This window comes from Lepisosteus platostomus, chromosome 6 (assembly GCF_059453375.1).
Source record: "Lepisosteus platostomus isolate fLepPlt1 chromosome 6, fLepPlt1.hap1, whole genome shotgun sequence".
Taxonomy (NCBI): Eukaryota; Metazoa; Chordata; class Actinopteri; order Semionotiformes; family Lepisosteidae; genus Lepisosteus; species Lepisosteus platostomus.
Genome location: NC_142616.1, coordinates 23,092,835 through 23,208,805, shown reverse-complemented (window position 1 = coordinate 23,208,805; position 115,971 = coordinate 23,092,835). Strand labels below are relative to the sequence as shown.

At 37.6% G+C, this 115,971-nt stretch overlaps 4 protein-coding genes and 1 long non-coding RNA gene across 7 annotated transcripts in view; 3 read left to right on the top strand and 2 right to left on the bottom strand.

Annotated features, from left to right (window-relative positions):
* The window catches only part of ccdc6b (coiled-coil domain containing 6b), a 22,653-nt gene extending 2,981 nt beyond the window's left edge, over positions 1 to 19,672 (top strand). The window contains exons 2-9 of the mRNA XM_088634861.1: positions 5,182 to 5,331; positions 8,916 to 9,044; positions 9,738 to 9,841; positions 10,636 to 10,796; positions 11,647 to 11,803; positions 12,556 to 12,656; positions 15,020 to 15,141; positions 16,613 to 19,672. Coding sequence (XP_088490987.1) covers positions 5,182 to 5,331; positions 8,916 to 9,044; positions 9,738 to 9,841; positions 10,636 to 10,796; positions 11,647 to 11,803; positions 12,556 to 12,656; positions 15,020 to 15,141; positions 16,613 to 16,801 — 1,113 coding nt within the window. The 3' untranslated portion in view covers positions 16,802 to 19,672. The remainder of the gene's footprint in view (positions 1 to 5,181; positions 5,332 to 8,915; positions 9,045 to 9,737; positions 9,842 to 10,635; positions 10,797 to 11,646; positions 11,804 to 12,555; positions 12,657 to 15,019; positions 15,142 to 16,612) is intronic.
* A 6,348-nt stretch (positions 19,673 to 26,020) lies between these two features.
* Positions 26,021 to 34,819, top strand: slc16a9b (solute carrier family 16 member 9b). Its single transcript, XM_088634860.1, has 6 exons — positions 26,021 to 26,778; positions 27,028 to 27,268; positions 30,790 to 30,933; positions 31,699 to 31,794; positions 32,028 to 32,882; positions 33,091 to 34,819. The coding sequence occupies exons 2-6, from the start codon at positions 27,064 to 27,066 to the stop codon at positions 33,255 to 33,257; spliced, it is 1,467 nt and encodes a 488-aa protein (XP_088490986.1). The 5' UTR covers positions 26,021 to 26,778; positions 27,028 to 27,063; the 3' UTR covers positions 33,258 to 34,819.
* A 1,500-nt stretch (positions 34,820 to 36,319) lies between these two features.
* On the top strand, positions 36,320 to 80,455 carry fam13c (family with sequence similarity 13 member C). 2 transcript variants are annotated; one of them, XM_088634857.1, is made up of 23 exons: positions 36,320 to 36,618; positions 37,876 to 38,056; positions 38,291 to 38,500; positions 39,307 to 39,487; positions 41,450 to 41,594; positions 45,138 to 45,239; positions 45,807 to 45,928; positions 59,197 to 59,235; positions 61,016 to 61,195; positions 61,436 to 61,634; positions 64,498 to 64,610; positions 66,390 to 66,441; positions 68,817 to 68,936; positions 69,576 to 69,663; positions 71,993 to 72,203; positions 73,495 to 73,636; positions 75,018 to 75,099; positions 76,278 to 76,474; positions 76,635 to 76,718; positions 76,805 to 76,900; positions 77,452 to 77,648; positions 78,387 to 78,488; positions 78,795 to 80,455. In XM_088634857.1, the coding sequence occupies exons 1-23, from the start codon at positions 36,589 to 36,591 to the stop codon at positions 78,916 to 78,918; spliced, it is 2,997 nt and encodes a 998-aa protein (XP_088490983.1). In that variant the 5' UTR covers positions 36,320 to 36,588; the 3' UTR covers positions 78,919 to 80,455. The 2 variants fall into 2 exon arrangements, with proteins under 2 accessions (XP_088490983.1, XP_088490981.1); XM_088634855.1 differs by having other exon boundaries at positions 45,132 to 45,239.
* LOC148661329 (uncharacterized) lies at positions 72,236 to 76,383 on the bottom strand. Its single transcript, XR_015939505.1, has 2 exons — positions 76,255 to 76,383; positions 72,236 to 73,579 (listed from the first exon to the last, which is right to left on the bottom strand). It is a non-coding gene; the product is annotated as an uncharacterized LOC148661329 (long non-coding RNA).
* On the bottom strand, positions 78,914 to 109,503 carry LOC148661327 (phytanoyl-CoA hydroxylase-interacting protein-like). 2 transcript variants are annotated; one of them, XM_088634858.1, is made up of 5 exons: positions 109,030 to 109,503; positions 85,133 to 85,329; positions 84,499 to 84,673; positions 84,241 to 84,358; positions 78,914 to 81,549 (listed from the first exon to the last, which is right to left on the bottom strand). In XM_088634858.1, exons 1-5 carry the CDS (start codon positions 109,133 to 109,135, stop codon positions 81,015 to 81,017), a joined length of 1,131 nt encoding a protein of 376 aa, XP_088490984.1. In that variant the 5' UTR covers positions 109,136 to 109,503; the 3' UTR covers positions 78,914 to 81,014. The 2 variants fall into 2 exon arrangements, with proteins under 2 accessions (XP_088490984.1, XP_088490985.1); XM_088634859.1 differs by lacking the exon at positions 109,030 to 109,503 and adding an exon at positions 97,226 to 97,287.
* Between the last annotated feature and the right edge of the window lie 6,468 nt (positions 109,504 to 115,971).

The window sequence follows — 115,971 nt, the reverse complement described above, 5'->3', positions numbered from 1 at the left end:
CGCCTGTGGCTGGAAGGTTGCCGGTTCAAATCCTGCAGATTATGCGGGAAAAAGACGAATTCCTAATGTAAGAAATTGTATATGGCTAATAAAGTGATCTTATCTTATGTTCCAGTGGTATTCAGGTTTTTACTCAGTCAGCATCCCTTTAAATTCTGATGTTTCTGTCCAGCAAGAGTTAGCGACATGTCGTTACTGTACCGAAAGGTGTTTAGACCGATGTGTAAAAATTGTCATAATGTCGGGAAATTGCTTTGTGCTTGTTCACTGTACACATTTGAAGTTATGGTTTTATATTCCAGGCTTTTGTGCATTTATGAATTCTTCAGGGAATGTAGTAGACTTGTCAACGGGTAACATGAAAGGAAAATACATACTTCTACATGCACTCTTTATGGTACTACACTTCTGTTTAGCAGTAGTGCAGTTGTTTGCTGAATATTTGCATTGTATTTTTAAGTGGCCTCATATAACTAAATAAAAATAGCCTTGGTTGAGTGATTTTTCTCAAACAGTTTACTTAAGTGGAGGAAGTGGCTGGTGTTTTTGCCCTTTTCATTTTGTAGGCTCTATTGTAGGTCTATTCATCCATTCATTTTCAAACTGCTGCGTCCAATTCAGGGTCGCAGGGAAGCCGGAGCCCATCCTGGGAAGCAACAGGCAGAAGGAAGCAGTTATCGGCCTGGTCACTTTTAATTCACGATTGCACTTCTGGTTTGAATAGCCTCCTATTCCTGTGCATATTTGTTCCTATAGAGGAGAAACGGCAGGGTTTAAAGAGCCATTTTCTCTCCCTCTGATGATGAAAGTCACGCTAATGTGTGTGTCCAGATCGTGTTCCCTGGTCTGGAAATGGAATACGTACACTGGCCAGTGTTCTGCTATTTGAGTAGCAGCTGGTCATTTTATGGGGCAGCAGTAACCTTCTTTCTTTCACATTTCTCATACTGAGTTACAGGAAACTAGACTTTCATTCTTTATTATTGTGCGTCATTGTCTCTATTAATTTAATGGAGTGTAATTTTCTATGCTCAGAATTGACCATGCCTCACTTTCGTTGTTTTTAGTGATTATATTCCTAATGTGTTATTGCTGCCAGTATTTGATAAGAAAAGGTCTGTGCCTCAAATTAGTGTGTGCTCAAGAAATGCACTTCTTTTAATGTGACTGTAAATTTCAAAATGTATGTTAATTTATGGTATTCACTTTAGAAAGCTGCAGCTGTTCCTAGAACAAGCGAAAGTGGTGTTTGAGTCGGTATATAATAGATGGCTCTCAGCAATAGAATATTAATGTTGTTTATTGCATGCTGAAAAGAGAAGAAAAGAGAAACAACATTTCGGCTGTGTTTGGCTGTGGAGCCTTCTTCGGTTGTGCCATTGATTCTATTGTTTATTATTGCTCACACCCAAAGAAGGCTCCGCAGCCAAAACGTTGTTTCCTCTTCTCTTTTCAGCATGGAATAAACCTTTACTTGTTCCTTTGCAGCCTACGCATGCTGACGCAACTACCTACTTGAATTGATTTTGCTGACAGTAACTTTTAACTCTCTTCCACCTGATATGTGTGTCCAAAGGCACAGTGGGTTTCTCTTCAGGCAGGTGTGGGCATGCACTTCTGATGGTGCACCTCTGGGTGGGGCATCATGAAGCAAGTGGTTTTATTTGAGGCAGTAAAGAAGTAGGGATTGCAAAAATGGAAAAGGTCATCCAGGTTAAGATTGTTTCCTCAGATATGAAACAGCTGCTGTGGGAAACGAAGCTAAAGCTTCAGATTGCTCCCTCGTTCACGATTTTCAATTTTTTTACCTAGGAAATTTAATGTACTGCATTAGTCCATATGTGATTCTGCTCCTCTGCCTATTAGTAATTTGAGTTCAAAGTGGGCAATTCAAGCTGCATGAGATGTCTATACCAGAGATTACAAAGGGAAGGTATCAGGCAGTGCTGAAGAATTTTTGCGTTCTCTCTTTCTTGCCACGTCTGTTTGAAAGGCTGTGTTTTTCTCCTTTTTTTTGGGTGGTGCTCAAGATTTGGCTCCAAGATCAAAAATATAATTCAATTCAAGTGTGTTGCACCTGAGGTAAAATGACACAGTTGGTGCTTTTGTGCTGTGTGGGTAATCAAGTGTAATACAGTGAAGAGCTTGATTTTTCTTACGGTTTGTAAAAGGGGGTGGGGAGGAACACCCAGAGTTACAAGATAGTGTTTGTCATAGTTCAAGGCTACAACTGGGTTGAACACTCATGTATTTCAAGCATTAGTTCATTTATCCAGCTCTTCCCCGGTTTTGTAGTCCATTTAAATGGTGGCATTGAGGGGGGATAAAAGCATTTTCCCTGCTGGAACTTCTCATTGAGTAATGCGTTCCTGCATTGATTCTATTGTTTAAAAGCGGAGCCGTACATCCTGAGTGTGCAATTTGGTATTCCTGAGGATATCTAGTGCCAGAATGTTCTGCTTTTCCATGGCTCGCCAGCTTGTGTCATATTCGCTGTGCGCGACCCTAGCTTCTGATGTGTGTCCCCACATAACCCTCATTCTCTTCTGATTGCCTGTACGTCCTGCTGGATGGCATCTGATCTGATACTTTATATTTATGATATCCCCTTTAGGCAACTACTAACCTTGATGGGGACCTCTGCCTTTTGCTGTTTGATTGAATGCTCGGTTCTGTTATACTGTTGTCTTATGAGTTCCAAACCTGGTTAATTTTTTTACCTATTTAAGGTCCCTTTACAGGTGATGCGCAAATGCTAACTTGCATCTTGCGTCATCTACCAAGAGACCAAAAAGTGATTTCCGCAGATGCTACATTCTCTATCCTGTCACAGTGGTGGTCATGCATCAACACACATCCATTCCTTTTTAAATTCACAGATTTAATTGCACAGACCAATTTCATCTACCTGTCTTTTAGTGTCAGTGTTTTTTTTTTGCTCAGGCAGGATCTCTGAAAAGAGCTGAAAGCGGTTTGACTAAACCAGAGCTACTCACAATACTTTGTGTATTAGAAGATATAAGTCAGATATGAAACAAGGCCAGATAAGGTCTGAGGAAATTCAGGACATTGAGTGGAGGATGTTATTGGTTTGGTGATGAGCACTGGCAGAGACAGAGACAATGGCTTGTTTTGAATCTTTATAAAAATCCATTATTAGTTATGACAACAATTCACAATAACAGAGATTGACAGTACCTCAGTAGTCCCATTACAAACCTTTTAGTTTTATATAGTTTTATGTTTCATGGCTGGTCTTAGTTTAAAAATCAACTGTTACAATAGAAGCCAAATCAAAGTAAGGGCATGTGTGCATTTTTGTACATTTATTGAACAATGAAGAAGAGAGATTACCAAGTTAATCTTAGCTCAAGTCCTTCAGTCCTTATCTACAGGCTCACAAAAGGTCACTTTAACGCCTGTTCCACTTGGAGTTTCAGCTTTCACTCTCTCTTTTTCTAGCCCTTCACTCTCGTATTTTGTGGGGTGATTTAAATCTGATTTAATGATTCCATTTTAAGGCCCCCAGTACACAGAAATAAGTGATGGTGCACAGTTTGTAAAAAAGCCATAGAATTACCTCTGTAGAATCATTCATTGGACTTCAGACATTCTCCATATTGGTTCTGAGATCCTCAAAATGAGATGCATTTGAAGTAGGACCACACGTTTACAGAAGGAAGCAAATATTTGGCCTTTTTTCATACCTGACCTATTTTTTTCCCCCACAGAACTCGCAAAATCAAACTCTTGAGGCTAAAGGAAATCTGTTATGCTTGGTTGGACATGGAACAACATGTTTCACTGTTAGTTCTTGCAATGTGAGGAAATTAATAAGGTGTTCTGGCTGCTGAAAAATTATTCCCAGCTTTCAAATTGAATTCTGTGAATGCAGGTTAAACAGATGCTAAAAATTCCCTGTTATATAAAAATGTAGTTCTTTTGGACAACCCTAAGACAAGCTGTGTACAGAATGCTATCTGTTTTATACATGTGCCTCTCAGGCTTCTGTTCTCATTTTTAATGTCTTGAAAGTGTAGATACTGAATACGTTATGACACAGGTTGACTTCCTTTACTGCTTATGTCTTTGACTTTAGGCTTCACATGCAGCAGCTTTTTAGAGATTACTTTTCTTTACGGCATCTTTACATCTGGTTTTACTATGAGAGAGAATGCTTATTTACGTGTTATTTATATTCACCTGCCATAGGGCATAATGAAGTAAGAAATCTAATGAAGACTGTTGCAGAGCTCTCATGTAGTTTTAAGACGCTAATTAGTTATTGTTTAAACTTCACCTGAGGCAGATGGTACAATTTCGGTAAAGTGATTATCAGAAGGAATTTCTATGCTCATCGATCATTTAAATTCTTTGTAGGCCACTTCCTCTTCAGAAGAGACCACAAAGCAAAATAGGTTTCACTTTTTATTTCTTTTGCAGTCATGGTTTCTGTTCTAGACAGACATGTTTTTGTGAGAGAATTAGCCAACGTGTTTTGTAGACTGTCCGTTCCTTTCAACATTTGACGGCATTCTGTCCAAGCAAAAAAAAGTTTGCCAATAATTTATGAATTCTCACTAGCAAAAGGAATACTAAGTAAGAGCTCTAGCCTGATACCTATGAAATTTACTTAGTCTTAAATGTTTGGCCTTTCAAGTAAAAGTATGTCACCCTAATTAGGAGCAGAGTGAGTCTTTCCATGCATTCAGATGCATAGGCGAAAGAATGTTACATTAAGTAGCTGCCAAGCTAGGCTTGTGACTTTACTGGCCACAAACAGTTCACAGAAAAGCCTGCAAGCTCTGTTTCTCGAAAATTAATGGTGTTTGGCATTTTTAAATGCCATCACTAAATTAGGTTATTTCATTGAAAGCCATTGATCAATATGATTTCTGAATAAAATGTAATATCAAAAGAGGTGCTGATATTTTGTACACAAACATTGATGAGTGAGGGGACAGCAAACTATATGTTTAGTTTATAAGAAATACACTTATGTATAAACTGAAGCCGAGATCTGGGGAAGATTTGAATTGTCAGTGTTTCACATTTTCTATTTTAGTTTGTATTTAATGTGGTAAAGGAATAGGTTATATTGGAGAATTGATGAGGAAGACTTGTTGAAAGCCCATTCTTGATGCTGTTCACTTGACATATTCTTTCTGTTTCCATTTGCAGCAAGCGAGAGCAGAACAAGAGGAGGAGTTCATTAGCAACACCCTATTCAAAAAGATCCAGGCACTGCAGAAAGAAAAAGAGACCCTTGCTGTCAATTATGAAAAAGAAGAAGAATTCCTCACAAATGAACTTTCACGAAAACTCATGCAGGTAAATTCCTGATCAGAATCATTGGAATCAAGTGTGTAGTCTTCATTGCTATCACTTACAAAGTGAGAAGTCACCCTGTCTTCAGCTAGTAATATTAATTTAAGACAGATATCTCCAATTTGAAAAGCACAGGCATCTCTAGCATTTGTTTGTTGCTAGTTAATATTTAGCTAAATTAGTAATTATAGTGTGAAAATTGTCCGGTTTAGATGTTCTCTGCTGTGTGGCATTGTTCTCTGAAACAATTTAAGGATTGTGGTATGTGTGATGAGTATAATTTTTTCAGTGGAGTATTTGCTGTACCACACTGATGTTCATTGTGCTTGTCAGTGGGACAGCAGCCCAGCCGTATGAACTGTCTGGCGTTTTTGACTGCGCAAAAGCACATGTTATACAAAAGATTGACAACTGTTGAAATCCTCTTTAATTTGGAATTGCATTAAATGTAGGCTATTACATTTAATGCCATTGTATGTAGGTTTTTAAGACACTGTACACTGTGCCTTTCAGCATTTGTAGATTTATATATGAAATTGTATATTTAGTGTGCAGTTTTATGCCTGTGAATGCAGGGCATTTGTGCTGATGATCATCTTTGTTTCAGCTGCTACATCTGTCTGAAATGCTAACCCATTTAGTTTGGTGCTCCTATCTTCTTTGACAAGCGTGCCAGCATCTTCAAAGTAGACATTGAACTCTGCCCCCAAAAATGTCTCTGACCTCTGTTTTAATCTGAACTGGACTTAGTTGTGTAGAGGGTATTACAGCTTTACTTCAAGAGTAAAGGAAGGAGTCCATTTTGCATTTCTCTGAACTGCCATCTTCACGGTTTTTACTGAGATTGCTGAACAATTTCCAACAATGGAATTTAAGGTACGACAAAGAAACACGTGAACATTTATTATAATTCAGCACTGTTGAAATAAAACAGAGGTAAAAGATTGCATTCAATGTATTCTGCACAAGACATAAACAGTGTTTCGATTTTAATGTCGCAGTGACCGCATATTCATTTTGCATGAAGAGCCCTACATTCCAGTTATTATACTGTTGGAATTTTTCTACCACAGGACAGTGGCTCACAAACAGAACAATCTCAGGCCAAAGAAATAGAACGTATAAAACGTATATGAACGTAGAGTGAGGCATGTCACATTAAGCCCGCCTGTTTTTAGCGTGATAGGTGAGTCTTGTTATACCTTCTCATACTACTTGAGTTGTTACTGCTGCACAGGTGGTTTTCCCGCTTACATGGGTGACTTTCCAACATGTCTGTTAACATGACGCGCAATTGGTTCTTCACAGAAGCAAGCCTTGAAAACAGCTGCTCGCAGCAGTAGGTTGATCCTTTCGGGGATGCAGTTTTGAACACGCCGTCTCAGGTTTAGAAATTCATCGGCACCTATATAGTCTGTAGATTTCCAGCACAGGCAGGTTGCTATCCTTACGGCTTTAAGCTGGATGTTTTTAGGTACATTGATTGTTCCAGCTGTGAAGGGTGTGGCAAAAATGTTTAATTCCAGTTCTTTCATTCTGGCACCTTGAAAAGCTCGCTGGATTTCTGCAGCAAATGTGCGCACTCCCTGGTGTACTTTGTGTACACACTGGTTTTGTTCTAGAAGGGTTGGAAGGGATGCCAACTGAGTTGACATTGTCTAGTTGCATTTGCCACAGCTTTAACATGGATTTGGAACCACTTTACATTTGAAAGAAGGGTGGTAAGACGCTGGGTAGGCCCTTACGGACTGCCAGGTAAGTAGTTATGTTGGCGATGAATGCCAAGATGGCCGGGAATGCCTGGAGCAGGTCACACAGCCACATGGGGACCCTCAGCTCCACAAGACAGCGAAGGAAAATCCTGTTGAAAAGCTTCATTGCGGCCCATCGGCATGTTCCCTTGGCTCAGCCGTCGCATTTCACAATAGAAAAGTAAATTGCTGGGCTTCTGATTCAAGGTTTTTCTGTAGCTCTTTAGCTTGGAGGCTGTTTAATCCTCTGCTTATAATGAATTCTGGCTACAGCTGTCAACATTGTGTTGCTCAGTCACACAGATTTTGATAAATAAGGCAATGACTTACTTGGATCAAGGCTGAGATGTTTCTTCTTGACTACAGTAACTAATCTCCTCTGAGATACAACCACAGCTGGGACACTATCATTAGTAAGACAACTCCATTATTAACAGACTTTTGCTGATGACATAACCTTCTATGAAATATCTCCTTTTGCTGCTTGCATTGGTGCTATAATACAGCCTCTTAAATCTTGTAGTCACATGTAAGTCCACACAGAAAAGTAGCCACCTGAGCAGTCTCGAGAGTAGAGCTCAAAATCAGCCGCAGAATCTTTTAGAGACATTTCAGTTTCCTGAGCCATTGTGTTAATTTGATCTGAGGCTGTCTGGTGAGAGAAACTCACACTTTCATATAATTCAAGAAGCTGTGGGTGACAAGAAGATATAAGTTCTAATTCTGGAGGAGGTGAAGGTTTTATTGCGTTAAGTTCACTCACTGTATAACTGGCTTGCATAACTGTCCATTAACTTTAAGTATTTAAGTGCTTAAACTTTCATGGAGATCTTCATATTTAATATGCACTGTTTTTAGTTTTATAGTTTGTTTTTTAATGACAAATCACTTCTCCATAAATCAGGCAAACTGGCTTACATTTCACCTTAACACAACAAACTGTCCTTTTTTCATTAAAAACACAGCACTCCACATCTACTTATTTTTGCTGACGTTGCCCAATGTGAAAAGGAACCGGACAGTTGGCACACCTTTCCATATTCACACAAACTGCATTGTCAGTGTATAGTAGCTGACAATGAATGAGATGCAGCCAATGTGCAATTAGGAGGAAATGACATCACGCATATGGGAGTCGAGAAATGGTCACTGGTTGCCATGCCAACATTGCCCTGCAACACAGCAATGTATCTGAATGTAATGATGATGCTCTTTTATTTAAAAAGTTAATAGTCTGTGTATTTTTAGAAGTTTTCTCTGTGGGCTAGAATAATTTCTGCAACAGTCTGGAGCCCAAGGTTCCCCACCCTAGGATTAGAGAGCGGAATAAAAGTGATTACAGCCTAAAAAGTCCAATATAAATATGGGCACTGTATTTGGAAACACATTCATGCCTCAGTGGAGCCTGGCAATACTACTGCTTGCACAGGCAGGAGGTCTTGAGTAAATAAGAAAACACTCTTCATTAACCATAATCTTTGTGCTTGTAGGTCACATCGCTCTTGGGAGGAATGTGCATGTTTCACAGGGTCAGTTAGAAAGGTTAACCTAATTAGTTATAGATCTGTTTTCATGAGCAGAATATCTGTGCTTCTCCTTGTCCTGAATGGTGTCTTACGAGTACTCTTTTTTATTAATAAATTTAGTTTAAACTTTATTTTTTTCTAAGATCTACGTATGAATGTAGAGTATCCAATGCAAATACAATTTCTGTTTTGACATTTAGCCTTCCCTTAGTGAATTTCTATTACTTCAAATTCGTACTAGCAATTTCAACATGGTGACATTTAGTTAGATTGTTCTTAAGTGTGTGAACCTTTAACCTTTCTTCCATAGCTGCAACACGAAAAAGCCGAACTCGAACAGCACTTAGAGCAGGAACAGGAGTTCCAAGTGAACAAATTAATGAAGAAAATTAAAAAACTGGAGAATGACACTATATCAAAGCAGCTCACGCTGGAACAGGTAGGAGTGTTGCATAATGCAAAGCAGATCAAATACATTAGTAAAGAAACCAAATTAATTAAATTCATTTTAATGTTTAGTCAGCTTTTTTTTTTAAATGGTCCTGAAAACAACATTTCTAACTAAGGATGGTCTTAACAGTTCTGTACCTATAGATTTTACACTTTGTCAGCTCATTTTGAGAGAATAATTGAATGTAAAGATTTGTAACTAAATGATTATGGCCCAAACTGTTTTAGTTTTAACATGATAACTTTACGAACTGTACTTTAACTGTACTTTTAAGAATAATGACCGAATGTTTTTTGCAATCATAAATCACATGTAAGTATGTCAAATAAGAATGATCTATTACCCCTTGGTGTTTGAAATTCCTGAAGATCAGTTTTGTTTGTGTTCTGAAAACATTTTTTATATATATTGGAACTGTTTAATTGTATTTGGTTTTTTATGCTGAAGGGTTTAAAGGTCCTCCACTGCAGGGTGTCTAATTCTGCTGTTAGAATGCCAGCAGGCCTGCAGGTTTTCAAAATTTCTTAAAAGCAGCTGTACCTGAGGAATAGTTTCTAATAAGTTCAGGTCATTTAGAGAGCCCACCAAGACCAGGGTTAGACACTATATTCTATAATACAAACGTTTAATTATTCAATTCACGATATTTGGAAATGACTTTGTAAACTTTTATTCTTCTAGCTAAGGCGTGAGAAGATTGACCTTGAAAATACATTGGAGCAAGAGCAGGAAGCATTAGTTAATCGTCTCTGGAAACGGATGGATAAGCTTGAAGCGGAGAAAAGGTCAGTTCCCATTAAATAATGAAATGTAAGAGTCACTTTAGATTTTGCAGGCTCCTTGGTTATCTTGCAGCAGAACAAATGTCAGTATCCTTTCCTGTGTTTTATTATAACGGACTGTTGAATCTTGCTTAATTTGATGTAGTTATTTTTAAATTATCTTAAATGCTTAACCTGTTTTATGCATGTCTGCACCTATTTTTCAAGTTAATTTGAATACATGCTGTATGTCAACATAAGCTTAAAGCCACACTAGCAACATTTTTGTTCTGTGGCAATATAACCCTCCCTTTTTAAACTAGAAAAATGTCACATCTTTCCATCTGCTAATTTCAAGCTATGAACCATCCTGTCTAATGTATTTAGATTTACGTTTTCCCTTGTTTCTTAAAACTACTAGTAACTTGGGCAAGAAGTTTGTGGGGTTGGGTATGTTTTGTTTCCTTCAGTGAGATTTATTTTCCAAAAAGTTATTGGTAGTTAAATCGAGTGGTTTTTTTATCCATTTTGTTTATAGTCAAAGGGAAAGCAAATTTTTTTTGCTTTACTAACTTTTAACGACTTAACGTTCCGTACTTTGTTACATGGGATCAATCAGTAATATGTCAGCTCAGGAAATATTCCTCTTTGCTTCTTAAGCAAATCCTGTGGGGAATTCTGAAGCTATATAGTGTCATTTTTAATTTCTTCCGATATATGCCCCCCTCTGGCCATGTAAGTAGAGCTGATCTGTGGCAGCGTTTGTTCTCTGCAGGTGGATACAGAAAAGTCTTACATGTATTTCTTTTCAACTGCAGGATCCTGCAGGAGAAACTAGATCAGCCTGTGTCTGCCCCACCATCGCCCAGAGACATATCAATGGAGATTGACTCACCAGAAAACATGATGCGACACATCAGGTTTTTAAAGAATGAAGTAGAGAGGCTAAAGAAACAACTCCGAACTGCTCAGTTACAACGTACGTGGGGAAAATAAACTTTTGATTTGAAGGGAGTTCGCTGAATTAATCCTTAGTTTGCCTTTCCAAGTACATTTTCAGTATTTTTAAATATAATTGTAGACATTATAGACAAAAAATTCAAATGTGACTGTTTTTGTAGGTAACAAGCATACATAGCTTAAGTCTTTAACATTTCATTGATGAAAGATAAAAATAGTGCAATGTAGCAAGTGTCAAAGAATACAGATAAATGATAAGTGGTGTTTAATGTGAATGTCCTTCAAGTATTTTACATTTCCCATTACAACAGTAGTTCTTAATAAAATATTGAATATATAGTTCAAAGAAACAGAATTCATTATGTAGGTAGATCATGTCTGGTTTGTTTCTTAATCGGGGTTGTTGCACCCTGGTCCATGAGAGCCCCAATCCCTTTTAATCTATTGAAATCATTACTGTTAAGTAGTTGCTGCTATTTACAAATTGATGATTTAGAGGTTATCTACACCTTGCTGTTCTGGAGCTTTCCAGGACAAAGGTTGGAAATCCCTGACATAAATCTTCCTGAGAGTTTGCATGGCTAACTATTCATACTGGATCTCCAGACAAGGCTACATTTGCACTGGAGTGTGGCCCTTTGACCACTAGAGGGAGTGCTATCACAGTACTATGGTGTTTCCCAGCCTGCAACATTTTGCATCCTGAGACAAGAGTTCAATAAGTGTTGAATCAATCAATCAATGATGGCAATCCATCTTGTGTTGTCCCACGAGGGATAGCAGACATTTGCCGAACAGAACGGTCAGTGATTGTGGCAGAGCTGCGCTTCCAGGCGTGCGTACGTGATGCAGCGGGCTGCTCGTTTCAGACACCGAGAAGATGGCCCAGTATATCGAAGAGGAGCGACACATGCGGGAGGAGAACATCAGGCTGCAGAGGAAGCTGCAGCGGGAGATGGAGCGGCGAGAGGCACTCTGCCGACAGCTGTCCGAGAGCGAGTCCAGTCTGGAGATGGACGACGAGAGGTACGGGGCTCTGCTTTAATCTCCTGACCACTGGGGTCCACAGGGCCACCTTCCATTGAAAGGAAGATTGGCTCGGTTTTCAATCAACTTGAGAGCCAGTGCAAGTGCATCGTGGAGACAGTGTACCTGCATTGGTGTTTGTTTGATTGGACAAATTGCCTTACACTCCCCCAAACCCAAACCCAAATAACTCATTTCAGGACAGCCCATGATTTGGCCAACACGCAACTGGACAGTCTGAATTTGCAATAAGCAATTCATTGTTTTCAACGCAGTTCGGTATTGTTATAGCAATCATTGGTGTAAATGCTGTTTCCTGGAAGGATAAGTAGCATAGATTTTGTGCAAAATTCAGGTTATGCTAAAATTCTAGTATTTACACAAAATGTGAAATTTACATGAAACACAAATTTTTTAGACAAGGTTAAATGAAATGGTTTTAACGAAGAACAAAAGAGAACAAGCGTATTTGGATTTTCCCGTGAAGAATAGTATTTTTGAATGTAACATCCTTAATTTCAGATTCTGAGTAGTACTGTCAGACAGCATCCTGTACAGTCTGAGCTAAAAAACAGATTGAGGCATTTATTCGCTCAAGGAATCCTGTAATACCCTGTCCACAGGAGTCTATAATACTATACTTAAGTAACAATATGTCCAGGATTAGTTTTATTCTTGGCTTTTTAATTCCCATGACTTTGTGTCATATGCTTTTTAAAGGCCCTGAATAAACATGTATTCTTCTCCTCCAGATATTTCAATGAGATGTCTGCACAAGGACTTCGTCCCCGCACTGTGTCAAGTCCAATTCCTTACACACCATCTCCAAGTTCAAGCAGACCAATATCACCTGGTACGTATAAATTTTAATCAACAGATCCCTTATCTTCAGCCTGCCATTTGGGTTGGATGTGCCTGATCCAGTCATTTTAATGCAGTTTGTACTGGAAATTCCATCCATAAAGACCACCTTTGAGACTTAGGGGACACATAAGCGTGGCAGAAATAAGACTGATACGATTGTCATTTTGGTAATTATTACCCATTTGTTACTCTTAACTTGATTTTATTGGAACCAGGTTGAACTTCAGGAAAATATGTTATGATAGCATATCTGCCTTAGCCTTGAACAGATGAGCAATGAGTTTGGAATAAGAGCTCACCTGAACTACGTGTTTTAAATAGGGAATATTTCCATGCTTATACCTTTGTTTTTGGTGTACTATGGAAATACAGTTTAGGTCACGTGGTGCTTGCCTTTACCTCTCCATAGGTTTTAACAGTTCTCACTTGAGGTGTTTCCGCTAATTTGACATTTCTGTAATCTGTGTTGTCTCTCATACTAAGTGGGTTTGTGTGTAAAGGCCGTGGACAGGCCATCCTGCAATGCAAAACAGCACAGAGGTGGCAGGATTTATATCAATAATACTTGTAGTATAGAGCTGTTGTCATTGGAGTTGGACAGAACAGGGGCACTGAATTTGCTGAATTAAAGCCTATCGTCACAAGTCAACTGCAAATTAAAGAGCAGGTTTTTACTGTAATGTTTTCACAAAGCATTAATCATGTCTGTAAGCATCACAAGCATGCAGGAGACTCTTGGCATCGGCAGTGACAAACAAGGTTGAATATCTGCTGTATTTGTAATGGACTCAAGCCATCTGGGACCTTCAAAACTTTCCTTCAGAAAAAGAAACCATGCAATAGCTATTAACCAAGAGGTGGAATACAAAGTATTATGTGTTCAGAATTACTAGCATGTTGCAAAAAAGCATAACTTTAAGACTTTTATTAGCTTTGCAAATTGTGAGCTAACCATTTGATGCGTCTTCTTTTCCTACTGAGAAGCAGAATTGATGCTAACCAGAGATTGAAATAGCAATGAACTTTGTTAGAAAATGAAGTGCACTGCCATAGTTCTGCATTTCCTTTGAATATCTGGGGTGAAGGTGGTAATAACCTTTGAGCTTGGACTAGAGACTTGCAGTTTTAAGCAAAATTGCTGTAGAAACGAAAAATACAGAGGACCCTGATTATCAGTGTGTGATTACAGAACTGAATTTTGTCTGACAAGTCACAGATGAATGAGGATTCTCATTCCGTTTCAAGCAATTAAGCATGGTCATGTGACGATGTAGTGCTCTGAGAAGACATTTTTCCTTTGTTTCCTTTTCCTTACTGAGATTGCAGCTGGTAAATCAAAATCTGCTTCCTGATGTTTTTAGATATTTGAAAAATTGTGATTTTAAAGTGTTCCGTTTTTACCAGTGTACAAATGTGTGTTTGACCAGGATGGATTGAATAAATTTCCTCTGCACCTGGGAGATATGAAAGGCTTTGCAATTTAAGTAAGCTGCAATTGCATATCATATTACTAGTGTCTCACTGCCCAAAATGTGATTCTGCGGGCCTGAAATTGCCATGTTTCTATATTTGTATTCATTTGGTGACCATATTTCCAGCAAGATTGAACACCTCTATAAATTACACAGTGTCAGATGTTCATTATTATTGAAAAGAAAGTGTTGATTAACATGATGAAGAGTAACAAAATGTGAGAAGGATGTTTGTGCTATATTGGTGCTATTATAGAAATTATAGAAGGAATACTATTAAAATGACCCCAGACAAATGTTATGTCGAAGAGGTTATAGAAGGTACTGTATTCCATACACTAGGTTTAAACTTAATGTTTCCTACTTAATATATAGAAAAGGCCTGCTTTTCTAATAAGTAAAAATGGAATTCATGGAATATGTTTAGCCATGTGTAGCTTTTTCTAAATTCTTTGGTATAAATGGCTTATTTGTTTTACCAAGTGAAGCAAAAATTACATTAGTTAAAAATGATTTATTCAATTTTTCATTCTTCGGAGCTTTGTTCAGAAGGCTAAAGCATATGCAAGGCTTATCTAAAGTAAAGTCAAAATCTGATTCATTCAATATTTTATATCACAGCATACTTCTCCTGAAGTTTCCGTTGGGATTCCTTGAAGTCTAAAATATTAATTTGTGATGCTGTGGGCCTTGTATTGTTTCTGTGTTTTAAGTTGCATAATTATTGGATGAGAAGAATAAATAAAAACCTGAGTGCTGTTGGACTGTGTGGTGCCCACTGCATAGAGAAATTGGATATAAAAAAATGTAGTGATGCAGAAGTACTAAATGGTAAATGTCCTTCATAAGTCTCAATTAAATGTCATCTCCTGTGTTCTAGGTCTTTCATATGCAAGTCACACTGTGGGATTCACACCACCAGCGTCACTGACGAGAGCTGGAATGTCTTATTACAATGCCCCAGGCCTTCATGTCCATGCGGGTTCTTCACATGGCATCGCAGTGAGTGTTTGGCATTTACGTCAAATGACTATTACAATTTGTCTTTCTTTGTTTAGTGTTTGAAAGTCTAGAAAGAAATGTTGTTTGGAACTGAGGGTTTTGAACATTATTTTTGTAAAAGCCTGACCTTCACTAGTAAATATGTTGAAATGTATTGTACATAATGTATCTTACCTGACTGCAAGATATAAATAGTTACTGGGTATCAACTGTTTCCTTCTTTTAAAAGACGCGCATGTCTGTTTTTGTAGAGGGTAATTTAGTCATATGAGGTTACAAGCAAAAGGAGTTCTTGGCTTTTAAGAACTCAAGAACGTAAAGGTTACAGACGAGAGGCCATTCAGCCCAAATCACTAGTATGGTTGCTGGCGGCTAACTGATACAAGAATCTCATCCAGCCGTTGCTTGAAAAAAGCCAGGATGCCTTCTTCAGCATCTTAGGCAGGATAACTCTTTCCAGACTCCCACTATGTGTTTATAACATTGCCTCCTACACTTAGTTTTAAAAGCACTTCTCCAGAAGACATTTCTGCATCTGTCCCTTGGTTTGTTTCACTGTTCATTCTGGAGATCTCAAGAAAAGCTAACTCATCTAGCCCATTTGGAAGTTGGCAGTTAATAAATCCAAGGATCTCATTTATTTCAAGAAACCAGGGTATCGTATTCAGAAATATGTTCCCTACTCTCACAAACCTTTGGGTTTTTTTTCTAATCATCCTGTTTTAGTTTCATTTGCAAATTTGAATACTTTAAGGACTACTGTGGATTTAGTCGGTGGTCCAAATACTTTAGATCCCTGAGGTGCTTCACTAAATCTTTAACGAACATCATCAAAAGGCTTATGAAACTTTAAATAAACCTGTCTATTTTACCAAATAACTGTTTATCTCTTCTAAACCCATACTCCATACACTGATTATTTTCTCACAATTAAGCATAATACTGACATTTTAGGTTATGTTGACCATTGTCATTTCTCAATTATGTCCATTTAAAACCCCACCCTTTTCTGAAGAATTTTCAAAATACTTCCCTTTGTAAGTTTTTGTATCTTCTCAGTGGAATCAGCAGTTATTCTTAATGATGTATCTTAACTATTTTAATCCATTGTAATGCTGTTTCTAAATATGTTTTAGGGTAAATGTTAAATTTACAATGATTTTCTTCTCCTTAAATTCTGATTTCTATACCTGAAAAGTATATCCTATTCAGAGTATTCTTGTCACTGAATATAGCTTTAAGGTTAAGACATATTAAATACTATCTTGAATGCAGCTGTGAAGGAATATTGCATTTGTTACTGCACTGACTTCAGTATTTTATTTTCAAGGTGGTGAATACATAGTGTTGCGTTATTGCAGTGAATGTAATGTTACAAAATAAAGACCACCGTACCAAGCTGGATGATTTTGCAACATTTGCACCACTTTGTTTTTGTACTAATAACCTTCCCCTCTTTTTTTTTTAACAGAGACCTTCACCTAGAAGAAGCAACAGTCCTGACAAATTCAAGCGACCTACACCTCCACCCTCTCCCAACACGCAATCTGGGGTGCAGCCTGCACCCCCCCCACCACCTCCAGCTCAGCCAATGGCTCAGTCTGGATCCTCCCAGGCAGCTACTTCCCAGCATTCAGTGCATCCCTCCTCACAGCCATAGTGCATGTGCTCTCCAGCAGCTTCCTCAAGAGTGGACTTGACAGAGCAGGTTATTGAAAGCCAAAGGCTTGACCGACATTTGGATTTGACTTACTTGCACTGAGATTATTTAGGCTTCACTGTTAACTGTGTTGTAAATGTTTGTTTAGAATGCAGCCAGTGTTGTGGCACTACGACACTAAAACCTAACAACCTACTCTTGTCAGTGCTAACTGGAACTTTGTTGGATCTTTTTGGTCTAAATTATTTACCACTCGGACTAGGATAAAACTGCATTGTTAAATGTCATGATGCCGATCTCAAATGGCTTTAAGGCTTGATTTTAAAAAGGGAACCTTATTTCATTTTCAGTGCAGAGCCAGCGAACATCTGAAGATATAATTAGCTTACAGAATGCGTCTATTTATTGTGAATTTTCCAATCACTATAGAATCAGCACTACATTTCAAATATAAAATGCAGATGGTTACTGGTACAAAAGTCACTGACAACTCAGTGCCTGTTTGATAATTAAAATGTACAATTACCTGTTTTATCAGGCTTGGTTGTTTTAGTGCTTGTAACATATCCCTATGGACTATCCCTGTTGAAAAAGAAATATATACATGTAAGATGTTGAAAGGTACTTCAGAGAAAAAAAAACATGTAGTTAAGAAGTAAGAATAATGGGATCTTTCCAGTGTTTTGGGAGATTCTTGTGACAATTATATAAACCTGTACAAAATGCATCTAATTTAGAAATCGACATTCTTCTTTAAGTTTTGCAAACTTGCAATGTGAGCACAGGTTAAAATGCTTTTGTTGGCTTTAGCTAAAACTGATTGTCAGAAGGCAGATAAACTGCCTATTTAATAACTGTTTTACACTTTTTTTGAATCTTGACATCTAGCCACCTCAATGGGCTAATGATGTTGACTTTAAGTAGGAGAGCACCTTGGAGGCGCTGTTGAGCAAAATGCTGACAAGAAATGTGCTTTGTCTTGTTCACCATTTAAAACTTGTATGTGACATCACAGTATATCATAGGAAAATATTCAAGGCAGAGCTTAGAAGTGGAACAGATGCTTATAAAATACATTGGACTTGTTAAATACATCATTTGCCTTCGCTGATGTAATAAATTGGTTGGTTATACTTTGCAGTTGTAAATATAATGAGTATCTTTTTCATAAGAAAAAAGACGCTGTGTTATACTGTGGCTTGTGCTTCATGAAAACAATGTTCATCTGCCTGTTGACTACAAGGTCTGCCTTTGGACATACAGCTGCACACTAATATATACAGATTTGTTCCTTTAATGAAAATTCCATCATTACAGGGTTATTCAAAAAACTAATTTTAAGTGAACGTTTGCTATAATTCAGTATTTGTGAGACAACATTTGGGTCTTAATGATGTAAGCTACATCTTCTTGGTACAATATATGTAGTTCTTGCTTTGAATTTCACATCACAGATATTCCATATACAGTGTCTGTGTAAGTGCTATCACTGTGATTTTTGCAGAGTACATAATAGAATAGCTCCATATATTAACTTAAGGGTTTCCCATAAATACTGCTAATTAAACTATTACTTGCAATAATGGCATGAGAGAATGTACTTCATTAGAGCAAGTATTGAAGTTAAACAGCAAAAAAAGCTTTGCCTAGCTTGCAGAAGTCTTTTTAAAGTAACTGAGATCTCAAATATAGTATTGTTTGTTAACAACTAGTCTTTAAGTCTTTTTTTCATCTTTTAATAGGTTTCAGTATAATTGGCCAGTTCACTGTGCCTCTGGTGAACTGGTGGGCTGTGCATACAGCAGCATCTATTGGTGATCTTACATTTCCTTATGGTTCATTTACATACATGAAAAATGCTGCTTCAAAATGTAGATATGATTTTATTCTACTTTTAGCACTAATAGTAGTTGTAATACCTTGCAAACCCAAAAATATGTTTGACTGATTTGCAATTGGATCATGTTATTGCCTCATCCTTCACAGCAGCACTGCTGAAATATTTTAACTTGTAGTTCAGGTATGTGCTTTTATTCAGTATATAGGCTTTTGTGTCTCTGTGATTCAGAAAAATACATTTACTCAACATGTCACAAAGAAGTGTGGTATGAAGCACTTGGAAATCAGGATGTTAAAACTACTGCATAGAAATGGCAAATGCAAAGAAAAGTGGTAAAACAATGGGGAAATATTTTTTTTGGAAAAAGATTAATATAAAGCTGTACAATGGAACAAATTACTTATTCCAATCTTATTCTGACTAAACCTAAAAGAAATGTCAGCTTTTCTTTTGTATACAGCCAGTTTGCTCTAGTAATGGGGCTCAGAGAGTTTTATCAGTGCGAATGCAGAGAATACCCCATGGATTAAGCCCCAGAGTGGACTGTTCGTGAGTGAATATTACACCGAACATCTAAAGAGTGTTTGTGTATGTGACTTTTATGTGCTTTAGTGGAGGGTATCTAAGAACACAATTTGTTAGGTTTCTGGTTTTAAAACTTTGGCAACTGTTTTTTGTTTCAAATTGTAAATATGATGGAGTCTCTCCATTATCGCCGAACAGTGCTTTTTTTTGCATTCATTTACCAAACGCAGGGAAATTCTGTGGTGTTCACATTTCAAAGTTTAGCAAACCCTTTTTTTTAGATGTCTTTGTTTTCTGTTTATTTTTGATTTGCGTTTTTGGGTGGAGTTTTGCTTTTTCTTTAACAGACTGTTGACAAATGAATGTAAAGTTTTCTCGTGTTTAACTGCGATCATAAATGGATGGAACACCTTTGAGCCTTAACTCACTGTGGTATGGCTAAATGTAAGCATTATCTAGCTTCTCCCCACATCAAACAATTAAAGCCTTAATATGTGTTCTGAGCAGTCTTTGGTATTAAATGCTTCTTTCTGTTTTCAAACACTCCATTTACTTTTGGTAACAATAGTTTCATGTGCACAGTTAGTAAATATGTGAAATTCATCCTCTTTCTAGATTTCCTTTTCAGGAATGCAAAGATAGGCCTGTAGTTACAAATGCTCTGAATTTGTGCACAGATGAAATGGGGTTTGTTGGGATATATGTTTTTAGGCTTTACTAGTCTTATCAGGGTCCTTGTTGTCTTGCCTCTGGTTTTCTCTATCAGTGGCAAGGGCAGTTTTGTAAATAGTAAACTTCCATTTGCAGCTTTAATGTTTTTACAGAACCCTAAAGGAGTGGTTAAATCTCTATAGGTGGCTAGAGGCAGGTATTAGTGGTCAGGAAACAGCGAATTGATGGTTGTTTTCTTTGTTCACTTCAGACTCTCTTAGCCACTATCTCTTTCACAAATCTTCCTATTCAACGCAAACCATTTGCATTTCACAGTGACAACATTAGACCTGTGACAACCAAAATGCTTCTTTTTCATATTCAAACAGACATTGTGACTCCTCTTCACTCCTAAGCATGTTTTTGTTGGAGATCAGTTCCTCACCACACAAGTAACATTTGTTTTTTAATACATCAATTTAAATACAGCACAAAGGGTTTTTTAAATGTAAATAGCCAAATGGCAGGCACTTAACAGGACACTTAGTGTGCCAGCAACACATTGAAGTCTGCCTAGTTTATACTGGTTCAATCCAGCTGATAAAAAGCTTTTTCATCGCTTAAGTTCCTGAGTAATTAATGCGATAAACCTTTTTAATACATATGCATATCACACAATACCCAGGCAAGAACAGGGTTTTAAAGTTTACTTAAAAAATCTATTTAAACCTTAACGAGCAAGATTAAGATTGTATTCAACCAAAGGAAAATTAACTCTTTAAAGGCATTCTTTTGTTTTTATATTCCTTAGAAATTTGAATTTTGGCTTATACAGCATTGGACCTTGGTGTCAGTTTTTATAATGCTGTTATTCTACTGCTCAGCAACGTGAGTTAATCCATGTAAGAATCCAGTTTGGGTGGGGGGGGGGGTAAATGCAGGTGTCTAATCTGTGGCATTGAAAATGAATTCCAGAAGGATAAGCATTTTAATTGCCTTTTAAAAAGTGAATTGCACAAGTTTCCAATTGCCCAATTCAAAGTTGCCTAAAAGAAATAAGAACCTTGCAAGGTAAGGTCAAGCCAGCAACTTATCAATATATAATATTGTGCCGTGACTCTGGCAAGGGAAAATGCAGGACACAGCTAAAACACTGCTAACCCTGCCCAAGCAGTGATCAGTTGCTACAGAGCCTCTCTGGTATTCCTCAGGCAACTGCCAGGCCTGCACAGCCCACAAGACGTTGCAGGAGCAGTTGATGAGTGACACTTCCTCTAGCCTCCTCTAGCAGAATTTTAACAGGTCAGACTCTCGTCTCCTGAGATCTCCCGGCTTTCACTTAATTCATTTTGGTGAAATAATCAGCATTAAAATAGACATTGGAAGACTTAAAATTGTATTTAAAGTGTAAACGTTTGCGTCTTTAATATTACACTGTGCTTTTTTTTTTCTTAATTTGAAAACTGTGCATGTCTTGGTTTGGTGGCCTCAGTGCTGTTGGTCAGCTCGTCGGACTTCTGCAGGAAGGAAATCCAAGATTTGCATGCGTTTTTCTGGCTGCATTAATTAAAGAAGAAAACGGAGCTCTGTTTTGTAAGAGCTCTACACAACACCTTTCTTTCTCCACATATCTCCAGATCTTTAGATGTAAATTGTTTTTTTTGTACATCATAATGAAGATATTTTTTAATGCTGTGCACTCAGTATACATAATATATAATGGATTTTTTTTTATCTTTCTGGTAGCGCACTGATCTAAAATAAGCCCTCCCTGTCATTCTATAACTAGAAATCTTTTCAAAAATTACATTGCCTTGAGTAGTCATGGTTTTCAAATGTGATCGTGAAACAGATATTTTTGCACCAATTGCTATCTTCAGAAATTTCACCAAAAAAATAGTGGAGTGTGGGGGAGAATGTGTGCAATGTGTGTAAGCCCCAGGAAGAAATTGGTCTCTCATATATATATATAACTCAAAACTAATATATTGTCCTCTTTCTAAAATGATTGCAAGAAATGACAGAGAAAACCAAGTTTTAAAAAAAATGGTCTCCCTTATTCCCTCGCTGTATCATGTGGTGTCATTGTGAAGTTAAGACTGCATTTAATCTTTTCCATTGTACTTTCTCTTTGTGAAAGAACAGTCGGTGTTTTTTTGTAATATTACAAGAGATGACCAGGCTTTTCCAATTTCTTACTAGGATGCGCTATATAGATATCAAATGTACTGAGAATGTCCTTGATCCCTGCTTAATTCTTAGTTTTTCAAAGAATGCATTATTGCCGCCACTGAAACCAAAGTTATAGTACGTTGTTGAGTGCTGGTCATTTCAAGACAAGAACAAGACTTCCAAATCTGACTGATACTTGTTTGGTCAGCTTTAAAGTATTTTTGTTATAAAAAATTTAATTGATATGTTTTGAATATTAAACTGAGTAGTTTAAGGTATTTTGAGAAAATGCAATTAAATACAATCTTATATAACATTAACCTTGTCAGTATAAGCTGATTAAGTGTTTTGAAGTTGTTCAGTGTGACATGCCTGCAGAACTTGGAAACCATGGAAATTGTGTACTTTTTCTTTCACCTAGGAATTAGTTCTTAGAAGACCAGTTCGTCACATCTGAGAATTGCATGCCTTGGTTCTAGTGATGCAGTCCGTCACTTGAAAGTACAGAAGTTTCCCTTCAGAAATGTAAACTTTTAATGTCAGCTTTGACATCATCGGAACACAATCCATATTGTTTAAGCTTTTAATGTCCAAAGGGTTTTGACTAATTTTCTCTTAATAATTTAGGGTGAAAGATTCTCAGCCAACCCTAAATGCGACTGTTTGTTAAGCCATTTAGAGGAGATATTTGCCTTTAAGGTTTGGGGCTGGAATTCTGTAGCAACGTTTCAATCTCTGTGATGCATATGACAGGAAAACCAGCCTATAACTGAATGTGTGAGGCAGTCTTGCCTGTGAAGAATCAAGAATTTCAGTAACAGTTACTGTATTGGCCTGTTTTTGTATCCTCCTGTGGGTAGGCTTTTTTGTGTATTAAGCCACTTTTTAAATCAACATGTTAAACTCCATGCAAGTAAGAAAAGGGTTTGGTCTGCATTGTCACCAGGGATACCAAAGTCACTATGGACAGCAATAGAAACAAGTATATGCCTTCCCCTGCTGTGAGTTCTTAAGGTGGTATTTTGACTCCTACTTTTGAAATTTTCAATAATGTAATGTAAATAAAAATGATAATAGAAATGTCTGTTGCATTAAGTGACAAAATAGTTATTTTTTCAAGTGTAATGATTGGGTATAAAGGGAAAGGAATCATTCATACCATGATTTACCAATTGTGTTGTGAAATTGAATTCCATTAACACCAGGTCAAGCAGTAGTACTACTGGTTTTTCTCAGATTTCAGATTCAGATTTTTCTGAAACAGCCAAATGCACTGTTCGCAAAAAAATACATGAAAGCAATGATATAAATAATTCCCACCATTTGTTTTAAATAAAAGGTTTGCTACTGTGTGTTTCTGCGAGTCTGGAACAGGTTCTTTCATTAATCGGCTGGCTGCAGTTCTCGGATCTCTTGCCTAACTAAAGGCCAGGTGACACTGGCCCCCTCTCCTGTGCTCCGCCCGACATGGTGGGAAGTCATGGTAAGGGTTGAAGTGTGGACGCTGAATCCAAGTTTGAGCTTTCGCAGAGCGAATCTCGATTGGCATGTGTTCTGTAGAATAAAAAAAAAAACTGTAGTTGCGAGGACCACGTTCTCTGTAAGACACAACCTGGAATTAAAAGCGGGATGTGATTTAACATCAAGGACTGGGTGGGTCTTACACTGTGTTATAGATTAGCAGCTGAGAACAAATCGTTACATGTGCAAAAAATCCATCCTGGGCTTTTTCTCTGCAGTATGTGCTTTAATGTAAGAATAGTTGGAAGAATGAATAATTGTTATATGTGATAAGGTTATAACATATCTTCATAAGTCTTTAATATGCAATGCTTAGGTAAAAAAAAAAGCATAAATGGTTGTAAGGTGCGTAATGGCAGACTGTTCTTTTGCTGAATTCGCAGTTTGAGCCACTTCACACGCCCGGCTGAAACCTACAGTACCATACGGTCTTCACGTAGTCCTAGACCGTAGGTGAATTACTAGATATGTCTCAGCCCTTGTTTTTCATACAATAACCTTAGTGGTTGATCTGCTGTCCAGCTGAGAAGTTGGAGATCTGGACTGCCCTCAAGACTGACCGGCCGTGACCGCAGGTCGGGTCTGGGACAGGATCGAATGCTGATGATACAACTCCTTTTTCACCGTATTTTCTGTGCTTATTGGATAATGACCGCTGGGTAATGGCGGTAACACCCACCGAACACATTATTGCCACTGATATTTTTTTAATGTATTTTTAACCTAAATATTGCGTGTGTCATCTTGGTACATTATTGGTTAGGTACCCATATTAATACAATTTGTAAGATACTGTAGGTAATAACTGGTTGACTGCTGAGAAATATATTCCAAGCTCTACCTGGCTTTCTGCAAAGAAGGCTGTAAACTCATTCTGTTTTCAAAAACAAAAGTGACTTCCTTAAGAACTGATGCACCTCTGTCGAAAGCGGCTTTTCAGTTTGCGATTTTTAATTAATTTTTCATTTAGCTTAACTTCATCCAGCGATCAGAAGTGTTATGTAAAAATAGTGGTCCGTTAGCAAGAACTATTCCCTTGAGGGCCTCGGTGCAGTTACTGTGCTACTTCGCCGAGACCATTCCTTATTGTAATAACGTCTTAATTGTTTGCTTGATAGCTTATGGCTATCTCTCGGATAGCTAGCAAGTAATTCGTTTAGCGTCCGATCTAAAGTAGGTAACGAAAATCTTTTCAAATTATTTAGAAGACGTGTCAGTTGCTATTTATTTCAAATCACTTTAAGATACTAGTAGCTGCATAATGTTTAATACGACGTTTTGTTATCACGTACAGAAAACGTCGCATGTACTTCGGCACACCGATCCCAGGGATTGTTTTGGCTCTCGGAAAACCACTTGTCCTTTCTGGCCCCTGTGAATACTGCATGAAGTGAAAGTGAAATCTAGGAAGGGTCGCATTAGACTTTCGTACACCGTTTTTTTTCACGTACTTTTTTTAAAAAAAGTCATCTTCAGATTTTAACTTTAAAAAACTGCGATCACAATCCTTTCGAGCTGCCTTTAATTGTCACTTGCGGAAAAGGTAAGAATGTCTGAAGTACCACACTATTGTTCTAGTTAGCTTTTCTATGCCACAGCGCCCACTTTAGTGCGTGTTACATCTGTTGCCATCATGCAACCGGTTTTGACTGGACCCACAGCTACACCAGCAGTCTAGCTTGTATTCATGGTATTCATATGCCGGCAGCAGCCCAACTTCACAAACAAGTTTCAGAGCGCTCTGAAACTTGAAAATCAACACCGCTTTAAATATAAGAATACTAATGAAGACATCACCTAAATAGAAAAGTTCTAAATCGTTTGTAACAGTTATTCAAATGACAGCCTTTACAATTGTCAGAATAAATCCTTATAAAAAGTGTTTTTCCGCTGATGGAGGTGTACTCATTCTGAAGTCGTCTAAACAAATATTCGAAATTGCATTCAGGTAATGATAAAATCATTTTTATTAGTTATTATGAATCATGTTACTGTTGTTAACTCCGATTGTATTACCTATGATGCTAATTTACAAAATTGTACTGAATGCACCTGTGAGTATAACTCACATTTTGTTACATATATATTTTCAAATGAAACGCAAATATATAAGGTGCAAGATGATGTTCTCTGCTGTATTTGGGTACAGATGTCTAAGCCTAGGGAAGTTTCATACAGCAGCTTAGTCAGACCAGCGAGAACAGCTTTAAACCGGTTCTTTAGTAAGCAACAAAGCGGTGTCTGGCAGACATTGTCTTCACAGTGGGGAATAAACTATGTAGGAGACTTAAATTTGAATTTGTATCCAAAAAGGGTTAAGATGTGTCCTCTCCGGGTAGTATTTTTAAATTGTACATAGTTATTGTTTTGCCCGAACCATGTTAATTACAGATTCATCATTCACCGCAATCTACCTAGTCCTACACTACAGTAGAACGTGTATTTTTTCCATTCATCCGCTTATTATCTGAAAGGTAAGTTGCTTATATTAACAAACCAAATTTAAAAAATAACCCAAAAGGCATTTCTGTTTTGTCCACCCTGAGGAAATTTCATGCAGAGTCGTGAAGGGGAATGCCATTCAGAATGAGGCGTCGCAGTATTTCGGTTTTACCTGCATGATGTGTGAGAAATCTGTAGTTGCAGCCTATAAGAATGGGTAACAGTCAATAAAATAAATGTGACCTCTTTGTTTATGAGAATTCACAATGGATAAAACAAATTAAGTGTAGGCTGAAGCAAAACAAACAGATCTGCTGTGACGGTTAAAATCGGTGTTTTAACATTTGATTTGAGACGCTTCAAATTGTGCCGGTTCGCCCCTGACATGACACGAGTCTGTTAATTATTAAGGAGTAGAGAAACGCCAGCAAACACGCACACGTATCAAAAACCACCCCCAAAACATTACCATTGTCAAATAAGTATCTCTACCCTTTGAAGTTCATTATTAGTGATAAGGACTGGGTTTAATACAGTGCAACATGGCAAAAAAACAACCCAAAGATTTGTAATTCGTTGTAGATATAGGACAAAAATAAATAACAACACCACAAAAAAAGGTGTGAAAACATTAGGGGAGGGTAGAGGACGGAGGGGGGGCTGTCTTCAGACCCACTCCCCTCCTCTGAGGTGTGGTCTGTGCATCTCTGAAGGGACAAAACCAGCAGCGTACTGTGGGGATGGTGGTTAGTCAGTGTGGCAGGTGAGCTGCCTGGATTGTCCAGGCAAGAGCACCCAAGTCCTCAGTTGAACATCAAGGTACTGTGTAAGTATTTTTCAGAATTTAATAGTGTAACAAAATCTTCTGTCTTAATTTTACACGATGTTCTGCATTTAGATTTTATATTCATGTATTATTAAAATACTTTGGAGTTTCTTGCTGAAACTTTGAAATTCAGAGCCATTATATGTTTTTGCCTTGGCTCTTGTCCTTGTATGTCAGAGTCAGAGGGGACGTAGGCTTGACTGAAACGGAGGGCGCGGGCTTCCCTAATGGTTTGGTTTCTCTTTGTAGGACATCCCTTTGAGAGGCGACAGCCCGTGCCAGAAGATGACTGCCCCGAGCTCGGAGAAGGCGCTGGATGGTGGCTGGGGCTGGGCCATTGTGGCGGCATCCTTCATGGGCCAGCTCCTTGCCTATGGGTCCCCTCAGTCCGTTGGGGTGCTGTACCCGGAGTGGCTGAGCGCCTTTCAGGAAGGGAAAGGAGTGACGGCGTGGGTTGGCTCTCTGGTGTCCGGGGTTGGACTGATTGCGAGTAAGTTTCGTGTGGGCTTGTAGGCGAGGAGAGCAGGAGCAGCACTCTGTGATTTTGGAACAAGTAATAGGTCTATTCCATGCTGAAAAGAGAAGAAAGAAAAGAAAACACAACGTTTCGTCTGTAAGGTCAGGTCGATCACACCTGAAGAAGGCTCCGTGGCCGAAATGTTGTGTTTTCTTTCTTCTCTTTTCCGCATGGAATAAACCTCTTACTTGTTCCTTTGCAGCCTACACATCCTGACGCAGCTCCCCACCTGAACTACTCTGTGATTATTGCTGTTCTGTTTGTTCTTTAACCAATTAAGAGTTCTGGTCAGCCTTCTTGATCACCGCGTTTCACATTATTTTTTCTGAATAACATTTTATTAGTGCAGTTTTTATTTTGTAGACTTTATACATACACTATTCTAGGACACTTAGCTGTCCTTCATTAGTACTTGTTTATAGAGCATTCTCTAAGGATTATTAATGTGGCTTTTCTCTGTGTTGTGTAGAAACCATGGAAACCATGAGCTAAAGTAGGGACATGCACAAAATTAAATAAAATACTTTTTGTTCTCTCACATCCATCATGATTGTCAAAATGCTTTGTCCACAGAGGGCAATGTGAGAAACAAACATCATTGATATACTTTACAGGCAATTACAAAAAGCTAAGGACTCCATACAGTTAAGCATGTCACAAACAGCAACGTTTCAGATGGGAAGTAAATCTAAGTTCACTTAACTTTTGAAAAATATCATATCAAAAGAGCACTATCACACTGTTTTGTACATTTTCAATATTTAATTGAGGTTTCATTGAGGAGCTTGGTCAGTGTGTGGTCTGCAAAGGAACAAGTAGGGGTTAATTGCAGAGTAATTGCAGGTTAATTGAAGAGTAAAAAAGCACAACATTTCACTTGGTGAGCCTTTTCCTCTTAGACGTAAGTTCAACATCTGAAATGTGCTTTTTCTTTGTTTTCTAACATAAAATTAACCTGTATTTATTTAAATGAAATGGTCATTGGAATAGAAAGAGGCAAAGTCAAGTTATTGTATGTTTTAATATATTAATCATTACCTTGTACAACACTTACTTTAGTTCCCGATGTATGTCCTGACAGAGGAAGGCCGGGCGAGGTTAATCTCAATATCATTGTAAAACAGTTATGAAGAAAGTGATAACTAGGGACCAAAGCTCTCATTTTAATGACTTCTTTAGTTTCATATCAGATTATATATAATATACTTCCAGAAGGTCTGCAATAAATAGATATCTGGTCTAACCATGTTTAATCTAAAACTAGAAGCTGGTTGAAACCAGAATATTATCTTTTTTGTACTATATAATTCAGAAATGGAAGAAAAGCTTATAGTTTCAAACTAATTACAAAAAAGACCATACAAAGAGTTCATTATCTGCGTTCTTGATCATTGATGATATGCAGAAAAAAACCTACCTCCACAGGCAAAGGTAGTTCCAGTGATCTGTGTGACACGTGTTTTAGCAGGAACAGCTGAATGACATTAACACCACAGATCTGGTGGGAAATTGTTTTTACCCTTTTTGGCATACGTTTTGTATTTATAACATTTTTTCTTTTAATGTATTAATGAATAGAAAGTATTCAGCTATAAACTGGCAATACAAGGTTTCTATTTAAGGTGGTCACCTTAACATTTGTGAGTGAAGATGTTGTTCACTCCTCCTTTTTTAGAAAACAAATGTGCAAAAATTATGCTCATTATAATAGATCATAATATTTATTATAGTTTTCAAAAATACATCTTTAATCTGTGAAATATGTAATTAATGTGTGAGTTTAAAATGTCTTGATAAGATTATCATCTTCTGTTTCATATAATATTTTTTCTCAAGGCATTTTACAAGATACAATTCTTAATTTAGTGTTAAATGGTCATAATTGGAAATATGGATATTAGTAGTTGCGAGGATTCTTCCTTGTAGTCTCTCTATGCAGGTATAACCAAACTTTGTGCAGTTGTGTCAAACCAAGTGTCTCAGTTATAAGGTCAATCTATAGACCTGTAGAATATACAGGACATTGTTTCAAGATCTTATACAGCAGTATTCCAGATTTTATTGATTTAGCTTTTTGCCTGTGGGGTTCTGTTCTCTTTTCTGAGCAAGAGACTGAAATAGTGAGGTATAAACACAGTGAAATCATATGAATTCTTCATCTTAAAAATACATGAACATGAAATGACTTCATTTTGATAAGAAGAGATGACTAGGCAGCTTTGAAAATTATACAAGAAACACTTGCAAAGTCAGTGTTTTGAAGGTTTATTGCTCTTTATTGCATTAATTCCATCACTGGAAAGAACCAGGTTGGTTCTTAAATATGCAAGCACTTTGCACACCACTGTTCATAAGAAGACAGTGCTTGTCATGTACATTTTAGGAAGGCAGATTTTCCTGTTTGAGATTATAGGATTATATTCAAGTGTGAATTTATGTTCAATGAAGAGATAAATTACAAGCTGCTTTACCTTTAGATTTACTAATATTTTATTTGAACCTCTTCTTGTGGTGCTGTTCATAATTAGTTTATCCTGAACCTTAATAAGGATCATAGCATTAGATTAACAGGCAGTCCTGTACATCTAGAGCACTAGAAACTGATACCACAGCTACCAACACAAATACCCAGTTTAAAATCCTGTTCTCTCACTTTCACCCTAATGCCAGACTGTGACCTTTCATGATGTTAGCCAATGTCAATTATGGGCCTGCGAAGTGACACTTCTAAATTTGTCTTGTTCATGATGTATTATGTCTATTCCAGGACTGAAAAGTAATTAATATAAAAGTTGCTGATTCTTAGGAACTGTTTGTCTGGTAGCAAGGATGCTGGTTTATAACAGCATCTTAGATGATTATAAACATGAAACTTGTACATAAAAAAGGTCATTTAGCACATTAAGCCTGTTTGTATTTTTATAGTACTTAGGTGATCTAACCCAGCCTTTTCTTGTACAAAGCCAGAGTATGAGCTACAGCAATATGGCTTGCCAGCCTGTTTCAGACTCCCAATGTGTAACTTTTCTTTGAAACTTGATTCTCTTAGTTTATTCATCTGAGCCACTTAGGTACTCAGTCCTCAATGTAAGACTGAAGTCAAGAGCTGAAGTAGCTGTAGGAAGTTGTAGCAGCTAGAGAAAGGACTGAAGGTTTTAACAGTAAGTTAGGATTAGACTTTGGTATTCATAATTATAGTACTAAAAGTGAGCGTTAAACTGTCAGATGCTTAAGATAACCTGAAATGTTTTATACATATTGACGTGGGGTAAAAGATCCTAGTTAAAAATAAATCTCTATAAAAAATGTACGGAATGTTTTGTTCATTTGCAAAATGAAAGGAGGGTGACATGTATTATTTCTAAAGTGCATGTGCTACACACATCGAAAGAGAAAGCATTTGCTATTGCAAAAATGTACCAATACCTCAGGAATGTTTGTGTCAATTTAGCTGTGCTGCAATCAGACCATCCTGTTCTTGTGTGTGTTCTCAGGTCCCGTCTGCAGTGCCTGTGTGGTGAACTTCGGCGCGAGACCTGTCACCGTCTTCAGTGGTGTGATGGTGGCAGGTGGGCTGATGCTCAGTGCATTTGCCCCCAATGTCCAGTTCCTGTTTTTCTCCTATGGGATAGTAGTTGGTGAGTGAAACGCTCCTGCACATTTGAGTGCTAAAAAGATGCATTGCATCATTTTCTCCATCCTTACTATGTCATTATTAAGCAGACATTTTTGCAATTTATGAAATACTGTGGAAGACCAGATGTCTCACTTGTGCTGTGTAGAGATGTAGGATTGAATATGCTTGAGAACAGAAATGTAACCATTGTGCGTTTCTGCGAGCTCTTTAGTCTATGGACATTGTTCTTGGTAATCCTCAGAAGAATATGTTTATTAACTATACAGTGGTAGTAATGTCATTTTATTCAATCTGATTTCATCCTATTTCATTATTATATCTTAATAAAGTGTGATTCTGACAGATATGCAAGTAATAAGCTAAAATAAATCATGTCAGTAATACCAAATGGTCAGTTTGAGATTTTTCATTGAGCTGCAATTAGGTTTTGTCTAAAACAACTGGTGCTCTTTAAAAAGAAATTTCTACTCTTATACATCATACTTATATTTGATATATAAGTATGATGTATACTTATATTTTATACTTATACTTATATTTTATACAGTGAAATGGCTCAAAAATGTATTGCCAGAAGGAAGAAATAAATACAAATAACACTATGTTCCTACACCCTGATGGATTTGAGTAACAAAACAAATCAGTGAAATTCCCAACTTCCAAGATAATGTCTGAAATCTTATATCTGACAGTGTGACAAGACACCATCTCTTACTCTTCTTCAGTGATTTAACTGATAGACGCAATCCTTTTCTGCTTGGCACAGGACTGGGCTGTGGGCTGGTGTATGCTGCCACTGTCACCATCACTTGCCAGTACTTCGACAAGAGGCGAGGCCTGGCTCTGGGCATAGTCACAACAGGTACATCAGCTGCTTTCTCCTTACCAGATTCCATTGGAACTAGTGCTGCCTTTTTTCACACTTTCACAATAATAAATCGTAAGAGTTAGGCATCACTAAATTCCTTGAGTTGAAGTCATGAATATAAAAATTACGCTCAATATGAATTTACAAGATTAAAGGTTATGTTGCAGCACCCGACAGGTGCTCTATCACTTGGAGATGTTCATGTAGGTACTTTTCCCCTTCTGTAGGTACGAGCTTGGGAGGCTTCTTGTATGCCACGGCCCAGAATGAGCTCATAGAGCTATACGGACTGGAAGGATGCCTGTTGATGGTTGGAGCGTTGTCCCTCAATCTCATGGCCTGTGCTGGACCCATGAGGCCCCTTCGCCAGCCGGGTTATTTCTTGAAGCAAAAAGCGGCGCTCGAACGGACGGAGGAGCAGCTTTCCATCCGCCCGGAGAGGCACCCCTTCCCGGAGGAACCCAGCAAGAAGTGCCTCGCCAGCGTGGAAAAAGGCTTGGTGGCGGGCGACGGCGACGGGAAAGATCCCGCAGCGGCCGAGAGGGGTTTCCTTGGCAGCTCTGCCCTCGTCCGGATCATCAAGCAGAAGCGGCAGGCCTACACCAAGTACGTCCGCACCACCGGGGAGATCCTGCACGACCGGGTGTTTGCGTGCCTTTGCGTCTGCCTGTTCCTCTTCAGCCTCGGGGCCTTCCCGCCGGTGCTCTTCATGGAGGACGTAGCCAGGAGCTCGGGCCTCGTCGAGGGGGTCTGTGTCATCCCCCTCGTTTCCATCGTAGCCATCATGACGGGCGTCGGCAAGCTCGCGCTCGGCGTCATGGCCGACCTGAGCTGGATGAACAGCCTGTACTTGTACACATTCACCATAGTTGGCTCAGGGGTGGTGCTTCTCATCATTCCCACGGCCGAGAACTTCGTTGAGCTTGCAGTCCTTTCAGGACTGGTAGGATTCTTCTCTGGGAACTGGTCCATTACGCCATACGTAACCACCAAGATCGTGGGGCTCGAAGGATTAACCCAGGCCTACGGGATTTTGATGTTCTTCGGAGGATTTGGAATTATGCTTGGCCCTCCAGTTGTGGGTAAGATATTCCTTCTTTTCTTAAAAAAGTCTTGATAATGTGAACATGAGGTGATTTGGGATTCATTATACCCTCATTAATCCTGTAACTATTTAACTATTTATTTGATCCTTAAAATAGTTGTATGATTTTGCTAACTGTAAAAAACAGGTTGTTGAATGTGAGATGAGCAGCTTCACTGATTTCTCCCTTTCCTATTTTTTTTCAGGTTGGTTCTACGACTGGACAGAGTCCTATGACCTAGCATTTTATTTCAGTGGAGTGTGTGTGTTGCTGGGAGGATTGGGCCTTTTGGTCTCTGCGTTGCCTTGGTGGGACAAAAACATCAAAGACACCCCCAGGCCCGAAATTAAATACACCAGTAGCCACGGCTAAGTTGCCTCAGTTGCCTAGATAGTGTTCAAATGCACAACATTTAGAATTTTATTAGAGCTCCCAAAGCTGCATTGTAACAGCCTTTGTCAGGTACCCAACGTGGAGTGCTCATGGGAGCCAGCAACTTAATAGAGAATTTCTCATTCCTTCTTAATTTGAGAGTCATGAAATTAAGTGGGTCGCTTGTTCTCAAAGGGCTTAACATCCTTGCCGGCAGTGATTTTAATACTTCAGATTTTTTCACGATGTGTTCAAACGTTTTGCTATTACAGTCCTGTTTTAAGAGACTCGGATAATCAAGTTGAACACGGCATGCTGGTTACTGTAATAATTCCCTTTGTGGATTGTGTCGCATACCTGAAAGAGCAAATCTCTTCCCTGTGCATTGTGGGGGCTCTTACTGAAGTTACAAAAAGGAGCTTCTGTTGTAAATTATACAGGGTACAGTAATATTGGACAGTGCTGCCCACTGTTAATACCAAACCAGGTGGGAAATATAGAATATTATATTTACCATGCAAATTGTTTATATACACATACGCACATGCAAAATATATTGGAATAAATGAGGGAAATGCACTTTAGTGCCTTTTACTCAGTAGATTTTTGTTACATCTTAAAATGTTTGGTTGTTAACTCTTCTAGCAAAAGAGTTAAGCCTAATGAATAAAAATGGTTCTTAGAAATAAAAATGGTTCTTTGAAAAATAAGAATTAGAGTAATATGATTTATATGATTAATATGATTTTCGCAAAGTATCATGGGAACATGTGCAGGTTCTGATAGGATATACCTGTATACATCACACTGATAGATGGAGAAATGCTGAAAAGGTAAACTACACAAGGATGTGATGTACACAGAGTCTAAAAACACGGTCCAGTTCATTGGCTGATTTTAATCTTGTGTAGCATGCTTAATACTTTATATAATATTTAAAAAGGCTGGTCCTTTTTCTAAAACATGGAAGCAATACATATATATTTTATACTGTATATATATATACAGTAGTTATATATGCATACAATGGTTTTAAAGGTTAACTGATGCTGTTAACTTTTGTAGACTTTGATGCTGCCAACTTTTTCAAACAGTTATTTAAAATGCACTGAGCCAGATTGTGTGAAGCCTATGTTTGTAAATGATGTCAATTTTTTAAAACCTCCACAGAAAAGAATTTATTGAGTAATTCTTTTACTGTAAGTTAAGTTTCAAGAAAGTGTGAGAAACTGAAATCACAACAATGAAACAGACTTATAACACTAGTATTTTGTATTATTTTTACTTCCTATTTTCTAATGGAAAATACTGTGTTTCATTTTTAAGACTGAGAAATGTATGTGTGTAAACTATTTTTGAGTACATGGAAGGTGTAATTTTTGATGACATTTTTGATCCAAATATTGAAAGAAGTTTGTTGATGCTGTATTGCTATTGATTTTACTTGTACTTTCCTGTTCCACATTGTCATACGATTTTTTTTCATCAATGTTATTTATCTTTGCTACAGCACTATTTTTTTTTCAGAACAGTGCCAAATAAAGAAAAATGATAATTGAAAACTTTTTTTATGGTGAATCTTTGAATGTCACTAACAAGCCCTCTGAGAGTACCATACAGTTGTCATTCTAGGGTGGTGGAACACATCGGACCTTCAAGTCCGCAGATGCCGATGTCCAATAGACAACTTGTGCTACAGCGGCCGCCCTAGTGATAGGATTAATTCATTACTGAACAGCATTTACTTTTTTTTTTTACTTTTGAGCTTTAGAGTCCTTTCGTCCTGATAAATTACACTGTTTACTAATGGGACACGAATGTGTAATAGTTTGGTCTGTTTTTTTCCAAACGTTCATGGATGGATGCAGGGTTTGATTTCCATGCAGACGGTAGATTTTGCGGGATGCAGAGTTACCGGAGCTGAAAATACTGATTATTCCAATTCATTCGCAGATTTTGATTCAGAGTTTCATTCTCAGATGCTGGGGAACAAGTTGTGCAATTCTTTGGGTTCAATATCCATGATTATCAAATTTAATGCCCCCGTTGTTAAGGGAAGTATCCAATGTAAGGATATTTTTGTTTTGTAGAAATCCCTTACACAGTTCGCGGTAGCTAAAACCAGTAGTGTTCAGAGACTAACATATCGGATAAATTATTTTTTCAGAATTAAGTAGATTTATTATATTAAATTCCTTAGGCGATTTATTATATTAAATTCCTCAAAAGTATTAACTTTAATACCGATTATGAGAGACCAGCTTAAAATTATCTAATGTACCATTCTTTCCCAGTAACTTTATCTTTCTGAAGCATAGATTCAGTAGATTGTTATCCTGTGCTTATGTTAAGTTTCCTCTAATTCCAGGAATAAAAGAAAACAGACATCTATCATAAACTGAAATGTGTATATTTGTATATAGAAATAATTTACATTTGAACTAAAAAATTATTTAAAGGAAGTTTTGCAGCACAATGTTAATTTATGACTCTTCAATTTTATCTAGGCCTTTAACTGTCATATGTTTAAAAATAAATATTCATAAATTATATAATTTATTGGCCCTTTAGAATTTGGAGACAAATATAAATAAAGTTGTGTTTTTTAATATTCTTTTAAAAACTACACTTCTTGGTAAATTGAAAGCATTTTCAATGCCTAGGGTTTTCTCATTCTTGTAATTCTAAACGGAGAAACAACATGATTTTCTTTAGAACCGCCATCCTGAGTCTTCAGCACATCTGCTCAGTATAGAGAAAGCGCTGCAGTTGAAGTACACAGGCTCCGCACTTCCTGCAAATGCCTCAGAAGGGGCCCGAGTTTTCTGTAGTGAGACAAAAATGTTGTAATATGTTCTTCAGCTAGAGAGAAGCTTCAGTATCAGCTTTCAGTCCAGTAGAAACAGGAAGGGACCTTTTATGGCACCTTGTCTGTACTAAGTTTCAGTGTAGCCAGAGACAATGAGCCAGTGTAGCCAGGGATCGTCCTCACACACCTTCAGATGTTTACTTCTCTCAACAGCACCATGGAGACTGTGGCTAAGCATACTACACATAATGAGCTTTGGTCACACGATTAACAACATATGTAAGCAGAGACGATTTAAACCCTGCTCTGGCTGATATGTTTTCATTTCATCTAGGAGATAGGTCATCAGACTATAAGATAATATCTAGTAGTGTGCAGTAACAATGCTCAGTATTTATTTTTTGCCTTACTTTCATTTTCTTAAAGAAGAGGATCTTGTGTTTTCTTCAAGAAGTCTTTCAGGGTGAAAAAAATCCCTCCCCTCAGACATGGGAATGGAGCATTGCGGTTTACAGGCCTGACATGGGGACAAGCACTTCTTTTACTCTCTGTGTAAGTTCAAACAAATCTTTTTCCAGCTGCAGCTTATTTAGTTTCTGGCCTGGAGTCAAGTGAAGCAGTTTTTTTTTATGCTGTACAGCTGCTGCTGCGATTCAAGTGCACAATATTTTGTTGTTCCTCGAGGTGCTGTTACAACATGTATCTTCTGTTTTATCTATGGAAAGACCTTAAAACCCTCTTCAACTGCATTTGTCTGAATCCTGCTAACTAAGCTGTTTTGGTTTTGTGTACTGGTATATCCTCTTCTTCCTGAACAGTTTCTGTCATATACAGCAAAGCTGTACAAGATAACATCTTTATTTTTTTATTGTTGTAGTTTGTGGGGTAAGAAAGTGTACCTATTCCAACCCCCTTCATAACACAGAGTACTGTGGACTTGAACATTTTCTGCTCCATTGAAACCAGAATCTTCTTTGAAAACAAGTATGGTCACTCCATAGACTCTCCCCTGTGTCAGAAAGGTTTCTGCCACATTATAGAGTAACAATAAATGCTTCATCTTTTACCCCACAATAAACAGGACATTCCCACCACTCCTGTCTATCCATGCTTTTCATAATCATCATATGCAAAGAGAGAACAGAATGTCCTGAAAACTAACAACGAATATAACTTTTAAACTATCATCTGCTGCATGTTGCGTAGAAAGAAACATATAGAATCCATTGTGTTATAGTATGGAAAGCATTGCCAAATTTGAAGGGCTTTTTGTTATCTTAAAAATAATTAATTAATCCAGTGAACTATTTATGCAGGAAACCCGGAATGACCACTCTTGACAGCAGTGCCTCCAGTAAGCAGTCTTCAGACTCGAACTAATACCTGTTGTCTTTTGGTCCTTTATTGCAAAGTGGTAGTGGACTATGTAACAGACATATTGCTGTGTCATTGCCGTAGGTAATTGTGTGTAAAGGGGAATCTTTTCAAAGTATAACTATTCCACCTGAATAAACAACTAAATAAAATACTTAAGCTGTGTGTAAATGTTACATATCAGCTGTGAAAAGCCATTAAAGTGGCCATTTGTGATGAATCAGCATGTGAGGGTAATGCACTGAAAAAAAAGATTAGCTTTTAACCTTAATGATCAGTATACTGTAGCTGGAAACAAATTATTTGGAACTAATGACTCACTAGAAGGTACTGAGAAATGTATAAAATACTGAAATGTTGAAGTGGTAAAAACAGATCACTGTCAAAAGCAAATAAAAACAGCCTGTTGATACTGTCCTCTTGCTTTCCACACAGAATTCTGTGTCGTCAGTAAATATAAAAAAGTGCAATGCTAAGATCAACCCAGAATCTTCTCACAAACACCCACTGAGCCAAGTCTTCGGAGCGCCGCTGGAAACACTCAGAGAGGCCGGGCTCATGGTGTGTGGAGTTCCACTGGTTCTCCACAACATGGTGGAGTATTTAGACCACTATGGTAAGTACCTTTGGAGCAAAGCCTTCAGTTTTATTTAGGGGAATTCTTTTCACAATTTACAAAAAAATGTTTTATTTTTAATGTTTGGCAGATTTTTTTATGTATTTAGTTTGCGGTTAAAGGGTTGATAAACCACTCAAAATCATTTAAATATTAACATGTGACCTGCTGATAGTTCATATCTTCAGCTCCTGTCTGAAAGATTGTCAAGCCCCTTTATTCCCCCCACCCTAGGAATCCAGCAGAAAGGCCTGTTCCGTGTCAGCGGCTCAGTCACTAAAGTCAACCTCCTAAAGACAAAGTATGATGCTGGAGAGGCTGTGGACCTGCAGATGGAGGGGGATGCCCAGAGTGTAGCCTCCTTGATGAAGCTCTTCCTCAGAGAGCTCCCCACATCTCTTATTCCAGCTGTGCTGCACACAGACCTGATCACCGCATTCAGAGGTGCAGTATCCAGCCTTATAAGATAAATGCATCATAGGAATATTGAATATATATAAATCAGTTATGGTTCAAATCCTGGGGTGCTATCTGCATTGACTCCTCATGTTCATCTGGGTTTCCTTTAGGTGTGCTGGTTTCCTCCCACAGTTCAAGGCATACTGGGAGGTTACTTGGCTTCTGTAAGATTGGCTCTGGTGTGAGTGTGTCTGTGTTTGAGTCCAGGTGTATCCTACCTTCCACCCAATGTTTTGCCAGGATAGGCCCCAGGCCACTGAGAACCTGAATTGTATAAATTGTTATTGAATTTGATGCGATGTGAATATAAATTATACTGCAAAAACAAAACAATGATCGCTTCATTATTGAGACGCAGAGGTGAATTTAATCAGCCCATCTCTTGTTGTAGTTTTATCCCTCATTTTAGCTAGCAGCTGTAGTCTTTCCCGAAAATGAAGATACCAAATAATTATAACAGTATAATGTCAGAAGACTGAACAATGGATTAATATTAACACCAGAATTTATCCAGCAGTGTGTGTTGCCATTAAGGTAAACCACAACATTAAATAAAGGCTTTCATGGGTATCCAATGAGCCCCAGTCTAGGTGAAACCAGTCTGAAGTTCCTAAATGTTTTGACTCTTTATAAAGTAGGCCATTAAACTAATTAGGAATTGCACTGACAATAATGAATATTGAGTAATTTCAGATTTCTTGCCAATATACAGTATATACTATATGAAACATGGCCACTAAATATACTTTCAGCAATATGTGATTATATTCTTAATCATGTTTTCATTGCAGAAAGCAAAGACGAGGCTGAGCTCAACCACCTCTTGAAGAAACAACTGGACAGCCTGCCTGCGGATCACTATAGTCTGCTCTCATACCTTACTCACTTCCTCCTGAGGGTTGCAGCCCACAGCCAGGACAATCAGATGACAGCGGAGAATCTGGCCACAGTATTTGGGCCCTGCATATTTCAGTAAGCGTTCTTGGGTGTTACTTAACAAAAGGCACCGATGCATTTTGGGAAGCCATCTTTGAGTATCAGAGTCAGGGAAAGTTCAGAGCAGTGTTGTCTCCCTGTCTGCTTGTCTCTCCCAAGTTCTTTTGCCACCAATATGGCAAGAACATAAGATTGGTTACAAATGAGAAGAGGCCATTCAGCTCATCCAACTCACTTCGTAGTCAATAGTTAACTGATTCAAGAATCTCATCCAGGCATTTCGTGAATGAAACCAAGCTCAACAACATGGCCGAGTAACTGGGCAACTTGTTCCTGACTACCATAAACAAGTAAAGAATTGCAACACACCCTTAGTTTTAGAAAACTAAGAAACGTCCATAAAACATAAAAGAGCTGTATTTAATTTTAGAAAGCAGAATTTTTATGTCACTTGTACATAATATACATGGTATATGGTGACACTGGGTTGCAATGAATAGAGTTTCACTAGGTCAGGAGTTTTGTTATTGGAGACAAGTCGAAGGTAGAAGAGCAGTTGGGATTTAGATTTCAGATAGAGTAAGGAAATGGAGTGCTAGGGCTCATGTAAAATACCCAGTGCTAAGCACATCTTGTGTCCTTACGCTGTGTAACGGTCCTATTTACAGTTTGTCCTGATGTGTACTCAGGCCAGGCCCCGGACACTTGATAGGCTGGATTCCAAAGGAAATTTTAGCTTCTATGTAGGCCCTGAACACTTGGTCATCACACTAGAAATTCAAAACTAACTTTCAACAGCTGAGAATTATGTACTGTGTGTGTATCGGAATGCCCATATCATCTGTTTGAAGTCTAGTCAGAACAGAAGACAGAATCGTCTGAGTATTTGCTTATAGCTCAGAAAGCAGAGCAATTTTTCCATTATGTTTAATTAGGCCTTTCCGTAAACGTAACTTAATCAGCCACAAATGTTATGTACACTCACACACCAGAGCTATACAATGTGTATTCAAATAACAAGACCGCAAAGGTGGATGCCCAGACTTGGGGAATCGGACAACCCGAACGGTATCACTCTATAACCCCCTTAACACAGGGGAATGATTAGAGACACTGTCAGCAAAGGTGATTTTTGGATCTACCATTCTGGGATTCTCAGGAACATACTGACAAGACCACAAGGACAGAATAAGTATAAGAGTCTAGAAACAGACCAATTGTATTGGATGGCAAAGTGAGTCAGAACTTCCTTTTTAAATTCTACTGACTTGTGATCTGAAGTATTTTATAGAAACTATTGACACAGCAAATCAATTATCTTAAAAGACAATCGTGTCAAAAGGTTCCTGCTAAGGGTTCGTAGCACATCGTTGTCCAAACTAGGATTTCTACTGCAGTGTGCCAGCTTTAAATCTGGTGTTTCTCATTATGATCACCAGAGGGAGCTATTGAGCTGACTTTGTATTAGTCAAATCTTTTACCACTATTTTTATTATTATTTAAGGAAATTGACTTTGGACAAAAGTATGTAATATTCAAGCTCATCACATTTTCTTCTAAATAACAGTAATGATTAAAAGTTTATTTTATTTCACATAAAATAATGATATTTTGGTTCACATGAAAACCTTGATCTGGGCCAGACATTGAGTATATTTTTAATGTAAAATAAGCAGGAATGTATACTTAAATGAAATCATGGGTAAGGCCTACTCTCTGATTAGAACAACTAGAATAAAAATATTTGTGACAAAAGTAGTGTGGCAATAAAAAATCTGGGATGGCCGAGGTTATAGTTGGGTGTTTGGTTCCTAGTATAACCAGAACAATAAAGATACAGAACTATATGAGGGGCCAAATGGCCTTTTCATCTTCGTACGGTTTCTGCTGTTTAAGACCCCGTGAGCCCAGTTTTGTCTCTATCTGTCTAGTCTAGTGTATTAAAATGAAGGACGCAAGTGTTACAGTACATGCTGTAATACAGCTCTGTGTGATCAGGGTTCCGGTGGGGCCCAACATGCTTCGGGACCAGTTTGTATGCAACGCCATCGTCCGGCACTTGCTGAAGAACCGGGAGGTGCTGCTGAGGGCAGGCTGGGAAGCACCGCCACCCGCACTGCAGCCAGCGCACGCTGCCACCGAGGTGAGACGTGAATCAGCTTCGCGCCGGTCACCACCACTCTGCTGCAGCGCTCAGCTCGGCGAGGGGCAGGCTTACACATTTCACTCCATAATTATCGCTTAATTATTCGCTTAATTAATTAAGTGTGTAGCAAAGATAATATATAATTCCTTAAAAATTGTACCTAACTCGATATACACATGCATACATCTAGAGGCATTAAAAACACAACACGTTTAACATCACATTTTGTACAGATAATGCTGAGGCACTCAAAATTCAAACCTGTTATCAAGTATGAGGATGTTCACTAGGAAAGGAGGCCATTTTTGCTATGTACAGTCTAAGTTCAATACCTTGTGTATTGTAACGCATACAGCCACCATTGGTTGCAATGGTGGCCGTATGCATTACAGTATCTTCCATTTGAGACTGGCAGTGCTCACACAAATTTTGTGCTCACATTTGTGCAGTGCATCCTGGGACACATAGGTTGATGCACGGCATCCCAGAGTACACAAATCAATGTGGCACAACCTGGAGGGACACACACAGACATTGAGCCACGCCAGTCAATCTGACAAATGTATACACATTGGTACATGCCAAGGCACCCGCATTTGAAAATTAAGTAACTTCCATTATTTTTGCTGATTATTTGTGCATACAGTATATGCTGGTGAGGAGATATTGGAACCAAAATAATTTGTTGTGTTTTTGGTCTCTCAGTTTATATACATGTATTACCTCTATGACATCCATTTCACAGTAGGAGATTTAAACAGAAATAAAACCCAGTTAATGGAAGTTTTTTTTAACTAGAAAAGAGAAGAATTGTATTTACAAGCCTTGTCACAGCCTGATCTCTGGTACCAAACTAACACTTCTAAAGGGTTCAGAGAAGAAAAGGCATTGGCTGTTGAATGCAGTGTGATGTAGTGCTGTGTCTAATGCTAAACAAGAATGACTCCTTTTTACATGTGTGAAATGTCTTTGCATTAACCCCTGGCTCTTAAAAGTGACATTACCACTTTGTGAGTCATAATGCTTTTCTGGGCAAGTGTTTCTTAGTAAGGCTTTGTAGCTCATTTCTGCCTGTCACTGGTGAATTGATGATTCGTGCATCGTCCTGACACTGCAATTTTGAGGTGTGTTCATCACTATAAAAACCCATTGGTTTCCAACGCTTTGATTTTTATGTGTAATTGATTAATGTGTTATCAAAAGATTACTTTATGTGCAGGAATGGCGTAAGCTCAGGTTAAACAGCACAAACTGGCTCTTATTTCTCGCACCTCTCTTCCCCAGTCTGTCAACCCCCTCAGATTTCTAGAGCCTTCCCTGCATTCAGTGCTGAGAGAAATGGCTGTAAGGGATTATAAAACACCTTTCTAAGCACAGTCGAGTACAATATACAGACGATACCAAAATAGGTGTAATACATTACTAAACTTCTGCGTAAAAGGCACAGATTTTTTCAAAAATATAAATGAAAAAACAACATGCACTAGAATTACATAAGCTTAGCTTTATTTGTGGGTGGGCTATTATAGGAAGCTTGCAATGGTCATTAAGTTCTTCATGGTGTCAGGTTCTTTGTCGGTTGTACACTACACTTGTGTGTCTCAGATTGTCAGTCATGATGCTGTCGAGTGCCTGAAGCCTGTCAAGCAGAAAACGTGTTTGTTGCTCCTGATATTGATTTCTGCTAGTTTTGTTGTGCCTTTTAAAGAAATTCGGTTTGGGGTTATCCAGCACTTGAAATAACAAAAGATGATACTTTCAAAGCCTCTGTGGGCTGAAATCTAACAGAAATCAACTGCTGCCTTGGTTTCCATGGAAACAACATTTGCCTGTGATTAGGCAAGGACAGGCTTCTCAGTTCAACTGTGAAAAGCTTTTTTTTTTGCAAAATTAAAAATAGCAGACTGAACCTTGAGGTGTTTTTGCTGCAGGATCATAACACAAATAGATGTGAAATTTAGATACCAGTGCACCTGTTTGATTTTGATATACCTGTACCAAATCATATTGCATAAACCTCTCTGAGTACCAACCTAACTTACAAAATGAGTAGTTTTTAAATAAAGATTTGTGGATCACCTCACTCAAAAGATATTTGAAATGTTTAATAAAGGCTTATATCATGAACTGACAGCAGTTTAGACCAGTGGGTGCCAGCACTATTCTTGTGGGACCACTGTGCCCATGGGTATTTGTTCCAAATGGACCTTTAATCGCTGGTGCTCATTGATTGATTTCATTTGATCGATTAATTGATGCTTGTAATTGATCTTTATTTGTTTAGACGTTTTGTCCTTAATCCTTGTTTCAAAAATACCCTAACGTACATGTAATTTACAGTACTCACAACTACTGTATATGCAATCTTTTCCTAGTAAAGAGTTTGCTCATTTATGTCTGACTAAATAGCTTTTAATAGGCTATCAATTCATGATGAACGGACATAGGTGAAGATGACAGTGTTTCCTCTGTTTAAGTCCAATTGGTTACATTTGGTTACATCAGCTGACACAGCTGACACACCTGAATGAGGGGAGTTCTGTAACTCAGGAAATGGCACTGGGGTGATACCAAGCACATACCACATACAAGAAATGTTTTAAGAGTTGAAAAAAAAAATAAAAACACCTACAATATAAAATGGAAATCAATTTGTCTGCAAATTAGACCTTGGCTGGAACAAAAACCAGAAGACAGAGAAGTCCCTCAGGACTAAACCACTAGTTTAGACAACAACAAAAAACTTGGTAACTCCTGTAAGCAGATAGAAAAAACTATTCTGCTTTGACAGAATTCTGACGATGAAAGAAATGTAAATTTGGTTCGGGTAGATGTGGGTGGACAGGTGCAGGAAGAGTCAACCAGTTCAGGAATACTGAAAACACCAGGAAAGGCTTATGGTTTTAAACATTGTTTTTCTCAGACTTTTTGCAGTTTGTTTTTCACAAAGATCAGCAAAATTTAACTTTGCAAAAGCATCAGCACTTACAGTACTTACTGTGTTTATTTCTATCATCCTTTTTGAATTAAAAATTAATGAAAACAACAAGACCAGATTGTTAATGGAACTCCATAGAAATATCTTATTTAAATCTCAAAAAAGCAACTTCAATACCTGGAAGATAAACAGAAACTAAGGCTGATGAGCAAAGCATATGTTGCTTGGCTTTGAAGGCTGTGAGGCGCTTTGGGCAACACAACCTAGAGCAAAATCTCTCTTGTGCCTCCCCTCTGGAGACGAAAGTTTAATCCTCAAGTGACAGGGGATGAATGGATTTACCCAGGACTAAAATTCACTTCTGTAAATCTATAACGCAGACCACTCCATAGCAACTGAACCAGCAGGATACTCTCCCTGTGGAAGTAGCTTAGAAAGAGAATAAGTAGTTTATTCAGTGCAATAATATTGAGGGTCTCTAGAGAAAGGCAACCTGTGTTTGTTTGGTGTTCAAAGGCCATACTTCTTTGAAGCCAATCCTTCTAATGTCTGATATCAGTACATTTCTATTAAGATGTTATGCATTTTTATTTCAGTGGCAGGCCAGCCACTCTGAAAGATCCGAAGTAACTAAGAACACAATCCCCAGAGAGAAGAGCACAGAGTTCCTTGGCAGTCCAGAGATAAACCTTCCTGCCAACCCGGTAGGTATTCAGAAAACGCTGGCAGACTGGATACCTTCTTATCTCAGTGAACCACATTATCTGTGCTACTAACAGCAATCATTAACAAACTCTTTTTAGAAGTTATGTGCATTTGTAAAAATGCTAATCTGACTCATGCACATCAGCCCAGGGCTGTATTCCAAAGAAAACTCAAAAATATCTTCTTATTGATTTGGCAGAGCAGAGGTTTGACAGAGACTGCATTAAGGTTTGAAGGTCAACTTTGAAAAATATGCTGATTTTTCTATAGATACAATCTTGCAAAATTACAGTGTGTGAGCATACATAATGAAAAACAGTATCTTTCTACCACACTTCCTGTAATTCATAGTTCTGCAATGTCAAGCTGCACGTTTTGAATATGAAACATACCATGAAGCTAAGCAAATATTCCAGTCTTTTACATAAGTTTATCTTTTTATTTAGCGAAAGCTGTTTTTTTTCCAACATTTTTTGGTTATTGGAGAAAACTAAAATTTCAGGGATACAGTATATGGAAATGCTTTTATTTCTGGTCAAAAAGAAATGTTGCTCTGGACCTGTTAGGAGGAGCTCCAGAAGTTGGTACCTGTTGGCACTGAGCAGGGCTCTTCTCCACACAGAGAAGTGGCTGTGCCTGGAGACACACTGACATCAATCACAGGCCTCAGCACATCGCTGATCTTAAGGTACAAAACCATTTTTCTCTGAATCTCTTTGAAGACTGACAGTGGGCCCTTCATCCATCCATCTTTCCATTTTCTAGTAGCTATATCCAGCAGAGGGGAACTGGAGTTTATCCCAACAAGCAACAGGTAGAAGGCACGATACACCCTGGACAGGACAAACGCTTCCTCTTCTCAATTTTAATATTCTCCGCCACATTTCCCACTTGTGCCTCTAGTTTGGATTTCACAGTTTACTCTGATCCAGGGGTCTCGTCTCGCCAGCTCTCGCCAGAAGCCAAAGTATCAGCTTCACCCACACGGCTTGGTACGTTTATTCTCGAGTCCCCCAGCCTTCAGGTGAAGAAGTGCAGTTTTTTAATTTTTATATACTAGAGGACAGTATTATAACATAACATCCCTTGATTTCTACACTTTTGACTATGTATTCTAATTTTGTTTACCTTTTTTATCGCTTCCCCACTTTATCTGAATGATGTGTCAACATACAGTACACACCCAAGTAGCCTCTTCTAGCACATTATTTTCCATTTTGTGTTTATAGTTTATATCTTTACTACCTGCGTGCAAAAACCCTGCACTTTTCTACATTTTACATCATAAACCAGGTTAGTCTATAGTGATCTGCAAATGTGATAGTTCACTAGCTATACCAGAATCTAGGTCATCGATAGTAATTGAAAAGAGCAGTGGAATAGAGATCCCTGTGGCATTCCAGTAATTACATCATCCCAATTTGAATAATCACGCCATAATTTGCTCATGGGTTTTGGGAAAAGGTAGGACCAGAGTATTTTGTAGCAGTGAATTCAGTCAAATTACTGTACAGTAAGGACTGGTGTAGCACTCCAATGACATTAAAGACATGTTTTTTTTCTTGAAATGCATGGGCTATTCACTGGTGACTCTACAACTTTATTGAAGGTAACAGATCATTTTAAAGGAGGTGAGAACAGGACTTAGTTAGCTTGGTTAGCATGAACAGTTTCCTAAACCATATTGCATTTGATTCTTATAAGGCTGGCATGTTTCTACTTAAGTGTCCTATTTCTATGATGTTATAGTATAGCTTTAGATAAAAAATATTTAGAAAATTTAGTATTTAGGGTTATACTAATGTTTTCTCTTTTCTTTGTCCGAAGACAATCAGAAAAGATCTGTGTTCAGATTTCATAACTATAATATCATAAACAATGAAATACTTGTTTATTTCAATAATGTTATGACAGTTTATATTTTCACATCCTATTTTTTACATAACATATTTGGTTGTTTCTACGTTTTCAACAGAAATCAGGAAATCTGATCTTTGCATTATGGCATTTCAAGACTTTGATACAGGCAGTGCCTGCTCTCCTTGTAGAAAACAGTATTCCTTAAAATAATAATATGAGATTTTCACCATAGAACAGGAGTTGGTCATTGCTTTAAATTAATTTTCCATTGCTGGTTTAAACGCTTCTAACATTGGGCGCACTAATCTTTAGCTGCATGGAAAAATACTGGCAAAGTTTATTATATAGCACCGTTATGGCTAATGAGATTATGAATTTAATAAGAGATGTATTGATATATTTATGCTGATATGTACTTGACTGGATTAAAGCTTTGGCAAATCTACAAGTACAATCTACACATCTGTTTGTGTTATGATCCTGTAGCATCCCATTCACTGACCTTTAAAGGTAGCACAGATAGATTCTAAAATTGGTTTCACATCAGATCTAAACTGCACTAGGCATGATGTGTTATTAGCTTCTGAAAGGAGGAACCCTTCTCAACAATGAAAATGTTCATTATGACCTTAATAACTTTAAAATAGCAGCTTCTTTTCTGGTTAGGCCACGGCTCCCCCTGCATTTTGCTGTCTGTTCGAACAGTTTGACCATTATTGGCATAGTTCTTATGAACTGTGTAGCTGAAGAGTGGATTGAAAAGAATTAAGGTATAATATATAGAAAATTAAAGCAAAAAGTTATCTTATGTCATAATAAGGTATCACTCAACCCACTGGTGATGAAACATCAGCATGTTCATAAAATGGTGTGGTTTAAATAGTTACATTTTGGAGTGCAAAATTTAATTTAATTTTTATCTATTTATGAGAAAACAATAGCTGCAAACCAGCGTGATAATGTTCTCTATTCTTAGATCAATAAAACAGGAAGCCTGTGTAGTACTGATAATTTAACAGGACTGCCTATGGACACTAGGTGCTGATACAAAACTTACCATTGTCATGCTGAATGCTATTACCATAGTTGGTCAGAAATATTAATCACATGATACTCAAATCAATTTTAGAAGCATATCTTACACATTGTTAGTGAGAAAACTGACTGTAAGTGTAGTTATACAGTGCCTTGCGAAAGTATTCGGCCCCCTTGAACTTTTCAACCTTTTGCCACATTTCAGGCTTCAAACATAAAGATATAATTTTTTTATTTTATGTGAAGAATCACCAACAAGTGGGACACAATTGTGAAGTGGAACGAAATCTATTGGATTTTTGAAACTTTTTTAACTAATAAAAAAATGAAAAGTGGGGCGTGCAAAATTATTCGGCCCCCTTGCGTTAATACTTTGTAGAGCCACCTTTTGCTGCGATTACAGCTGCAAGTCGCTTGGGGTATGTCTCTATCAGTTTTGCACATCGAGAGACTGAAATTCTTGCCCATTCTTCCTTGCAAAACAGCTCGAGCTCAGTGAGGTTGGATGGAGAGCGTTTGTGAACAGCAGTTTTCAGCTCTTTCCACAAATTCTCGATTGGATTCAGGTCTGGACTTTGACTTGGCCATTCAAACACCTGGATACGTTTATTTGTGAACCATTCCTTTGTAGATTTTGCTGTATGTTTGGGATCATTGTCTTGTTGGAAGATAAATCTCCGTCCCAGTTTCAGGTCTTTTGCAGACTCCAACAGGTTTTCATCCAGAATGGTCCTGTATTTGGCTGCATCCATCTTCCCCTCAATTTTAACCATCTTCCCTGTCCCTGCTGAAGAAAAGCAGGCCCAAACCATGATGCTGCCACCACCATGTTTGACAGTGGGGATGGTGTGTTGAGGGTGATGAGCTGTGTTGCTTTTACGCCAAACATATCGTTTTGCATTGTGGCCAAAAAGTTCGATTTTGGTTTCATCTGACCAGAGCACCTTCTTCCACATGTTTGGGGTGTCTCCCAGGTGGCTTGTGGCAAACTTTAGACGAGACTTTTTATGGATATCTTTGAGAAATGGCTTTCTTCTTGCCACTCTTCCATAAAGGCCAGATTTGTGCAGTGTAAGACTGATTGTTGTCCTATGGACAGACTCTCCCACCTCAGCTGTAGTTCTCTGCAGTTCATCCAGAGTGATCATGGGCCTCTTGGCTGCATCTCTGATCAGTCTTCTCCTTGTCTGAGCTGAAAGTTTAGAGGGACGGCCAGGTCTTGGTAGATTTGCAGTGGTCTGATACTCCTTCCATTTCAAGATGATCGCTTGCACAGTGCTCCTTGGGATGTTTGAAGCTTGGGAAATCTTTTTGTATCCAAATCCGGCTTTAAACTTCTCCACAACAGTATTACGGACCTGCCTGGTGTGTTCCTTGGTCTTCATGATGCTCTCTGCGCTTTCAACAGAACCTTGAGACTATCACAGAGCAGGTGCATTTATACAGAGACTTGATTACACACAGGTGGATTCTATTTATCACCATCAGTCATTTAGGACAACATTGGATCATTCAGAGATCCTCGCTGAACTTCTGGAGTGAGTTTGCTGCACTGAAAGTAAAGGGGCCGAATAATTTTGCACGCCCCACTTTTCATTTTTTTATTAGTTAAAAAAGTTTCAAAAATCCAATAGATTTCGTTCCACTTCACAATTGTGTCCCACTTGTTGGTGATTCTTCACATAAAATAAAAAATTTATATCTTTATGTTTGAAGCCTGAAATGTGGCAAAAGGTTGAAAAGTTCAAGGGGGCCGAATACTTTCGCAAGGCACTGTATGTGGTGTATGTTCTTATGAGTAGGCAGGTGAAAAATCTTTTCTGGGAGGAGTGGGATTATGGCAGTTTGAACTGGAGAATTAACACTTAAATTAAATGATACATGATTCACTTAACAAGGGACAACATCATCCAAGGATTGAATACTCTGTGAATGTTTGGAATTCCTTGGTGAGATAGGTTTGATTTAACCTGTTTGGTTAATGAGTACAATAGGGCGAGAAGGCTTGGAACTCAAAAGGTAAAGTATGTTGACCCCAAAACCACCAGGACAGAAACAAAGGAAAGAAGAGATGTGGTGAATGGACGACTATGACAATAGCTGTAGAAAGTTTGCCTCAGCAAGTTTGAGCCAGTTCAACTGCAACCATATAGAACAACTGCGACCAAGTTTCTTTGGTCAGCAATTAGATTAAATGGTCAGGAATACCTAGGTGAGCTGGTGAATTGGTTAAAATGTTACGGAGGTGAAAGAGAAGAAAATGAAATATATACTAATAAGTCTTTCTCATTATCAAAGAGGGGACTGGTAGAGGAGGCACCTTTGAGAAGTGAAGGTGGAGATAGTTGAGGAGAGGTTTGTGAGAACTAAGGTGAGTATTTTTTAAAGTAATACAAATCGGTGCCTGAGTTGAACTGGTTTGTTTTAGTTCTCGTAAGACAAAATACTGGTGTGATGCAAGATGAAACATTGATATCTGATAAACAGGGAAGAATTGATTGTTTGAAAGATGTAGAAGAGGCTGTAGGTTCAGAATACTTCAAAGGGCCGAAGGGACCAAACAGGAGGAGAGCTTGCAATGTCTTCTCAACAAATGGAGAATGGTAGCCTGTTCTAAATGTGCAAATGCGTACAGAAAGAATGCCTGCTGTGATTTGTGATCAGTAGGCTTTTCATAGCATTGGAGACTTTTAAAAAATAGGAAAATTGACTGATGGGTTACTGACTCATAAATAAATCCATAGAGCAATTGCATTCCACTCAGGTAAGCCTTGAAAGTAGGTGACCATACTGTACCTTGAGCGTTTCCTTGCAGTATCATATAAAGGAAATCAATGCAATGGAAGACATGGAATGATTGAAAACACTTCTATGTGGTCCAATAAAAGCTGAGTGAGCGAAGTGCAGCTCCTGATAATGTGGCCTCTTGGCTTGTCTGAAGGCAAAAAGGGTGGTTCACAGGGAAGATGAGATCCAAATAGGCTGGAATTGGACAAGGATCCAAATTACCAACTGGAGTCAAGGACTGGAACTTCTGAAAATGAAATTGCAAGAGCACTTCAGCAATAATATTCAGATAGTCTGGGATACTTGAGACAAATGCAAAGGGAGGCATTTAAGTTCAGTTTATGTAGCTAGTTTGATGGTGATTTTTATAAGGTAATTGCAGCTGTGTGAGACTGACGTGTTGTTGTTAATAAGTGCAGTTCTAAATGATCCATTTAAATTTAATATCTGAAAATATATATTTTTCAGATATTGTGTTGGTGAAGGGTTGGAGTGCTTCAGTGTTGCTGGTGGGGGTTATTATGTGAAAGAATCCATCTTTTTTTCATAACTCATAACTTGCCTTTAAACAGGCCTTTATTTAATTTGACTGGCCAGAAGAAAAAATATTTACCACTTGTTCTTTGAAAGTAAGGTTGCATGAAGGACGTCAGGTCTGCCGCTTGGCAGCTGGGACAGCACAAAGTAAAAGGGGCAGGTCTGAAGGTGAGGAGATTTACAGAGAACCCCAGAGAGCTCCAGTGTGGCTCAGATACTATGCTGAGCACATAGAGGACAAAGATGTCAATGCCATGAAGTGCTGCAGCGTACTGGACAATTCCTGTTCAAGGTAATTGTTTAATTAATTCCTGGAAATATTATTAACTTCAGTGCTGAGAAGGTACTGATAATAAGTGTTTAAAAATAAGCTTAAGTTGATTTTAATTAGCAATTCATAGTGATTTATGTGCATATTAAGTTCTTAAAAAGTAGCACCGCTGTTGTTAACCTAGCAGGTTATGCAGAACTGCAGCAGTTGAAAATAACTTTAGGTGTTGCCAAACCACAAAAAATGTTAAGAATATTAGAAAAGCTAAGTGAATAATTTTGTTATTAATGCTTTAAAGATGAAATGATTCCTCTTCCTGACAGTAATTATTACCTGGCCAGTGTCTGAAAACAGGAAATATCTGGGCAAATGAAAAGAGGTAATGAACAGTTGGGGGATTGAGGGAAGTTGAGAGATCTCCAGACGAAAAGAACGACTCCATCTTGGAGCTTTGACAAGAAACTGCAGCACAGTATGAAGATGGGTTTCAGACTCTCTTTTCCCAGAGCTCTGCCTCCAGGCCCTGCTATCTTTTTACTTCTCCCACATTGGAAGACGTCTTAGCAATCGGGAGTGGAAATGTGATCACTGTGGTTAAGCTTTCCAATGAAAAATGGAGTCTCTACTATAGAACCTTTACAGGGTAGGGGAAAACATGCGATGGGCCAATGTCCCATGGATGGGGAGTCACATGCTCTCTAGTCTGTTTATTGCCTCAGTAACAGGGTTGAGCTCTGGCCAATGAGTGGCTGCGCTCTGGTGTGGACTTTACCCTAGAATTTGTGGGGATGTCACAATAACATTTATTATTTTATAAAAATGACTTTATTTGTAGACACTTCCATCCATCCTTTTTCCAGGCCCACTTTGTCCAAAGTAGGGTCTTAAGGGAGATGGAGCCTAAGTCTTGATAAAGTAATTAGAAAATTGTAACATAAGTAATAATAAATATTGTCTACTAAAAGTAGAATTCTTTAGGTTAAAACACAGGCTGTACAAAATGCTGGTTCAATTCAAACCTTGCACATCTATTTTTATTGCCCACTTGAAGGGATTAAAATATTTAGAAATTATTTAGCTAAATGATAAATAATTTTAAAAAAAGCTTTATAAATTTAATTTAAAAAGTCTATGATGTTAAAACAAAGAAAACTATGCCTACTGTATCTTCATTGTCCTGATGTGCCGAAATTGCCAAAAAAAACAGTGCTGATTTGTGAGTTAACTTGCATGAGCAGTGATTCAAAAAGAGTTTTTTTAAAAAAAAATTCATTTCTCTCTGTAGGGAAATTGAAAATGAAAGAATGTTTATTCTTCAGAACACAACCCTGATATTAGCCAACTAACATCTCTTTTTTCCGATGTGCTTCATTTTGCAAAAAAATGTTCTATATACGAAGCAGGACGAATAAACGTTTCACTGGCTTAAATACCATATACAGTAGCTTTGGCTGGAGCAACAGCTGCCACTTCCAGCCTAATGCTATTAATTGCAGACCTGTTATAAACCAGCATCCTGCACTGCGTTTCTTGGTGTCAGAAAGGAACTAAAACAGGACCTCAGCTTCTCTCTGAAAGATTTATTGGATTTGCTGCTTAAAATGGAATTTTCATCCCACTGACAGTGTCAAGCCTGGTTACAAAGCAGATAAAGCACTCACAATAACATACATAATACAACACAATCACATACATAGCACACAATAAAAAAACGATTCTTGACTGATTGTTATTTAATTAATACAGCAGGATCAAAGAGTGGGCGCAACTTCTGAAAAGCAGAACTGTCATTGCACGGATGCTCAGCTGGCTGAGTGAATGTGGACACCATATCATGCTTTGTACTGCATTTCAGTTACAAACTTCAACATCTCTGTTGATGATGTCAAATGTTGAGCTGCTTATATAGTGATATTAAAAGATAATAAATATATTAATCAATGTGGATTGATAACAACATTTCCTAAGAGGTTGAAAAACAGTGTGAGAGTAAGGTGGCAGCTTGCATTTCATTTTCCAATGGCAAGTTACTTATTGTAAAGTGCATAGATTAACTAGCGAGGTAAGAGTCATCAGAGACCTAAGCTGATTCTGGTCTATAACTGCTGGAAATACCAACATTGTATTTCTGTGACTAAATTTAATAAATTATAGATTAAACTAGTTTTACATTCAAAATTTACTATTGAAATATTAATTGTTGATACTTCATTTACCAGTATAAAAACCTAAAAACAAATTCAGATTGCCGAGGTCATGTTCAGTAATTTTATGAAACTATCACTCGTACAATTTAGCTAGTAATCTTGCTGTTATTAGTAACAGCAACAGGAAATCACAGTCTGCAGGATCATTATATCCTCTCATATTAATGTGAAAATTACATGACAGGAAATATCCAGGTCATTGTAATTAAAAATACACAATAGTTTCAGTCATATTGTGATCAGATGTTGCCAATAATTAATTTGAAACTGTAAATATAAAACATTATGCTGTTCGAAATATAAATAAACTTAATCATAATTTTGTTTTAATCAATAACTTATAACTTAAAAATCATAATAGTGTTTAGGTTGATCATTCCCTATTAAATTAGTTTTTCTTTCAGATTGATGCTAGTATGTACTGCAAAGAACAAAAGAACTGATTCTATAATAATTTGATTATAATGCTGTGAATTTCTTAACTAATTGATAATAACTTAATTTATATATAAACCTTTTCATCTATGAACTGATCCTGAGACCTTGATGGGTCTAACTATTGATTATGTTAAAACTCAATTGGTGTCCTGATTTCATTATGATTTACTTCATAGTCTATTAATTGGTTGCAGTCTGGCCTTAACTTCACAATTTTGTCCATGAAGAAACAGTAAGAAGAGGTTTTGCCAGCTTTCTTAGATGATTTGGGTGTAAGAATTAAGTGAGCAAATAGGTTGTGAAAAAAATGTGGATTCTCTTGATGCACACACTAAGCTTTGTCATCAATCTATCAATGTACATTGTATAAAATAAAATTGTATTTATCCAGAATGCGGTCTAGTTAAATGAGTGAGCTAAAGACTGAAAATGAGAGTGGATGATGTTTCTGTGACACATGTGCAATGACTTTTGTCATGTTAAATTGGTATATCCATCCTTAATGAACTGGGAAAATCTAGATCTATCTGCTTCTGCTTCTCCAAGAAATGTCCTTAATCTTGGAAAATAGCTTATGATTAAGAATTAGTTATTACCCGTGCAAATACAGAATGCTTTCTTGTCTAACTTGTACGTGCAGAAACAGCACAAGCCCTTCTGTTGTTTTGTAGTAAAAAAATATGGACCCACAGCGTGATGGACTCCTGCAGGAAATCCGTTTGGTTCGGACACAACTTTCCTTTGGAAATTAATTACAAAGCTGTTCATTCAGGTTTCAGCTGGCTTGGCAAGGCTTTCTTCTTGTGTTTGGATGTAAATCCACAAAAGGTCGTTTTCATTTTCTTACCAGGTCAGCATGTGTGGTTAGAAGAAAAGGAAAAAAATATGACTGGGTCAGCATTTGAATTCTTGGCCTTTTCTTTTCTTCTGGAACTTCTTTCGGCAAAGCATTTTCTTATGGGGAAAATGAACCTGTCTGGGTATCGTCCAAAGGGAAAAATATATAGTAGCTTTCTATTTTATGTTTGAGATGCATATAACTTTGTGATGATACTTTATGTGTACCATGAAAAGACTTTAGAACTGCAGTATGAATGTGTATGTAATACTGTCAACAGCATCTGCAATTGTAAAAGCAGAAACAGTTATAGTAGGCTCCTATCGTGCTTAAACCCTTGTAATATTCACCAGGCTTATCCAGGAAGCACAAGACATGACTACACTTGGGAAGGAAAACCGGTCCCATTTACAAGTCACACACACAAGCATACTGGAACAATATACAGTAGCAACACCAGTGAACCTTGGGAGATACCTAGACCACCTGGAGAAACTCTATGCAGACATGAGGATAGTGCTGGATTTACACATACAGTATAATGTAAAAATTTAATTCCACATCCTTCCAGACTCAGAGACAATGGTTTACTGAAACACTAATCCTAATACTCTTTGTTGCTTCCTTTGATACTTGTAAAAAAGTGTACTATTGAGTCCTCTGTATATTTGGATGCTATGCAGAAATTTATAATGCTACCATTTTCACTATAGTTTTCTCAAAGCTGCATGTTAACATAAATTAGAAATAGACTGAATGATTGTTGCAGAAATGTTTTAATACTTAAATAGCGCATTCCTGAGTTAAAGTAATTCTTGTTAAACGTGTGGATCCTTACTATAATTTCTGTTATATTTATATCATAGAAATTTTATATAATTTCTTTCAGAAATTCTTTCTTTCATTTTTTCCCAGGGTTTCTGTTTGCATTTGAATCAAAGTCAGATATGTAATTGGTTGTTGTACTGGTGCCAAGCAAAACGTAGGTTTGTATAGACACGTGGTAGAAGTGTATTTTGGTTCCTGTAATCATGAAGTCCTGAGTTAATATTTGCCTTCATCCAGTGGATTGCACAAACAATCTTGATCTAGACCGTACTGCGCTTTCAGCTTAGAATTTAATTTGATGTGTCTAACTGAAATGGCCACTCTCACGGGTATCCTACCAGTTTGTTTTATTTAGTAAAACTGAAAGATTTGTGAGATTTATCATATCAGTTTGTCTCAGAACATGTCTTTTCTAAGCCAAAGCTTGTACCAGCTATTTTAAAAAAACTGTCTGGGTAAAAATGGACTCTTCATGATACTGGCACCGATCTTGAGGGAGCCAGCGCTGAAGACAAGTTAAAGACGTACAGAATAAAAACACAAAAACAGAAGGGAGAACTTCACAAGTAGAGAAACATTAACAAGCAGCATTCATCAATTATGGCTATCTTGTGATTTCTAAATGTGTTTATATATTTTCACAGTTGTTTTTCTAAAGCCAAAAATATTTGGTCATTTTACTTCACAGTACAGAAACATGGTACAAAATATCTACTGTGTGTTTTGTACGAGTTTTTATCTAAATCAAGAAGTCATTCAGATGAAACACAATCTGCTCTGAAGCAAAGGTTTCTATATTTAAAGTTCAGGGATGTGAGCATGTTTTTGACTAATGTTTTTTGGTGCTAGCAGAAGTTATTTTCACTTATTATTGCGCTCCAGAAAGGTTGCATGTGACTGCGGGTTCACATGCACTCAGTGATCAACAGCAGACTTCAGAGAGGAAGCTTGTAAACTGATTCCATCAGGATGTCAGCAGTTCTTCCTTATGAGAAGGACACACAGCCTGGGGAAGAGAAGGGCTTATCAACACTCTTTTCCTCCTTTACAGCTATGACTATTTAAGGTTGGGATTTCCCACTATGGCAAACATGTGAAGCAAGCTGGGACTTAGCAGAAAGAAGTGTCATAGTCCTTATCCGAACTTTGCTTTTACTGCTATAAATAAAAATGGTGCTGCTATGAAACAGCTTAGGATTAAATTTAGGGACACTATGGAAGAAACTCCCGGCTGCTGCAGACTTGTATTGTATTTATGTAAACACCGAACATCAGTTATCATTGCTGATGACATCTTTTATTTGCTCTGCATTTAGGAAGCGTAGATGTTATTTTTGTATATGTTATGTAACCTGTAATCAGTCTGAATGGTTTATCGGATGGATTTTGATAAAAAGGCTTGATTTCAGTGTCAGAAAAAAGGTTTACAAGAAGGATTGCTTTCTTCATAAAATTTCAGATTTGTTCATAGCTTCCATTTTTGGTTTAAAAATAATTTAAACACTATGTAGAATGGTAAAATGTAATGATTTATGTTTGGGGTTTTGGGCTGCCAATACGTAAAGATAAAAAGGAGATGGTGCGAAGCTATTCATTAAGGGTCTTGTAGGAATATAACTGTATTCAGGTCTATCCTCACTATTAATAGCAAAAAATGCTGTAAAAATGCTTCAGAATCCTTGCAGCAAGTCTCTCTATTAATATCAAAGGAAAGCAGAGAGATGTACTATATCAATGGCAACAGGCCCTAAAACTGCAGTCCTTTTAACAAGTACTCTGATGTCCAGATCATGATTTCATTGAAGAGCACTAGGCTTTACTCTGCTAGATTATCTTAAATCTAAAGCCAGATACATCCTGATGGTTTAAGTCTATGTACAAATTCTAGATCCAGAGGATGCAATATGGAGTTGATAAAATTTATGAGAAGGTCAGTTTGTAGTCTTGCACTTCTGTCTTACATATAAATACTCATGGAGTGTCCACAGCATCTTTTCTAGCTCCGCTCCCTACATTCCCTTGCAACTGGGAATTTGCAGTTAGGGGCATTTTGGCTTACATGACCCATAAAATATTAATATACTTTCCCTTTGTATTCATCTTCTTGTTTTGTAATTAGAATTTGACGGTAATAAACTTAGTAACCTTAACCCTAAGGCATCAGACTTCAGTGCAGTAACTACTTAGAAAATGCAGTTCGTTAATACCACCCATTTTGAATTTTGTAGTGCCTGGAGCCCTGAAAACTATTATACCATATTTGAAAAAGTATTGGTAATAAAAAAAAGTAGACTACTAATTTGTCCTCACAGTTGCTATTATTAGACAAAGAGAGACATATATATATATAGTGATCTTAATTATTTTTTTAAGGTCACATAATAAATGAATGGAGTATTAGAATTGAACCTTACAGATTCAGACATTGTAGCTTGTAATATGGTTTGTGCAGTCTGTCTTAGATCCCTGTGTAGGGATGAGAGATAATGGTGAACCTTTGGAGCTCAGAGTTCTAAAATATCTTCTGAGACATAAGAATTGAAATTTTATTTGTTCTTTATCAAAGTGAATTATCTTTTCCTCATTTTCATGCCCCATTTTCTATTGATTTGAGTTTCACCTACAGAACAGACTTTTATAGACTTTCTTCTTTGAGCATGATTATTCCAGTACTTGCAATATAGACTTTATGAAAATAAAAACAATTCTGACAGTATAATATTAATTAAATGCAAATTCATTTTAATGCCAAAAATAGCAGATTACTTTTTTTACTTTTGTGAACTCAGACATATTTCCCATACTATTTTGTTTTGATGGTTCAACTTCTGCAAGTCCTCTGGAATTTTTAAGAGGGGAGGGTTTCATTTAACAGTGCTTATTGAAGTGGACACCATTGACCTACATAGCCCTGTTTTCTGGAATCTTTGGCTGAGCTGGTACATTGCCCATTTCAGTTGAAAGCGCTCTGTAGTGAGTTTTCTGCCTGAGGAGCTGACAACAACACTGGACTAGTCAACAGTCCACTATAAACATGTGCATGGATACGACCGATACAAATGCTAGGACTGCCAAGACCTTTCTCATCAGAGTTTATGTTACTGCTGTTATTTTTGATTCGCAAATCCAATGTTTTCTTGTCTTCTGTGTTTCAGTATACAAGGCATCTCTAATGGTGGTGTGGATTCAAAACAGTAAGTAACAGCCTCAAAAAAGTCACAAAAATACTGAACGCTTATTTTCAAATGTTTTGTCCTTCTTTTGAGTTGCGATGCTTATCATAATTCCTGCCTCTTTATTATTTTGAATTTACTGTAATGCTGTGGATTAGCTGTCAGTGAAAAAATGATAGTACTGAGTTGTGGTGTAACACTGAGGTAGATATATCAATATTACACACATTGCACATTAATATTACACGTCAGATACATTAAGATAACATACAATATAATGTATGATGGTATTTGCGGTTTAATATGTAACACTGTACTGTGCATAACTGCTGCACTTTAACTGAAATGCTTGAGGTCAGGGATGTCTTTGACTTGGTGAAGGCTTGTTGGAAAAGGAAGCATCATGACAAGGATAACAAGCAGTTGAAAATCTGAAAGGCAGGGGTTTTAAAATCTGACCTTATGACAAACTTAAATGACAAGTCATAATCCTATACGCTTTAACGTTCAAGAAACTGCCTTCTATTTTCTTGGGACAACGATTGGACAAGTCAGTTCTGACCTTGAAGGAATGTTTTGCTCTAGTTGTGACCACTTTGATAAAGAATGCGAACATCGTAACCACCATCCATGTGAAATGCTTCTGAATAATTAGCTGCAAAGAGGTCAGTTTCCAGTCTATATTAGTCTCCACCAACGCTGAGCAACGATCCATTTTCAGTGTGCAGAGGAAACTTCATGCTACATGGTTCTTACATTTAAGCTTATTACTGTTTCTGAAGCTTGATTAGTATTTAGAATGAAATCATACCCTTTTCAGTGGTGAATGTAAAAGCAAAGGTATCTGAAATCTTCAGCCAGTAGAAACAGTATGCTTAAATTTGGATATTAATATCCTCATGGACTGTTCACACAGAAGATGAATTACTAGCTTTTATTTCTCAGGCAAGGAGCAGCAATATCTCAAATGAACTACATGCATTCTATTATATGACTGTCATTAATGTTTTTATAATTTGTAGCTGCTAAAATTAGTTTAGTTTGTTTTGGTACAAAAAATATTTTGTGGTTGATTTTACACAACTAATACTTATTTTTTCATAATAGTAGGTTTGTTCTTCAAGTTAAGGATGCGCAGTATTTTAAACCTTTTTGGCCTATTGGGACTTGAAAATCCCATCAGTAGTGAAGGTACATGAATTATGAAGCTAAGCTTTTGGTCTGGTGGGACAGCAAATGTCAAAATACATTAGACAGCATAATGGAGGTTTAAACCGGCCTGAGTTTTTCCCAGAGAGCCAAATGTGAATTATGTACCCACAGAAAAATGTATCATGGCCAGATTCAGGGTGCACACAATGCAAACATTTTCCTTTGCCTGAATGCAAAAAAATGCTTAGTTTCTCTTTACATGAAAAATGTTGTTTCTAATTTAACTTTTGAGTTATTGTTTGTATCTGAGTCATTATTCTTTGGATGTAGTTCACTCATCAACTTTGAAAAATGTGGAAGACACAGATCTAATAAAATAGAACAGACTTTTATTCTATTTTATTCAGGCACAAAGAGACCTGTATGGAGCCTATATTGTTGTACACCAATGGCAGCCTTTCTGAGTTATTTTACTATAAATTGTAAAGAAGCATTCTTACAATATATGAGCAGTTCTTACTTTTTTATACAAAAATGAGAATTCAGCGTTTTTCATTTGTGGATCTCAGTGTACAGTTTTAAAATAATTTTTCATACAAAACATTTCATGTCTGTTATGGGAGAGCCTCTTTTGTTTTGTTTTCCCAAGGAGTTTGGAAAACACCGGGGAGCTGCACGAAGAGAGCCTCGAGAGGTCCAACCAGCAGCGAAGACGACAAGCTGTGGAGAACAACGAGCTCAGTCAAGGCCTCTCAGCTGCCCTCCTGTCTGCCAGAGAGCGGCGGCGTCTGCTGAGAGGGCAGGAAGGCTCCAGCCGTGGCAGGATAACGTAGGTCTGGTTTTGATGCTCCCATCGAGACTCGCCATGCAGTGCTGTCAGGTGTTACCTATGCTGTTCTCATACAAGCCTGCGGTTCTCTGGGAGAACAGAAGGATTGAGAAAGTTATAACCAGCCTGTACAGTACATTGTCAACACATTGCAGCTCCAGCATCTATCCGGCAACTCTCACATGTCTTTAACTTTAACACATGTCTTTAACTCACATGTATCGATATCCTGATGTGTAGGGCTGACCATGACAAGGAAAACCTGCCCTGTGACGCCGTTTTCAGTGAGGAGGGCGAACAGCTACCCAAAGACACTATGCCACACACAGAGAAGAAACCTCTGGGCGATCTTGAGAAACACCATGAAGACGACTTTCAGCCAAAGAGGTCGAAATCAAGCACTGGGCTCATCCTGGATCAAGAGCAGGACTACTCCAAGGTAAATTTCTAGTTTTCTAGTCTCTATCAAAAGCAATAACATGCTTAGGATAACATTAAATGTTGCACCTCAGAACAGGAAGCTCTTGAAAGGGGCTGTCACCACATCATACAGATGTTCTCTGACTGATAGGGACATCCCACCTGTAAATGTAGTTTCTGGGACTTTCAAGTTTCAGGTGCTGAAACAAGTATTTTATTAATTCGTTTGAGACTTCTTGAAAACTTGTAAATTTCAATGCCATGAGATCTTCAGTATCCTGTTTTAAAGTAACAGTGGTTTAATAGTTAACCCAATGGCTTCTTTTAAAGTACATAAATTATTCACAAACCACTATTATAAGACACAGGTTGAATTTTGGATCATTGGGAAAAATAACACCTACTGCCTCATATACTGTATTTAGACAACAGTGTTAGACTGTTGCTGGAAAGGTTAATCTAGATTCACTTTTCTTACATTGACATTAGATAGAGATATGTTCCTCCTCAAGGAAAGGGGATTTGGTTTCTGTTTCAGTTTCAAACATTAAATTACTATTACTTTATCTGTTGAAAAGAAGAGTTGGTCACTTTTAGAGACCTTGATACATGTGAAGAGACTCTTAAATGTTATGTATCTGAGTTGAATGGAGTTAATATGACTTTCCACAGATTCTAAATCCAGAATAAACATGAGGTGCTTCTGTGACGGCTGTTTAACCTGAAGCCAATCAAGCCTTCCTTCATGTGACATTGTTATGGCTCACAGGCAGCCCTGGATTTGTGTTTTCATCTTGGACACTTTGATGAGAGGAGTGACGATAGGAAGAATGTGAACAAGGCAGCACTGGGATGCTGATTATCACACTGAGATAATTGCGAGCTCCTGGTGTTAAGCATATTCCAAGCTATTAGCGGAAAGTTTCTTTTTTGGAAAATGCATAATTATGCATTCAAATGCATTTTAATTTAGATAGATTTTACCATGAACATCTCAGTTCTAAATAAATACTGTGGTTGATAAAGCAAATGAACTAGACCTCTGGCAGCTAGATGTTAGCTTTTAGTAAGAGCAATTCAGCGATCACAGCTGCAGTCCAAATGCTGGTCAAAGGAAACTGATTCTTATCGAGAGATTTCAGGGGATTTAGTTTTAGCATAAGCATAAATAACAATACAACAATTTGTAAGAGAATAGCATTAATATTAGGATTGTTAATGAAGGATGTGAATGAATTTAGTAACACTCACATGGACTCAAATCCTGAAAACAAATATACTATAATTTCCTAGTGTTTCATGGACCTGCAGTGATTTCCTTTGGTGCTTCTTCCTTGTTGATTTGATCATATCATTTTGGAGTGCCTAAAGGATGGACAAATGCTATAATCACAAATGTCCATTTTTCATTAAGTTCACTCCTCCTTTCTGAGGAAGTAAACTTAATTCTCATGGCAAAGTCACTGAAGTATATCCAAACTTTCAGTAGACATGTTTTTCATTGACCAAATGCAAGCTGATTTAGAAAGCACAGTGTACCCAACCAGCTTCACAATGCGTCAGACAACAAATGACATGAAACATGTGATCTTACCTTTATGATCTGTTTAGAGTCATGCTTAGTTAAAACTCCACTCCATGCTATATTTCCAGTGACATTAGCAAAGTCTTTTTAAGACATGTAAACATTTTAAGGTCTTTGCTGATTGTGATCCCTTATCAGAAGTCAGAGAGGGACTAGCTGCTCATAGATTTGCTTCTGACACAAGCTAACCTGCGTTAACCTGTTGGTTTTCATCTCATTTTTTGTGGCTTGTTTTAATAATGGCTATCACTCCTCCTGGCCCTCTGTCATAATGCTCTGATTGGACTGACTGTGTAATCTGACTCTTTAATCTGAGTTGAAGGCCTGGGAGTTAAGCCACCCTTTTATACCCAAGGGAAAGACCAGCCCTGAAACTTATGGGAAAGGAGAAGCATTGCAAAACATTTTTTTCCAGCTAAGCATGAGTCTCATAATAGATCTGGGCCACTAACATTGGAGTCTTATTTTAACCTATGCTTGACACTGCAACAACTATTAAAAATCTTCTCTGCTGAAGTAAGACATTTTTGAAGTCTTGGATTTTATAAAAAATTCTGTTATTGTTTTTTCACTAAAGCTATGATTATAACAAACTGGGATCCTAAAGAAGAGAGCCTGGTAAACTTCTCATTGAACAGTCATTTTAAAGATTTTTGCTTTTCAGTATTTCAGCCTTTTTTCATGATAATAACATTAATAAAAAATCTTATCTTTGAGTACTAACTATTCTATCTGCATAGATAATTCAGAGCTGTAATGGTCATTCATAAATCCTATGTAGGTTTTCAGACTTTGGCACCTTCATTAAAATAGTGTTTTTTTTTTCAACAGAGGAAGAGAAGTATGCTTGTTTAGTGTATGTGCTGCTAAAGTGAACAACATACAATGTACTGTATATACAGTTTACAGAAAGTTAACTTAGGATTGTATATGCAGTTATCCTGTTTTTGGAAATTAAGATGCAGCTGTTGAAACACAGAAAGATAGTTTGAAATCGATATTCCCGGAGACTATTTATTAATAGTTTATTAAATAGTATGTTCCTGTAGTATAATGAATGACATAGATAGTCTATTTTGAAATGTGTGTAATGACTTCTGTAAAGTTACTAATTGATTTGCAAACTGATTGATATGGAGTTCATCCATTCTGAATTCAGATTCATCGGAGGCGTTTATCCTGACAATGCATCAAATGCATTCAAATGTGTTTGTTAAAAATAAGAAACCCTCAATTTCTAAAACATAAAATATCATCATCCCTTTGTCAGAGAGAGAAGTGCTTTTTGTTGTTTCAGAACATGGACAATGTAATGCCAAACCTGTCTACATATCAAAAGGAAACAGGTGCAGGAAACAATGAGGTCCACAATGGTCTTCGTCATAAAGAAGCACAGGATTTTCAAAATAGGTAGGCTCATGAAAACTCTGTTTTTAAGGTTTATTTTTTTACACTGGGCAAAGACTTACTGGACGCAATGGTAAGAATCGCTGCCTCACAGTGCTGGAGCCCTGGGTTCAATTCTAGACCTGGGGTGCTGTCTGTGTGGAGTTTGTATGCTCTCTCCTTGTTCCCATGGGTTTTTCTCCAGGTGCTCTGTTTTCCTTCCATGGTCTAAAGACATGCTGGTTAATTGGCCACTGGGAAAACTGGCCTAGGTCTGAGTGTGTGCATGTTTGTGATTGAGTGTACCATGTGACGGTGTCCCATCCTGGAGCCTGTTCCTTGTCGGGGTAGGCTCCGGCTACTGCATGATGCCGTATTATAAGCCAGGTTAAAAAATTGATGGATAAAGACCTACTGCTAATAACATGTTGGCAAGAACACATATCAATCTAATGTAACGTGAATATAGAACACAGAAAAGCTGGAAAAGCTTTCAAATATACTCTAGATAAACAAGCTGTTTGTGAACGGTGACATAATTAGATCATTTATTCAATTCAATTCAATTCAACTTTATTGTCATTATACTTACACAGGTGCGTAGTATAGTGAAAAGTGTTTCTCAGCAGTCACTCAGGTGCAGTATATAAATAGAACAGAAGATAGGACAATAGACAGTAACACAATAACAGTAACGTGTAATAACAACATGTAATCAAAACTGTGCAAAATCCGCAAACAGAGAAAAGAATACAACAGGACAAAAACAGTGCAAAGTAATTCAGGGAACAGTGCAAAAATAGTATAGCGATTAATAAATACTACAACTAATACAGTTTTACTGAGCTATCGAAGGGACAGTACAATTTCGGTTTACATTCGGTTGCCGTGTGTGTAGTGGTGTTGGAGTACAGTCCTTGTGGGTACAGGAAGAAGTTAGGAGAGATCATAGCATGATGGGAGGGAGTGCGGGCTGTATATACAGTATTATGCAATATACTGTATATACAGTATATATTCTTGTACAGTAAATGATGCATTTTACCTTGTGTTTAAGACAGACACAAGCCTTTATGAATTTCTGTATGTGTGTGCATGATGTGGATTCATAGGAAAATATTTTTGCATACAAACAAAGCTGGAGAAAATTACTGTTTTCGAGTCTTAAAAAGTTACTGTACTTTAATATAATTCTGCATTCCATGGGTTAACTACAGCAACAAATTGAGGTAATTGGTTAATAGAGTAGAAACAAAAAATAAGAGAAGTTATTGTACTTATGTAAATGTTACACCCTGTAGTATAAATTAACAGTTGGAAATGGGGTGCTAAATAACTCTTGACACAGAGCAGTGTGTGTCTGGTGTGTAAACACAACACTTCCTCTTACTGCCAAGAGGGGTTGATAAGTGACATACAGGGCAGATTTAAGGGGATATAAATAGTTCCCAGACATGTATATTTTTAAAAAACACCTTTCTGGTGGTTGACATGTCTGACATGTTGCATATATGCCAGTTGAGTAGGTGTGCCGCACTTCAGAGTTAAGATAATTAAGGCCAAGACCTGTTTGGTATCTGTTCGGAGAGACAAATAAATGTTCAAATGCAACTCAATGAAATGCTATTGATGTTCTTATAGTGCTTTATTTATTTGAGTGATAATAATCATGCTGGACAGTTAATCAAGATCAGATACAGTATAGTGACTTCACATTTCTAGCAGTGTGATTAGTAAGCTAGCTAAACAGTTAAATGTTTTCAAGACAGCAGTAAATCACATCTTCATCTACTTTGTCTACAGTAAGGTACACATACTGAGGGAGGGCGAAAATGGCCTTCAGGAATCCAAAGAGGTATGTAAACTCATCAGGCTTTCAATATACAGCACATGAATGCGTTGCGATGTAACATTTAACAGCATCTATTTCATTTCATAGAAACATAGCTAATCTCATACTAAATGTTGGCCTCTCATGCAAAATGTTACTTGAAAAGTAAAGTTACTTGTATAAGGAATTTATTTGTAAAATAAATCTAAAACTAGATTATCAAGGAATATAATTTTAAAAAGTCATCAGTTACAGAGATCTACATAGAGTGTGTATAGTTACTATGTATAATATTTCATTACCTCCTTAAAAATAATTTCCCTCAATGTTTTATTGATTTAAAGTAAGTCATTTGTAACTGTAATTAATTTATTTCTATTTAAAAGCAGCTTTTCCCATGTTATTGTACTACACCACTCTGCGACACATATATAGTTCCCAGGCATTTTATTGGATAAAATGTCAAAAAGGCATCTAATAGAAATCAGGAAAATGTCTGAACTTCATACATTCTAGCACACAAAGGATTGATGGACAATTTTGAGGTCTCAGATTTTAATTTGTCGTTGTTTGTGTGCAATAACAACAGCAATGGTAGAAGTTTGTACTCAGTTATGACCGTTTAATGTGCTACAGTAACTGACATGCTCTTAATTGATCTTTAATTGACAATGTATTGTATTTGTTTGCAATTGTAAACAGCACTGTCTGACTGTGTCAGTCCCCTTTGTGGAGAATGTGAAATAGCGCCACCTGGCCAATATCAATGGTCACACGTAGGTGGAACAAACTGAATCTGTCCATTCTGTCTTTGCAGTGTCTTTGTTCTTCCTCTAATTCCTCTGCACCTTGTTCTTAAAGATAATTTTAACCTTGGATTTACAGTAAGCATGGAATAACTATTGTTGCTAATATTTATTTTTTATTTTACGAATATCATGTATAAGACCATTGTTATAAGTGCACCCCCTTAAGTTTGTGATGATAAAGTACTATAACCTGCACAGCAGTATGTTTTTCAGCTTCTTTGGAGCCTCTCAGTGCAAAGTTCTGTGCCACAGCTCTTAAAGCTACTTGTTTATAATCACGAATAAAAACATGTCTCTTCCGTGCTGTATTTCTGGGTGTGAGAAGAATCTCTGATGGAGAAGGCAAGAGCAACCATTATCCTGTCTCTCACTTTGTTTTTTCTTTAGCAGTTATATTGATGCTTTCCAAAGCTCACTGCTCTTCCAGAATCTGTGATGTTACCAAGGTGATTTTATATTCCAAATGTCAGATAGCCCTGAGAGTAGGTTGCCTGTAAGGTGGATACTGACGTAGATGCTGTACATGACATTCAATTTTTAAGCCCCAGCTTACAAGGCTGAGCTGAGAAAAATACATTACAATCTGATTCAGTGCTTTTTGTTCTTTTTTTTCTTATTATAATACTTTGACCTGAAGTGCGCATGTAAAAGCAGACCAGGCACAGGCTTTGAATGATTAACATATTTCTTTATTTCACTGGACTTGATTTTTTTTTAAATAAAAGTGAAAATCAACTCATTTGCAAAATTCATCAGGACCTTTGAAGTGAACATGAAAGTATTGCACTTCAATTATTTTCTTCTTAGTGTCACCAAATTGTCCCTGTGTCTGTGTTTGTCCGGTGAAGGACTGGCTGCCTATCCAGGGTGTGGTCCTGTCTGGTGCCCTGGGCTTCCAGCATAGGCTCAGGTTTCATTCTTGCCAGGAATAAGCAGCTGGCTGGCAATTAATGAATAATATGGCTATATTTTTTAAAAGCTTTTTAAAGCTTTTGGGTTCAAATACAAGCCATTGTCTAACAATCCATTTTATACTTACACAGTATATGAAAATAGTCTTCTTCCTTCAAATACCACCTCTGCTTTGATTGTACAAAAGCTTGCACAGCTACAGGCACTCAGAATTGACACATAACAGATGTCCCTTCATTTAATATGCACGTGTGTCTATATGTGCAATGGGAAAGTCTCATTCTACATTCAAAAGAGCCTCGTTCTTGCCTGCGTCAGCTGCTCTGTGAGCTTTGAGATGTGCAGCAGTGTGCGTTTTCCTGCGTATTACCGCGCAATCTGGCCATCCCCAGAGGCTGGCGAGGATTGAGGAGGGGGGCTGCGGAGAGGGAGCGGGGTTGGGGAGGGCAGCCGATCAACTTGGAATCGTTTCTCTCGGCGTAGTGAGCATCGCTGCAGCAGGGGCTTGACTCCTCGAGGGAGCTTCTCACACTCCAGAGAGACAAGGCATGAGCGTGATTAAAAGCAAGTGCTAGGAGGGGCAGCACGGGCAGCCGAATGGCCTAAATCGACAGCAAGGGACGAAACGACATTCTGAACACAGCAGATGATGCCGTTTGTTTTGTTTTGCCATCCCAGCTGAACGAGCTGATGAAAGGTGGTCTCATGGGGGGGATCCAGCTACAGCCTGCAGCACAAGCCAGTTTTTTCCCTGCTTCTGAAGGAAAGGGCGCCTGCAGTCAGAGCACGGACCAAGGCGTAAGTGTGCTTCCTGTTTGCGTATTGCAGCGAAAGACTGTATTCTCTTCTTGCTCTTATTTTATGAATGGGAACAGCTGGGTGGGGCAAAATTCTCACCAGATCATGATGTCAATAGACTGAATGAAATACTCCCTCCACAGTGCGGGAAAAACCGTTGACTGTACTGTAAGGCTAAACACGAAAAACCCCCTCCCCACCCCCACCTCCCTATTTATTCTTCCCCACACCTATGCACCCACACCCCTCCTCGGATAAACCGGGCAAAAGGAAATTATCACAGACTTGCTGACGAAAACCCCCCATTCCCACCAGTGCTACTGTTCCATGAATAATCCTTATGAATCAGGATTCATGCAGCTGCAGAGCCTCAAACGGTGACACATATATAACTGGCACGGAGGATTCATGGAAGACGAGCTTGATTGCTGCTGAGCAACCCCAGGACTGGAGCCCCGAGAGTGGACTGTGATCTAGAGAAGCGCTGGAGTAAGAAATAACCGCAGAGCACGCTGCTCACACCAAGGAGGAGAGCTTCAGTTTTTTTAAGACATTATGTTCTGCTTCTGTTTGCAGAGCTCTTTCCTTAAATTACAGGCCTTGGACGTTGATCTATGCTCTGCATTTGTGCCATCACAGGAGGACAGTGCCCAGATACAGGGCAACAAAGAGCAAAGCCTCCCAACAGCGCGCAGTGTGCAGGCAGAGGAGAGCAGTAACCCTGGAGGTAGGAACCTGAGCCAGCACTGCCTGGACTATTTTCCATTTCCTGTGAACAGCATTCAGGTTTCCACGATAGCACTTCATTTTGAAAAAAGCATATATTAATGCTTCCATTAGGTCCTGCAATATGCTGATGTTGTGTAATTATTGTGTGTTTCCATATTAATGTTTTCTCATCCTTCATTAACCCTTCATGGTTCTTTTTTTTATTATTCCTGTGGGCATTATAGGTCATATCACTTTGTGCACATTCAAATACCTGAGGTCTCCTGCAGTTTTGTTCCTGCTTTAACTACATTTATGCTCTATGTCTTTTTTCAAGAGAGCACCGGTGAATTTTCTCTGTTGTCTGAACCAGACTTCATGAACCAGACTTCAGTTCATAGCATTAGAAATCCCATAGTGAGAGCCTGCCATGCTTTCATATGAGATTATACAGATGAAAGAATGACTGCTTTGATCGTTTCTTGTGCAAAAGGTGTGTGTATGTGCTCCCACAAACACTCTTTTTTTCCCCCAAGGCTTGTCCTATTTCTCATGTCACATTAGACGCATGGGCATGACATTCTTATATAAGCTGCCCATTCACCTACACATATTACACAAGATGCTTGGTGTAAAAAACTGCATTAAGATATGTATGGACAATGGATAGACATTATTATTGTGCAGAGGTATGGTCTCATGCAGATTCACACACATAAATCTGTTACACCATGCTCTCAGTTCTGTTGTACCAGTATGTATCACGCATAAATTAACCGCAGTCCTAAGTCAGCTTATAAAATAATGACAAGCAGCTTCATGTACAAAATGATTCTTCACCTTCTGCATCGTTATTAATGTCAATAGACAATAATAATCTTTCCAGTTTCTGATGTTATGTTTTTCAGTAACAGTATTTATTTTAGTAATTACTGTAGGTGTTGCTCTCATAGTAATCTGAATAACACAGATCTCTCGCAAGCTTCATATTTTAAATCTAATTAGTGTGTGCACTCAATGGAATGGCCAATTTGTATTAACATGTGCAGCACGACTACTGAGTGGGAAACACGTCTGCTTGAGCTAGCTAGTGATGTGTCTCCTCTTTAGCAGGAGTTCTCTGTAGGTTGATGATAGTTAATTTGTCCTTATTCCCATCGATCTTTAAAGATAAAGACTCATCAGTTTGACATTTCTGAGTTTTGGTTCCACAGTGATTGAGTTGGCAATTTACTGGTAGACTGGCCTCGCAGACTGTGGTAGAGAACTAGGCAGATATTAACCCATTAGCCCCAACAATGCTTTATATGCATCTTTGAATGTAGAAAAGACAATACTGGTTTTCTTATGAAAGTGGAATATTTAAATTATGGAAACTTTGAAAAACACTACTGTCTCCATTGTGAAGTATCAATCTGTATGCATAATTTAAATTAGGTAGAATTAGTCTTGCAGAATCCTAAACACAACACACATATTTCCACAAAACATGATATTTTTAAGTGATACAAAACACAGAGGACACCTTCACTTTCAGGTGCACCGACAATGATTCACAATGACAAGTGGAATTACTAATGAAAACTTAGTAACTAAGTAACACTAAGCATGGTGTTGTTAGCAGTGTTAAACACTCTATGAAAAGATAACCCAACCAGATCTTCAGCTGGGTGGAGGGTGTCTAGTTTTGGTATCACAATAACTATGTCAAAAGATCTTCACTTTAATTTAATTTGATAGAATTGTAATTTTTATGTTACAATAGTAGTACCACCCATCCATTTTCTAATTGTTTTATTCAGTACAGGGTTGTGGGGGAGCCAGAGCCTTTCCTGACAAACAGCCTTCTCAAGGCAGGATACACTCTGGACAGGACGCCAGGCCATCGCAGGACACACACACACACACACACACACACACACACACACACACACACACACACCAAGACCAGTTTTTCCAGAAGCCCATCAGCCCACCAGCACGTCTTTGAGCTATGGGAGGAAACAAGAGCACCCAGAGGATACCCACAAACACAGGAGGGACATACAAACTCCACACAGGTAGCACACCAGGTCCAGAATGGAACCCAGGGCCCCAGCTCTGCCAGGCAGCAATACTCACCACTGTGCAACCACGCCACCCCCCTGCTGCTATTTCTAGAGAATGTTGATAAAAAACATGCTACATAGGCTGGAAGTGGTGAACACATGGGAAGCCTGAGCCTGTTTTGCTGTCAGTTATAGCTCCCAATCCTGCTAGGCAAATGGCTGTTCATGTCCCTCATCTTTCTAGTGAGTCAGAGCCCTGCCGGCCTGGTGACTGCAGAGTGCTGGGTTTTCTTTTGGCAGAGCCTGTGCCGGCGCTGAGGATCCTGCACCACGAGAGGGAGAGCTCTGCCGAATCCCAGCAGGCCCCAGGGCCCAGCCGGCTCCTCCATTACATCACTGACGGTGACAGCCCCCTGCCCTCCCCGCGCTGCCCCAGCTTCAGCCAAAGCCAGAGGTTCAACAGTGACCCCGAGTCAGCCCCATCGCCTCCTTCCGCCCAGCAGTTCATCATGTAAGTTCCACTGGGATTTCTCAAAGTCTGTACGAGAGAGAGACCGTGTCTTTATTATCCCTGAGGGGCAATTTGTTTTACAGCAACAGACAATACAAAGAAAAACATGCAAACAAGAAATACGTACAGACATGACCAAGCGAATCAACTGTTGAGCACGGTTATGGCCACAAGTATAAAAGAGAACTTGAACCTGTTTGATTTTAAACTGGGAAATCCGTATCTGTGCTCTGAGGGGAGTAGTTGGAACTCATTAAACAAGGGGTGTGAAGGGTCATCTAGGATGGAATATACTTTACGCAAGACTTGTAACTGCTAGACGTGGGGGAGGGTTGAAAAATCGGCACCAATGACTTTCTGACATAGTTTGACAGGAATCCTCAGTTTATTACTCCACAGATTCAGATTCCCAAACCAGAAGATTAGGGCAAAAGTTAAAGCAGATATAATAAAAGACTGATAAAACATGATCAACAATGAATTAGCAACTTAAAAAAGATAACATTCGTAAGCTTTCTGAGTAAAAACAGGCACTATTACCCTTTCTTGAAAATATAATTGAAATTTGAAAGTTCACCTTTGAATATAGAATCGACAACTGACATTTTTCCTTTGAAGAATTTCAGTATTTACTAATACAACCTATGAGACCGAAGGGAAATACCAAGTGTCTGATACAGTTATGCAATATACCCAAATTCAGCAGTAATTCTGAGCTACCTGGTACTAGATACCAGCTGTGAATGAGATTTCCTTGTCTTCCCTTCTTGAGACACCATTGAACTGCCACACTGCTGGGGTTGCATTCAGGAGGGATAGCTTCTGGCAGCTGCAGTAATTCTTCTTGCGAATCACGTCACCCTTTTAGGAGGGGGAGGGGTTTCTCGTGAGGAAAGTCCCTTTCAAGAAGATGAAGGCAGCTGAGAGAACCCTCTCCAGATGCCTCAGCGCACTGCAGTTTTCTTCTGCTTCTCCCGGAGATGCAGGTCTCCCCTACCTCTCCTCCCCTCCTCCTCTCCTCTTCACACGCAATTTATGGGTTCTGTTTATGGATGCCCGAAAAAATTCAATATAGTGAAAAATGACAATTACTTTTTCTTAAGTTTGCTTAAACAACTGTATTGTTGCCGTGATCGTGGGGTTTATGACACAGTAAAGTGTATTGTGGACATGATCAGGTATTGGGTTAATTTATCATAGAATCTGTCAGCGTGGACGTTATGTTGTGGGGCCCCACTGCCCAACCCCTTGATATTCTAGCTCCCCCTGGGTTTGCGTTGTGCACCTACAGGTCCCGAGGTATTGTCAGGACTGTTCCCTCGGAGGGCTCCAAAGAGCCACTGTCAGTGGCACTGCTAACCAAACACATCCAGAACCTGAAGAAGAAGATCAAGAAGTTTGAGGAGAGGTTTGAACAGGAACGGAAATACAGGGTAAGTAGACTAACAGCCTAGACAAATCGGTACTATCCCTGAAGACCTTTGAAAGATTCCATCCCTGGAAAAACAAGACTTCTTGTCCTCATGTCCAGTGAGTGAATTAATAATAATAATTGCTTACACTTATATAGTGCTTTTCTGGACACTCCACTCAAAGCGCTTTCAGGTAATGGGGACTCCCCTCCACCACCACCAATGTGCAACATCCACCTGGATGATGCGACGGCAGCCATAGTGTGCCAGTACACTCACCACACACCAGCTATTAGTGGGGAGGAGAACTCAGCCATGAAGCCAATTTATAGATGGGGATTATTAAGAGGCTATGACTGGTAAGGGCCAATGGGAAATTTGGCCAGGACACCGGGGTTACACCCCTACTCTTTTCGAGAAATGCCCTCGGATTTTTAATGACCACAGAGTCAGGACCTCAGTTTTACGTCTCATCCAAAGGACGGTGCCTTTTTATAGTATAGTTTCCCTGTCACTATACTGGGGCATTAGGACCCACATGGACCGCTAACACCTCTTCCAGCAGCAATCTTAGTTTTTCCCAGCAGGTCTCCCTTCCAGGTACTGACCAGGCTCACACCTGCTGAGCTTCAGTGGGTGGGTTGCCAATTGTGAGCTGCAGGGTAATATGGCTGCTGGCTACACCACATTTCCTGAAATGGACAGTTTACATCTTAAGATTTCACTGGCCAGTTGCGATATTGATGGACAAACATACACTTCTGTCATTGACAGTCATGTAGCTGCGTCAGCATGCATAGGCTGCAAAGGAAAAAGTAAAGGTTTTTTTTCCAATGTTGAAAGAGAATAAAAGAAACACAACATAACTCCAATACTATGCAGAACAGAAGCACTGTGGTTCTGTATGGAATTAAAGTTCCTCTAAATATACAGTAGCTTAGCTCAGGATAGCATCTATCAGTGCTATAAACTGTATATGTTTAAAGCATCCTATATTATTACATTTATATATATATATGGATGAAGGCTATGGTTACAAGCTGAATCATACAAAAGAAAACTCAAAGTGTCTAGCAGGCTTTATGTGTCTATTTTGATGACTTACTACTTTTGAGCTGGTAAAATTCGGCCATATAAATCAGTAATATATTCCATTATCTCAGTAAGAGTCCAAATGGAATTCACATCAAATGATAATATGACCTTTCAGGACTAGATCTGAAATTTGGTCTAAATATTTACCAATATTTGACCTGTGACCTTAAAGCAAACACTTTCACTTTGAACTCTCCATGTACCCTAAAGAACTGTGCCATATTTCACTGAAACCTCTTTGTACTGATGTATATACAGATCTGTTAGTCTTCAGATGTCAGATCTTCAATGTGTTTTTCTCTTCCAGCCTTCACATAACGACAAAACAGCAAATCCAGAGATGTTTAAGCTAATGGATGACCTGGCTAAGTCTCGCAAACAGCTAAAAGGTATTTATTCTTTACTTTAGATATGTATGGAACGAAAGGGATTTCCTGCCTTTACGGTATCTTCGTTCTTCTATTTTTTATGATACCTATACGTTAAGGTAAAAATCTTAACTGAACTTACCACCTGTGTGGATGGATGGAGTTTATTAAAAAAACGTATGATGGATTAATCAGCATTGTGTGTGCTACTTTATTTAGCCAGGAAATAAAGTCAATTAGATCAGTAACTGTGGTAACACACCGACAGCTGTAGATAATCCAACCGGGAGTAGGGAACAGACTTTTATTCCTTCCCACCAAACAAATATTGCCCTCTCCTGGTGGGAGGAACAAAGGCAAATACTGCTGACACCAGCTCATCTCTTCTATAGTGAAGAAGCCCGACTCCATCTCCTCCTAACAACCTCTGTGCAGCGCAGTACAATAATGGTTACAAATCTGAAAACACAGAAATGGCAATATAACAGGCCGGTAAGAAAATTCCATCAAAATACATGACAATATTATATTAAATTGCAGTTCCAGGATAATATTTCACTTGTAAGTGATATATTTATATAATTATTATAATAATTTCATATGCTTATGTAGGGCTTTTCTGGACACTCAAAGCACTTTACAGGTATTCTCTCCACTATCACCAATGTTGCAAATGGATGATGCAATGGCAGCCATAGTGTGCCGTTACACTCACCACACATCAGCTATCAGTGGGGAGGAGAACAGAGTGATGAAGCCAATTCACGGATGGGGATTATTAGGAGGCCATGACTGGTAAAGGCCAATGGAGAATTTGGGCAGGCCGCTGGGGTAACACCCCTACTCTTTTTTGAGAAACACCCTGGAATTTATAATGACCAGAGAGTTAGGACCTTGAGTTCACGTCTCATCCGAAGAATGGCACCTTTTTACAGTATAGTGTCCCCGTCACTATACTGGGGCATTAGGACCCATACAGACTGCAGGATGAGCGCCCACAGCCGGCCCCACTAACACCTCTTCCAGCAGCAATCTTAGTTTTTCCCAGGGGGTCTCTCATCCAGGTACCAACCAGGCTCACACCTGCTGAGCTTCAGTGGGTTGTCAGTTGTGAGTAGCAGGGTGATATGGCTGCTGGCAACACATAACTACATATAACTATTTGTTTCCACTTACTCTTTGTTTTTCTTGCCCCGAAGACCTCAAACTAAAACAGTCTGTCGTGGAGCTGAGAGAACGGAGGACTGATTCACAGACAGAGATGAGCAGAGTGAGCAGCGACCCACAGGGAGGAGCAGAGCAGCAGCATAAACCATGTCTAGAGGAGACTGTCGACACGCTCCTGAAGAGGCTGAAAGAAAAGCGGAGCACACTGGGCCTTCCCGAAAACATGAAGGTAAATGTGCAATGGCGACTTCTCTGGACTTCTTTGTGTTGAAAAGTAGCTGTGCCAGTCGCAGCTGCTCTTGATGATAACAGCTTTACACAGGGAAGAGGCTGAATAAAGTACTTTTAAAGGAAACCTTCACAGTTGCCTACATTTATATACTTTACAGGAAATGAATCAAAACCAAATGGCCCTGGAGAAAGTTACTCTTCAGAAATGTTTGCTGTATTTTGAGAGTCTGCACGGACGGCCGGTAAGTCCCCCTTTCTATTCATAGAAAAGTTATATAAATCATCTGGTACCATTAAATTGAATAGCAAGCATTTTGGTTTTTTTCAGGTTACCAAGCAGGAAAGAAATCTCATGAAGCCCCTCTATGACAGATACAGAGCCATCAAACAGCTGCTCTGCTCGATGCCCTCCATAACTACTATTGTGAGTTTCAGTCCTAGAGTCTGCATTCATTGACATGACCTGACAGCTCTGTCGCAAATGGAGTCTGACCTGTATGGACATACTAAAATACTAACAGCTAGAAACATTTGAGAGTGACCTGTTAATCTAACTAGTTTTTTTTTCAGATTAGGTATGTCATATTAAATTTGTCCCTTTTCTATTTTTTTTTAAATTACAGACTAATGGGGTTCTCTGTTAGGGTTTACTTTAATTGTTGGTTAGGCAGGCTGACAGCTGAGTGCAAACCATGCCAAAATATTTTAATACAAGGATATTTTTTAAACCTCAGGTGAGGCTACACTTTCACTTGCTTTGGCAACAGTTTGGAGATCACCACTGTCACTTGCATAACTTGTTTAAGCACATTCATATTAGTCCTTTCAATATTGTTAGGGTAGCGCATATTTTAATGAGCTGCCTAGTGCAAAACATTAATACCACTTAAAATCCTATGATATCCTATAGTAGAGTTAGAATTTGAACATTTTAGCTCTCAAAGCAGCTTGTAAGGATAGTTTTGCTGTGTGCAGGAGGAAGAAGATTCTGATGACGACAACATGACGCACAGTCCTGTTCCACCATCCAGAGCGCTCTGTCAGATTTCCACTGATGAGTCTCTGTGTCCACAAGACGAAGACAATGAGACTGCCTTCGTGTCACCTTTGGATGAAGTGAAAGCAGTCAGACAGCCAGCCATCAGTCTGTCCAATTTGCATGAAGCTTCCAAGTAAGATTCTGCCCCTGAGTCTTGAAACGTTATACTATGACTTGCTGTAAACAGAGACAGTGCGACTGTAGCTTCTGTATAAGAGCACGAGATTTCACATTACTCACTTTCTGCTCATGCATCCCTATATCAGTTGTGTTTTTTTTTTTCATTTTTCACTGCAATATTTTCTTCACTGTAATATATCCCAAATCTAGCGATTTCAAGAATCCCAGTCATGTGTAATCTTGCTTGGTCTTTTGCGGAAACCATATTTTGGAAAGAAATTTAAACCATGCTGGAATGCTACAAAAAGCATCTTCCTCCAGATGCTCCAGATGCTCCAGATGTAAAAATGCTGTAGTAAACGTTTTTATGTTTATGTAAAACTCACAAAAATCCTCAAGCTGTCCCTAGAACAGCTAGAAGAGCTACAGTACAACCCCCAGTTAATTCCACATTTCAACACATCTACATTTTCCAGCATTACCATTTATACATCCAATGTTTTCAGTGCTTTCAATGATTTTTGGTAGTATCAACTACTGCTTGTAACATTTTTTCAATGTTTTATTCAGCCAATGTACACAGGGCTGCTATTGTCATAAAATCAAGTTCTGTCAGGTGACTGTGGTCTTCAGGTAGGCAAAGACTAAGTATGAGCTCTAGACTAATTGATTTGTGTTGCATAACTTGTACAGAGCATAAATCATGTATAATTGTCATGCCTTTTTTGTGTGTTATTTTAAACCCCTCCAGGCCTGAGTTACTAGAGTACCTCCGGGAAACAAGAGCAGAGAAACATAGGCTTCGCAGAGCTTTACGAGAATTTGAAGACCAGTTTTTTAAACAAATGGGGAGGTAAGAAAATGCGCTCTGTTCTAGACATTTTTGGTGTGTTTTAATAGTGTTACTTTTGGATTTCTGACATCTATATTTTTTTTAAATCAGCTTTGTAGCTAAATCATTTCACAGTTCCCATGCACACACAATGCTTAATACACACTTAGGAGCACATAGATAAACGATTTGTACTGATAAATGCTATTCAAATTATTTAAAATAGTAAAACTATTCCAATTAATACATAAGACATTTAGACAAAAAAACTGAATTAGGGAGTAATATTATGTGACGCGTGTCTTGTGTTTTCTTTTCCTCTGGTAGGGCTGCCCAAAAGGAGGACCGCATTCCAATGGCTGAAGAATATTACGAATATAAGAATATCAAAGCTAAACTCAGATTGTTGGAAGTTCTCCTCAGCAAACAAGAAGCTTCAAAGACTATTTGAGGGATGAATTACCTTTTTTTATTTTGAAGACCTGTTAAGACATTAGCATTGAAAGATGTTTTCTATTGAACTTGTTTGTGCCCTACAGACACTACGATGCACTTTACTAATAATCACCCTGGTTGACAAAATGAAAAGACGGCAACATATTCAACTGTTGCTTAGCAACGGACATTTCAAATGCCTCTCGTCGTTTGTGAAAAAGCTGCAACATGCACTATGACTACTTATGTAGCTAATGTAGCTCCTAAAATAGTTTATTCTGAAAACATGGAAATAACATTTGAAACAGAACTGATGTTTGTTACAAGAGTGGTATTTGTTTCTATGCTAAAATATGGCACTTTATTTTTACTGAAGGGGGAACATATTATTGCTCTTTTTTTAAACCAAAGCCAAAATAATATGCATCTTTCTTTGTTCTCATTAGCATTTTACATTTTCTGTAATCTTGAAACTAGAATGGACAATTTCACTAACATAAAAAGGGATGGGGATCCAGTTCATTTGAACACTTGTCTGCAAACATTTGTTGCTTCTAAAATTCACAGTAATATAATTCCACCTTTGTCCATTACTTCAAAAAACTGCATTTAGTTCAGAAAAGCATGTCAGACCTAGTATCTGTTCAGAAGACCAAAACATTACTTATTACATTCAGTACCTCTAATTCACAGCTATTAAGCTCAGAAATTTAAAAACATAAAATGTCACTATGTCACTTAAGTTTTGGGAAGCTTGGACATCCTTGTAAAAATAATGAAAAATGGCAATAAAGATAAGGCATTAAGAGTTTGTTAAAGAGGAGCAAAGAAGGGCATCTCATTCTGAAACATCCTCAAGACCTTGGGTTAATTATATAGGATAAATCCAATACAAAATATTAGTCTGCATAATGCATTTTTAGAGTACTATGTTGCATCCAAAAAATGTTTTTAAGTTCTGTTTTCAGTTTTGGGAATGTATCTGCAATATGGTAACAGTTGTGTTTTGTTTTTTTTCATTTTTCACTGCAATATTTTCTTCACTGTAATATTTTGTTCTGTGAAAAGTGAAAAATACTATAGCTATTATAGGTATATAGTAGTTTATGCTCAAATGATGCTTTCTGTTAAGTGCAATTCTGGTGATTGTTAAACCACAATCTAAAATCTGCTGATGGAAATATTTTGATAGATTACAAACAACCTTTACACTGTTGTAAAGTGTATATGCATGTGAATCATTTAAAGATCTTACAAATGTTGTGATTTAATGATCAGATGTGGTAGATATTTTATATAAAGCTTGCTATGCCCCATACATTAATAACAAATTAACAGTCTTAAGCTTTCTGATTAAAATGGTATCATGTAAGATAGCTTGATCTTTTTAGCTTAGTGCAACTGATGGCTGCAATTTCCTATTTGTTTTTCCATCAGCTTGAAAATTGTTTTCCCAAACTGCATTGATTGCTATGGTTGGAATCCTTGATATTGTGCACTTCTGGTTTGTAAAATTTTTATACAACAGTAAAATAAATATTTTTTCTATCACATTTATTATGTTTAAACACAGTATATGGTTTCTGTTAACTATAATAAATAACATGTAACACTGTTGAACAACAAGTTGGAAGTGCTGACAATTCTAGTTTTTTCAATATTAAATTCATGCCGCAAGTACATCCTATCATGCTCTTTTAAATTACCCAGTAATTAATTTTAATCACAAGATAAAATTAATATGCATTTAAAATGCCATTTAGAAGCTGTTACCATTGCTTTTCTACAGCGGTTTCAATCGGTTTTTGTTACCTTTGGCAAAACAATACATTGCAGCTCTAAAACTGGAGAAATGGTCTGTTAAGCATCACAGCCAGGAGGGGGGTAAAGAAGCATTGTTAATGTCTGATTTGGCAGCGACTTCACAAATACCTCCCAAAAAAAAACAGAAACACGAACAAATCTACTCAGGATAGAAAAAAGTAACCCTCAAAAGAAACAACTGCTGTTTGGTACAAAGCTGCATCCGCATGCTTCTGAAGAGTCTGAACAAGGTGAGATGGAACATTAAAGGGGTTAGACGATCTGTGTGGGTTTGCACAGCGGTACAGGTTAGCGTCCAACACTGATGTTGCAGGTTTTGCAGCTGGGATCTTTCTTTGCGTTTACCGTGGACAAACTCATTAGGTGGTGGCCACTGATCTCAGTGACTGTTCCCAGAGAAAGGTCGACGGGGTCGGTGTAAATCACCTCCAATATGACATCCTGCGCGTGGTGGAACACCAGCCGGCCCTCCTCCTCGGTGCAGGTCAGGAATTTGTTGTCTGCGATGTTCAGCGCAGGCAGGCGCTGTTTGCAGAACTCGTCGCCCACAGACCCAGCAGGGGCCATGACCAGGATGACATAGTGGTAGGCGGTGTACATGCAGTAAAAGTCCCCAAAGTAGAGGTTAGTCTTTTGATTAAAAAGGCATTCGGCCTGGATCTCAAACCGGTATCTTCCGTACGGTGAGTCTTGTGGCGGTTTCCCAGTGTTGAACTCAGTGTTGCAGCTGAAGAAGATGCCCTCCAGTTTTCCACTGATGGGGGATCCATGACTGCCACTGTTATCCTTCACTGATGGTAGCATCTTATTGTTCTGCATGTCTCTGAAAAGAGAAAAGATTAGTTAAGAAAAAACTGAAATAACACTGCCATTTGTAGAAATACTGAACATAAGATGATCTTTTGTTTACCGTATACTGAGCGTGTATACGTGCATACTGAACACCAAAAGAAACGTCACTATAAATGTCCACATGATGCAAATGACGCACAGCCCTGCTCCTGTGACCTCACATGTTGCCCTTCCTGACATGAAGGTATTCCAGCAGGACAACCAATGCTTGTCTTCATGCTGTAACAGTGGCTTACTTGCGAGGTGAGAATGAGTTATGCCTTGTTGGAAGCCCAAGTGGCATCTAGGCCTCCGAGACCAGTGAACAGGCTAATGCTTGCTCAGGCTATACAGGAGGAATAGTACAGAACTCCACAAAACTTCATCAGCAACCTGCTGCAATACAGATTGTATTGTTTCCAACAGTGGCTACACATGCTAACATACTGTGACTTTAAAAGTAGGCACCACTCATGAGTAACCATTCCGCTAATGGCCCAGTGGCTATTCCTGATGAAGGTATCCATGCCTTTGAGTTATTTCTGAGATGTCACGTACAACAACAGGTGTCTGTTTAAAATTCCCTAAAGCCAGGTCAGAAGTAATGACCTCGGGCCAGAGACAGACCTTCTATATTGATGAGAACTGGTAAGTGATAGCATTAATTTACTAATGTCATGTCTATTCAACAGAATGTCAGTGAACCTGCTCTAATTGTTTTGTCATTTTCCTGATAGCTTTGAGAATCTGTTACAGTTGTAAGTGCTAAGTTACTTTTAATGCTCGGTATATAATACAATTAAAAAAGTACAAACATCTAATAATGCCAAGATTATTGTTCAGCCCAACTGTAATTTTGGGAGAAAAAAATGCCATACTGCCTGAGTCAAATTTCTTAACTGATTAGTGTTGTTTCCTACCTGGACTTTTGAGAAGAGTTTTAGGCATTTTGTTTTTTGAATGTTTTACTAGAATTTACTGAATAATAATGTTGCAGATTATTATTATCATCCAGTGAGATGCACTAAAAGGTTTTTACATTGCAAGTTGCTTTTTCATTGGGAATTTTCAAAACACTTTTTTCTACTGTTTAGGAAGCGCACCTTCTAGACCACAAGATGGCACTAATGTATTTTCTGATCTTTAAAAAGGTGAAAATGTTTAATTAACACAAGGAGCTAATGAAAAAGCAATTCATTATAGACCAAATCCTATTAGTATCTCAAGAGTGGTTGTGTGTAATATTTTTAAGACACATGTGTACAGTGTTCATTAAGTTTAATCAAGATATGCAAGATAGGAAAGATGTCTATTGGACATGACAGAATCCCAGAACAGTACTTTCAATGGAAAAATGTTCAGATTACAAATAATGCATTGAATTAGTTCGTTATATTAATAAAAATAATGCATTGTCTGACTTTCTTGTTTCTAGAGAGATACCTAAGGTGAGAACTAAGGTCAAAACTATAAAAGCAGTCTTGCTTCAGTCACTTCCAAGTCCAAAAACCATCCGTTCCTCATTTTATAAATCAGGATAATTATTATGAGCAGGCAATAAGCTCCAGTGTTCCATGTCTTATGTCCTGGGAAAATAATTTATTGCACAGATTACAGAATACAGCAGCATGGTGGTCTTGGGGGTCAGCAGAGCTGCCTCACAACTCGTAAGCCCAGGATGTGGGTGCTTTATGTACAGAGTGCGCATCTTCACATGGGTTTCCTCCCACCTTCCAAAGACATGCCGACTGGGTTCACTGCTGCCTCTACAATGCTCCTTTGTGGCCTGTGATGGATTGCGGTCTTCGCTGGGGTGTGAGAATATTGTCATGCGCCCTATGCTTCCAGCAACCCCCACCAGGAATATGTTACCGAATGAAAACCATTCTTTTAACAAGGTGACTCAGGCAGCAGACAGAAGATCTCCATTTTAGCAGAGAGATCATTATTCTCAAGAGTCAAATTGCTTCTATTGAAAGTTCATAAAAATACATCATTTGCAAAGCTGCCCATCACAACTCAGCTTTAATTCATTAAATGTTTTTATTTTAAACCCTTACGCCTTTAACTATTGAAGTCACAAATTAACAACATGGTCATGTATTGATACATTAGAATGGTTTAACAACTTTTGAAAAAGCCACACAAATACATACAGTAACTGTATCAAAATAATTCTTAAATTCACTCTCTAATGCTACTAAGGTAGTAATGCTACAAAGATGGTGTTCGCTTACTATGATTGCTAAGCCAGCCTTGTAGTCAGTTTCACAAATTATATCTTCATTGGAAGATATAAATACCAATAAAAGATGGGACGACACAGGAAGACTTCAGCTTTAAATGCTCACACTATAAATGAAATATCTGCCATTTAAAAAAATAAATAAAACAGCTTGCCATGTAACTTAGATATTGAAGATAAACCTATTTCTTTAGACATTCCCATAATGTGACATCCAGTCATTCTGACATTCACGATGCGGCTACTCTCTGTACAGTATACCAGTACAACTCCACTCAATTTAAAGATGCCAATTTACCCAGCTAGCAAGTCTTTGGATTACATGAGGAAATTGGAGCCCCAGGAGAAACCCCACATGAACAAGGGGACACCAAGTAAACACCGTAATGAATCATGGAAATCCCAAAACTATAAAAAGAAAAGCACAGCAGCACATACCTGGCTTGATCAAAGTATTCTTTATGCTGGTTGCGATAGAACACTGAAAATTTCAGCATTCTGCCAGCAATCACTTCAGCTTTCTCTAACAACTGTGTTAGGTGCACTGTCGAGTAATCTGAAAAACAGGAATTGTAATTATTTAGTATTATTTTAGCATGTGAGAGGAAGTACAACAGCGATCACTAAAGATTGTGAATATTCTACTGTTTTCCTGATCTACATATCTACTAGACTTCACATAACTACCAGACTCACCCGCAGTGCAGAACTCTATGATTTCGCTCCACTCCGAAACAGCGTAGTCCCCATCGCTCTGCTTGGACGCTGTCTGCACGGCGACTGTGTATTCCGTGCGAGGACTCAGGAACCAGTGCCCTCTGACAGTCATGGGAAGAGGAACGGCTTTGGCCACAAGTTTTGTGGGAACATCCTATGACAAAGAGCATGCAAACAGAAATACCGCAAAAAAATGGTGATTTTTAGTACATTTAACGGTGTAGACACTATCGTCGTTAAACACCTGTGCTGCCTGTGTCAATCTCTTCTGAAGTTTCCACCGGGAAAGTCAAGGCTCCTACATTACAGTCCTATTGATTGATTCTTACTGAATCTCTCAAACTCCTGGACACAGAAGCCTTGAGCTTCTATTTATACCAAGGACTACAGTACGTCTGCAAGCTTTGCAAGGATGTGTTTCAGTTTGCCAGAAAAGTATACTTAACTCAGTGAGTAATTTAAAACTGATAACATTGACAGCTGAAGGAGAAGGATAAAATATTTCCAGAAACCGCAATGGGACAAATCAATTTGCTTCACCTTCCACAGAAGACCAAGAGTGAAAATGTACTGACACTGTGCCACATTTCAGCACAGTCATGTCAAAGAATACCTTATGTTTGAACTTGTTTGAGTTCTTGTTCTCTTTCTTGTTTAGGTCAATGAAGTAGTGTGTGATACGGTCCCTGGATTTGGGATCCATATCCCAGGATATCTTGAAGGAGTCACATGTGATGTTGCTTATTTTGATGTTCTGTGGCACTGGAAGCTCCTCCATCTCGGCAATCCCACTATCCTGGGATTTATTTCCTACAGAAAAAGAAAAACAGAACAGTTTCTGTTATTCACAAAGCAGCTGAAATATTGCCTTGGCTGGCAGACGATTTAAAAGTGAATTTTGTATGCTACAGTATGTTTAAATCTCACTCAAATCATTAATGTAGATCTAAGATGTCCACCGATCAAAGGCTTTGTGAGCTCTGCAATATTATATCATCCCTGATAAATGTTTTTTGTAAATGTTAGCAGACAAAGAAAACCTATTTCAAGGATTTATTTTAATATTATGAACCAATGCTGGAATTGCATGCATTACCATGGCAACACCTACAATGCTTTCCTCCAGTTTACATTTCATTTTCCAGAAGCCAGCTATTATGACACCACTCTTCATTTAAATAATTCAGAGAAAATTAATAATAGTTAAGCGAGTTGCACTAGTATGTACCATATTATACACCTGCTTTACGTGTTGTGAGTCCTTTTACATGCACAAACAAATCTATAATGTTTACTACCAGAACAGGGAAGATTATCACTTCAAGGTCATAGCAATAAAGAGAAATGTCAGTTTTTGCAAAACACTCTGTGAGGCCAGTATTCATATAACATCAAATCATAGCAACCGATAATAGCTCCAGCTCAAGAACAATGTACAGAAAAGTGGATTGTTATACAGTAACTAACATCTGATATATGAATGATAGTGCTTTTCTAGCTGGAGAAAAAAATAAAAGGATTCAAAGGAAATGTGAAACTACAAATGCCCACATTTGGCAAACAATACTGTATTTTGTCTAAGCTGTATACAGGCTGAAAATTCTGAACCCAATTCCAAACCTTTTGATGCTGAAAAGACAATGAAGTTGCTATGTCTCACTCAATATTTCAAACCTTGAATACTCCAGCTTGATGATTAAGTCACTCCAAAAATGGGTCAGGGTCTCATTTACACAAACATAAATGCATCTTTTTAATGGAGTTTAGTTTGCTTGGTTAGAAAAAGTTCAGACAAATGCAATACCTGGATGCTGTATAATCCAATATATCTTTGGTCTCAATTATTCCTTCTATTCTTTGTTTTGAAAAATAAAATTCTTCCCATAGTTCTACAGCACTGCAATATATTTACATACAGTATATTATTTAGAATATTTATATTTAGTGAAGATTCAGAATTCACAGCATAGTAAGATTCAGCTCAAAGGCCTTGATACTTAGTGTATGTAACTTAAACACTTTTTCCTGTAGAGTGGTGCAGGTCTTTGAAAACAGTAGATTCATTTTTTTGCATAATTAAAAACTTGTTTCTTCAAATCACTGTGCTGTCATGTAATGCCTTCTCTCACACTGTGCATGAAGAGCATTTAAATGTGTATTAAGCCCATTCACCACTACACTCATAGTCCAGAGAGAGACTGAAAGACATGTTCTGGAAAACAAAGACTACAGTATTGTCTCTGTGGGCCCAAAATGAATATGAAAGCGTATGTGATTTTAATATAAATATTTCAAAATGTTCATTTGTTTTTCATATCCACCATAAAAAAAAACATATAGCTCAAATGTTCAGTTCTTTGTTACACCACATCAGGCTCCATGTTCTAAAACAGCAATAAGCTACAGTACATGGCGGAGTTAGCAACTCCTAATCAATTCTCACTTGTAAGCTCAGAGTAATTAGGATGAGGAAAATGCATGCATCACTTGGTTTGGGATAGCACTATGAGTGAGTCCCCTGGGTGCTTTGTTCTAGTTATTTTATTTCTATTGAGAAAAGGTTTTTAAAAATCCCATAACATTCAAATAAATTGTGAAGGATAAGAAGAATGAACTTTTTTACAGTTCAATACTGTTATTCATTTCTCTGCTTACTCTCACCTACTCTGTTTTTAAAGCTGCAAGTATTAAGGATTTGATTTTTTGCAATGCACAGCATTAAACAAAAAAGATCCAGAAGTTTTAAGATAGACAGATGATTAACATCTTAAAGAACAGCCTTCAGCAATATTGTACTCCTTTGTTCCCTCCCTGTCAGCAAATAGCAAGGCCTGGTTATGCAACACACCCCAAGAGACACTAAAAATCTATTTAACCTCACCAGTGTCTTTTTACACAGCCCCTGCTCGTCTGCAGATAGTAGTGGCACTATTCATAGACCATTCCACGCAACTGTAGAAAAGCCTTGAAAAATGTGAACCGAATAGTTTCCATAGCAACAAAACACAAAGCTATGTAGAATATGACACGAAGTGTCATCCCACATCTTGAAGGCTGAAGTTCTATGTCTTATGAAGGTGTTCTATGAAGGTGGACCCAAAATAATCCCCACTAAACAAACTGGAAACATTCATGCCGTTCCAAGTGACACATTAAATTAATTGATCTGGCTCTAAAACAGCTTTTAGGTTTTAATTTAATTATTATGCTTTCATGTTAGGTGACCATGCATAGTATGGTCTATTGATAATTTTGTACACAAGTCTAACTCCCTTTGATTCATCTGTTTAAATACAGTATATACTGTATAGGTACTTGATTTCTGTCATTAACAAAGTGTGGAACATATATCTCACCTTTATATACAAAAAGTGAAATTAGCAGTTATTGCATAGTGACTTTCTCACTATTAATGACATTTTAGTAAATGACCATTTATGTAATTTATAGCCGTCTTAAATACTGAGATATACATGTTACTGATAACATTATGAACAGTTATAAAACATTGCTATGGTTCAGGTTAAGGTCAGGACTGGGGTTTAGTTTCTAACATACAATTAATGTACAATAGAAGTTGGTAATGATCACATTTATATCACTCTATTAATATTTCATATTCTATTATAATGTCTATAAATGGCACTTGCAATCCCTAATCTCAAATGTTACCGACATTTCAAGTGATTCCAATTATTCTTGTAGAGTAAACCAGTGAAAGAGATCATTATTGCTATTTTTCCTGGAACTAAACTCCCTGTAACACCTATACATTTGAGTTTACTATCGCAAGTCAGTGAGCGTATGCAAAATAAAAGACTTCCTTGAATCAGAACTATTTTGCTGATGCCAACAAGTTCAGCCTGACTGACTTTTCCATTTCACATGCAGCTTAACTGATAGCAGCACGCAAGGTCAAGAAGAAAGAAAATCAGATCTGGACATGATCTCAAGATATTTTTAAATGAACTTTATCATCAATGAAGGAACAAGGAAAATAATGGCAAAATAACACCAGACTACCACTTTCTGTACTATCATGCGTTTGGAGACTAAATATGTTACACAAAGTCACTTATTTTGTCTCCCGACATAAAGTACTTGGAACTCTGCAACAGTACAATGCTTAAACTGTATCAAAGACGTGCACATTTTTTAATTATGTGTGCAAATGACTTTGCTCACGTTTCTATCATCTACTTATCCCACTTGAAACAGTATAATAAATTATCTGTTGCCGTGCGATAAATACACAATTTTGTCTTCCACACAATGGAATGCCTTTCACATAATACTCAGGCTAATGCTTAATGCTGGCCCTTGAAACTCCCACAGAACCTATCAACTTGTGGAAAAGATTAAATCAGTGATAAGTGATGGAGCCTTGTACTGACACAGCACAGCAATCGCCACAGGTGCTGAACATTTCTGTTTTTCCAACAAGAACAAAAGGCCAAACAAAACCTCCAAAAATGAAACCTTGATCTGGCATGTAATGGCCACTGTTGCACGGCAATTACCTCAAAACATCAGGCTAATTTGCTAAAAGCAAATTACAGCAGTGTTGTACCCAGTCCGCACTTGCCTGCTTTCACAAGACAATCCTCGATCGAAGCACTTGATTGCTGCAAGGCCTCAGCATGCAGCCATTTTAAAGAACTCTGACACAAAAAATACCTGCTCATAATGTATATTCTGGCTTATTATTTTTTTGCATCAGTAGCCTTTAAAAGCACATATACATCGCCTATTCATATAAAACAAAATATGCCTATACATTTGTGTGTTAAGATATTAAAAAATCCTTCTTCAGCTGAAATAACATGTTCATGTGTACTCTATTGAGCATTATCATTTCAGGCAATAACTCTGAGTATTATTCCTTAGGTGACTGTGCGTAAAAATAAAATGAAATGAAAAATAAAATATTATTATAAAATGGCCCGGCAGTCTAGCGTACATTTATCTCTATCAGTTATAAATTCATTTGTATCACCTGAATGTATTTAGATTTCTCAGAATTCTTTGGTTAAAGTACTAATGAGATATGTCTTAAACTGCAGCTAGATTTAGACTCCAACAGTTTCTAATCTATCTTTAAGTTTAAGTTTAAACTTTAAGTAAAATCTCGTAAATGATCAGAGCAAGTAATTGAATTGTTGGCAATCTGAAAAAATAAAAGTACCAAAATAATCATAATCAGACTGAAGAAATATAAAACATATATGTAATCCACTCAATTATTTTGTCTTAAATTGAATTCCTACATTGTCAAAGAAAACTGTGGGCAGTGAAACTTAACTCCTGCCACATTTTCATCAAAGTAGTGCTGACACTTGGAACAGGTTTCTTTGCAGACCTTCAGCGCGCATTTTATATAGTGCTTTTCATTCCAATACATAATAAAACACTTATTTTGTGGAAGTATGTAACAAAGTGCAATATTGTATTTAAATTATCTTATTAACCTTGCCTTTCCTCTAATATAGATTTTTATAATGCATAAAAATTTAGCACAGCAAGTTAATATTTGTTAACCAGAGGCTAGACAAACAACACAAGGTAAGGAAAGCACGGAATTCAAGCACAATTTTATTTATGCTTTTTATGTATATAAAATATATATATCTTGCTTAACAGACTGGCCATTGCTGTTTGAAATGCAAATGCTAATAGAAACTATTGGTAATCCTGAAATAAGAACAGCACAAAATATAATACCACTGCTGAATAACATTAATAAACATCATTATTTTAATTGAGCATAGCACAGATGTCTTACTATAAGAGCTACACTTTTGATTCCTCATTAACAGAGCTAAAAACAAAAGCTGAGAGTTCTGTCTACATAACACGTGCTGCTGGAAAACTAAAGGATCATGAATATTAATTTCCACTGACTACAAAAGAAAAAAGAGAAATTTCTCAAAAGAGAATCTATTTACATTCCATGGAATTTCTTTTCAAGTTAATTTTATCTGAATTAAATGTTATATATATATAAGAAACCGCCCTAGTCAAAGTCACCAACGATCTCCTAATAGCTTCTGATTCTGGTTCTCTTTCCATACTCATCCTTCTTGATCTCAGTGCTGCCTTTGACACTGTTGACCATAACATCTTACTTTCTCGTCTCGAGACTGTGTTTGGAGTCTCTGACACTGCCCTCAAATGGTTTAAGTCTTACCTCACTGATCCCTGTCACTTTGTCTCTCTCAATGGGTACAGGTCTGAAATTGGTCTTGTCAAGTCTGGTGTCCCCCAGGGCTCAATACTGGGCCCCTTGCTCTTCAGCATTTACATGTTCCCACTTGGTCAGCTTTTAAGATCACATGGCCTCAGCTTTCATTTTTACGCTGACGATACTCAAATATACATCCATACCAAACCCGACACTGATGTGGCTGTCTCTATTTTATTTAATTGCATCTCTGACATTTGACAAATTTGGATGACTCAAACTTCTTTCATCTTAACTGTGACAAGACTGAAGTCATGCTTATTGGTACCCCCCATCAACTTCGTAAAGCCAGTCCTGTAACCCTGTCTGTAGATGGCTCTGTACTTGAGCGTCAATCAAAATTGAAAAACCTTGGGGTTATATTCGATTCTGGCTTAACATTCGACCTACATGTACAGCATACTGTCAAAACATCTTTTTTTCACCTTAGAAATATCACAAGACTACGCCCTATGCTATCATTAACTGTGGCTGAAAAGCTGATCAACATATTTGTATTCTCTCGAATTGACTACTGCAATGCTCTACTCCCTGGGGTATCTAAATCTACTCTGAACAAGCTGCAGTATGTCCAAAATTCAGCAGCCAGAATCCTGACCAGGTCTAGTGCAAGTGTTCACATTACTCCTATCCTGGAGTCCTTGCACTGGCTTCCGGTCAAATTCCGCGTAGACTTTAAAATCCTCATGCTCACCTATAAGGCTTTACATAGCTTGGCACCTCAATACCTTCTTCAGAAAAGCCTTTACTTAACTGGTTCCATTCTTCACCCCTCTGCTCTTCTTAATACCACCTTCCATGGTCTCCTCTATTGTTATTGTTGTACTGTTGTAATTATAATTGTGTCCTATCTTGTGAAATCTTCTTATTTATTGTTGTAGTCTTCTTATTTATTGTTGTAGTCTTCTTATTTATTGTTATTGTCATCCTGTAAAGCGCTTTGAGAAGCCACCTTTAAAGGCGCTACATAAAATAAAGTTTATTATTATTATTATTATTATTATAATATATATATACAGTATGATGTTTATATGTTATAAAAGATTATAATAATTACCTTAGGAAAGCACATGATCTTTTTAGTGTTAAAAAATCTAATTTTACAATTGCTATTAGAACATAACATCTTACAAATGTTCATGAGAGAAAGTTCCTGAATCTCAGTACATTAAGCAGCCTTCTAGAGCAGTCACAGGAAAATACCTACTCTATACTGCACTAGGAACTGGCAAATCATATAATCTGTGACTTTCCCCAAGGAATGGTATGAAACACAACCTCAGCCAGCAGAGGGGGTAAGACAAACAGCTCCTATTATTCATTCGGATGCTATCGCACATCATTTGACTCAGCACTTTAGATTTCTGAAATTCCCATCACAGCCCGCCCTGTGGGGCTGCTGTCTTAGCCCAGCCAGAAGATGCTTCAGAAACACGGTTTCAAAAGCTGGTTATATAAGAACCGAAAAAAAAATGGTTTCTCATTTTTTCCTGGTTAGTCACTGTTCTTTTTCAAAGAGAATTAACAAAACCCAGTCTTTATCCTTCCATTATTTCAAGCTTGTTTTATAAATGTTTGAGAATTTTGATTCTGTGTGTAGGTTAAACCCTCCCCCCCCAAAAAAAAAAATCAATCTAAATTGAAACAAATGAAAAAATCAACATACCAGTGTAATGAAAGCTTACTTTTCACTGAACAAGCAAACGAAGTACAGCAGCACCCAGAAAGTATTACATAGCAAACAGAGGCACTTCTGAATTCTTTATCACCCTAGCAAGACCAATGGAACAGAACAGTGCTGTACAGAGCTCTGTTCTCTGGCTGCATGCTATTGGCTTACTGGGGTTTAGCTTTTGTTTTACAAGCCCAGCAGACATCAAATGCACAGCTGACATTATGTCATCAGCCAAAGCTGGCAACTATCTTACTGGCCCAGTCACAGCCGCAGTTTTCAAAGAAGCGTCCATGTTTTTCAATGAGATTATCTGCGGGTTGACAAATGTCAACTCCCATTGGCATAGCTGTAAATCTTCCCACAGTACACCTCCTGAAATCATGTTTCTTACAGGCTAGCCAACATGTACATGTTCTGCAAAACAGTACTCTAGACTCAGCAGTCGTCAGTTATGTGCAGGTTTACACAGTTTATAGAGTACCTCGGAAAAGTATTCAGACCCTTTTGTAAATTTCTAAAAGGATACATACACTTTATTATTACTTCATAGTTTGTTCAAAACCTGAATGCTTAAACTGAAGACTACTAAGGGTAACTTACATTAAATGAAAATGAAAGAGACAGAAATCAAATATAATGATTGCATAAGTATTTAGACCCGTGAACTCAATATTTGGTGGAAGCACCTTTGGTAACAATTACAATTACTTGACATTATGGATGGTGTTGACTTACGCTCTGTTTTAAGGTTGCATCAGACATAACACTTTGCATTTTCCAATTTTGCAACATCTGCAGTATAACTTAAATGCTTTGTTGCAAACCCCATACAATATTTGAGATGGGTTACCCTGTCATACAGACAACCTCTGTAGATATTGCCCAGCTGTGATTTGGAAAGACTGTGTCTAGGCAGAATGTTGCACCTTCCATTTCTTAATGATTTAAATACCCTGCTTACAGGGATATTCAAAGACTTAGATATTCTTTGTACCCTTCTCTTGAGGTGTAATTCTCAATGACTACTGTATATCCCTGGCTTGCTTTGAAAGCTCCTTAGTCTTCATGGTTGAGTCTTTGCTTGAAATTCACTACCTCACCAAGGAACCTCACAATGACAGGTGTTTTAATTCTGAGAGTCAGGAGAACCACTATTAATGCACCTTGAAAAATGCCACTCAACTAAGTGTGTGGCTTGTTAGGGTAATTATGTGCTCCTATATTAATTTAACACAGCAGGTTTGAATACTTATGGAATTGTGACCTTTCCTTTTTTTGGTCATATTATCTCATTCCTTTTTTTTGTTTGCTTTGATTGTGTGCAGTAGGTCGTGAATATAACAAATTGTTATTGCTACTCGAAGAGTCATGTCTTCAAGCTTTAAAGCAACAAAATGTGCAATGGTCAGAATACTGAATACAACACATTATATTAATGTATAGATCTTTAATCTTACTAGAACTTTTTGTTCAAATAATGACTTATTATGTTAGATATTACTGCCCAGGAGGACTTATGCTATGACGTTATCTGCTTTGCCCAGCATGAAGCTGACAGTGTCATGGAATATAAAACAAAAGTTTATTGTATTTTAACATGCACTATTGTGTCATGTACATATATATTATAAGATAATATGAACAAACAAAAACAACAGTGAATATAAAACCCAGCAACAGAAAAATCACTAATGTCTTCAGATAATGTCAAATTTGCATTTTTCATGGAAAGCCTGGGAATTGGATACAGTCATACTGTACATCCTTTGTTTCGAAACTGTAAGCATTACTATTTTCATCACATGCATTAAAATATACCCTCAGTTTCAACCTCAGTATTATGGTTTGTCCTTTTACAAACCTCAGTTATAGAGATTCAACAACTAGATGGCAATTTGAGCTTTTCTCAAGCATAAAAAGGCTAAATAGGATAACTGCCCTCAATACCCATTCTAACACCCTCAATTACAGTAATGAAACAGACATGATCACCTTCTGTATCAAGCATTCCCATGAAACTGGGCTTACAGCCTAAGCAACAGTAGAATAGCACACAGTAATATGAAGACAAAGCCTATCTGTATTCTACAAGTTTTCAAATTACAGTCTTAAACCACAACAAGGGTCCTATTTAACAATCAGAATGACAAAAATTCAGAAAATGGTTATTAACATACAGTACTTAACAGAGGATTAACAGAGGAATTACAGTATCTATTTCTGTAATGCCTGATCAATGTGTTAATGAAATGTCTATCACCCAACAGGAAATGTAAAAAAAAAAACATGCTTTATTCCATTCATTCAAGGGTAAAATTAACCCAAACTGTAAAAGCAAGAAGAATGCAAGAAAGGCTTGACACCCTGCATTGTATAAGTTATAAACGAGGGACATCCAGCCTTCAAAATAAAATTTTGTCAGACTAGTTACAACGAAATATAAGTGATGCTCACTACCCTGTGTCTCTCATAGTGAGCAAATACAATGAAACCTGAAGGAACATAAAGGTCACCCTGTCAAATACAGAACACCACTATACACCGTTCGGCACAAAGGTTTTCATTCCATCCAACTTTGCAGCTCATCTTGATGTCCCTGTATTCTGAAATCACATTCTGCAGGCCGACATTTCCACTTGCATACCCCAAAAAAGTGTCTTACAAGGTGTCAGTATTGGATAATAATAATAATAATAATAATAATAATAATAATAATAATAATAATAATTGCTTACACTTATATAGCGCTTTTCTGGACACTCCACTCAAAGCGCTTTACAGGTAATGGGGACTCCCCTCCACCACCACCAATGTGCAGCATCCACCTGGATGATGCGACGGCAGCCATAGTGCGCCAGAACGCTCACCACACATCAGCTATCAGTGGGGAGGAGAGCAGAGTAATGTAGCCAATTCATAGAGGGGGATTATTAGGAAGCCAGGATTGGTAAGGGGCAATTGGAAATTTGGCCAGGACACCGGGGTTACACCCCTACTCTTTTCGAGAAGCGCCCTGGGATTTTTAATGACCACAGAGAGTCAGGACCTCGGTTTTACGTCTCATCCGAAGGACGGCGCCTGTTTACAGTATAGTGTCCCCGTCACTATACTGGGGCATTAGGACCCACATGGACCGCAGGGTGAGTGCCCCCTGCTGGCCCCACTAACACCTCTTCCATTCACTGCAACCATTCACTGCAAAGAACATGTCTACTGCTGCAAACAAGCAAATTAGAGTAATCCAGACATCTCATTTATCAGGCCAAAAAATAATACTTTATTGGTCTTCTGCTTGTGCCTTCACCATACAATGGAACACGGTTCTTTAAGAGATTTGCTCTTTCACTGCCCTTCCTATATGCAGCATGCATTCTTAGGCATTGGCAGCAAAATTGGTTCCAGCCACCACCTTAATCAATCTTAAATGCAATCTGTTCTGAGCTGAAGGAGATAACATTTTAAAAGACAAAAACATTTTTGGCGATATTAAATTTCTAAAGCAATCTGATCATGACAAACTGCAGAACTAAAACGCGTTTCCCTCACCTACTGCGGTTGTAACGCTCCTGAATTACCTGCCAAAGAACCCCAAAAGTAAACTCATGTAAAATGAAAACATAGTACAGTGTGATAAAACGAGGGCGGCAGCAGCACTCCAAAGTGATGTTTTGTAAATTACACAAACAAATGTGAAAACCGGTAACATTAAATGCGTTTACACTGAAAGTTTCATTTAGCCCGTCAGTGACAATTGCTCTTTTTGTGCACATGATCACTGCTGGAAGGTCCGTGAAACCTTCATGTTATGAGTCATGCACCCTAATACAGACAGCATCTCAATAACATCTTAAAGAAAATTCTTAGTTTAGAAACCTTAGTTCAGAAAGGGTGGCCATGACTAGTTCAGTTCCCGGGCTCCCGAAAAAGAGACGACCGAGTTGGCGCTTCTCGCAAATATGCTTTTTTTCCCAGTTCATGTTCCCTGGACTGTGCGGCTCCATACTACACCAGCAAAATCCAGGAGAGAATGAAAGTCATGCCGTTTTTTAAACCCGTGCGTGATGATTGGGAAAAGACAAATCAACCAACGCTTAATAATGAAAAAAAATGCAATGAGTTGGAGGGGTAATTGCTGAGCTCAACGTTTTCTGTCCAAATAAATCCTACCCACTATTGAACATAAATTTAAAAAGGCTTAAGCGACTGTTGTGTCGGCTGTTTTCCAAAGAAGTAAAACGCTGTTACAATTCAAAGTAGGAATGTGATATATGACACGGAATATGGAGGATGTCTTGAGTCGTTTAATGGTGAAGTAGGGCACATTGCCGCGTGGCATAAGCAAGCGCAAAGGTTGAAAACATCGGGTACACACTTCCTGAATAACTTAAGAGTCTTTTAATTAGCAACAAAGTAGTTAATGAAATGCCGAGATACTGCAGCTCTTAACTACTGAAATGTTGTCACCGAGATTAGTACGTATTTTGTCTGGCATAACTGCGCTTTCTGTATAGGCTGGATACAGTCGATAGTTATTAATAATAAAGCAATCATACTAATGCGCCCTCTTTCGTTTATTATACTACGATTAAACAAGTGTTTAATACACGTTCGGAAAGAAAAAGAAGAATTTGTTCGCACATCAACTTCACTGTAAAATCAAAATGCCATCGTGCCACAATAATGTTTCAACAAATGCATGACATGGGAACATCACATATTTTTTTGCGATGACATGGGTACATTTCTTTAGAAAGTTCCAGAGATGATATTCTCCCTCCCCATCATATTACCGTCGTAGGAAACAAGGATTTGTCCTTCAACCAACCGAACACTCTTCACGTTTCAACCGTTAAGATCACGTCGACCGCCTCACCTACGACCCGGAAGAACTAGGGAAGGTACGCTTTGAATTAACGTAATTTTAAAGCAGTGATTCGTACCAGAAATGAAGATTGTCAATTGCTTAAGCAGACTGTGTTTAAAAAAATACTTTTCTTTTCACGGTGGTATATATCTATATAAAGAATTTGCCTAACTTAACAGTATGATGCAAAAAAATATAGAGTGGTGGAAATGTTTTTGGGTTTCGATTTGTCCAGTTTTAACCCGCAGTGAACATTTGCGATATTACCCGAGACCCGTACCATTAAGCATACAAGTTACGAAAAACACGTAATTTCCCCCCGTTTTACAGTGTAAACATGAAGTGAAACCTATTGCACTTTTAAATTGACATACTGTAACGAATACGCCCCTGCGCATAACATGGATCTTGGCCGCCCGGGCTGAGGAAGATCGTCTTTAGCTCAGCCGACAAGACCCCTGTTGAGCGACGTCGGAGACCCGGGGTTGAGGCCATGAGGTGGAGGTACGAACTGGGGTGGGAGCTGCGAGGGCACAACCTCAAGAACCCGACTCAGTTGCAATACTGTACTTATAACTATGCAGCAGACCGATACAGTTATAGTTCAGTTTAGGAAATATATTTAAAGGGGTTACATAATTTGCAATGACACATTACCTCATAATCAGAAAAAAAAACAGTAAAAATCAGATCGGTAGAAATTTAAGGTGGTCTGTTATGAAAACTTGCATTTCAAAGCTGAGAACGACACTGTTCTCTTAATATCTGTGGGGCTAGTTCTTCTTAATACCAATGTGAGTCATAATTATATCAGTTTACTAAGATCTGATCATTGTCACTTTACATAATACCTTGTTTAAATATTTTTCTGTCCTTTTAAATATAAAACAGTTGTAAACTACATAAGAGTAAAAGAGAAAAAAAGGCTTTTCTTAAAATGTAAATGTTTCAGCTTTATATTTCCCTTCTGAATCATACAGTAAGTAAATTAACTGCTATAGACTTTCTTATTATGCAGAGTCATCAAAAAAAGTCAGCAAAAGCTGTTTTTTAACAAACACTGTAACAAATGTGCAGTATCAATGCAATAAAATATTCGAGAACCATAAACCTAAACTTTCTTAGTAACAGCATTCTTTGTAACATAGTAAAGTATGATTTACCTAATGTATTCAAATCACCTAGGAGTGTGTGGGTCTTTTCCAGCACACAAATTGTGACTTGAATGTAGTAGATGAACAATGGGATTAGACCGGATATGTATGCAAGCTGTTGGAAAAGACATGAGAAAACACAAATATTTTCAGATAATTTTATAGCATACCCAAATCTCATAATATAGGAAACAATTAAGTAACAATTATGAGATCTGATTTTTACAGTGTTTTTCTGATTAATAGTATTATTTCTAAAAAGGAGAACCGTGTATTAGAAAAGATAATAAAAGTAATAAAAAAGTGCATCTTTCTAGTTCCAGTAATTTGATTGTCTGCTTCTGGAGGACAATAAACAGAATTAGAGTACTCATTTTACATTACCAAACCTTAAGAAACAGTAGTTAAACCCATCAGTTCAATATAAGATTGTACATTAATGGTAAGTTTACATATATTTAATCATTTTATATCTGATTTTAGAATTCTCTTGGATTACTTTATACACATTTCATACTACAAAGAGAAATAATATGCTTATTATATATGATCCTTAATTCTAAGTCTTAACTGAGTGTGATACAGATTGACAAGGCAAAATGGCGACGGACAGCATTATGTTTTTTTAGAATGACTAAACTCCATCCCACCAGATAATCTGAGGGTCATACATTTGGTCCTTAAGTAAAACTGCATGAAGTGTGATGGTGACTAATCATCCACTGTTTTCTGCAGAACAGGCAATTTAACACGATCAGGATTCATAATCTTATTTGTAATTAGTAATTCACACAAGTTCTGAGTTTACATAATACATGTAATTACTTAATGAAAACATGAGAAGTTGCAGAATGAAAAATAACTGCTTTTAAAATATTGTCTATTGTTGTATTCAGTGAGAGACACTTCATTGTAGGGTACAATTGTAGTTGCACACTCATGTGTTCCCTGAATACTTAATTTACCCTGGAAAATATGAGTAATTCAACTTAAAACACACTGATTCTCTATTAGTGGAAGATCCGTTCCACTTCAATGGACTGCTTCTGAAGCCCACAGCACTGTTGTGCTGTAAGATGACCCCCTGAAAACTGAAACATAACTGGTTTTTCCTTGAGATTGATTGTTTTCTTGGCATTAAGACCTGCCTCTTCTTGCGCTGGAAAAGTACACTGGAAAATAAAAAAAAACATAAACATTTAACTGATCTGCTTTCCTTCAAATAATTTTTAAAATACCTTTTGAAAACGAGTTTCTACAATATCTTGGGGAGCAGTAATTAACATCACCCAGTTTAATTAATAGTTAAAATTACAGTGAATATGATTAAATTTTCCAGTGAAATCCCATGAGCAAAAACCCATCACATTAATATAGCTGACACATTGGTTTAGTTCAAGGCAATTATAAATGCAATATCCCAGAGGACATACAGAGTTTTATAAAATGTGTTTGGGAATATGATTTTTTAAAAGATTTCAGAAGCAGTGTAAGTGTTCTGATTTAAGTGTGTATGCTCCTGGAAAAGTACTCAGAAAAAAAATAATTTATTTTCCTTCTCTGTAACATTTAAATGGGTTCATGGGGTCTCACTCAACCTGGTAAAAATGCTGGCTCATGCACAGGTTGAGGTCTGTGATTTCGGATTCAAGCCTGGGTCTTGTCACTAGTCGACTGTGACTGGGATTTCCCAGGCAGTGGAGCAGGCTTGGCTGAGTGTAGGGTGTGAGTAGTCATGGCTCTCAGGGCCACAGAGACCATGACCAACAGTGAAACACGAACCAGTGGACACAACAGGAACCACATGGAAGTTCATTTAAGACCAAGAACGGCAGGTACTTCCTTTCCCAAAGATTTCTGGGAATATGGAACAAGCTCCCCTACCATGTGGTTGAAGCCAATACCCTGGCTTCTGTCAGGGAAACAGCTCAATGGATCAATCGATTACTGAATACCCAAAAGGCTAGATTGGCCAATTAGCCTCCTCTTGTGTTTAACTTTTCTTATGTTCTTATGAGCTTATGACCGTCTGCCTTATGAGTACATGTAGGCCCGTTTCTGAGGGAGGTACTGTACATGCCTGACCTTCAATCAGCGCGGCACCTCTTGCACGCTGCTGTGTTGCAAGTGACGTGTTAAAAAACACCAGCAATTCGAAAGTGAGTGGGGTCAAAGCACTCTGCCTACACTTCCTCATTCTCTCTTGGTAGCACATGGGTTTTAAAGAACCACAGCTTACTAAAAACCTTTTTTGCAAAGCAAATTGAAATACCTAGCCTATAAATGAGGACTTGAGTATTAAAACCAAAGTAAGCAGTCATTTGCAGTAATATTTTGCAAGTTATTTATTTTGCCCCTAAATAAAAAGCACTGTTGGTTTATTATTAAACTGTAATTTTTCATTGTATTATGTTTTTCAAAAACATTAGAATGTGGATATTATTTACTGTTGTAGACAAACTGGAAATGTAGCCTTGCTGACATTAAAAAAAAACTGCTATTTTTTTTCATTTAAATTGTATAAATGTACAACCCATTATCCAGCTGAAGGAATCAGCCTGCCATTATTACTACACGTTAGAGGGAACCTGCTGAGATAAATAGCAGAAAAACAGTCTAGTCTATAGTGCAGGAAATCCCACAAATAAGAAAGCAACTTCTGGTGAAAATGTTGTATCGTGTCTTGTACTCTTGCAGTATTTTGGCAAAGTTATCATCAATTCAATGTAGCACTGAAAATAATATTACAGCTCCTATAAATAACAGCAATTATTCTGAAACTCTGTACCTAAGACTTCATATTATACAGTACATACAAGTTTTGTTCTTATTATTATTGTACTTTTTGCAAGTGCTTTTTTGTTAAAGAATGATAACAAAAGTAGCTGTTCATTATGCAAATGTATTCACTGACACACTTGGTGAAAAGGCAAGGTGAATCACAGGACTGAATAGTGCTAATGTAATTTTTCTACACGACTTTTTAATAATGGGTACTTAAACTCACTTTTAACAGAGAATGCAAGCTTGTTTGACTATTGTGTAGGCAATAATTACAATAATAACATTAACTATTTCATTGTTTCAGAGTGAACCAGTGATCTTTCATGAACTACACACTACAGAGAATGATTTAAGAAAGCAAAATATTGCGCTGAACGCACTGGTGTTCATAATGACTTAGTTTCTCTTTTTTGTAGTTTTAGTTTTAAATGACCAGACTGCAGGCTTTTCTCTATATCTGGGAATGTAATATCAGGGTCTCGAGAACCAAATGCTGCTTAGGTAGTTCTTAAAATTAAAAGGTTACTGTGTTATTGAAATGTAGTGAAACCTTCAGTGCCTTATTAACTCACTTTGCAAGGGTAGAGGTGAAAAGCACACTGACAGAGTAAAGTGAGCTGCAGATGTCTTTCAAGATATGGTTCTCACTCTTGCTGTTCTGTAGACATAAAACTTACTTTCCAAATCACACAGATTCTACCTGCTTTCAAAAGTTCTTAACAAAAATGAAATCTGAATTTTAATAATTCTTTAATATTATATCTACGTTTATCTATTTTTATATATTAGCAAATATCCTTTATTGATAATTATACATTATGTGCCCAGTACTGGATGAGTAACCCAACCCACTTCACCACACATTTGGAGGTAATTCAAATCATGCTGCCTCCCCTGAAGCTGAGGTCATCGGCTCTACATTTCTGAGAGTGCCATTTGCCAACGCAATGATAGCAGTAGAATCACAGCAAGAGAACATCAAGAGGTTATTTACTCAAGCTTATTAACACGCTGACAAAAAAAAAATCATCCAGACACAGGGAAAGGGCAGTTCTATGGCTCTGTCCCTTTGCCAGAAAACATGAGAGCTTTCAGCAGGAAAAAAGAAATGTGTGGCATCAAAGCTAAGAGAGACTTTGTGTTCCAAATGCAATATCTAATTGGTTTGGAGATTCATTCTTATTTTCGTTCCAACTCTTGTTTTGACTCCAAGGAAGAAAAGGAAAACCAATGTACTTAAATATCAATCTTGAACCCCATTATTGAGAAATGATTCAGTACGTCAGAAAAAACATTTCTGAATGACCAGTCTTTTACAGCTGAACTGGTCAATACTGTTGTGCGTACAGTAAGCCCATCATTAAAATAGTGTTCTTCCAAAATAAGGTCTTTTTAAAGTTCATTGTAATCATTTTGCGGTGTTGTTTAAAATTAAAGTTTCCACTTCCCAAATGAACATCCAGAATTCAAAACTTACTCAGAGGATCTCAAGTATAGAGTGATAATTAGAGACACAAATCTTCAAAAAACACACACAGGAGCATTTTTTTTTATTCACAGGTGCTGCGTTTATCTTAACTTATATTCTGTCACTTAACATCTTTCTCTTTCCCTTCAGAAAAAATAATTATACTGAGAGGACCGAAGTTCCACGATGCACTTTCACTTGCAAAACATCAAAATGTGCACATAAGAAGGGTGGGATGGAGATATTTTACTTGTAAATGAGTACACAAATCACAAACATGTAATTCAAAATACAGTACCCTGTAATGCTTTTTTGGTATAAATATCAGTGCCTAAAAACATACAGAACATGTTGCCAGATAATTCTAAACAAATAATCTGATAATATCTGGAAACAGTGCACATGTTAAGTAACCCTTTGAAAAGAACAGCACTGAATCATGTACAATAAAAAGCCAGTGGGGTACAGGCCTTTCAAAAGCTCTGCTTTGTTTGATTAGGCAGGCGTGAGAGACACATGCTGAGTGTGAAATGATGCTGCTAATATTAACATCTCACTGAAATACTTTATGCTTCTTATTTTGTAAAGTAAATACAGAAGATGCATTATAGATTTTTTAAATGGGCAAATGAGTTACAAAATGTAAAAAACTGCTGAAGTAAAAGACAACATGTTTTACATACTTTTGTAAAATACATATAACTGAAGTGCAGAGGCCCCTATGACTAACTCCAAGGGTAAAAGTTTTTTTTTTAATGAAAACTTTTCTGAATCCAGCATCATATGTACATTACATTTTTGATGGCATAAATTGTTCTTGACAGATGGCCACCGATGTTTAACATCTTCTCACAACACACGCCTTATTTAAACACTGTTTTTGATTTTTCATCTCAGTTTGTCACTGTCCTTTAAGCAGCAGAAAAAAAATGTATAAGTCATAGTTTAGTCATTTAAAATATAAACACGTCTTGAGATAATGTTATTTGTCTTTTATTTACTTCTTAGATAATATATGATAATATTTTTACAACGATTTTGATTCTAATATGAAGCAATGCAAAAACTACATAATGGCACAAGTAAAGTATAATACTATTCTGTAGAATTTACTGAATAGCACTATTAGCCATGTCAAATATTTAAATTGTTTTTATCTTCCTACATTTTGTTCTTAAGGTTACAAGCAAAATGTGCATTTATACATTATCAGAGATACATATTACAATTTTTTTAATCAGAGGTACACAGTTCAACACTTTCACCTTTTCATTATCTGCACTACGTCTTTCCTTTATGTGGAGTTACAGACTTGAGTTTAAAATGATGAATAAATACTTCCCGTTATCGACTGGATCTCAAACCATTATAGCTTATTCGCTCTGTTTTAAAAAAAAAAGTGATGAATATGAAAAGGCCAGCCAGTTCACTGGGAGATTTTTTGTTCCCTAAAAGCACGTTGGGTTTTAAACAGAATACATTCCTTTCATTTAAAAATATATGCTGCTCTTTCTGTGGAAAAGAAGTGCCTTGTATGTCTGGTCATTATTTTTTTGGATGATGCCTTTAAAGATGCAGTTTGTTTTCCATCAAGTGTAAGCTCATTGTATGCCATTTATAAATTGATGGTCTGTGTTAAATCATTCCCTTTATTCCTTGCTCTGTTCTCCTATAGCAGCCGTGGCAGATGGTCGTCCCTACCCCTGACACAATCCCAGCCACAGCTGGACTGAGAAATCTATACACCACATTCATCTCCCCAGTGTTGTCAGCCAAAAGCATTGCAGCGGAGAAAGTCACCAATTACAAAGAAGAGAAAGCAAGGGCTCATGAATAGCCTTGCTTTTGGTACCTTAGATAACTACTTGCAGTGTATAAATAGCTAACAGCGCCAATCTACTGCTGAAACTCTGATGCCTACAACTGTCACATCTTTTTTATACACACTTAATCTGCATTCAGACTGGAATTAAATACAAATGTAATGCACGTACAGTACAAACAGCTATGTCTTTATCTTCATCTAAGAAACGACTTCGACTGCTGAACAAATTGTGAATCTGTAAAATGTTCAACAACGTTACAAAAGATATGTTTTACTCTAGATTTCAAAGTATTTAACAGGTTTTAATAGCAGTAATTTATACGGTGGAATTTCAGAAGCATGAAATGTTTGGCAACAGCAGAGGAAAGTCTTCTCTTGATTCCCTCCTTCTGATTCAAAAAGCTTGCAAAGGTACTGAAACTCATTTAGTGTTTAGCTGTAAAGGACTGTACAAGTAAGTCACACCTGATATCTGAATGACATAAGCACCAAATCAGAAAAGGAACAAAAGATTAATGTTGATGCCTTCAGTCTATTTTCTCAAATACAAATACACAAAATGTGTCTGGATTAGTTCATGAACATTGTCCAGAGAAACAGACTGTAACAATTAGCTCTGATGCCACTCAAAACAATCTAATCCACAGAGCTTCCATTCTGATGCAGTATATCAAGTGCTGAAGATTGTGAAGAAGCCAAGATTGATTCCTACTTTAACTCAATCTAATGTTCTAACCTGAACCTTGAGGTGATCTAACATTGGAGATGTTATTTTAGGCATCAAAGTGAGGGTCATCTGCAGGTGAAATTTAGCTACTGTATGTGACAAATAGTACACCATGCAGCACTGAGGCCCTGGGTTCAATTTCGGACCAGGGGTTTTATCTGCATGTAGTCTGTGTGTTCTCCCCGTGTTTGTGTGGGGTTCCTCCAGGTGCCCCAGTTTCCTCCACAACTTGTCCAAAGACATGCTGGTGGGTTAATTAGCTTCTGGGAGAATTGTCCCTGGTGTGAGTGTGTGTGTCTGTGTCTGCGTGTGCCCTGTGATGTACTGTCAGTATGCTCTGTGACTGAGTACACGTGAAGGGGCCCTGGCTCCCCAGTGACCCTGTATTGGATTAAGTGGTTTGAAAATGAACGGATGGACAAACACTCACATGGGAAGCAGAGCTGGAGAAATGTTAACATTCAAATTTTAAGCCAGGGGCCGAGGCTGAAACTCTTCAAGTGCTACGTACACTTGAAAAGCATACAGTAAGATTGTCGAGAGGTCACCACAGATTGAGATTTAGAAAACAGAGTTGCCTGAAAACCACTATAAATATGTGCCTTCTGTGCCTTTACACTGGGATCTTCAGAGATCAGACTGCAAGGGCCTTGCTATGTAATGGACAAATGAAGACTCAATAAAGTGAAAATTCCTCTCGTTTATCAGTAGCTCTGACTTTCTATGCTGACAATAAAATTTCTGAAACCCTGGGTAACCTTATGGTGATGTTGGAGCGAATACAAAGTAGGCGGCCTAAGTAATTGTGCATTGCTTGCTTCCAGACCAAGTACCTGACCTTCAGAACTTGACTTTCTGGCAAAAGCAGACTGCACCAAATGCTTTACAGCAAACTGGCCAACCAAGGAATAAACACAGGGATAAATTACTAACTAAAAACAATGCTTAGTCTATGAACACCTTAGTTTTTAAAATCTAATTAAAATATTTAAGGTTTTAAAATGACTTATAAGTCAAAAGTGCTGGTTTTCTTTAATAACATTTAAATGTTATTGAGGAGGTCCAGAAAAAAAGATTAATCTTGTCTAGGATGTTTACACTGAAACTCTCCAAGTATAACACCCTGAGGAAACTAAAATACAACATTTCGTGATGTTGATGATTGTTATTGTAAGGACATACAGACAAACTACACAACTACAAGACGACACACCGTATAACTGCAGTAGCACCTTTTAAGATGACCCTGAGTACTCTGCAATATACTCAATATACTATGAATTGTTTATACTCTTAAGCTAAGCACAGAAAAACATTCCAGCAGGATGTACATTGTAAAAACAAAAGGGCATGTGTGTGTGTGGTATGTTTTGTTGGAGTGCTTTGAACATAGACAACAGTGCTGAGGGAAAAAAAATGGGAAACTCATTTTAGAGTATTTGCTGATTACCTATAAACACACTTCTGCAGAGGATAAAATACTGGCTGGCTTATTGATTGCACCATGATTTGTAGCATTTGTGATTATATCAGACTCTAGACGCTTAGATTATTATGGCCCATTTCCAAATGCATGTAGCGTATCCCAACTAAGGAATATACATTGATATTCATTCATGACTTATGAGACAATTTAATTTATTATATTAGTATGTTTAGTAAGAAATATCAAAATATATTTTTTACAATTAAATAATATAATAGAAAGGTAAGTCATGCTTAAGATGTTTTCAGAAGTGACATATCAGGGGGCAGACTACAGTATATTCCTTTAGGAATGCTGTTGATATGTTCAGACCATATTCTTAGCATTCTGCTGAATATATTCCTTTATTGTTTAATATGTTCTCTGGTTATCTATATACAGTATGTGTGTGGGCATGGATTACCATCAGTTTAGGGAAAATATTTCAGACAAATCTGCACGAAGATAGTAACTCCTGAAAAACAGAGACATACAGTATAATCTTTCCCACTAAGCAAAAATGACATCTTTATTTTTCTTAAACCAACTGGCACTTTCTTTTAAATCTATAGGCTCCAGAACTGTTTCTGGTTTACTTTCACTTTGCATATGAAGCTTCATTTGAGCTAGAAATAGTAAATAAAAATAGACTGAGAGCCAATGGAACATCCCCAGAAAGACAGCATGATATCACACATATCTGTGAGCGATTATTTGTGAAAAAAACTGAAAGAGAGTATGTGCTGTTTCTCTCTCTTCCCCATTCTTGTGATTCATATAATTTGATAATTGAGATGATATTACAGACTTCAGTATAATTTAGAAAACAGATGATTTTGTTGAAGAAATTGTTCTGTTTGTTTAGCCACACCAGGATCTCACTGAAATCAGATATTTCTGTCTGTTCTCTCAAGGGGCTTGTTTATACTAAATCAGCATGAATAAAAAGATATATAAAAAACAAAGATGAATTGTGTTGAAGTACACTTCTTTGTTCTTCTTTTCTCCTGTTCTGCCGCAATAGCTGAGAGACACCTCATTACTGACAACACTAGGGTGTGGATGCTGTGTGCACGTTTTTCGATCATGGGTGCAGCCATCTTTAGAAAAGGCCTTTATGTGGAAATAGACACCTATTATAACTTAAGGTTAATTGAGTGGATTAGCCTTTAGCTAAAAATATCATTCTAGTTTCTACCATTCTGAGAATAAAGGGAATGTTTTACTTTTAAAGCCAAAACCACAATGGTGCTAAACATCACAAAGTCAACGCAAGTCAGATATTTAAGGGATCTGATGCTGACCTCGGCTTTCATTCTTTTATAGCGAATTCAGCTTTTATTCAATGACAACGATTTAGATTCGGCAGACGAAAAAATCCAAAAATAAAAGCACGACAAAGATTTGAAAATGTATTTTGAAACTACTAATACGACAACAAATTACCATGTCCTAGTCGTTTTAACATCATACTTTATTCAACTCTCAAATTAAGTTAATGTGTCCTCTTTCAAGACTGAATCAGCATATCGATTTTCGACCACGTAACTGTTTAATAATATATGCTGTCCTGCTGCAAATCATCTCACAGAGAGCACGATTTTCGTAAGCTCATACACTGAGCCTGTACTCTTTGTCAAAACTGCTTGAAACTATGTTAAGACTCCATTATTTCTCAATTTTAATAAAGGAGAGCTGCGACGTCTTAAGCATGTCGATGGATATGCTTTTGTATTGAACAATCAATTTAAAGCTTCTACAAAGCAGCCCCTTCCAGTGGCTTCTGTAGAGCTCGCCAGTGTCCATGGTGCTGAAACACCGCATCAGTTCTACTAACAATTATTCTGTAGCAATTAAGAACGAATCTCATTTTTATAATTACCATACTGGTTTGAACCTTACATCTACTATGCATCTTGGCATTCGACAGTTTATTGGAAAGCACTGACGTTTTGATGATATTCAGTGACCGACGAAATCTATCCTGCACCCTGAGTCACCTTAAAAAATACTCAGGAGCCTGTATAACCACGCCAGGAACAAAACCTAAGGGACGACACAGACCGTGAGTGATGGATTCGCTAAAAACTGAAGGCTTCCTCACGACTATTACTTAACTTCTGTGGATTTAAATAAATCAAGCAATAACCGCAAGATGTACAGTAGAGTATATTCCCTGGTTTTCTTTTGGAAACCGGTGCTCAGATCACCTATTACTGAGTACAGCTAACCATTGAAGACGAGTAACGCGTGGAATGAGTATTGTAGCACTGCCCGAATCCTGTTCCGTGATACTCTCGACCTTACCTTCTCTGTCACAGAGCTGAATCGCCTCCAAGCTCAGATTCTTGATCATGTCCTCACACGGGCTGGTGGGACTGCTTATGCTATGTCCCATGCGTGGAACCTCCATGTCTTCAGTTTCACGTGGATTGCTCTTTCAATTTCTGAACGCCGTGCCACAAGACTAGCCTTCACCTTGAATAGAGTCTCCAGTCTACGGGGTTTTTTTCTGCTTTTCTACGGGTCCTCTTCCAGTGGGGAGGCTGAGGCAGCGTCAGCGGCTCGTCATGGACGCCCAGCACACTGCTGATTTGTTACTGCAACGTGAGAGGCTGAGGAGAAATGTAGGAAAGCTGAATCTTTTTAATTTGCAGAAACAAACAGCGCACCGTCATCGTTCTTCATTGGGCATTTATATATTAATGATTTATCGTCTTGCTTGCGAGCCACAAGTGTTCATACTGCCTCTAGCATGTACAAAGGATTAGCAGGGAATGAACAGTAAATTCGATGACTTCTTATGTAACAAGATTACCCTGCCCCCACCATTTAAATCTCATTTTAAATCTCTACAGCTTCCCTTAACAGTGTAGCGCTGAAATAACATCACCAACAAATTTCAAGACAGTTTCCATTTTTTTATGGAAAGGGGGTTAGGGAAAAATGCCTTGGTTCTTCAATAGCTAGTGGTTGAAATCCAGGTGCAACCATCTGGAATTGACCCTTTCGTTTTCACAGGAAACAAAATAACCTCTTTCGTAGAAAGCACTGTACCACGTCTTTTGTTTGCTGAAATTCCCGATCCAAATTTAATTTATTCTGAAGCCATCGCGCCACACTCCGTTGGACAACGGCTTTATTGTTGATGGCACAGCAAGAACAGAGGTCCTCAGTGACCAAGCAGAATTTAGAAACTTCTTCCAACCAGAAAAGTCACAAAACACATATCTGTGATACATAACACTTGGCTCCTAGATGCCGATTGCTTTTAGACGAATGTGTATTATCTAATTAACCTTCTCGTTATGTAATCCAATCCCCAATACAACGATTTTTCCCTACAATCCACTCCTCTGCAACAGAGCAACAGCTGGCGCAATGCAAGGGGAAGCGTTTCAGAATATCCGCAGCAGACAACATCAGAAAACTAGCTCAGGCAGCGACTCGGGAAAGCTAGACGAGTGTAGTTTTCTGTATTTTTCTTTTATCTGACGCACGTTTTCGGCTTCTTTTTAGAGATTATTGTTTATATTGGAATACTATAGATATTTCACAAGGTTAGTATTCACAAAAACATCTTTCCGTTCTTGAGTCTCTGGCCTTCTGCCCACTGCTTTATCAGTGCATTTCCTGCTGTACATTGGAGGGAAATATTGAAACTGCACAAACAGTACAGTAAAGTAAACTGAGTCTTATAATTGTTTTAAGATTAAATCCATGTTTAGTTCAGCACCAACAATGCTAAATAGAATAATTAATGTAATGAATTATTAACCCATAAATCACCTTTCTGTAACCTAAGAATCTATCTAGTTTTGTAACTGTTGATGAAACCAGACGATGAGGGCTAGGCAGAGCAATGGTTTGATACCCACTCTTTCACTTCTGCTTTTGAATATGTTTTAAATGGTCAGCTAAAATACCTGAATGACTGCTGCAATCTGCTCAACTACTTTCTTTCAGCACAAAGCACACAAAAACAACCCATCCTCTCAGTGACACAGACACATTCTAACACGTAAAGTTGTATCTGGTTTGTATAGGTACTCACTTGAATTAGAGGGGCCATAGTGTCTCTGATCACGAGGACTAAATGTAGGAAATAGTTATATTCTCCTCCATGAAGTAACCAAACCACATTCTTTCAAGACCTAGATAGTGTAAGATCACTGATCGCATAAGATCACTGAGTCTAACAGTGAGATGAAACATTCAAGAGAGGTCATATTGAAACTGTAAGGTTTTTAGGTAGCTTTTTTCTAGTGTGTTGTTCTTACTATCAGATATTTTTATATTGTACATTCCTTCCTATATGCATTATGTATTACAGAGACCAAAAGTACTAAACAACATTTATACTAAATGTTTTGTCACTAAGGATCTTGTATATAGCCATGAGTAAAAGTACAACTTTAAGCTTCCCAAGGTTCACAAAAAGAAAGATATATTTACCGTTTTTAATTTAGTTTACAGTTTATGCTGTCTTTTTGCTTGTTACAGTCTAAAGCAGCGTTGCCCACTGAAATATTGCGGACAGCCACAGAAGAAATTCTGACAAGCCATATAAATATTACAGTCCCCAAACAGAATGCATTACAACACCCTCATCCCTTAGAATTTTGGTAATAAGTCAAATTGATTATTTCATTCTGGGCAACAACCAATAAGAAAAGCATGTTTAAGAGTTTTTGACTGGGCAAATAACTAAAAAGTATACTAATTAAAGTTACAATATGACTTCCAAAAGTAGAATAAAAATGAACACCACTAACCAAAACATACATACTGTAAAGAGGGTTGAGCAGAGGTGACTGGGACAGATCTCTGGGTCATAATTGGACTTTTTAGAATGTTTTTGTTTGTGGAATATACTCTAAGGAACCTAGATAAAAATCTTTAACTCCCATACACACAGAGTACACAATAGTACACAAACCACCATGGAATAGTGTCCCATTGTGGTTTGTTTCAACAGAACTTTGTAACCCACACTTCCTTTCCTGCACACAGCACTATATGAGACACACACAACAGCAGGTGTTGGTACTGCAGTTGGGAGAGGGCTTTGGTGCTGTAATTTATTCGGGACCACCTTCCTTGTCTCTGCTGCTGCAATCTGCTCAACTATTTTCTTTCAGCACAAAGCACACAAAAACAATCCATCCTCTCAGTGGCACAGACACATTATGCCACAATGTCAAGTAAAAAAAAAAAACAATGACAGATTTATTAAGTAGCTCTGGGTAGTACATTTCCAGATCACAATCCAGTTATAAAATAATTTATTAGACTCTGCTGCGTTTGAGTTCAGTTTTTTTTAATTTCCTTCAAGGGTAAGGCGTCCACATATTGTACTGTATATGTACACTATGCTGCTTAACCTGTTTCAGTGATGAAAGATGTGTTTTCTGCACCCTTCTATCTTAATTATGTTTTGGAAATAAATATTTCTCATTGATGTTCTGATGACCAGATAAACCCTGTAACACTGCCCAGTCCATATAAGGACATGTATAAGGTTACAAACAAGAGGAGGTAATTCGGCCCCTCTTGCCCATTTAGTAGTTAGTAGTTAACTGATCCAAGGATCTCATCCAGCTGTTTCTTGAAGTAAGTCAGAGTATCGGCTTCAATAAGCTAAGAAGCTTGTTTCATGCTCCCACATCTACAACATGAATGTTGACCAGATGAGGATGGAAAGAACATGGATTCTGTCTGTGTCAGAACATTAAAAAACAACTGGAGACAGGTAGCACGAAAGGCTTTATGAAATTATTGTAATTTAATCTGCCTCCCTCTTAGATCTGAGTAGACAGTTAAAAACTGCAGGTCAATTTCAAATGTGTTTGGTTGTGATGACAATGCTGAGAATGAATCAGAGCAAATGGGTGACTGTGCTGGGACACAGACTCCTGCCAGGTCAGTAGTCACTTCTGTTCTTGACAATGTAGCAATCGGACTAATCAAATGTTCAACATATTCAGACAGGGAGTATTTCACAGACAAACACCTTCTTTCTTGATGTATAAGATAAATGTCAGCACAGCTACAGTCAAAACATGAGGCACTAGGACCGTTGTGCAATTTGATGATTTTCAATTGATCATTTTCAAATGATACAATATACGGACAAGATTAATATGTTACTGTTTCCAAAGCTAATAAATTGTTAATTCATTGTTTTTTTGGGCATGAGATTATTTAGAACATTTGGCTTTTCTTGGACAAAATCTGTCAAAAACAAATTGCCCTAATACATGCAATTTAATATAATTATAATTATTATGATTCTGGTATGCAGCAATTACTGCATATTTAAATAATACATTCTCCAAATGGCCAATTTATGAACAAACACTGTAAGGGAGGTTTATGTTATATATAGTTACATTTAAGCTATGAAATGAAAAAAGTTTTGTAATAAAAAGTGTCTGGGTTTGGAGAAGGAAGTTTAGTTATAAAAGAAAACAAATAGAGAAGAACGTTTATTTGTAGGTAATAAATCAGGAATTGCAATAAAATGGAACTATGGAGCTGTGTACAGAGAAATGCCCAAACAAAGTATGAGTATGAGCAAATGCTGAATACATTGCCCAGAAAATAGATAAAGATTTAATTAGAATTCACAACTGGTGGGCAAACACCTAGCAGATAATTCACTGCACACAAATGCACACAAATGCAGAGTGTTACATGTCAAAAGCAAAAAAAAATCTCTAGCTATGAAATGGGACCTGCTGACCTTGACAAGACTATGTATAAAAATGACTTAAGGCCATACATTGACACATTTACATCTTCTAGATAAGTTGAGGAAATAATGAAAAAAGCAAACAGAATATCAGGATATAACGTATATTAGCGTAGAATATAAATCATGTTAAAATTGTACAATGCACCAGTAAGAGCTCATTTAGAATATAATGTTCAATTTTGGTTAAACATTTTAAAAAATGACACTGCTGATCTGTAATCACTCTTGAGACAAGCAACTAGATACATTCATTGGCTTAAAGGAATATCCTACAGTGACAGGGTAAAAGAACTGAACCTCTCCAGTCTTGAACAGAGAAGATTACGAAGGGACCTGATTGAAGTGGTCAGAATCCTTGGCAGCAAACTAGCCAGTGGACTTCAGAATCAGCAGTGAAACACGAACGAGAAGATTGAAGTGGAAACTATGTGAAAACGGATTTAAAATTGAGATCAGGAGACACGTTGTAAAAAAAAACTATTCTTACAGTCATTAGGTCCTTATTCTGACCCTATCTATACCTTACCTTAGGGTTTAATGTACTGTGATAAAACCTCCTCTCGATCTCCTTTGTTCTAGTCTAAAGCTACATTTCCTTTAACCTGTCAGTATATGACAATCCCCAGAGACCAGGATTCATTTTTGTTGTTCTTCTTTGATCATTCTAAGACTGTAAGCTTTATCTGGTATGCTGACTGATACTGAACACAACATTTTAAGTAAGGTCTTACTAAAGAATTGTTCATTCTTGGGGATAACCTTCTTATTGCTGTATTTCTAAGCTTTTTGATATTTGTATTACTTCTCCATATGTCTTGATGAGGACAGAATACACAGACCCTTTTTATTCATAACTAGGTGGAGCTTGGATTCAACCATGTGATATGACTTGTTCTGCAAAACATTACCAATGCACAGAAAAAAATGACATGCCTGCCATATTTGGAATCTAAAAACTACATTTTTCTTCAGAAATTGTAAAATTTGTCGCCTAACAACACTGAAGGCTTTGTTTTTAATATCAATGTTTGGTAAAGTTACTTATTTACTTTTTATTATATACAGGTACAAGTGCATAAAATGAAATTGACATGGTGCACATTAATCCAAATGCAGATTACATGGAAGAAGAGGAAGATTTTCTTGAACGCAGTATGAATAAAATTGAAATATCTGCAGGGTAAAAAAAGCCCTATTCGGGTACAGTGAACATGTCATTCATGCTTCTTAAGTCTGAGTCATGGTGACTGGCTCATTTCTTTTACTGTTGCATAAATATGATTAATACAAAGTGATTAGACTGAAGTGAAGAACTTGTTTCAGACCATATAATATCATCACTGTTGCAGCATATTTAGGTTTTTTATACATACTGTATCATATTCATTAAATACAAGTCAGAAATCACAATGACAACATGGTTTATTCACATAAACATGAGCTGGTTTTATTCAAATTAGTGTACTTTCGTGGATGGTGAGTTCAGTGGTTTGGCTAATACCAATTATTTTTATGCTTTCTGTTATCTTGTGGAAAGAAAAGAAATGTCTTGCTCTTTTGGTGCAGTAAGTTGAAGGCAATGTTTTTTAAATGACCTACAGCTGTGAAACGTTGTGGTTAAGGAGACACTGGTACACAATCCATTGTGGATGTGGAATCAGTGGATCCTACTGTATGTGCATTGCTGTGTTGACAACTGACTGGAATACATAAGTCCTCTGTTCAGCACCTGCCTTACTGGTAGTATCTTAACAGCAGGCAGGTTTTAAACAGTCTGTGTATCATTAAGTTATAGCTGGAAACAGCTGATGTTATTAGCCAAAAGAACAAAAGCAATCAAATATATTATCAAATAATAAAAATGTCAGAACATTGAATCAGTGTATGGTCACACACAAAATAGTTACCTTATGAAGGAAAAGAACAGTCTCCTTCAGGTAAAAACTGTTAGCGTGCAGCCCTCATCTTATAGCAGTTTTACTGTAAATATGAACATGCATAATGACATTAATTTCAGCCGGAATGTTGTAATAGGAAAATCAAAGCAAAACATTTGTCTTTACACATTTAAGTCGAAAAATTTTCAATGTTCAGTGCATCGGAAATTTTAAAAGAACAAAATAAACCTTATGACTAATACGCAGTTTGACTTGATATGATAACTGCATTTACCATACAATGATTTTCAAAGCATGAACCATTATTAATATGTACTGTACAATTGAAGTGGAACAGGCAAAGGTTTATTCCATGCTGAAAGAAAAGAGAAAAAATGTTTCTGCTGTGGAGCTTTGACACCTGGAGACATTGTGTCTTTTCTTTTTCTTTCAGCATGGAATAAACCTTTGCCTGTTCCTCAGCAGCTTAGACATCCTGATGCAGTTCCTTACTTGAACAATTGAAACATTCATTTTGAAATTATACAATTCTTATATGAAGATTACAAATAGAACACTCCAAAATCAATAAGATGCAAGGCAAATCCTAGTGAG

What these genes read in the sequence shown, in the direction of transcription:
- LOC148661327 (XM_088634858.1), bottom strand. Translation starts at nt 109,135, where the DNA reads ATGGAGGTTCCACGCATGGGACATAGCATAAGCAGTCCCACCAGCCCG. An exon ending in CATAGAGTTCTGCACTGCGG is followed by an intron (nt 84,359 to 84,498) that starts GTGAGTCTGGTA and finishes CCTGTTTTTCAG; the next exon opens with ATTACTCGACAGTGCACCTA. An exon ending in GAATACTTTGATCAAGCCAG is followed by an intron (nt 81,550 to 84,240) that starts GTATGTGCTGCT and finishes TTCTCTTTTCAG; the next exon opens with AGACATGCAGAACAATAAGA.
- slc16a9b (XM_088634860.1), top strand. Translation starts at nt 27,064, where the DNA reads ATGACTGCCCCGAGCTCGGAGAAGGCGCTGGATGGTGGCTGGGGCTGG. An exon ending in CGGGGTTGGACTGATTGCGA is followed by an intron (nt 27,269 to 30,789) that starts GTAAGTTTCGTG and finishes GTGTGTTCTCAG; the next exon opens with GTCCCGTCTGCAGTGCCTGT. An exon ending in CTCCTATGGGATAGTAGTTG is followed by an intron (nt 30,934 to 31,698) that starts GTGAGTGAAACG and finishes TGCTTGGCACAG; the next exon opens with GACTGGGCTGTGGGCTGGTG.
- fam13c (XM_088634855.1), top strand. Translation starts at nt 36,589, where the DNA reads ATGGGGACAAGCACTTCTTTTACTCTCTGT. An exon ending in CAGCGCACGCTGCCACCGAG is followed by an intron (nt 41,595 to 45,131) that starts GTGAGACGTGAA and finishes TTTTTATTTCAG; the next exon opens with TGGCAGGCCAGCCACTCTGA. An exon ending in GTCTCGCAAACAGCTAAAAG is followed by an intron (nt 75,100 to 76,277) that starts GTATTTATTCTT and finishes CTTGCCCCGAAG; the next exon opens with ACCTCAAACTAAAACAGTCT.